The sequence below is a fragment of the Spea bombifrons genome, chromosome 10, assembly GCF_027358695.1.
Source record: "Spea bombifrons isolate aSpeBom1 chromosome 10, aSpeBom1.2.pri, whole genome shotgun sequence".
Lineage (NCBI taxonomy): Eukaryota > Metazoa > Chordata > Amphibia > Anura > Pelobatidae > Spea > Spea bombifrons.
This window is the reverse complement of record NC_071096.1, coordinates 7559496-7668696: the sequence shown is the minus strand read 5'-3', so window position 1 is coordinate 7668696 and position 109201 is coordinate 7559496. Positions and strand designations below refer to the sequence as shown.

At 40.0% G+C, this 109201-nt stretch overlaps 6 protein-coding genes and 2 non-coding genes across 14 annotated transcripts; 5 read left to right on the top strand and 3 right to left on the bottom strand.

Moving 5' to 3' along the window:
- Window positions 1-587: 587 nt before the first annotated feature.
- On the bottom strand, window positions 588-2688 carry LOC128467778 (dispanin subfamily A member 2b-like). Its single transcript, XM_053449497.1, has 2 exons — window positions 2394-2688; window positions 588-1158 (listed from the first exon to the last, which is right to left on the bottom strand). The coding sequence occupies exons 1-2, from the start codon at window positions 2661-2663 to the stop codon at window positions 976-978; spliced, it is 453 nt and encodes a 150-aa protein (XP_053305472.1). The 5' UTR covers window positions 2664-2688; the 3' UTR covers window positions 588-975.
- Window positions 2689-6208: 3520 nt separating this feature from the next.
- LOC128467777 (dispanin subfamily A member 2b-like) lies at window positions 6209-8463 on the bottom strand. Its single transcript, XM_053449496.1, has 2 exons — window positions 8147-8463; window positions 6209-6608 (listed from the first exon to the last, which is right to left on the bottom strand). The coding sequence occupies exons 1-2, from the start codon at window positions 8405-8407 to the stop codon at window positions 6417-6419; spliced, it is 453 nt and encodes a 150-aa protein (XP_053305471.1). The 5' UTR covers window positions 8408-8463; the 3' UTR covers window positions 6209-6416.
- Window positions 8464-10862: 2399 nt separating this feature from the next.
- Window positions 10863-34602, bottom strand: PPP6R3 (protein phosphatase 6 regulatory subunit 3). Of its 7 annotated transcripts, none has more exons than XM_053449486.1 (27): window positions 34259-34602; window positions 31642-31779; window positions 30471-30600; window positions 28078-28310; window positions 27712-27898; window positions 26828-26965; window positions 24911-24976; window positions 24330-24442; window positions 23368-23481; window positions 22859-22988; window positions 22289-22441; window positions 22035-22184; window positions 21867-21931; window positions 21384-21499; window positions 20879-20964; window positions 18956-19042; window positions 18384-18481; window positions 17830-17884; window positions 16961-17091; window positions 16157-16278; window positions 15497-15647; window positions 14885-14982; window positions 13997-14141; window positions 13497-13514; window positions 13100-13216; window positions 11723-12231; window positions 10863-11689 (listed from the first exon to the last, which is right to left on the bottom strand). In XM_053449486.1, exons 3-26 carry the CDS (start codon window positions 30480-30482, stop codon window positions 12180-12182), a joined length of 2637 nt encoding a protein of 878 aa, XP_053305461.1. In that variant the 5' UTR covers window positions 30483-30600; window positions 31642-31779; window positions 34259-34602; the 3' UTR covers window positions 10863-11689; window positions 11723-12179. The 7 variants fall into 7 exon arrangements, with proteins under 7 accessions (XP_053305461.1, XP_053305463.1, XP_053305466.1 ...); XM_053449488.1 differs by having other exon boundaries at window positions 18384-18463; XM_053449491.1 differs by having other exon boundaries at window positions 18384-18430; window positions 34259-34601.
- A 486-nt stretch (window positions 34603-35088) lies between these two features.
- Window positions 35089-35161, top strand: TRNAA-AGC (transfer RNA alanine (anticodon AGC)). Its single transcript has one exon. It is a non-coding gene; the product is annotated as a tRNA-Ala (tRNA).
- A 4850-nt stretch (window positions 35162-40011) lies between these two features.
- On the top strand, window positions 40012-40084 carry TRNAA-AGC (transfer RNA alanine (anticodon AGC)). The gene has a single exon. It is a non-coding gene; the product is annotated as a tRNA-Ala (tRNA).
- A 2143-nt stretch (window positions 40085-42227) lies between these two features.
- On the top strand, window positions 42228-72651 carry VWCE (von Willebrand factor C and EGF domains). Its single transcript, XM_053449266.1, has 30 exons — window positions 42228-42469; window positions 44251-44342; window positions 44524-44613; window positions 44705-44746; window positions 45034-45153; window positions 46418-46573; window positions 47888-48016; window positions 49397-49513; window positions 49904-50026; window positions 58925-59053; window positions 59378-59497; window positions 59616-60031; window positions 60114-60204; window positions 60282-60364; window positions 60720-60807; window positions 61841-61926; window positions 63128-63245; window positions 64230-64315; window positions 67114-67210; window positions 67771-67853; window positions 68507-68597; window positions 68678-68760; window positions 68845-68935; window positions 69137-69219; window positions 69357-69432; window positions 69510-70334; window positions 70886-70968; window positions 71437-71541; window positions 72282-72405; window positions 72496-72651. Exons 1-30 carry the CDS (start codon window positions 42363-42365, stop codon window positions 72579-72581), a joined length of 4020 nt encoding a protein of 1339 aa, XP_053305241.1. The 5' UTR covers window positions 42228-42362; the 3' UTR covers window positions 72582-72651.
- A 9979-nt stretch (window positions 72652-82630) lies between these two features.
- On the top strand, window positions 82631-83654 carry LOC128467591 (4-galactosyl-N-acetylglucosaminide 3-alpha-L-fucosyltransferase FUT5-like; the record flags this gene model as incomplete). The annotated part of the gene is made up of 1 exon (XM_053449262.1): window positions 82631-83654. A coding segment is annotated over one exon (966 nt), but the record flags the coding sequence as incomplete, so codon positions are not given.
- Window positions 83655-106083: 22429 nt separating this feature from the next.
- Window positions 106084-107618, top strand: LOC128467297 (4-galactosyl-N-acetylglucosaminide 3-alpha-L-fucosyltransferase FUT6-like). The gene has a single exon (XM_053448881.1). It carries the CDS (start codon window positions 106084-106086, stop codon window positions 107155-107157), a length of 1074 nt encoding a protein of 357 aa, XP_053304856.1. The 3' UTR covers window positions 107158-107618.
- Window positions 107619-109201: the final 1583 nt, after the last annotated feature.

Below are 109201 nucleotides of genomic sequence, written 5' to 3'. Positions count from 1 at the left end.
TCACACGCTCTCATACTCTCTCACAGTGTCATTCACTCGCTCTCTATCAATGTCTCCCTACCTTCTCCGCCAACCGCTTCCGTGTCTCTATCTCCTTTTCCTCAGCTCCGCTTGTCTTGCCTCTTCTTGTTCTTCAGTCTTCTGCGGACAAAGACAGAAGACAGAAGAGCAAGAAGAGGCAAGAGATGAAGAGGAGCTGCGGAAAAGGAGACCAGCGCTCATATGCGCTGCTTTGTAAACCTTTGTAACAATGTTACCAGTTAAAATAAAACGCAGAAATAACCTCCTTCTCTAAACCAATTACACGCACTGAGAGCACAAGCTTGTGAGCGGATCCTTAGATGTGAACGCGCTGGGAAGGTTTATGATTTTCAAATACGTCACAATACCCGTTCTCCGAAATAAAATACGATGTGATGAAAGGGATCGCTAACGCGCCATGGCCGCTGTGACTTCATAAATCTCCGCCGTGTGTTTACATTTTTTGCGGCAAATTGTGAAACTAGAGCACAGCAAGTGATACATTACTTAAGGCTCTGCTAAGATTTTGAGATTTTCCAAACAAAATCATTGGCCAACAATTAAGATGTAAATATTTTATTTAGGGAGATAAAGGTATGCAGAAATGTAACAAGATGTATATATTTTGTATAGAGACAAATGCTCGTCCCAGGGGCCCTGCATCTTCCTCTGTAGCCACCATCCTTTCTGTGATGTGGTCCGGGTGATGTCCTCCTAACTGGCCCAGTGAGTAGATGCTCACCAGGGATCTCTGTTGGGCAGGGCCAGAATGGCAATGAAAGGCCAGCCCTGGCACTTTAAGGCCAGCGGTCACCTGATGATGTAGGTGCAGCTGACCGCTGGATATGTGCAGCTGCCCACTTCATTTATATTCTTACATGGTTTTCATACATTATGTACAAGGGGCAAAAGAGGTATTCTGTACAGGGGCTCGTTTATAAAGAGTGTGTTTTTTTAATAACGTCCATTGAAGTTTTGGGTGGTCTTGATCAGTGTGATTGTTCCAGATATCATAAGGATGAAAAAAAGGACTAACAGTATGATGGTCAAGATGGTGGCAGCGCAGTTGAGACTCCTAGCCGTGGAACCGTATCTAATGGCTTCCATCTTTTCTCCAGCAAGCTTCCGGTCTCGAGACTGCGAATGGAAAGAAAAACATGGCTTTATCACTGGACAGCGCTTATCCTGAGGTCAGTCTTCCCTCTAAGGGGATTAGCCCAACAGTGAGCACCTTAGATGCTAACAACATACTCCCCCCCCAACATTTCAGGTGTCCAAATTGGAGCACCTGTGTTGAGGGTGTGGTTAGAAGCAGGGAGGGGCGGGGCAGAGGCAGAGGTGAGCAGGGTTTGGATACAGGAGTGGGCGGGGTCTGAGGCGTGGCCCCCACTCACCTTACCTGAAGAGCTACCTTGCAAGATGGTCATATAAACAATGTCCTTTCTACCACTCCCTGGAAGAGTCCGGATGATCAGAGGATCTTCCCAGCTTGCCCATGATCCCCATTTCCCACAAAAAGCAGGCCGTCAGGACAGTGCCTGAAAAAACGTGACTGTCTCATAAAAAGCTGGACGCTTGGCAGGTATGCTGCCAATCATTGGTGTGAACATTCCTTTAGCTGGCACAAACTGTACATCTGTACATGCCAATATTTATTGATTAGTGTGTTAACTGAGCATATAACGACCTTACGGAATACTTCTAGTTCCTCTAGCATACTTCCCAAAATTTCACATTGCAAAAGAGACACGTTTGTTTTAGGGCTGTGTTTAGAGGGTTTAGCATAGCTGGCAATAGTCCGGTGTTTGTCTGGACAGTCCTGATAAACGAGCGTGTTTGCTATCCTTCAGCTTTTGTTTAATAGGATAGTTTTGCACATATAATGCCCAAATCGGTCATGTGTGAGAAAATAGGTAGGTGATGATGTTATGTCAAGTGACATGACATCACACCCATGCCAACGGGTGGAGCTTCACATGATGTCACAACGCTGCCCACATACGGTGGCCACGTGTGAGATGATATGCATTCCAGTGTCGGATGTGGATGAAGCACAAGAAATCAAATAATCTGACGATATAACCCAATTATACGCATAAGATGATTAATGCAAAAACAACCTTATAACGGGGGTTAAACCGAGGCTGTGACAAAATACTGGGTTTTAGGTGGGGGTCCACCAATTCACTTATGCTTAATTTCAGTAGGCAGAAAATATCTAATTACTTTTTTGATAAATTTATATATAAAGTGAGATCTTTACCCCTAGCAGCATCCCCATATTGCTTGCTTTTGCTAGTCTATGGCATTTATGGCTACTAAAGCATTTTAAAATTCTACCCCAACTCGGCAGAAACTCCCCCTGAACTCACCCTCACGGAGAACACAAGCGCGACGAACCCGAGGCAGCAGAAGTTCATGTATAAGGTGTTAAATATGGACCACGGAAGATAGTCTCGGACGTAAGCGTCAATGGGATTCACGGTAACTACGTTGGGTTGGACCAGGGTTGGGTAGGCACCCGGCGGCATCTCGATCTGCACGTTTTGTTGAGGGTAGGCATTGTTTTCGTACCTAGGAGGCTCCCCGGCCATAGAAGAAAACTGCTGCTTCGGATAGGCGCCACCGTCAGCGGCTGACATTGTCGGAGAGATGTAGGACAGCTGAACGTTTTGATTCGGCAGCTGCGGTTGGTAAAGGGTTTTATATGGATGGAGATCGTGGGTTGCGTTATTACATTTATATGCATGGGTTGCGTTATAACATTTTTTGGGGTTTCCTGACTTCCCAATTGCTTCATAAACCATAATCAGCAAATTAACTCTTTGATGAAGACATGTTCCGGGAATCGTCGTGGTTACAGAATCTTTTACAGAACCCACTATTTCCTTCTGCCGTTATTTATTACTAGACACAGACAAAGTGTTTCTTTTTGTGCAAAATTCACATTTATTTGCGGAAACACGAGTCACGATTTCAATTTGAAGTTTTGAGAAACGAACGAAGCCCAGTGAGGCGAAACGTGTTAGGCGTATTTTATCTTCAATGTGTTTATTACAATTGTTTTTACTTCCATTGACCCTTTTTATTTTAATATGTTTTAAGATTTCAATGTTTTGAAATAAATTGTATACCCGTTATTATTTACCCTACTATACAGAAAGTGAGGGCTGCAAATGAGAATTACCATAAACAATGAAAACGTGACAAATCCCAGATCGGCTTAAAAATAAATAAATAAATAAATATATACACACTCACTGGCCACTTTATTAGGTACACCTTGCTAGTACCGGGTTGGACCCCCTTTTGCTTTCAGAACTGCCTTCAATCTTCGTGACATACTTTCTACAAGGTGCTGAAAACATTCCTCAGAGATTTTGGTCCATATGGACACGATGGCGTCACGCAGTCCATGATGCGAATCTCCCGTCGCACCGCATCCCAAAGGGGCTCTATTGGATTGAGATCTGGTGACTGTGGAGGCCGTTGGAGTTCAGTGAACTCGTTGTCATGTTCAAGAAACCAGTTTGAGAAGATGTGAGATTTGTGACATGGTGCATTATCCTGCTGGAAGTAACCATCAAAAGATGGGTACTAAGGGGCCCAAAGTGTGCCAAGAAAATGTCCCCCACACCATTACACCACTAACCTGAACCATTGATATAAGGCAGGATGGATCCATGCTTTTCTGTTGCTTACGTCAAAGTCTCGCCCTGCCATCTGAATGTCGCAGCTGGAATCGAGACTCATCAGACCAGACAACGCTCTTCCAGTCTTCCATTGTACAATTTTGGTGATTCTGTGTGAATTGTAGCCTCAGGTTCCTGTTCTTAGCTGACAGGAGTGGCACCCGGTGGGGTCTTCAGCTGCCGTAGCCCCTCTGCTTCAAGGTTCGACGTGTTGTGCGTTTAGAGATGGTATTCTCCTTGGGTGTAACGAGTGGTTATTTGAGTTACTGTTGCCTTTCTGTCATCTCGAACCAGTCTGCCCATTCTCCTCCGACCTCTGACATCAACGAGGCTTTTCCGTCACACAGCTGCAGTTTCTGAAATACTCAGAGCAGCCCGTCCGGCACCAACAACCACCATGCCGCGTTCAAAGTAACTTTAACCCCCTTTCTTCCCCATTCTGATGCTCATTTGAACTTCAGCAAGTTGTCTTGACCGTGTCTACATGCCTAAATGCATTGAGTTGCTGCCATGTGATTGGCTGATTAGCTATTTGTGTTAACAAACAATTGAACAGGTGTACCTAATAAAGTGTCCAGTGAGTGTGTACACCCCTCACATTTGTGTAAAAGACATTAATGGCTGTGTGTTGTTATATTTGAGGGCACAGTAAATTTACACTGTTACACAGGCTGTACACTCACTACTTTACATTGTAGCAGAGAGTCATGTCTTCAGTGTTGTCACATGAAAAGATATAATATTTACAAAAATGTGAGGGGTGAGAAACTGTATATATAAAAATATTTCATATTTGTTATGTGTTGTGAACAGTGGAGTGTTTGGCCCATGGCTGCAGATCCCATTACCACACAGCAAGCTTGATGGGTTTAGGATATAGGCTACTATAGGAAGACCCTGAAAATGCATGAACATAGGCTTTCCTTTGGGCTAAAGTCGGGCAAAAAAAACCAAAAACCTGAAAAATGCTTCTACGGATGTTACAGTAGAAATCTCACTTTTTTCCCCTTTTCAGCAGTGACTCCCAAGGAAACATTGACAAAAGTCAACCACCAGTTTCCACCAACCGTGGTCACAAAACTTTCTGAAACAGATGAGAATACATGATACATTCCGTGATGTATGCGTTGGCGGAAACGCAGCTGCAGTTTTTTGGGGGGTGTTTTTTATACGGAAATCAACTGTATATAATTATTTGACCCATACATTCGCTAGAAATGTGGTTAGCACAGTGTACTCATTCTGCAATACCTAAACCTTTTGAGTTTGATTGCGGATAGTTTCAATCGCAGAATTAATCACTTTATTAATGTTCCCTAATCGGATTACCGTATTAAATTGTCAATAACAATTAATCATTGGAATTTTAAACTTGTCGGATGTGTCCGGTCTCGTTATGGTCTTAGTATTGTGCAATCACTTAGTGACAGTTAGTTAGCAGCTAGTGACATCAAGGGAAACATGTATATTGCAAGAAGGAAACTGAAATTCTTGCAAATCTTTCATAAGAGAGGCATATATTCTCCGCGCATTGTTTGCCGTACAGACATTTCTCAACAATCGCCCTTTTGAAAAGAGGTCATTTCCTGAAACAGATGCTTTGCCTTTCTTTTTACCAAAATGATGAAATATGACCCTGCTTACTATACATTAGCACCATTACCATAAAAACTATTTGAGATCATGTTGAAAACATTATGAAACCACTTGCTTAGAGATCATTGAATGCTTTCCTCATAAAAAAAAGTTATCTTCAGTGAGACCAACTGGAAATGTACAGATCTGAGCACATTGGAAGATCTGGATCTCAAAATAAAGAGCGTGTTTGGTTAATGAACAACACATGCACTAATTTCATTGTTACTGACTCATGATCTGCAAATTTGGGGCCCAAATAATGCCCACCTGTCCATTATCTGAATGTTATATACCGTATTGATTATAGGACGCACCCGCTGGACGTCTGCGCGATGTGCATGGACAACATCTGCTGCTGCCCGTCGGGGCTTCTATGCCGGCGCTCCACCCCTGCAGCGCTGCGGGGGATCCTCATCTCTGGAAGCCGGTGAATGTCTACAACAATGCGCTCAGACAACCTCTGCTGCGGGCTGGTTCTGGGGCTTCTATGGTGGAGCACCGGAAGGTCATGTGACGCCGGCGCTCCTTCATAGAAGCCCCGGCGGAAGTGCCGGCAACAGCAGGGGTTGTCTACGTTGCGCAGACATCCACCGGCTGCCAGAGAGGATGATCCAGGTGCCCTACAGCACTCCAGGGTATCTGGATCCTAACCCTGATTCTTACCCGCAAGCAGGGCTAAATGGAAAAGAAAAAAAAGCATCCCTGAGCTAAACCCCGATTATAGACCGCACCCCCACTTTAAAGACCTAAAGTGGGGAAAAAGTAGGCTGTATTGGCCTATAATCGGGCCAACACAGTAAATGCAAACAAACTGGTCAGCACTGTGCGTTAATAAAACCACAACTGTAGCAAAACCATCATTATAAAAATGTTTATTGACAGCTGTTGAGACAATCAAAATGCAGAGAATCTAAAGCAGCCTCGTCGGAGGGGACAATACAATGCCTTGGCTGATGTAGGAAAAGATAACAAAAGGTGATGTTTGGAACTGGAGAAAACTCAATAATATCCGGTGTCAAACTCAGCAGGGTAAAGAAGTGAGAAGGGGGATTCATGCTACTTCATTCACTTTCCTGAAAGCATGGCGTTTATAGTATGCATCAGCGACGGCAGAGGGGGGAGGCTGGTCAACAAAACGTAGAATATTATAATGAAAAATAGTATTGTCAATACAGTGGCCGTGATGTTAATGGCACGGGATGTCGAACCGTAACTCAAAGCTCCACTTCGGTCTCCAACCAGCTTGCGATCTCGGGACTGCAGACAGAGAACAGAGAGAAGGAGGTTAGGAGGACCAGAGAGATGTTTGCTTACTCTCAGTGATGAAGCTCTTTGGGATAGTTGTGGTCTCAACCCTCACCTCATTAGGAAGTGCAAACACAAGCAGGTTTATCCACCAAGAAGGGCTGAGCTGCCCTTTATAATGGATAAAGTAATGGGTGGGAAAATCTCACTGGTTGAACTATACATTACACAGGGCCAGCCAAGCTCTTGCTGCAGAAGACGTTCACTGGGCTTGGTTCTTTATAATGTATAGCGAAGGTAATAGATCCTACTGTAGAACAACAGGCCTTGTGGTGAACATTTCAATAAGTGAACCGGGGGTACAACTGAGCTCAGGAAATGGCCCCCACTGTCTGCTCATCATTTCATTATTATTGAATAATTCCAATGACAGAATGAAATGTTCGTTATGTCCCGTCGTTTACTTTTTTTCCCCATCTGTCTAGTTGGTCCTCTGTACTAAACACACCTGCTTTCTTACCATTTGAATGTTGGCAGAGATCCCTTTGAGTCAATAGATACGGAATGAGAGAGCCAGTGGAACGCTCACAACAAAATATATATATATACACATTTTAAAATATGTACACATCATACAATGTTTGGCATATAGTCTATTATAGGAATTTCAGCTGTAATATCAAACATGCTGATTCTTGTTATGAGGCAAAGAATTAAATTCATTAAGTGGGGTTTTCGGGTGAATTAAATACTTTCTCCTCTCTAACTACACTGTTCATTAGAAAGGGACAACCCCAATGCGATGCTCTTGCAAGCAGGACTAGATCTTGAAAGACTGCATGTTTGAGCACAGAATCGGAGTTATGTTCAGTTCCTAATATTTGTATGCATCGTGGGGGGGGCTGGCGTATTAACGCTGTAGAATAGTTGAAGTAAAGGCGCTGTATTAAATGTAGCACAGCAAGTAATATAAGTTACCAAGATCCTGGACACTTAAGTCCTACAAAAAGCGAAACAATGGGAGCGGGGGGGGGGTAACAACGGCAAGGTAACCAACCTTTTTTTCAGCGAGCTTGCTTACAGAGAAAATATTGCAAAATCACCAAAATAGATTATTATTAACTTTTGCCTATGGCCCGGGGGGTTGTTTTTCAAAGGTTATTTTCCATGAAGTGGTTGTTATAGGGTAGAGAGAAGAGAAGCACCAAACGTGATGCAGTGGAACTTTTCTTTCAGTAGAAGAATCCTTTCCAGGCCCTGCTACATGCAATGTAGGCTTCAAACTAAACTGCGGATTGGCTCACTGGTAAAGTAATGGACCCAATGGGCCACAAAGGTTCTATACAACGCATGCTCAAGGTCACATAAAATGCGGGCAGTTGGTGACATCATAACGCTGTGTATTGTGAGTGGCGTGTCATGACATCACACGCATTCATGTGTGTCCCTCATCTGTTTCAGGCCGTCATTTTCACATGTGGTGTCTATACATTCTACCATGCTTTATGAATATATTTACGAATGACAACAAAGAGAAACCTCCGGCTTACCTTGATGGAGAAGACAAGTGAAAGGAATCCCAAGCAGCACAAGTTTATACACATGATATTGAAAACCGAGAACAGCAGGTAATCACTTATCGGTGGATCATCGGGTGATATGGTTACCACGGCCGACTGAGTGTGTGGATTGGAGATAACCTGACATGGAATCATCTCTCCGCTCATCTGTTTGTAACTTTTCTCACTCTTTAAGGTGGAATCCCCAGTCAGCGGCTCGGACAGCTGCTGAGCGTAACTCTCGTTCTCCATGATCCTTCTACGTGACGGGGAAGAGTTTCTACGCAAGATGAAAGGTTTTGGACAATCGCAGAACGATTACAGGCTTTATATAATCGGCATGAAAGGAGGAGTCTGGTTTTTGTTTTACTATTTTGACTACCCGCACTTCCAAAAAAAAAAAAAAAAAAAAACCCAGAAAAAGTCAGGAATTTTTCCCTGACGTGTTTGCTCCCCCTTTGGCGACAAAATCAGTTCAGGGTCAGCGTGAAATAATAAAATGGTAAAGTTGCAATCCCTTAGCACAAACGAGCAAATAAAATGAGCCAACTTAAAAGCAAACACAAAGTAGAATATTAACAAAGTCTTCAGTAGAAATTGAACTAAATACGAAGCGTTACATGCTAAAATAGAATAGAACCATACAAAAACCTGCTATAATTCATATTTCAGCTATATCTGCTAAGTGCTGGTGGCCACTGACCATGGTACTTAAAGAACGATAGTCAACGAGGTCACCGTTGAGCTCGTAATATCAAACTTTAAGCGCCGTAGGTAAAGAAGGTATAAAGAAATTAACAATTCAGTTATACGACATGGACTTTTACATTACACTAATGATTTACTAATCATATTTATATTTGCAGCACCCGATGCCGCTATGTTAGATATAATGAGCTTTAAAGTCACAGGGTTGGCTAGGATTGCTTGAGCCATACAGCTTCCCGTACAGAAAAAACAGGCAACAAAATTCAAGGTGTCACGTAAATACCCCCGGCATTTTTTTTTTATATATTCGCATTGAGTCCTTTATACCCGCTCCCTTTAAGACATAAGACGTGTTTCCACATGCTCCATATAATTATGTTTCAAGATGTATCTGCAGTTGAGTATGCTTAAAAAAATGGTTCATCCATCCAAGAATTTGACTAACCCATGGACAATGAAGCCAATCTCTGTTGACCCTGCCTGCTAAGCGAGCATCTAACTGCTTGAACATGCAAGAACAAGGTCAAAGTCTGCGACACTAAAGTGACTGCCCCGTCAGTGACTCCTGTTAGAACCTTTTATCTGCTACCATCAGGACTGCAGGGCAGAAATACAGGGACTTCCGTGCAAACACAATGCTACTGGTAGCGCATGTCATGTAATCTGACGGGGCGGCACAACCTTCCTATCCGCTACACTGTTAAAGATTGAGATGTCGTTGCTCAGGACATAAGCTTCTTTTGCCCCGGCACGGTGCGAACAAAAATCTACTACAGGAAGGCAAACGCGTCGCACAAGAACAGAACAGGAAGCTTGGAGTGTTGCAAGCCCTGAAATGGTAACTTTGCCAGACCCACAGCTTCTCTTAAAGATTTATGTGTGGCGTTAACTATGAAAGTGTTAATTTGCAATAGGAAAAAACAGTGAGCAATGAACAAGATTAATTCCGGCTTACCAAATCATGTTACCTGTATGCTAAGGCAATGTGGTGCGCTGCTACATGTGACCGCGTGGAGCGGCGGCGCCCTCTGGTGTCTTTTAGTTTTATTTAGAATGAAAGTTTGCTCCTTCCACTAATACAAAATCATTCGCCCCTCCAGGATTGACAAGTCCTCTAGGAATAAACCCAAATGTCCGAAGATTTGGTGAAATGAGAAGTGGAAATGAGATGGACGGGGTGGGGCAGTAAATAGTTATGGATGCTCAAGTTTTGTTTTTTGCCAGATTTGTTACCACAATGAAAAACATTTAACGTCTTCAAAGCGGTAGAGACGTTTTGTAAATAAATACATAAACCCTGACACCCCCCCCCAAAAAAAATCCATTTTAATTAATGTTGTAATGCAACTAAATTGGAAGACCAATGCAGATTTTGCTCCAGTAGTAAGAGGATTGACAATTAATGGGTTTTTTGTGCTACAGTTTATCTTCTCACTATTTATTAACGCTGCTAATGCTTCTTAGGATATTTTTTTTTTTTTTTTTTAACTCAACAGTGCAGTCACGGCCATTCCCCCTCCCCTCAAAACGTTCATACATGTTGAGCTTTAACACGCATGTTTATTGTTTAACTTCGGGCTAACCGAATCCTCCGCAAACTTGCGGTTATCACAGCTCGCAGGTATACCCACCCGATTTCCACATATCCGGCTTGCGAGGCTTCTCTTTGGAGCCGACCACCTTGCAGAGCTGCCCTACCTTTAAAAGCAGTGGAGCCGTTCGTAGTTCCCACGCATTCTATCTACAAAAAGGTCCTGATCACCTAAGCAGCACATGCTTAAGTTTGCTTCTCTTTCTAGTCTTCGGAATCCGATACTTTTTAACATGGGAAACAAATGAACAGAATAATGCCGACACCTTCATGTTACTGTTGGAGTGCACCTTTAAGAGAAAATATACATACACATCCATTCAATCGCGTGCACACACTCACACAAATGAAGAGTTAAAACTACATAGAAAAAGGGTATATTCTAAAAGTAAAATATGAAGCAAGGAGCATAGTTTTCATTTTTATTGTACTATGCAATGTTATGCTTAGGCACGTTGCATGGGAAACTACTTCTAATATTGTTGGCCACTGTTCAGCTTTCTTTGTTTTCTTAAATATCGGTCAGGGAAGAGATCTCACAACAAACAACCTATTTAGGAACTAAAACAGGATTTAAACCTACAAAAAAAACAAAAAACAAAACATGTGCAAGAGGTGGATACTAGCTTTGTACCGGGCTGTGGCAAAACATTGCTTTTTTTCCTGCATCAAGAAGGCAGACTGGAGATTTAAGTATAGAAACCTTATAAATTACATAGAATCAACGTCCATAATCTCTACCTATGTACAAACCAGTTAAGGGAAAAAAATATATATATCATTTGTATACACACAACTCTGGTTTAGAGCTTTGTATATGAAAAACATGTCAGATCAGAGCTGGAACAACTGACTCGCACACACAAAAAAGTGAAGAGATTGCACACGCAACTGTGCGGTAATTAAAAATTAAATGAAAGGTACAAATGGACAGGTGAAAATGGCCGAGGAGCCATAAGTTTCGATACTCTGGTTGCTCACTTATTACGCGCATAAAACAAGACAGAATCTATGGCTTTACAATAACTATCGCCAGCGCTGCATCAATAAATATCTTAAATCTCTACTAACAGACATTTGTTCTGGAAGAATCAGGGGGAAAAATCCTAATTAAACTTTTGAAATGATTAAACACTAACAGGTATACTTTTCCATTTTTTTGGGGGTGGGGGGGTAATTTAGCTAAAAGGGGGTTAATTGTTATTGTGAGTATGCAACACATAAGTTCATGAAAGCTGACACGTCAGCATGGGGGGAGGGGCACAAACCTCATATAGATAAAAAGGTGTATGAGAACTGGTTAATACTTTGGTCACATGAATTGTCAAGATACGTTAGATTTGTGTATACAATTTATAAAAACTATTTTACAACCATCTGAACCATAGTATCACTATTACTGAAGTGGTGAGTTCTTATTTCACAGGGCACCAATTTTAAGAACAGTACAATATAAACATACACAAAAAGTCTTGTTTGTCGATGTGCAATTTTTTTTTGTTTTGTTTGTTTTTGTTTTTTTACACGGCTGAAGTCTGTACAACACCTTAAAGTCTAAAAAGAAAATAAAATAAAAAAATATAATGCTGCTGGTCCTGATGCCTTGCAACGTTAGTGCAGCAGCAATTGGCATTGACGGGGTGTTTGCTGAACTCTTCAAGTAACACCATTTAAAAACCCAAAAGATGTCACTTTCGTAGTCTTGAACTAGCAGTGGGTATCGCATCATACAGGGCCGTTTGCAGAAGCTCCGTCTAGCACGATTTGCTTGGGAGACCTAGAAATATTAAGCACATGAAGATTGGTTAATGCATTAGGATGCAGTCAAAATGCTGGACGTAAGGTTGGAACTCCCTGAAATCATTAAGCGTTACACATAGCTAGGGCTGCAACAACTAATCGATAAAATTGTTCGATTAGTTGAATTGATTTTATGGAATATAAGATGAGGGCTTTTTCTGAAAAAATACCCCATGTTTTATAATCCAGCCTCAAATAGAGATCGGACTATAACACTTAGATCCCGATCCCCCGCAGCGCTGCAGGGGACCTGGATCCTCCTCTCTGGCAGCCAGTGAATGTCTGCACGCAGACAACTTCCGCTGCTGCTGGGGCTTCCATGATGGCACACCGGCGCTCAGTTATAGAAGCTCTAGCGAAAGTGCTGGCCAGCAGCAGAGGTTTGTCCACGTGCATCGCAGAGTGGCACATCGCTGGGATTTGTATCCCATATCTAGGGGTTGGAGTGGAAAGCCTGTGCTCAGATGTGCATAACTGGGGGGCAGGTTGGGAAATATAAAGAAATGCATTTTTCTCAGATTTTAACACCCAGTTTGCTCATTAAATATTTTTGGGGGGATTAATTGGATAAAGGAAATATGTAATCGGTCATCTAATCGATTGTGAAAATAATCGTTAGTTGCAGCCCTACACATAGCATTTGCTTTCAGGGTTTTAGACCTTATGGCAAGGAGTATCTGGGCTCTACACTAACCAAGATGTTCCTGGTGCAACAGTCTGGACGTACCAGTACGTCCTAAAGGCACGGCTTTTAAGGATATACCAGCACCTGCTGAGGGGTGTAAAATGTAGGAACAAAAATAACTGAAAAGATTGACAATAGATGGTAAACAAAACATACAAACCTCTGCTCCGGACTGCTACTGTTGGGCTGTATAACAGGTGAGTTTTCCATAGCTGCATCAAAATTCTCAACATATTTACAAGCTGGATCATGAGAGGTAGACAGTTTCCCTTCCTCGCTGTATTAAAAAAAAAAAAAAAGAAGAAACCATGATTCTTTTTGACAGAACTGAAGTTATGACAGGATTTAAAATGCAATCATGCAAGGTCTATTAATGATATGGGCCAAAGATGAGGAACAATAAACGGAGTGCAAAGGTTGTTTTTGCAAAATTAAGATGTCCCAGAACAGTCTTAACATAAAATACAGATGCGCAAATGCAACATGATCGTTCAGGAAGAGAGGGGAATGTATGGCCTGCAAAGGTAGTGGAAATATCCATTTACGTGGATACATACCAATAAGATTTCAACACTCTGAAGCCAAGTGTGCAAAAAGAAAGAAAGGAGAAGGAGGAGAAGCAGGCATAAAACAAAGGTTTGTTTTTCCAACCAAACTACAGCGTTCGTTAATTAGGACAAATGTTTAGAAATCCACAAGTTTAAAAAAACGTCACACGTGATAGTCCCTTTAAAAAGGTACAAAGACAAGAAGGACTGCATATGAAAGCCACTGGACAGTTTATTTGTACCGGCATTCTACAAGATTGATTTCCTTAACTCCATTCGAGACTCAAAAAAGCTCCCGCAAAAAATGGAAGCTCTTCGCAAGTAGTTCCCATCCTGAGAGAAAAGCCAGCATGGCGGCGCCTTAGAATGTGAACTTATTGTAATTACATGATCCCGCATAGCCTTGTATTTTATTTTATAACATTCTAGAAAGTATCCAGTATAAGATGAAGTTTTTTGTACTCTTGAGGAAAGGAAGGGCTGCACATGATTCTCATACGCGGCATTACCTTTTAAAAACAGCAGTCTCTGTTTTGGCATCTACAGTAAGGCTGAGAGTTTCCTTCATGCTGCCATTCATCACAGTTTCAGTCATCTGATCTGAATTCTCTATTTCCTCTTCTCCATCAGAGCTAGCATCCATTGCCACGGTAACTTGTATATTTAAGGGAAAGAAATAGTAACAGTTTAGCACATCAGTCAGCACTGCTGTAAGTCTGCATTTAAAGCAGGAAGTATTAAAAGTTTTCCTAGCACAGAAATGGCAGATTTTCAATACAAGCGCAGGTTACTTGAATCAATTTGAGTCATAACACTGCCAAGGACGTTGTGACAAACTGAGGTCAGATACAAGTCCTGCGTTTTAAAATCACTGATTTAAGATAATTTAATCAGTCCACTACGATCCTTAACACCATAACTCTTAAGCCAACTATGATGTAATGGATGGAAGAAAGGATCAAATTTCTAATTCAACTTCTTCTACTTGTTTATTTTTTGTTTCCATGGCAACCAGAACAGGATTTCCAAAAACTAAAATGTTGGACGAATTTTGGCAAACACAGAGAAAAAATTCCCCCAAGGCACAAAGTCCAACACACGTGTGCTAAAGTTTGGGCTTAAAACTAGGAAAGTCCTTCTTTTCCATGAAAACCGCTGTGTAACATAATTGCAAAAGGGGTTTCCCAACGATCAATGGGTCCTTTAAACAAACTTGGATCAGCGAACAACGGGCCACTGGAACACAGGAGCGATGGGAGTGATAAAGGGCCTCTGTACGCCTAAACAGAATTTTACATGGCGTTTCTTACAACAGACACATTACTAAAACTGACAAACCAATACATAAGCGAGCCTTGAAATACACATATACACATATCAGAGAGAACACCATTTACTTTCAGTTTGTGCTGATGCGTTGACACTCAAGGGATCCGTAGGCTCTGTGCTTGTTTCCATTTCAACTGGGGAGCTACTTCTTGTAGGGTCTTTTTGTCTAAAGTAGGGGAAACTTATATTAGAAAATCACAAAATTCTCAAAAAAAAAAATCCATAATATGATCTCATTCAAGCGCAACTGAATTTTTAACATGTTATGGAAGTGTTAACACAAACACGTAGCTTTGCTATTTTTAGGGTCAGTGAACATTATTGATGTGTGACCATTGAGGAAATCAGCATGACGTAAAATATTAAGCGTCAGTAACTAAGCACACCGTGGCAATCAACAGCGATGAACACTGTTCCAATTTGGTAAAATGGATACAGATGTTTCAGGTAATATCTGCAAGATAGACAGTAAACTAAAGGGGCAAATGCAGAATATAGGACAGGCCTGCCAACTTAATCCTACTCAAATATTAACTAACCTAGCACTGAGAAATAGGAGTGTTGAGGTTTCACGAACAATCCCCCAAAACATGCTGCGTTCACGTCAGGACTATAGTTCATTGTACTGGCATCAACTTAGACGTGTGCGAACGTCATGTTTCATTTGTTTAAATAGTTACCCAATAGAAGCGAAGTCTGAAAAAGAGGCCCAGCCAGTTTCCTTTGTTGGCATTGCTTCTTCTGTGCTCCATACATCAGACCCCACAGAATCCAAGGTGGCCACGTGTGCAGTATCCATCGGTATATCAAAACTTGTTGGCCAGTTGCTTGCTAAAGGAGAACAGACAAGCAGCCTTTAAAACACAAGCCTTCATTGTGGTCGGGGCTTAAGGCATGGGTAACAGTGTAAGTAAGAAAATGATTAAGAATAGGAAGTATCAGACAGTATGTCATAATGAAGAAAGATCAGGGTGTTGCATTGGGGAAAAAAACTAGGCATCAATGAACCTAGGTACAGCTGGCAAGACGGCAAGCCTGTTTAGAGGGCTCATCCTTAGAGGAATAAAAGGGAGTGGAGGGGAGGGGGGTTCTGGCAGAATGAGGCAACATCTTGGGAGGGCTGGGTGAGAGGGGTTTAAATACAGCCCCTCCCAGAAATTCAGACAATGCAATTTACAAGTAGACAAAAGCACAAATTATTCCAGAAACATTAAGCTTGATTGGCTTTCAAATGAACCAGTTTGGGCTCAGAACATTCTTTATAAAAAAAAGTAGCAAAATCAGGTAAGTAATGAAGCCTTATTTCTTAATGGCTCCAACAGATGATGCATTAATTTTACCTTCATTTGCATCAACATCCATTTTGTCTTCCTGGTTTACTGTGCTCGATTCAAATAGTCCCTGTTTAGTAGAATCCTCCTCTTCGGAGTCTGTGCTTTCTTCACTGTCTGTGCTTCCTGAGCTGTTACAAACATTTATAAAATGGTTAGACACAACACATTTTGCATACACTTTATTTTTTAAGTAGCCCAAGAGAAGATTTATTCTCTTTTGGAGCATATGCACTTTTTTTTATGAGTTGACCCTTTAAATTGAAGGTCACAAGCTTGTGGGGCCACAGAGGTCTCCTTTTCAGATGGAAACCATGAAGATGAACATAGTTCACCAAGCTGTGCAGTAATAGGGCAACAAGACCCTCCATAATACTGTAGCAAAAGACCTATAAGGCAGCAGCTTGCAGAACACAAAGAGAAGAAACAGCAGAGATCGGTTCAAGGTAGAACTGATATTTTTGCTGTGATACTATGCAAAGGCGTGAAAACCATCACAACCATCTATGGTAACCTTCATTAGAAGTTCTCGTGTTGGTGCAAGAATGACGTTTGTAATTTACATGTGCTGTTGCGCGTTACTAAATCTGTTTGTGCCAGGCATGACATACAAGAAAAGAGACTGTCATAACTTCTTAAAAAAGAAGAAAATTAGAGAGAAAAAAAAACCACACCAGGAGGAAGTATTTTAGTTTACTCCTCAAAGAGCAGCGAGCACAGAAAGCGTCTGGCAGTAAATCCTTTCAATCAATTAGTACCCATCATCTGGAATATGGCAGGCCCCGATATTTAAGAGATGTTAAGGTTCCACACCTTGACCTTCTTTGAGTTTCTTGGGTGAAGGCCAGGTTTTTCTCTTCCCAGATGTCTTCTTCGTCAGACCCACCATCATCAAACTGCGGTATTCTTTCCTTGCAGCATTCTTCAAACAGAGTTATGCTAGACTGAAGTGAGAACAAGGCACATGTTACTCAGTTTTACAATCTCTACAACAGAACAGCTATAGTCTGCCCTGCAATGCCTTGTCAGTATTGGCTAGAAATTCACAGAACTATTAACAAAGATTTGTACTACATCATGAGTTACAAGGATCAACAGAGAAAACAGGCAAAAAAAAAAACTAAAACCTCCTCTTGTGGCACATGGATTAGGTTTTACAATATTTTTAAATGATACCCGATAATGCAAAGGACTTCTGACATGACCCTATGGCAATAAAGGGTACCAACCTAACAAAGTTCCACACTTGTATACATACTCCGCACATTCACAAATACATGTATAACACTGCCATACATTGGCATTATTTGGGATAACTGATAATTGCATGTGCTGTTAAGCAATTATCCTTTGCACCCTTCCTTTCCATTGTTTCTTGCAGCAGCCTCCTGCTAAGGAAGTGCTAAAGTGAAAAAATGCAAAGGAAACCCATCTATAGTTTCCCTTTAATGCATAGTATGGAAGGCTCCATTACAGCGGAATCCCATAAACACCTTCATGGGTTAAAAAGAGTGTCCACGTGTACACCACAAACGGATACCCTACGGCAGCACTGCTCTTTACATAAATTATGTAAATTTTTTACTCCAGACACTGTTTAGAGTCCATTCAAAAAATATACTTACGCAACTCAATCTCAGGTCACAAGACAAATTCAAGAAAAACTAGACATGTATACTCACACTCTCATTGGCGTTAATTGAGAAGTTAATGTCCGAGACCCGATCAAAAGCAACACTGAAACAATGAGAGAAGATGGCAGGCAATAAAGGGAATGAACAATCCAAGGCAACACAAATCTACACCGTAAATTGGCAGCCAGTTTGCTGGTCAACTGCTGAGGTATAAAAAGGAGGGCAAGTTGTAACGTCAACAGACCCTTAAATCAAAAAAAGCATGCATACTGCCGAGAAAGGATGTTACGCTGAAAAAGACTTTGAAACAGACACTTGACATGTGCCAGGAATATTTGAGCACGGAATTTGTTTTTTTTTTATTCATTTTACATTCTCGAAGGTTGCAGCAGAACTCTGAGAAGAAAGCGGATTGTTTTACATTTTCAAATTGCAAGTCCTACAAAATTTGATGTAGAGAAAGATGCCCATCACCCAATGTTAAATTAGTAACAAGGATGTAATCAGAACCTAGAATCAGTGCAGAAACTATGGTTAGAAGTGTTTAGGGATCCAGCAGCAGACACCAGTATTAGAGAAGAAAAAGTATAAAAGATACTTACTTCCCGATATCATCCTGGTCAGCAAACTTCTCATCGTTGAAGCCAAACTGGTCAATAAAATTGGACGTCATTTGTTGCATCTGATAATCAGAAAAGGCCTGGCAACCCCAGGACCAACGACAGTGGTATAATATTTATTCTAAACTTCACCTGAAAGTCTAACTCATGCTTGTTCCAATATGGTTTAGACAGAATACTAACAAAGTAGGGCTTTATTTCATGCGAATAAAAAGTCTCCAAAGCCTTAGTACAAACCGATTTTCTGCTAAGTGCAGAGGTAATGAACAGCCAAGAACTACGAAATAGGGGGATACCAAATAAAGTGTGTCTTGTATTAAAATACCATCTGAATAGAACAGATCCCTGGCCTTCTTTGGCAAGTTAATTCCACAGGATTTACATTTCCTATTCAGAAGCCCCTCTTTTTCCTGGCATGTCCTACGAGAGCAGCCACTTTGCTTCCCATCCACAGACATGACTCAAGGTGAGAATAACGCAATTAAATGCTTAACACCGTTTAGTACCGCCAAACCATCCAAAGAAAAGTAAGCCCTGTTGGCTTTATAGCTAACCTGCTGAATAGAAGAATCTTGAGAAAAGCCAGGATCTTTAAACTCTATGTCATCATCACTAGAGGAGTGGATGTGCCGAGTTGTTACCTAAAGGAAGGGAAGGGGGAGAAAAAAAAAAAAAAAGTTACACACACAATAGAATTAACGGTTTTCAGTCTGATTTGGCATTTATGGCAAAAAAAAAATTACAAGATGTGCCACTAAAAGTGTTAGTCAAAAAAGTTATAGTTCAACGTGTGCTTTATCTGCTTTTACAATATGGTTTGCAAGCCTGCTGACTCGCCTACTTATCACTATCTTCACATGCAGACATATCTTTAGCAGACGGTGTTTCTCCTGACCACGATAGGGGTTTTCAGGCAGATAGTAAAAGGACTCACATATGGTTTAAGTCCTTCAATACATCTACTATTATGAAGGTACACGAGTTCCCTGCGGAAATCTGTTACACTGCCATCCAACACAGCCTCCACTATTCCCGGATAGAAAAAACGTTCACCAAAACACACTAGGGGAATCAAGAAAACCTAGATACGATTCACACGTTTAGAGTCAGCTGCTAGGTTTAGGGCTGAAATTTAAAAAGTGTGGCTTTAATATTTTAAATATTTGCAGTAAATTAAACATTTAAATTTTCCTGGTGATGTAACACGCAGGGAGTCTACCCTTCAAATGGTAAACGGCCCTTATTAACACGGAGGTGGAAAATACCCTATATTGTCATACTGAATCGGCCACATATATGTCACCCAGATATGTCAAGCTTTAATATATTGAAACCCCGACATTCTATAAGAGGCTCTGCCGTGGGAAAGTCGCAGTTTACAGACTGCTGCTTGTAATTAAAAGCAACACAGCTTTCCGGAACCAAACACTTAATTAAATCCGGAACAAATATGGGCCGCTATAGTGGGGCTATCAGCGAAAGTGAACTAACCATTTAAGCAGCTGTAGGTTTAAAATACCAGTTTCTAACTGGTACACAAGCCAAGAGATGTTCTGCTGGTCAGGTTACTAATGTACTTTACAAAACACCAAGGAACTGGCCGATAGAAAGTCCTTTCCCATCATGCCATGTTCTCCTGACATGGCTACCTTGTTCAGAGTACTACATTCTGCCAGAGGTACAAACAGCCTGTGTGAATGCACCGGGGCATGTGGACAGCCCAACTCCATGTCTGAGCATGTCAGAGATGGTCAGTAGGACATTTAAAGCAGGAATTTTGTGTAAAATAAATAAATGCCAGGAGAAATCAATGAGGTACACATCCCCCAAAGTATCCAGGGATGAGTGCAATGGTTAACTTGGGGTTTTCATATCGCTGACTTAAGTATCATTCATAATACCCGACCTAAGGTGTCAAAAAGAAGCCGCAACTGACCAAAAAGGATGATCAAAAGTAAGTAAGTAAGTATGTATGCATGTATGTATGTACACACACACGACTGTCACCTTGGGACTTGTTAATCATGTTGGGCAAGGCCTAAAAGCAAAGTGCTGTATGATGTGATTTTTGTATTACATACCAAGCGTGACCAAGAAATTGCACTCTGACAAGGGTCTGATGCATGGCGTTCTGTGCATGGAGGAAAGGGGCAGTTAAATAGCATTGTGTGTGTGAGGATTAAGTGTAACGTCTGGCACTTACACTAGCGATATCTACACCTATAAATCTCTCTATGCACACTTTACATGAGAAAGCTGATGTTGAAAAAGAAGCAAAAAAAGTCTGTCATTTCACCAAGTGAAATTTTATTTTCCAGATTAAGCTGGAAGATCATTTCTACCAAAAAAAAAATTGAAAAAATCTTAACAGATATTAAAAACATATTTGCAACAAGCAAGCCTACATCAAAACAGATACCATACACTCAGTGCAGATAGGAGGTATGGAGAAACCAGGTATGCCTCAAAAAACCTACTAGATCTACAGTGTTCCTCTTGTTGGTCTCTGCTAAGGAACCTGCGCAGAATGCCTCCCAACTTTCCTGAGTTTCATTTGGTAATTCTGCAAGATGAAGAGGAAAAGAACTTAGTCAAGCACAGTTAAAAAGTAACAATTAGATATCAAATCGTGCAATGAATAGTTAATTGCTAAGTTAAAAAGTGAATAGTGCAATTGATATATTGAGTAGGAGGAACAAAGCTTACCTAGCTGCAGAAATGTCTACTTAAAGTATATTCTTAAAATGGCCTGCACAATGGTTTATTTTTGATGCATAAAACACTCCCATAACTGTACTCTTTAGCACTAATTACCTCTTCTACAACCTTCATCTTTTCTTGTTCAGAAACACTTTAAGACACACTTGTACTCCAGATTCTCGTCACGCTGAGAAAACTTAAGACCATTCTTATCTCAAACATTCGCCAACATGCGATAAACTAAGAGCTTAGCCACGGTAAAATGTAACAAAGAACACAAACCTTTCATATACTGATGCGCCAGTGCACTATTTGGTCCCTTTTCAATACTGTGAGCAATGCAGTTGGCAATTCTTGTCAAGTGCCCCATGTAGCCATATCGCTGCCCTCCTTCAGATCTGACAGAAACAAGGAGCAATAGGTAACTTAAGCATTGGTTGAATAAGGAAACCTCAATGTGTTTCAATACATCTTAAAAGATAAGGAATAAAGTGAATGACTCAGTTTCATGTCAATTATGGATCGTTTCACATACAATCAACTTAAATAAAACAATATTCCTGATCACTATACAAGCTACCCTTATGCAGAATATAAATATGATCATCAATGGCACACTTTATCCCAAACATTAATTTTATAATAGGTGCCTGACATAATATGCATAGGTAATGTAGTAATGCTACAGAAATACATGTTTGCCACTTAATTTCTATGTAAATCCTTCCATGGCTACTGCCACATTAAGCCAACCAGAAGACTCACTGTGTTTTTTCATTCATAGCCCAGGCTTCAAGTATTCGATCTATTATGCGGCATTTTAAAAAGAGCTAAAATGCAAGAAAAAAAAAAAAAGTTATTTCAGATAAAACTCAATCGCATGGCATATAAAAGTATTACACGGTTGGAGTCAAGAAACCACCAGATACATACATGTTTTAAAAGGATATGGTCTCCACTTGCACTCTGATCACTTATAACACTTTGGTCTACTGTCTCGCCAGGACCAGCAAGAATCAACGCAATGCAGATCTCCACTTGTGTGTGTAGAAAATTATTCCATGTATATTTGAAAAACATATCCTGTTAAAAGGAAAGAAACAAAAATTCATAGATATTCCACTCACTCTTGGCAAATGAGAACGGTGGCCAAAAAAACAAACAAAAACAAACCAAAAACTACTTACCAGAATAACTCCTATAGTGTTCAATTCAATGAGCTCCAAGTTAATGCTGTGTGTGTTTGTCTGCAGCAGACTTGCTATGAGCTTTATGACATTTAGTCGTGTATTTCCTACAGGGGGGTCTAGTACTCCCCAAGTCGTCTTCATAACATCAGCCTGAAAAACATGAGAGCGTGGGACCACAGTATAATTTTCAATTATGTAGCAGGTGTTTTTAAGGCATCAAATAACTAAAATCAGAAACACTGAATCATCAAAAGGAATTTTTGGGGAAAAAAGTTGGGGCTTTTCTCAAACAAGATTTGAAACAGTTTCATCCAGTTTAAAAAATGATTTTATACAGAGTCTATAATTTTTATCAAACTTGACAGCTATAAAGCCAATAGGTCTGCTTTAAAATCAAATTTATACAAATTTCCCTATGTGTAGTAATAATCCTTTTAGGATAACAGTAATCCTGTTCAGATTTAATTCATTTAAAAATTGTTAAGTAAGTAGCCTTTTATGTGTGGAAAGACGTTGTCTGAGTTAGCTTGGAAACCCAACAGAACAGCAGACAGATCAAAGTATTACCTTTGGATGATCCAAAAGAAGCTGGTGGAAATTAGAAAGCTTTTCTTGGATGGCCGTCAATACAGTTTTGTTGACGGAAAATGCAGAATGGCCCATGCCAGGCGGGCAAAGATCTATGTGTCCTTCAAACCTGTAACAAAAAGCGCACAGAATAGATCAGCATCATGGTCCATAAATCCCACTATGCCAAAGAGAATGCAAAACTTGAACTGGAGGACCGCACAACAGAAAACCCTTTTAATATATGCCCTGCAAAGCAGTGGGTATGAGTTTTCCCTTATCCGGAAAAAGACTATTTGTATGTGTGCTTGTTTAATTTTAAATTTTGTATAACACACACGCACCGTCCACGAACAGAAAGGTACATTCACAAGCTGCAGGAGCTGTAAATGACTTACTTTCAGGTCATGGAAATGAATCAATGTGATCACTAGATAAGAATTTCATGGGTTAATATGTGGATGTGTGAGCAAAGATGCCTAAGTGTGCCAGGCTTTTTTTAAACTTACGCCGGTCTTCTTGTTTCTAGTAAAGTAAGCAGTATTTGGATTGCACTGACAATTGCAGATTCATTCTTCTCTTTCAAAAATATGTTTGATAATAGTTGCTCCAAGATTTCTTGTCTGGAAGGGAAATAAATAAAAAAAAATAAAAAACATGTTTGTATCACAACCAGAGGTCATTAACAGAGGAAGAACGCTTAGGGCACAATAATATTTGCATAAAGCAGGTATAAGGAAACCTTAACTATTTAGAAAGCCGTTTTTATGGACCCGAAAGCAGTACAATGTATCATGACTGTGTAATCGGAGACCTGTCGAAGTTAGAACAGCTAAACATTGACTATGAAACTCTCAAAGTATAAATATATTAATCTGGCTAGACACCCAGCCCTCTAGTTTTCTAAATAAAATGGTATTTGGGAGAAATCATTTAAGGAATGAAGACCGCATAATTGTGTGACCATTAGTTAACATGTGCAAGTTATGATAAACACAGGTTTAACATGTGTAATCTGAAATATCTTTATATTACATTTAACTCAGTAAGCATTTTATTAAAACAGGAAAAAATTACAGGACTTGCAGTGTTATGTTTACAGTAGTTCACTGGTGCTAAACCCTAAATCGTAGGGCCATAAGCCTGAGGTTTTACAGTTCTTCACAAACGTAGGAAACAGTATTACTGTCCAACTAAAACGTGACTGTCCAGCGGATTGTGTCTGAATATGGATATAGAAAAAACTTCCACATTATGCACAATTAAGCGTAAAAGGGCATCCATACATTTTGTAAAACTGTCCTTAAGTTCTAGAGGAGCCTTCTAAAATCTCAACAGGATACCTCACGTTCATACAGGTCTTATATTATCAAGAAGTTAAAAACCGGGAAGTCTTAACCAAGCGAGGTAAAGTATATTGTTCAGCCAAAAACAATCACTCTGTCACTAAAAAGCACCCAATAAGACTTACTTTTCTAAAGTGGCAAGAAGTGGGTCTGGTTCAGAGCCGTTCTGAACCTGTAGCATCTGATCTCTGCTCAGACGTATTATCTCACAGAGGGACTGTGATGCATTTGAATGCCTCTGAACGGTAAAACAAAAGAAAATGTTACAATTAGAACCCACAAGAAGTATAAATAGAGATTTTAATTTTTTGATATATAGTTGCAAGACACACAAAGTGTTTTATTAGGCATGCCGAGGTGTGGGAGTCACCGAACAGCAAGACCAGTACCTTTACAACTAAGATTTGCAACGGGGACCCTTTCGGATAAAGGTTTCCTTTCCTAAAGCAACGACAACTCCCACAATGGCCTTCCAGCATGTCCGGCAATAGCCAGAAGTCTTAAACTTCTTTATTCAACGACTGGTGTTACCAGTTTGCTTTGACAGCGACCACTGAACAAATTCCTCTGTCTAGTCTGTCTGAATCTATATGTAGGCAGATAGGATTGGCAAACTAGCCAAGTGCAGATTTTATGAGATTCCTCGCATTCAAGACATCAAGTCTGTAAACAGCATGCAGCATAAGGGTTACTTAGCCTAACATACATCTTCATCCTGAGAGGGGTGAACAATTTCTACAAGTCTCTGAATTATCTTCTCTTCATTTAACCACTGAAAAACAAGAACATGTTTCAAAATAGCAAACGTTAGCTCATAAGCAAAGCTAATTAGCAATATGAATTATTTTGTTTCTATATTTTTATTTCAGTATGATACAAAGCACAAGACAACACAAGACGACTTGCGGAATATGGCTACTGCAATACATGACAGATCTGCACAGGCCAAAGGCAGCTGGCTTCAAACACCTCTGTCATGGAGTTCATAGAAGTAATATCACTGGGGAATGTCTGCCTTCATTATACTGCACAGAGGCAACTAAAGTTATGGATTCTGATGGTGGTGGGATATGGGGAATTGTTTTCTCACCCGTAATCCTGTTTTTGTCACATAACATGTTGAATGATATGTTTAGGGCTGCAACTAACGATTATTTTAATAATCGATTAATCGGCCGATTATTTTTTCGATTAATCGATTAATCGGATAAAAAAAAACAATATGCAAATTTTTCGTTTATTTAAAAGAATTTAATGAACTGGATGTTAAAAAACAACTTAAAATTTACATTAACATTCTTATTTTGTTATGATGTAATAAAAAACAATATTTTCAAAGTACAAGAACCCAAACACAATATCTATGAAACAAAATAACCCCAAACATTCTGAAAAGAGGTGGACTATTACTGTTCAAGAAACTTTGCCCCAGCACTTTGCACTTTGCACCCAGCACTTTGCACCCAGCACTTTGCACCCAGCACTTTGCACCCAGCACTTTGCACCCAGCACTTTGCACCCAGCACTTTGCACCCAGCACTGGCACTTTGCACCCAGCACTTTGCACCCAGCACTTTGCACCCAGCCCTGGCACTTTGCATCCAGCACTTTGCACCCAGCATTCAGCACTTTGCACCCAGCACTTTACACCCAGCCCTGGCACTTTGCACCCAGCCCTGGCACTTTGCACCCAGCACTGGCACTTTGCACCCAGCACTTTGCACTGTGCCCCTGCACCCAGTCTCTAACTCTGCCCTGCACCCAGCCCTGCCCCCACATTCTGCCCTGCCCCCACACTCACACTCTGCACCCACTCTGCCCTGCACCCACACTCACACCCTGCCCTGCATCCCCACCCCCACTCTGCCCTGCACCCAGTCTCCCACTCTGCTCTGCACCCACACTCACACCCTGCATCCCCACCCCCACTCTGCCCTGCACCCAGTCTCCTGCCCTGCACCCCCCACCCCCACTCTGCCCTGCACCCCCACCCCCACTCTGCCCTGCACCCACACTCACGAACCGCTCTGTGCGAATGGAGCCACTCGCACAGAGCGAACCGCTCTGTGCGAATGGAGCCACTCGCACAGAGCGAACCGCTCTGTGCGAATGGAGCCACTCGCACAGAGCGAACCGCTCTGTGCGAATGGAGCCACTCGCACAGAGCGAACCGCTCTGTGCGAATGGAGCCACTCGCACAGAGCGAACCGCTCTGTGCGAGTGGCTCCATTCGCACAGAGCGGTTCGCTCTGTGCGAGTGGCTCCATTCGCACAGAGCGATTCGCTCTGTGCGAGTGGCTCTGTGCGATCCGTGCACATAGACATGAAGAATACTTACCTCCGGAACGCGTCACATCCGTCACGTAGCTAAAAGAAGGCGGAGACTGCAGAGCGTGTAGCAGAAGCGGGGAACGCTCGCGGAGGTAAGTAAAAGGAGCCGAGTGCTCCAACAACGAATTGATCACTCGATTAATCGATAACGGAAATCGTTATCGATGATTTCCGTTATCGATTATTATCGATTTTATCGATTCGTTGTTTCAGCTCTAGATATGTTACAAAGAATCATAAGCAGACAAGGGTACAGGGATATAAATTCTAAAACATTTATTGAAATACTCACATTAAGGACATCTTGCCTGAGTTGAGGTGGCTCAATACATGTGAGAAGTCGTAGCAGCAAATCCATAATTGCAGAAGTTCCTATGTGTTTAACTATAAGATTGACAAAATCATCTTTTTTCTTTAAAAATGTGACAATCTGCAAAAAAGGATTAAAATATTTATCATCAAGCAACATTATCATATGCACCTGAGACACTACAACAATGCATGGTACTTAAAGTGTCTCGATCAGAAACTCTCTCCAAAGCCCCTTGGTCCCAATGCTCTGCACCCCAGGCAACTGGATCGATGGTACAATGAGCCTTACTTGGACTAGAAGTCAAAGGGGTAGAGAACTGGAAACACATGCTTCCAAGTTTGTCAGTGCATGTGTACAAATACTAATACACAGCAAGCAATTCAATCAATCTGGCATACACAATTAAAAAATCAAAGTGTGCTTTCTCCCAATCTGGTTCAATACGGTCAACCCATGTATGATTTCAAAGGACTCTTATAATGTAATGGGGATGCTACTGCAGCATAGCTGCTTTTAATTAAGCAGTCAAAATTTAGCTGGTCTCCTCAGCTCCAAGCCACATCGCTATGACTGCAGACAAACACATGTTTCAGACACAGCAAAGGTCAGCTTTCCCTGCTAGGAAACAGACCAGTGCTTTTTATCAATGCCATAGAAACAAGTTCAAAGTTCTAGCAGTCTTGGGTCATAAATGACACTGAGGCACATACACACTGCTGTTGAACGCTAGATAATGCATTACTTTAAAGGAGTTAGAGGCTCCTGGATCAAAACAATTGGTGTATTCGCAAATTAGCACACTGTTTAAAGAGAAAATGTCAGGTCAATAGTGACATTGCATATAGATTTCGTGTTAAAGATACCTGTTCTGGTTTCCGGCTTATTAAAATACTTAACACTTTGCTGAAGAAACTTGCAAGTAAAGGGTTTAACGGGGAATCATTTAAAAGGAATCCATACAATCGTTTGAGTAAAGACTCATCTTCGCCAAGTCTATCATTTATCTGTGACACATCAGATGTTAGCAACTCACAAGACAAGTTGGGATACCTGCAGCAAGAAGGGTGGAAATGAAAAGTTAAATCAGATCACTTGTCAGAAGTCTTCTCTTTCCTATCAAAGTTTACATCTACTTTGCCCAACCTCACAGCCAGGTATGCTAAAAAAATGCACATATAGTTATGTTAATCTATAGTTTTCATATAAAAGTGAATTTCGAATAATCTTACTTGTAACGCATTTTCTCATCCATATCTTCCGGTGGCTCCTCAGTGATGAAAGTCACTAGGTCTTCCAAACATTCAGCTTTTAATAAAAATTCCACTAGCTTACGATTCTGAGCCTTGCACTCCTGCAGAATATCCTCCTCATCCATCAGCTCCTTTAAGGTTACCTCATCTCTTTCCAGGAGGGTGTCTATGTGAGATGAAGAATGCAGGTCGAACTTCCAAAACATACTTGGCTGATGAGAGAAAGAAAGCAGCATTTGAAAGACTGAATGTAGATGATGAACCAACAAGCTTATCAGGCCATTTACACTCATGCCAAATGGATCACACACAAAAAATAATTTCGGAAGGGTTCGTAGACACAAACTAACCAAAATTTGCAGCAATAATAAAATTAACAAGACCCAGTTCCTCGTAATAAAGCCTAGGAGTATTTGAAGCCCCTGTAATTGCCTCCAAGTATGTTGGTAAGAGTTGGGCCCTCGAGCATTTGAATTAGAAGTTTAGGAAGTGCGTCTGCAATCAGCCAGCACATAAAGGCAAAATCCAATTATGTTTCTGTGCTTAACTCACTTCCTTGCCATTTGCTACAAGTATTAAGATCCAAACGGGAACGTAGAAAACTTAATGGGAAGGAATCAGAAAATCAAATGCTGAAAGGGAATAGTCATGCCCATTTTTTTTGTTCATGAACAGTGTTTGCTTCATCATCAACATCTCAAGTTGAAGCAAGCAGCAAAGACAATAGTTTAGTTGCTAAACTTGCAGAAAATGTAGCAAGTGAAAATGTTGCCATTTAAAAAAGGTGCTGTCCCACCAAGTGCAGGTAAGCAATAGGGACGCACCGATATATATCGGTGGCCGGAATATATCGGAAAGAAAAGGGCATTATCGACAAAATGTCGAAATAAAAAAACTGCCGAAAATAATAATCTGCAGGGGCCAGGCTGCTTACCTGTGCGTCTCGTGTACTAGCCTGGACAATCAGTAACCCGGCAGAGTCACATGAATGCACGTCACATGACTCCTCTGCCCTCCTTCTTCCCCTGCAGAGGGAAGGAGCCAGGCCCCTGCAGAAGTCTGCAAGTTAGAGATCTGCAGTTTAGGTAAGGGGGTGGGGGAGCGTGTATGAGCAAGTATGTGTGATAAAGGAAATGAATGAGTGTTTGAATAAGCAAATGAATGTTTGTGAATGAGTGTGGAAGTGTGTGCGATAGCATAGATGTGGAACTGTGTGTGTGGGGGGGGTAGCATGGCATAGGGAACCTGTAATCACACCCCTATCATGCCCAGGTTCTAGCATGTACTGGCTGCCTGGGCATGATAGGAGTGTGATTGCTGTTAATATTGTTGGATTTTTCTGTCCAATTTTGGTGTGTGACTTAATAAATGTCATTAAATAAATATCACACACACGATTAACAGCAATCACACTCCTATCATACCCAGGCAACCAGTACATGCCAGAACCTGGGCATGACTTAGCATAAACCTATAATGCTAAGTCAGCCAGTACATGCTGGAATCTGGGTATGCTTGGGCATGATAGGAGTGTGATTGCTGTTAATCATATATATTAATGTTACTGAATTTTTGTCCAATTTTGGTGTGTTACTTTTAATAAGTTTTTTATTTTATAAAAGGTGTGTGGTGGGGGGGTCGTTTTCGGTTTCAGCCAAGTGAATCCTGAATTTTCGATTTCGGTCCAGAATTTTCATTTCGGTGCATCCCTAGTAAGCAACATTAAAAACATCCCCTGTACTGGTGAAATCACTCCCAAGAATTAGTTTAATCATGTAAATGCAGATTTTGTTTTGTAGGAACAATTTAGATGTCATGTGGCGATAGGTTTTTTGCCATATCACAAACAAAAAACAATCAGAAATCTTAATTTAAATTTGTGCTGTTTGTTATTAAACCTTTTATTTTTATGTTGAACCTAAGCATATTTTCTAAGTGGAATAGCACCTTCAAAGAAAAAAGGTTTTAGCGATTATAAAACAGCGCAGGCATCATCAAAGAGTTATTCATTTGACTTGCTCACGTGGCTCCATGGATGTTACTGAACACACACAAAATACATATAAATCTCCCAAAGGTCCTTAAGCATGACAGTAGCTTACAGGCACTCTAGTGTTGCCAGTTACATTTCAAATGGTGAATATTACCTTTTTAGGTGGGTTGTACAGCTAAAAATGAATTAGAATCCTTTGGAAACAGTCTTATAGTAGTTATGCCAGTAGCGGAGAAACAAACATTTCATGTGCCAACTCCCACATTTAGTCACCAAATAGTGCTGTTTTAATAAACTGGTCTAATTAAACTGTAAAAAAGGCATTATTGGCTAACGAGTTAAACATAAAATTAAAGGCTGAGAAACAAAAGACTCGTACTACTGCAAACATGTTACTGTGAAATGTCAGAGCTTTTCTCCGAGGCAAGATGACATTAAGGGGTTCTCATTCAACGGGGCAGGTGAAGGCACTAGATTAGTCCATCAAAATCCAACAGAAAGCAGGGACCCTTGGAATAAGGAAAAACAAGATTGTGAAAAGTGCCACTATAGAAACTCAGATGAGATTCCAGCTTAGTGCACCAAAATATTACAGCTCTATGAGTCACTGTTAAAATACTTAACTTACAGAAGGATGCAATGATGAACATCAATGGCCTAACATAACTATGAAGTTTTATAGAAGAAAAAATAAACTATGTGCTTTGGATATTCCTCATATCATACATTTGCAGGAGATAGTTTCTACACGCGTTGGCACAGAATGGGAAAAGGTATTCATTAAAGTAGCACACCCAGTGGGTATTTTTAAGCAAAAGGTGACATACTAGCATTTGCTCTACAAGATCCCAAGAACCACATCACAGTCAGTCCTAGGGATATAATCAATGCTAAACTGGTCTGATCCCAGAACCCAGGAACTAGGTAGGATCTGAAGACCTTGATATAGCAAACAAGCTGGGCCTATTACATGTAAATGAAGCATTTTATGTCCAGAAAACACGTTTACGGGAAGTGCAACACTTACAAAACCATTTTAGTCCAGCATGCTTTATTTTAGGTATAAAATATAATCGGCAAGTGAGTTTTAGATTAATCGTGTATGTTTGATAAATCAATGGCAAGCAGGGCATGATCAGCCCCATAAAAAATGTACATGTCTTTAACCATGTTTCACCCTAAAATAAGCACCTTGAGGCCTGTTTGGCATGTAGAATTGTCAGAATGACATACAGTTGGATATTATGTAATGCTTATTGTGTCTGTATGACATTTTTTCTTATTTGAGACAAATATGAAGGTTTTTTGGTTTTGTTTGTTAAAATCAGTCTTGAACCCTACGATTTGTTAATTGACCTTTCCACATTGTTTTTTGGAGGCTTTCCGCTAACACCCTGCCTATGCGCCAACGTTCTTGTAAACAAAATGCTTCATTTTGTTTCTCAGAAGAGTTTGATATTTGCTTTGTCTGTTGCGTAAAAAATAAAAAAAAAAAATAAAAAAAACTCAAATAATTAGCCATTTAAATATGATTACTAAAATTAACTTACCTTTAAAATGAGATTAAAACGTTAAGAAAATAAAACAAATCTTAGCTTGTGCAACTTCTGGCCCATTACAGGGTATCCTGATCTACATCAAATGTTTAAAAAGCTTTCACAGGTACAGCAGGATAGCCAGATTCCCTCCTAAAAGAAAAAAAAAAGATGATTTCTTTAATAGGAAGAAAAATTAGAAGGGACTACAATTGCGATTCACTTCAAAACCAGGAGCAATTGAACTATGGCTGCGGCTTTCAGGAACTTGTGAATATTCTTAACGGCCACCTGTTTACGAACACAAACATTTAGCACACCCCTGAAATCCATACCGAGAAGCGGAGCACATTCTACCTGGAATGCAGTGTGTATTTCAACACGAAACCAGGGCTGAGGTGGACATTTCATAAGTGGCTAAAGCCATATTGACTCGAGAGAACTCCAAGGTCCTGAAAGGCTTATGAAACGTATCAGATTTTGATCGGCTTGATGAAAATGTATCACATTCCACTAATGACTCCAACGACCCTCTGAAATGGCAACCAGCTATAGTCACATAAGGCCTAGAAAGGGCAGTATCCCCCAGTCCCGGCATCAACACTAGCCTACTATTAACCTCGCCTTTCTCATATGTACCGGCCCTGTCACCAGACACGCATGGTCTGTGTTCAGGTCAATACAACATTTGTTACTTAGAAAAACCTACTCCAGTTGTCTGCTAGAAAAACCTAGAACAAGATGACGGCTACCAATGACTGCTACTTGTAGGTCTCAAGTCCAAGAATTTAGTTGTAAAGGAATCCTTATATTGGGCCAACCGTCTTCACTGATCAACACACGGTAGCACAGGTACGGTATCAACATTAGAAGTGTCCATAAACTACAGACAGTAAATGTTGACACATACGCACCCATCAAACCCAAGATGTCGGGTCACCATGACACCACGTTTTAAAAGTATCGAAACAGGATCAAAGGGTGGCTTGAAATTCATACATCCAGCGTAGTAAAATTTGTCCTTTTGTAGCACGTGAATTGCAGTGTTTTAACCACAGAGAGCAATGTTGTGCCAGGGCCTAGTAAGGTACTTTGATAAATTCAAGCCAGCAAGCAATAGAGAATATTAAATGGAAGACAATTCACTTTTACACCATTTAATATGCACTTGGTTGATGAATGTTTATTGGGAGACTGTAAGGCTCTGTAAGACAAAAAAGATCATTTACAGTAAAATCACACCAGATTGCCCGTGTTAACGAGCCACCACCTGCAGCTTAAATGCCACATCGGTGCACTTATTACATTCATCGCGCGCCGGCAGAGTCCGTAGCACTTCCTTATGCTTTCTCATGTACCCCAACAGCAGCAAATAGAATGGGTTTCAGTTAGAGGATTCCAATTTAAGTTATACCAGCACATCAATAAACTTCACCTATACAATCAGCAGAGCGCAGCACGCATCCAACGGCCATCACCAGTACGTATTACATAACAGGTCTTGGTTCCGGGCCGGGCCACCCCAGGCAGCGGTTTATTCACTGAACCGGGAATTTTGCAAAAGCCAAACATCGCACGTCCGCAACAACTTTTCATTTCGAACAGCAAAGCACCGTGACTTTCTCCTGCAGAACCTGCCAAGGTGGCCATGTCCACAGTATCGAAAAAGCCGCCAGCGCCAAGAAAGCCTTTCCTCCAAGAAGAAACACCCCAACGGCCATTCATTCAGCCCAAGAGAAGGGCAAGAAGAAGCGAGTATGTATTATGTGTAGAAAAATAAGGCATACATGTAGAAAGAAAAGGGAAAAAGGGGTTTTAAAAACAGCACGCATACTATACAAAGGGCAATACTAAACACTATATATTACTGTACCAAAAAACGTTAGGTAAACATGTCATTACAATTAAGCAATCAGACCAATAAGTAACCCACAAGTCCCAGGAGCCACGGATCCCAGATTTTATAATAAGATACATTTCATTCTTTTGTTGCTACTTCCAGAGGAAAACAAAGTTGTAGATTAATAAATATAATAAATAACTGGCCTGTATATTTTACAAATGTCTGATCCAGCCTCCAGCAGACATTGTAGCAAAGTCACAGAAAGCTGAAGTTATCCAGCCCACTCCCAAAACATGCCATAAAACTTCAAACAAGGCACCAGTGACGTCAGCAGGGCCCAAAAACATAGTGTGACCTGTTACCTTCACAGAGGGGTGAGGCCTACTAATACCACCCCCCCTCCTCACCCCACCAGCGGTGACACAGAAAATTTAGACAGGAGCACTCGGGGAGCTGATTGTTTACTGTGCAGCCGCTGAGTGTACACGGTGTTGTACACCACGCACACTGACAGAGTATAACACCACATCTGACAGGAGCCTTACCACCCTCACTCCGCTCGGGATAAGCGAGTGCCCGATATGGAATGGCCAGCGTTCAGTAGTTGCGTTATAGAGGAAGCACTCCCCTCCCTTTCTTTCCTTCCATGTACAGCACTACTATGGAATGGAGGAGTCCTGCGCCCCCTCGGAGGACAAGTTAACCGGTCACCGCGAAGCCTTCACGCGAAAGGCCCAGACTTTCAGAACACGTATAACACGGAATAGAAAAGCCAAAGCGAATCAATACCTGAAGTGAATAAACAACCTAATCCAGTCAGGCGGGAAAATTGCTCAGCACTATAGGCGAGTTTTCAAGATGGTGGACATATCAACTCTTCCAAACACTCCCCTTCTCCTTCAGGAGAAGCACGCAGCCAATCATTTTCAATGTCCCGCCCAAGACTTATCGAGCGCTACAGGGAATGGCCGAGAGAGGTGTCTTTCGGTAGTTCCCGCCCGACTGCACAATTGCTGAGGTCGCAGATTGGATTTTTAGCTTGTCAATCACTTGGTTTGTCTCGCGAATATGCCGGCGCTGTGATTGGTGGAACGGCCACGGAGTCAAACTTTCAACCCTGCCAATAGCCCGTTATGGTCGGAGCAGCTTCAGCCTCCAAGGCCATAGCAACAACCTTACGTCATTTAGATCGACACCGAACTAGCCCAATCGTTGAGCACTATTTCACCTTCTGCACCAATAGTTCTCAGACGTGGACTCTATTTTCCCACCAGTACCCGAGTACGGAAGGCGGGATATTGGTACGCTGTTTCGGGGCAGAAGTAAGGGGGGATGGTTGGTGCCCTGTTGCTTAATTATCCTGCGTTGTAAAACCGTGATGTTGTGAATGCGGAATCACCATGGAACAAATGACGCCGCATTCGTATACATTTAAAATGCAATTTATTAGAATTCTATGCGTTCTACAAGTAGACGAAAAAGGTATTTTAAGACGCTTTCTTATTAGTGGATATAATCTGTGCCTCTTGGAGCAGTGGCGTGTGTTTAATATGGTGACGAATATTGTATGACGTGCGGAGGCAAGCTCAATCCAGAATCTGAGGCGTGACCCATCATGTGGGGAATTAGCTCAAATGGTAGAGCGCTCGCTTAGCATGCGAGAGGTAGCGGGATCGATGCCCGCATTCTCCAGTTTTTATGACACCATTTTTTTCCTTCTATGTGCTCAATATATTTCTATAAAATACTATATTGTTTTATTTTTTAAAATTATGCATTCTAAAAAATACTATTAGAACACATATTTATTATAACGCACATATATAATATATATTAGATACAATGCATTATTAGTATATTGCTTGTATTCTATAACATTCTATAAAACTATTATTACTTATATTATTATAATTATTATTACTACTATCACTACCACAACAGACATAACTAAATTCCATGTTATTCTTTTTTATTTTTTTTTCTAAAGGTTCTGTATTAAACTCATTTTTGTAAATATGCACGTATTTCAAGTGAAAATGTACCCCCCCTTACAATCAAGTTGGTAGATGGTGGGGATGCTATGGGAGGTGGTGTATTTAAGTTGTCGCCGCATTAGACCTGAGTCAGGCCAGTGGCCCCAGGGCCTACTTCCAGCGAAGAGACCCTACTGAATATGTGCCGGCTAGACAAGCACCGCCATAATGTGAATGGGCCTGAGACAAGGAAGATCTCTGATCAGCAGTGTCCCTAGGATTATTATTGTTTATTGTTTTATATGGCACCATCTTATTCCATAGCGCTGTGCAATGGCTAGACAGGACATAACAAGTAGTATATGACATAACAATTTAACTTACAGAAACAAGAGTTGAGAAGGGCCTTGGACAAAGGAGCTTACAACCTAGAGGGCCAGTTGGACAGTAGAGCAATATACCCTGCACGGGGCCTGTCACCCCTTTGGACCCGCTGCCCCAGGCCTAGTCATCCTAAAACAGAATACACCACTGGCAGTGGATTGATGGCATGTCTGTGTCCTTTTAAATCAAATGCTCTGTAGACATGGCAATTAGAGATGCGGGATGAGTGAAAGCCATTCCAGAACATATTGACACATGACACAAATCAGAACGCTCCTGCCAGTGCTGGCACACATGTGATATGGGGGCTTAGAGACATGCTGGTGTATAGAAGTTTGGAAGGTCAGTAAAAGGTTACATTAAAGAGAGCTTTCACAGCCTTTCGATTCCGGCAGAACCCTCCAGGGAACGCATTAGACCGCACTCTCAGATGTCGCTACGTTGTGTTGTTTATTTTGCCTGACGACGGATCCAGAAAACCGAGTGTTGAAATGAGTAGGATATTTCCACCTGACGTTTCGTTGGCATATGTCCCTACTTTTCATTTCATCGGGAATGTTATCTCAGTTCTTTACTTTACCCTTTGCCGTTTAACCTGCTTACACACGAACCTTCTTTAACCACATTACCACATCATCTCCAAAAGATATGTGAATAACATTGTCCTTTTTAGGTGGCATTCACTATAATAACTGTACAAAGTACTAGTGAAATCACTAGTAAATTGGGTCCCAGGTGCTACACATCTCTTATAAATACATGTAGCGCTAGGGACCCAAATCACTTTCTGTGTGCCTCTAGATACCTCCAAAATTCACTGGAAATATAATTGCAGGCAGCATATAGCCATTAAATAGGGTATAAGTTCAAAGTAAGCATTAGGCTATCCCTATGTGCTTATATGTTCATATTATATGTTTCAATGTAGCTATTTTGCCCACTAACAGACCTCCCAGAAGCCCAGTCTATTATTTTAGAATGATCAAATCTAGAAGTTAGTTTCCAAGTCTAACACACTGTTTTTAGATGAACTCAATATTTACAATTTACCCCCCTCGGTTGTTTAATGTGGTCCACCGTATGCTTCGTAACATGGTAAGTGAAAGCCAAATGTTAAAGCCAGTCTCATGCTAAGCCAATAAACCTTTACAGATGTGTCATCTTATTCTTTCATTAAATTAATTTTTTACATAAAACTGCAGGATACAATATTACTCTGTCAAAACTGTCCTTGTCTCTGAACAAGTTGGAAGTTATAACTGTATCCGTCTCATCTGCTGTTTCACTTCGGAATCTTCTAACAATAAGCCTTCCTTAGCTTTTTCCCCCAAACCTGAATGGTGTTTCTCCTAGAAGAACAACATATTCAGCCTTTTCCCTATGGGCTAATAAGACGTTTTGTAGACCTATGCAATGGGTAGATCACCCCATTCAGCACCATGGACAGTCACATCATGTTTGTATATTTCTAGATATCTAAGATGACATTACCATAAAAAATATGTTCTAGCTGTCTTGCAGCAACGAAACCCCTAAAAAATATTGGGATCGTCTATATGATTAATCCCCATAATACAGTTCAAAAGTTATCATTTACAAGCAATGAAGGAAAATGAAGTCAATGAAAGTCTGATGCAATCACACCAAAACATCATTTCATATTTGTCCCTAGGTTTAATGAATTTAGTGAACCATTTACCTAATCCCCAATCTCACAAATCTTTAAAGTCCCACTATTTATATATCACAAGTATTACAATACAATCATTTTTTAAACTGTTTATTGTTTCTTTTTTAAAACAGGACAATTTTAATTTTCAAATAATACATTATTTCCTGGCTGCTGCATATTAGCCATTTGTATGTATTCTAGTGCTCTTATCTGGGCCCAATCTACTAAACAAACACCCGGACTCCTTATCATATTGCCTGTGAGAAATAAGCCTTATTTACCGAGCCAGACTCTCTCTCTAATGAAAGTCTATGGAGGGAGGGACTTCATTAGCATTGCCTTAAAGTATCAGCTCAGCGTGGTGTCTCAGGTGGGAAAGTCACCCAAAACATCCTATGACTGACAACAATGGCCGCCTCCAGGTCTGCTGATAAAAGAAGTTTATTGGATAAAAATGAGATTTTTTGTCAATCCCGACCTACATTACTGTATTCAGCACAGGATTTAAGGCTTAAAGAAAAATAATTTATTATCCAAAGATAATGCTCAAAAATCATTGACATCTACGTGATACGCAACATTTTCCTAAACTCAGTTTGACCGATTACGACAGATGAAACGTTAGTTTTAGCGCCTATTATTTTGAAAATTGAATGCTTTTACCTCCATACTTTATCTGGATTTAGCATATTCTCTGCTTATATACTTAACCAATTATTTCTTATTTTTATCATGATGACCTCTGATGTGTATTCATTACATATATTTAAATCATTATTACTGTACTTATGTTACAGCTGTTTAGCAGACAAATGTAAGTAGTACCTTAAATATGTGGTTATTTAATGTAATAATGAATAAATAATATATAAATATTATATCTAAATATGTTTAAAAAATGAAGGCATTAAGCAAAAAACAAAACAATTAAAAAGCTTATAATAGCTCTATTATCATAATCCACAATGCAAGAAGTGGTGACTAGTGCTAGAAATGCAAATTGGAAAGGTAATATTCAGGAATACTCTGGTTTAATTTATAGTATTAGTTCACTTTATGTTTTGCTGGGTCAGCCTGGGTCTAATTTGTTTTCAAAATTAAAAAAAGGTACACAGTCTTTTACTGTGTTAGAATAGTTTTTTGTTTTTTTTTGCCTTAAATGATTTATGAGATGTTAATAGGGACTTTCACCAGTTATGAAGATCAGGTTGTTGAAGCATCATCCCAGAATTTTCATTGGGGAAACCATGGTGTACTTATACATTGTACATTGACACATTGTAGCAAGTTGTGCAATAAAGCTCTTTTCATGTTAGTTCTAATGAACATTTGTAGCAGGTTGCTGGCAAATGTCCCCGAAACCAATCAACGGAGGGAAGCTAAAACTAAAAAGATTGCAACATAGCAAAACAATACTTTAAAAATAACGCTTACAGTGGTGGCGCCTTTTTAATTTGTAATATAAATTACGTCAATAGCTTAGGACTTTCTGGAAACCTGTCTGTCTGTATTAGTTTAACACATGGTCATTTTGGTAATAGAGACCCAACTGAATCACTTGCAGATGTTTCCATTAGATTTCATTGTAGAATTGTTTAGAGGTAATAGTCTAGAAATTCTAGGACTGGAAACTTGTTTTTAGACAGGTCAGTGAATCGTTAACCATGAATTTTTCACGTCCCTCAAATTCAACTGAGGTTCAGGCGGCTCATTGAATCGAGCCCAATGTCTCCTTGATCACAATGTTGACATCCATGATATTCTCGTTCTCTGCTATATTATATTTCTGCCACTAGAGGGCACTGTGGATCAAAAAATACAATTTAAAATCAAACCCCAGGAAAAATGTAATTTTTTTATATATCCCTGTATTAAAGGTCTGTTTCACTAACCCTACTAAATATACTACGTAAGGAGCATCCTGCCTATAGCCATTGAATGTTTTATAACCGTGGAATATCCTCAACATAACCATTGAATTCCAATTCCAATTACCGTATCTTAACATGTAGTCTTATGAGACAACAAGAAGACTCTGGTCAGTGGAAGGTTCTTGCAGAAAAACAAAATGTTATGAGTTTTTTTTTTACAAACTTGATTAATACAAAATGACATAATTGGACAGTGTACATTGAAATGGCTGAGTTTCACTCATTCAATTACCAGGCAGATACCAAGTGACATCTGTCAATCGGCAGCACTGGGTCTTCTGAGCAGTCTTATGTGCTGTTGAGCGCATGCACTGGCATTGGAGTATGCGCTTACAGATTCCCATTTGACAATCCTCAACTCTTCTTCTCTTGTTGTAGACTGCTCTCCAATCTAAACCTGCAAAAACATACTTTCATGAGGCTTTAGTGTTGTATTGTCTAGGTAGTTGAGTTCACCTGCCGTGTCAAGGCGCCCCATGAGAGGTGAGGCCTGAGTATTAGTTTGCATCGTTCTTACTGGTTCCTCAGCAAAGTTGGTGAGTTATGGGTCTCCAGCTACTATCTCTCCTATCCCCAACATGTGGGGAATTAGCTCAAATGGTAGAGCGCTCGCTTAGCATGCGAGAGGTAGCGGGATCGATGCCCGCATTCTCCAGTTCTTTTAACACTATTTTTTTCTTCTATGTGCTCAATATATTTCTATAAAATACTGTATTATTTTATTTTTTAGAATTATGCATTCTAAAAAAATACTATTAGAACAATTAATAACGCATATTTATTACAACACACGTATATAATATATATATTAGATACAATGCATTATTAGTGTATTGCTTGTATTCTATAACATTACATAAAACTATTATTACTTATATTATTATTATTATTATTATTACTACCATTACTACCACAATAGGCATAACTAATTTCCATGTTATTCTTTTTTGTTTGTTTGTTCTGTATTAAACTAATTTTCGTAAATATGCACGTATTCCAAGTGAAAATGAATCTCCCCTTCCAATCAAGATGGTAGATGGTGCGGATGCTATGGGAGGTGGTGCAGAAGTGGTAGGCCCGGCCTTGTGGTTCTAGCACCCTAGGCAAACTTTGTCCTTGGCACCGCTATCCCGGATGCGCACTCTTAGAGGAGAGAACATGGCGGCAGCGCCATCACCAACTCAGCATCCTAGGCAGCCGAATATGTCAGCCCTGCGGAGAGAAAGTATTACAATATGCTCGGTTATTTTACATAGACTTTTGCTCAGATTATATTATCATGATTATGATGACCATTAAAGCTTTGGTTCCTATCCCTTCCATACAAAGCAAACCTATCAACACAAACTCATGTTTTGTAGATGCTTGTAGAGTATTTGTGGTGGCCTCCAATTATAAGACGGGTATCGGGGGAAAATAAGGTTTCCGGGAGCTGAAAAAGGGTTTGTTAAAAGGCCTCTTGAGTGGACACCGCATGATCCGAACACAGCAAGGGTGAGAGAGCGAGACAGAGAGCGAGACAGAGAGCGAGAGAGAGAGAGAGAGCGAGAGAGAGAGAGCTGGGCTCCATTTACTCTTATAGTGTGTAAGTTAAGGGGGTCTGCAGAAAGTACAAAGCACCAAGCCTCCAGCGCCGAGCTGCTGATTCATTCCAGATGTGTTCCCAAGCAAACAAATAGTAAAAATGATCATGAAAGGAGCAGAGAGGCGTCTGTGTGTATGCGTGTGTTGGGGGGGGGGAGGTGCTGACTCCGCTTTCCACCATAACAAACCTTAACAGCCAAAAATATACACTATTCCCACCCCACAAGCGTTGATAAATATGACATCACTACTAACCATAACAAATCATTTACGGAAATACATAAACGTAAGCAACATTTAAGAAAAAACAAACACACTGCTAAGTGGCTCATACAAGTGATGTTCATTTTTAAGGGGAGGTGGCGTTGTAATGAGTGGCTCTTAAAGAGTTAATATGTTCTTTTTTTCATATTCTTGAACTTCAGAAATGTAAACTAAAGATTCCCATAGCCCTTTATGACCTCAGTTATTTATAACTTGTATATGAAGAATGACATCATACACTTAAACAAACTCCCTGCAGTTTACATGTTAGAGTTAGATTGTAAGCTTAACTGCCAAGCAGAGTATGCTCTCTGCATAATATTGTGCCATGTACTATATATATATATATATATATATATATATATAATTGTGTGTGTATAGATTGAGCTTATTATTTTTCTAGCAGTCTAAGGGGTATACATGGGGTCATTTAAAAGAAGTTGTAAAGAATTGGTACTTGGACACGCACAGGCATGTACCCATAATAAACACGAGTTACAAACACACAAGTCACACAGACCAGATACAGACACACACAGTTTTGGCACATCAGGCACAGTGACATCTGGGAACGGATAGAAAGCTTTGCCAGATGTGGGGCCACTTCCTTCTTCTTGTGATGTGAGGGGCTCCTATCCCATCAACTATCCAATACAGCAGAGAGGGAGAGAGAGGAGAGAGAGAGAGAGGGAGAGAGACAGACAGAAGGAGAGAGAGAATGGGCTGTTTCAGAAGGTGATAGCAAGGGGTGACAGACAGAGATAAATTATTAAAGGGGGGACCTTTAGGAAGTAGAGGAAAAAGAGGAAAACAGAGATAAGAGGGTAAAGTGTGAGACAGTGGGAAACAGGGGGACTGAGAGGGAGGGAGGTGGGAGAAGTGTTAGGGTGATGTTAGAGTTCTTTGGCTAAATTTGGCTAAGGAAAGGAGGCATCAAATCCGAGAAGAAAGCAGTGATAGGAACTGACAGGGTCGAGGATAGAAAGTAACGGAGAGAGGCAAAACAAAAGAGTGAGAGAGACGGGGAAGTGGAAAGCTTTGTCTCTCTATTGGCCACTGGATTTGGGGCTGGCTTGAGGCGCATCATGGTCCCACTTTGGATGGGGTTGTCCTGCTTACTGCTGACCGTTTCTGGGAGAGAAGGAAGAGTTTATAATGGGAGGAAGAAGCCGCCAACTCTGACAGCACCGAGGTATAGAGACACACTTTCTCTAATACAAATCTCTTAGAAAATTGTTAGCCACCTGCACCATACACAGAGATATATGTAGGGCTAGATGGAAACCAAGTCCCCCGCTTAGTCTGCCCACTTTGTTTGCTCTTCATGCTGGGAACTATTTAGTCTGCTGTCCTCTGTCAGTCCAATGGAAGGAAGGTCCATGAAACCACTACTCTTTTAGAGTGCTTCTCCACGTTACCTTCCGGTCCTCTGCCTTCCTACTTCATCTCATACACATTCTTAATTAGTGAGAGGAACACAAAGAGACACCTCTGTAGACATCTAACGGAGATAAACATGCATTCAGATCTAATCTCTCTGTATATATATATATATATATATATATACCGTATATACACACACACATACACACAATTAAACGGCAGTTTGTAATCAGCAACCTTGCTTTGATGATGCATTGTTTTGATGTATCATCTTTATTAACCTATGTATGAAAACTCTGAAGAAGAAGCATAGAATTAGAATCATAGAATTTGCCGCAGATCAGACCCATTGTGTTCCATCAAATCTGCCTGTCTTTCCTGCTGTAAAGAATCATTCCTTGGTCTTGCCGTATGTTCCAGATGTCCAAGGAACATGAACCATGTATGCAGGAACACTAATATTCTCTATTCTACGCTAAAGCACAACATTGAAACATTTGTTGGGATTCAAAACAAATACATTTTAAACATGTTAAGTATATATACATGATAGTGTATCATACATGATATCCAGATCCAAGGCATGCAAACACATTGGGATATATTTACTCATATACAGGATTTACACTATTTTTCAATCAAAACTGTAAGGGTTAAACCAAAAGTAGTTAGAAGAACCTTCAAAGATTAAGTAGATAACCAATGCTTTGGGTTCAGAAGAAGAACTGGTTAATGTTGGCAAGACTTGTAAAGATAAAGTAGGTAATACATTTTATGGGTTTCCCAAGTAGTCAGAACTTGGCAGAGGCATCCCGCGGATCCTTTAATGCTTGGAGTCTTTCTTCGTACATCTTTACTTGTTTTGTACTGGGAGGGTTTCAAGGACTTGTCTGCTTGCCCATTCGTCATGGAGAAAGAAAAAAAAAAACGTTCTCCAATTCTGAGAAGTTTTATCGGTGACTTTAACCTCAAAGTCGTACATCTCCAGTTTAGTTCAAGTCAGGACTTTGAATGGGCCACACAAGTCCATTATCTTGTTTGTGCATTCCAATGAGGCTTGGATCTTGAGCCATGTGTCATTGTCCTTCTGAAATGCTTGAGATGGTGTCAAACTTGTGCCAAGAGAGAAGCCTAGAATTTAGAGCAGAATCATAAATCTGTATCTCTCCTGACATCAAAAGCCTTATTCCACATCTAGAGAATCATCAAGTTCCCTTTGTGATTTAAAGGGGAGCCGGTACCTTCACAGGATGATGCCATTGATTTATTGAAAAAAATGAGATTTATAGTTATTTTTAATTAGTGGAATCTCAAAAAAGATAATTTTTCCTTCAGAGAAGCTGAGATCTGTGGCAAATGGTGGCAAAAATAGCATAAAAAGAAGCTTCTCCTTCCTCCTTTCCCTTTACGCATTCATGGCAAAAGCTGCCAGAACCAGCTGGTACGAAAGAACGGATACTTGTATCTGACATTTTTGGACATTTATATCTCTGTCCATATCTCTATCCCATTATACAATGCTGCAGAATATAATATATATAAAAAATAATAATAATATGCATTACTTACACATTTTCTGTGGCTCTTTAGGATCCGCTCTGGCCCTCATGTTTGTTTCTCAGGGATGGGGGGATGTTGCCCCGGTTGGACAGTTTCTCCTGGCACCGGGCAGTGCCTCCAACGTAAGTACCTTCTCACATAATGGACTTTGTAGATATGGGCAGGATTTCCCAGAAAGTAAGTGGTGTTCAGCCTTTCTTAATACATGGTTAAGTAATTGAGATGAAACGTCATGGTTTAATGAATATACCCCAGTGGACTAATGGACTGTCTGTAACAGGTCTCTTCCGTTCTTCCTTGTAGCTGTCTGCTCATACGGCTGTGGCAGCGGATTCTGTATCGCTCCCAACTTGTGTTCCTGCAGAGATGGGTACCAAGGAGTTACCTGTACAGGTAAGGAGATCCTCAATGCATGTCAATGCTCCCTTTCTGTTGGCTCCCCAAGCATATGCCATCTGATGATATAGTATTCATCTTATTTCAGATGAATTCGCCGGTGATTATGAGAAGGATCTTGAGGACAAAGGTAGGATCTTTGTCCAAATCTGCACATTTTGTTCAACATTCTAAAAACGATGTTGTGTTTTTCCTTAATAATTTCAACGTACCAAGTTCATTATACATCAAAGACTCCAGTTGTACCAAACATTCTTAAATTAAAGGTCTGGGTAGGCTGCAGAGCTTACTGTCCAGATCTTTGAGTTAGATTTTTGAACCAGTCTTATAAATGTGCTATCTGAAAATTCTCTGAAGGACCCATTAAGCATAGAGGTTTTCATTTGTCATTCTTACATGCTACCTTCTTCTCTATAGGACTTTCTCTTAGCTGTTCGTCTGCCAGGTGTGACCAAGGCTGTAGAATGGTAAACAGTTTGCCCGTATGCAGCTGCTTCCATGGCTTCTTTCTCGGGAAAGATGGTAAAAGCTGTTATGGTAAGATGGAACAATTATCTTTAAATCTTACTCAACTGTTAAAGGGACTCATCGGTAAAGATGGAGTTAGATGTGAGATGCCTTTTCACTCCAGTTAGAGGACCTCTTTAATTCTTATATTATTTTATGTTGCCGTCATATTAACAAACGCTCTGCAATTTGCACCAAAGTAGGATCCTCTTGGCATTAACCGCCATTATTGAAGATTTATAATTTGTAATTGGAGTAAATGTTAACATTAGTTTACTGCCATTAATGACATAGAAGAGAGGCAGTATTCTTAATAGGAACATATGAGACATATGAGCTACCTCTTTCTTATTGTCAAGTCGCTGATGGTTGCTGATTGGTTCAGGCAGCCTTTGTAAGGAGCAGGGAGAGAACGTTTTTACAACAGATTGATTTTGCATGCTAGTTCTGCCACCTTTAGCCACAAAGTCCAGCTCGATGTGTAAAATAGCCCCTTACTTTTAAACGCATTGTCTCCAAAACAGTTACTTTCATTGTGCAGGTTATATGTAGCTTTGATTAATGGATTTAGTTATGTTATACACTCTGAAGGTGACAGTTCCTCGGTATTTATGTATTTATTCCATGTAACCTTTGATTTAAATATCTGTTCTGCCATTCAGTAAATTGAAAACATCTGCCGAGAACAGCTGGCATGGACTGAAACACCCCTTAAACGTAAAAGGATGTGAACATAAAGTGTTCCATTCCATTCCAAAGGCCACAATAAAATAAGGACAACCTAGCGAGGCTAACAACTAAAAAAACCACAAAGGAAGGTTCAAAGTGTCAAAACACAACCAACGTAAGAAAAAAGATAGAACTTACTTAAGAATGAAAATATACATGCTTTTTAACAAATGGATATAAAGTAAACATTATTAACCTACCAAATTAAAATCATTAATAAAGCCAAACAAATGCACCGATTGATCACCGGGGTGAAGATTTAGGTTCTTGCCAGAGGACAACTTCTTTGTATTAGATGCTATGCATAAAGATGTCTGAATGGATTTTATATATTAAAATGTTTAGTAACACTACAAAAAAATAAAATAAACTTCAACCAGAGCAACAGAATTATTGTTTTGGTCAAGGATCAATTAAATAGGTTACATGCTTGGGTCTACACCAAACAAGACCTTCATCATGGACGTTGATCATCTCACAAGACCCTCCGATGAGTTTCTATAGTTGTTGGTCGATCGCCAGCCTACTTCAGTTGCATTTATGTTTTTGTTTCTTTTTTCGACAGATATCGATGAGTGTTCCCGGCCGCAAGCGTCAAATCCCTGCCAGCAACAATGTAAAAACAGCATTGGTAGTTACAGATGCCTTTGTGTTTATGGATATCAGATCTCCCTGAATGGACGATCATGCATTCCCAATAAGCATCCCAACACTATCGGAAGTAAGTTCCGTAATCTGTTCAAACCATGGTCAATGGAAAGCCAGGCTACGTTACTCGCAAGCTAGATGTCAGGAATGAGAGGGAGGAAGGGTTTATATATCGTAACCTTTTGATAAAAGAGGGGGTATGGTTGTATTCCAGGGCTGGACTGGCAATGACCGGGCATCCCTGGCACTTTAAGGCCAGCAGCCGTCTGATAACGTGGATATGAAACGCCACATGTTACATTTTTATGCTCATGTAGTGTGCAGCTGGGCATATCCACCCACTGGCCACATGCCACAGCGGGTCGCTGATGGCCGGCGGCCCACCGAGCATTTGCCCTGTGCGCCAGATGGTCTGTCATATTCTATCCCAAAATACAAATATCGCATCCAGATTTTGTAGATTATAGGTCAATTTAGCTTCAAGCCCTTTGCTATTGAGCGGCTTCAAAGGCATTTAATTAGAGAACAAGAAAAATGCCCAGTGCCAAACCTCCGAGCAAATAAATGAGACGGACATATTGTATCCATGATTTTCTAATTATCTGACACCCTTGCATGTCTACATAGGAAACATATATTTCCTCGTTCTTACATCAAATTGCCAGGAAAACCTAGGATGATGTAAACCCCAGTATCCTGATTTGCTTTATGATCATTGCGGTGCAGATGTTTCGGAAATGGTTCTGTGTTTAATTGATGTCATATGTTTACGAGCGCTAGGTCACGCAGTCATAGGGGGGACCACATGTGGTGTGCAACGCTTTTCCCGAGCCGCGCGATATAATGCACATTATAGAAGGAAACTATATTTCATGCTTTTCTTATATGTCCATATATATATATATATGTAAAACGTTCACAAATGTATATGTAAACTATGTCAGTCAGGACCAAGTCCATTAATACAGTGAAGGAATTTAAATATATATTTATGGGATAGACGTACGGCTCCTGAATCCGAGATAAAACCAAGAAGTTATTAAGGTTTGAGCCTTTACTGCAGGAAAAACTGGACAGACCAGATGGGGCCGATCTGCCGGGGAAATTCTATGTTTCTAAAAAGGTCATCATGCATATTAATGTGAAACACTAACTAATAAAATCTCGGAAAAATAATTATAAAGTGACAAGAAAAAAAATGTGGTGATACCGGTCGAAAATGACTCAGCTTTTAAGAAATATAGATGTGGGGTGAGTTCTAGGCCTTGTATCTTTGTACCACCTAGATTATCTGGAGGGTTCCCACATACCCGAACCTAACATGTGTGATATGAAAAATAACGCTTGAGTTTTAAGAGGGTGTAAATAACGAGGATTTGTTTATTAGCAGCTACCGTTCCATGTGGAGAGTACGGCTGCGAATTAAAATGTAACGACGGTGGCTGTGAACACGTATCGCGTGTGTGTCCTATAGGATTCAGCATGATCGAGACGGCCGGTGGTGTCACGTGCACAGGTAGCGGGAGCGTGCCGCGATCGGGTATCCGTAACTCTGCGCTACCTTCGAGAGTCACTAATATAACTGAGATTTACCATCCGATATATTTGGCTAGTGGGCTATTCAAGTGGTTGTCTTACAAGTCTAACCTTTCAGTTCTCATGGCCACGTCCATTGTTAAAGCCCAAAAGTCTCAATGCCTTCTCAATTTATCTGCCCTGGTTGTCTATCATATTAACTATACAGTCCAGAAATTATATTAAGGCATTAGCCATCCATATTAACTATACAGTCCATAAATTATATTAAGGCATTAGCCATCCATACAATTAGTGAAGTCGCTCTATACATCCCATTAAATGTTGCCTTCTAGCCCCTGTGCCATAAAGTCCCTCATCTTTCAGCTTCCAATTACAGCCTTAATGCTTTAAACAGGTTTATCTACTCCTTTATCCTTCGCATTTCATACTAGTTCTTATTGCCTGGATTTCGGCTTTTTACTTAATCTACCCCATTGCCGCTTCTCCTCAAAGAAATCCATCCTCACCCCTACTAATGCTATTAATCTCAACCGGTTCCAATCAATTCCATCATCTTAACACTGAGCCGCGTATCGTGCCTTTATGTTTTGGTGGACATTCCTCCAAGTTCACAAACTGATAAGTATAAGCTATCCCTTAAGATAAATTCTAGAATTTGCCTAGAATGATACTTTTTGAGGGCACTAGAGAAGGTAAAATGAGCATAATTTAATGATAACTCCTCCCACTTCCTGCTTTACCCAAATTTACCCCAATGCCCTTCCCTATTCCTGACTGTGTCCGGCATGCAGACCATTTTATATTTTAACTTTAGGATTGTGAGGGAGACCTCTGGTAGCCTCCATGTTTAGGGATTCTGTGCATGCTTTCTTTTTTTATAGGATAAAGTTAATAAAGGAGTTTTCAGTCTCATTCTCCTCCTCCTCCCCGTTTTCATCTACTGAAGCGAGAATACTTAAGTATGCTCTCACACAACCTCAGCTTTACTTAAATACATACGTTTTGCATAAGTTCAAGAAGCATACACACATTTGTCTGCCACTTCCTGCAGTGCTGTGCAGGAAGTGTACTTAAGTACACTTCCTGGTTTTAGTAGAACACGGCAGGGGAGGAGGAAGTCTTATTTAAAAACTCCTATAAAAAGAGAATGCATGGACTTATTTCCGTGCTGTAAAGTACATTGTTGTCCGTGCAAAATCAGCTCCAACATGCATTGAAAAATGAGGACAATTTATAGGATGCAATTTAATTCATTATCATTTTGATAATTCTTTAATTCCCACTTTCAACCCACTGGAGAGAGAGCTAGTTTCTTAAATACCGCCGTTTCTAGCCCTGTCATTCTTGTGTGTACTAGATATAAATGAGTGTGTATCGTCATCTTGCGAGGGAACCTGCATCAATACAGAAGGAGGATTTACGTGTGACTGTGGGCCAGGTCTGAAGCTGTCGGCTGATGGAAGCAGCTGCTACGGTAAGTCCTCAGGCGGACAGTAAAGCCTCCCATGGCTGTATTGATACATATATTTTCCCTGATCCGCAAATTAACTTGAATATTTTGGGCTTTATAATTCTTTTTGATCTTGACTTCAGTGAGGTCACAGGAGCAAAACTCAGGGGAAACCTGGCTCAACCAAGCTACTTTTATCTTTATCAGGCTCCAATGCTGATGCTCATTCAAAGAGTCCCAAGCATTTTATCGGGTTCCTTGTTCAATCATTCCTAGAGTTAATGTAGTGGAACCTTTCCATTCTGCGCTCTGTTGCCATTGTTGTGAAATTGCCTTTACGGTATGTTATGTCGCGTGAGTGTTTTGTGTCCTGCGTGCCGCGTTATGTTGTTTTCTTCTTCTACTTGCTATCAGACGTAGATGAATGCTCAGCCCACAGATCTCCGTGTCAACAGAGGTGCAAGAACCTCTACGGCAGCTACAGGTGCTTGTGCAGGGCAGGATTCGCCCTCCATAGCAATGGGCACACCTGCGCAGGTAAGAAGTTCAAATGGAGACTGGAATGAATTAAGCTAAAGAGAATGCATAAACATTTCACGGGATTGTTGCGCCTAACATGGGTTTAATAAATGGAGAATGCTATTCATACGCTCACTTACACTACCATTCAAAGGTTTGGGGTCACTTTCCATGTTTCATGGAAAACAAGGACATTTCTAGTTGTAACATAATTCAAAAAGGGTTTTCTTTTTTATTTTTTTATTTAGTCTTTATTTGCATTTTCATAAGACAAAACATTTATATACCAAATAACAAGAGAAGAACAAAAAACAATTACATAGACAAGATGACAGATAAGAATTTTGCCGTACAACATAATGCTTATCTTCCTCATAGACGAGAGAGGAAAAAACAAAAAAAAACAAAAAAAAAAAAGAAAAAAAATTTATATAAAAAACACACTACAAAAAACAAAAATTAAATCAAATATCCGAGATGAAGCTGGGAAGATGGGTAATGTGAGATAGGGCGAGTATTGCCGCTAAAATAAGCTTATACTATTAACTTTTTTGAGACATGTGTCCCATATTTGAGTTTTTTTATGAGACATGTGACTTATGCGCGACACTTCCCTCTCCATTGTAAGCTGAAACTTAAGTTGATTTATCACTTGGAAAAGATTAAAATATCTATTTTGTTTCCACTCTTTAGCTATTGTTTTCTTAGCGGCCATGCAGGTATGAATAGTTATGTTTAATTGAGTTTGGGTTAAGGGGGGCCATCCTAAATGTAGTATTAGAGATGCCGGAGTTTCTGGAATTATAATGTTGTCTATTTTCTTTAGATAATAAAGAATTTCTTTCCAGAAAATATTTACTTTAGGACAGGACCACCATATGTGAATATAAGTTCCTATCGATTGGTCGCATCGCCAACATTTGTTAGAAGTCAATGGAAACATCCTAAAAATGCGAGTTGGAACTAAATACCATTTATTTATAACCTTATATTGTGTCTCCAGAAGGGAGAGATCATGTATCAGGTATCGAAATATTAAGTTCTTTCTCCCAGTCTAGGATTATTTTCGTAGTAGGGGTGTTTCTTTCTTTTAACCTTATTATCTCTGCACATTTAGAGAGAAGTTTCGTTGGTTTTGTTAAACTAAAAATTTGAGCGAGTTTCTTAATGTATATGTCCTGTGAAATTAGGACATGTTTGTTAATACAATTCTTTACTCGTAGAAAATTAAAAATAGTTAGTTTTATCGATTTAAATTTAGTAAGAATAGAGGAGAAAGAAATTATCTCTCCGTAAGCCATTATGTCTGCTATAGTGTTGACTCCTGCTTGTTGCCAATATTTTAGTGAAATATTATCCATAAGTTCTTCTAGAATATTAATCTTTAATGTATCAACTAGCTTGTCTTTAATACCCAAATTTTTTTTAATAATTAGCCATTCCGGAATGATATTCTCTAATATCATGTTTTTGTTTTTAACTTTATTTACTAAATCTTTATCATTCAAGGACCAAATAAAACTGTTAAGAGTAGTTACCTCGCACGACTTACATTCTAACTTGTACCATACTTCTTGTCTGGAGGTTTCTTGGTAAGTTTTAACAATGTGATACAATGTACTCGTTTCATAATATTTTTTAACCTGTGGAAAACTCATACCTCCATCTCTAACGCGTGCACTCATCCGATTTACATTAATCCTGGGGATCTTCCCCTTCCAAAAAAAATTTAGAAAGGACGTATGGATTATAGCGAGCCAACATTGTGGAAATTTTAATGGTATCATACGAAATAAGTAACTCCATTTTGGCATTAAGTAAAAATTTAAAGCATTGACACGGCCCCACCAAGACAGTTCAATTTTTCTCCATTCCTTCAAAAAAGTATTTGACACTCTTAATAGACGAAGAAAATTTATTTCTACTAAATTATCTATTTTCTCAGGGATAAGAATCCCTAGATGTTCAAAGTCCATTACTTTTAGATTTAAAGAAAATTGTTTAGATAAGGTATCTCTATCTTGAGCACTAATATTCTTAGCTTGTGCTATAGTTTTATCAAGATTTAGTTTGTAATTTGACACTAAGCTATAGTTTTCAACTTCTCTTAGAAAATATTTCACTGAAGTTAATGGATTAGTTATCGTGATAATCACATCGTCTGCATAGAGCGATATTTTAAATTCTTCATTGTCTATTTTGATACCAGTTATGTCTTGATTAGTACGAATTTTGTTAGCAAAGGATTCCAAAGTAAGAATATAAAGAATTGGTGAGAGAGGGCAACCCTGTCTGGTGCCATTTTTAAGATCGAACCAGGTAGAGCATAGTCCATGTCCAACCACCCGTGCGCTGGGATTGGAATAGAGAGATATAATGGCATTATAGAACCAGCCCGAAATTCCGAATGCCCTAAGGGTGGCCCTAAGAAACCCCCAACTGACCCTGTCGAAAGCCTTCTCGGCGTCTAATGAGAGGGTCAGGAGGGGGTAACCTTGTTTTTCTGCATGATCTAATTCGTCAATCAGACGTCTAATATTATTAGTAGAATCTCTACTTGGGACGAACCCCACTTGGTCTGAATGTATCAAGTTATCTAATGTAAATTTTAATCTTTCTGCCAGTAGTGCGGAGAATAATTTAATATCTACGTTAATTAAGGAAATAGGACGGTAGCTTTTTAATTCCTCTGAGTTCTTATTTTTTTTTATTATTGGGAGAATGTTAGCCTGCAAGATCTCTTTTGGGAGTACGCCCGTATTTGCAATTTCTTCAAAAATCAAGATAAGATGGTCTAATAGTTCTGATTTCATAATTTTATAAAAAAGGTTGGTAAAACCGTCCGGGCCTGGGGTCTTGTATTTCTGCAGTTTATCAATAATATCATTTAATTCCTTTTTCTCCAGTGGCCTATATAGAATTTCCTTTTGTTCTTCAGACAGTGTTGGTAAATTTATTGTTGCTAAATATTTTTCTATTTCGATATCGTTTACTTCGTTTGAGCTACTATACAATTTTTCATAGTATAGCCTGAATCCCTCAGCTATATCCTCTGGAGACAGTCTTGTACAGCCATCGGAAACTATTTTTGTTATTTTTTCACTTGCTCTTTTCTTTTTAAGCTGACTACTCAAGATTTTATCTGGTCTATTACTTTTGTGATAGTATGTTGCTCTTAATTTTTCCATATAGTATCTTGTTCTTTCTATTTCCCTTTGGTTTATTTTGTCTCTAATAGTTTGGACTTGGGATATAGACTCTGGTGTTGGATTTGTTTTAGCTTTTAACGATAAATTATAATATAATATATAGAGTTCATTTAATGGCTGCTCCCTATTTATTCGCATCTTCTTCTTTATTTTAATGAAGTGACCTCTTATAACTGCCTTATAGGCACACCATCTGGTGATTTGTGTTGTTTGCCCTATTTTATTTTCTAGAAAAAAGGCCTTAGTCATCTCTATAATATAGTTTCTATTTTCCTCGGAGTGTAAAATATAATCATCTAGACGCCATGTTGTGAATGGCGATGGCACCCACCTATCCTTTACCTCAAAAATAATATAACTGTGATCAGACCAAACGTTATCTTTCATCTTTATTTTCTGTAGTTGGCTTACTGCTTTCCCATCCCCAAAAATCATGTCTATTCTAGAGAAAGTATTATGTACTTTCGAAAAGTGGGAGTAATCTCTTGTTGTGGGATATTTCAGTCTCCATAAATCATATAAGTCTGCTTTTAATATCATTTTACAGAAGGATTTTGCTCTTTTTTTTAAGTTTTTATTGATTTTGTTAATTCCCACCTCTTTATCCATTTTCTCATCTAGAAAGCAGTTGTAATCTCCTGCCATAATGAGTACTCCAGTTTTTATCTTATCAACTTTATCTAAGATTTTTTGGAAATATGAAAGTGGGGCTGTATTAGGGAGATAAATATTTACTAATGTATATTTTATATCATTAAGGGTCCCAACCCATATTAGATAACACCCATCTTCATCTTGCTCTAGGAAATTCATTTTAGTCCGAATTTTATTTGAAAATACGATAGCCACTCCTCTCTTCTTTTTATCAAGCATCGATGCCTGACACATAGTAGGAAACATTTTACCACCCCATTTAATTTTGTCTATAATCCTCCAGTGTGTTTCCTGGAAGAAAGCCAAGTCTATTTTTTCTTTACGTAAGCAGGAATATACTCGATTTCGTTTAATCGGCGAATTCAGCCCCTGAGTGTTTACCGAAATACACTTAATTCCCATTTTATTGGGTAATTTAGAGATCCTTCTACTACAGGGGCTGTCATTCGTCCATATACCATATCACTAAGACCTATCTCACCCCACTTCCTCCCAGCTCCATCTCGGAAATAAACATAAACATACTGAAACATAAAAAAGACATAATAAAAAATATACTTAAACACAAATGGACTAAACATATGCATCGAAATAACACCATGTTTATCTAGATACATACTTAGGTTCTTATTGAACCAAAAAGAGGAGTACAGATGGGTATCCTAGATGACAGTAAAAGCCCAGGAAAGGGTCGACAAATATTACTGCAGAATTAATTAGTGAGAACTGTCAAATTTCTAATAATTAGAAAAATAAAGTGCTTAATAATAAAGTGCATTCTTGTAAGAGTTTCATTTTCAATCTTATTATGAAGCCTAAATTTCACCATCTTCAAAAAATACATATAAATTTGTTTATACCAAATAGTGAAAAATTTAAAACACAGATAAAACAAAAGATAAATAGATGAGTAAGATAAAGTGCCAAGTGTAATAAAGTGCATTCATATAATAAATTCATTTCCAATTCCTCTGTAGATCCTAATTTAATTATTATCTTCTTAATAAAGTGCATGTATATTTCTTTATCTAATGGAGGTCAAAAAATCAAGACCTATTTATATATTAATCTTTACTCCAAAGATTGTCTTATTAATTAATACATTGATATTTAAATATAAAAGTGCAAAGTAATTAGTGCATCTCTATACTTATTATATTTCCAATTTTAACTCTAATATCTAATTGGTTACCGTCCTATTAATAAAGTGCAAGGGAAATAAAGTGCCAAAGTGATAAAGTGCCTTCCTATAGAAATTTCATTACAGATTGTACTGTGAAAACCAATTTAATTATCATCATCTTAGTAAATTGCATATATAATTAATTGTATGTGAACATTAAATATAAGTTAAGGTGCGCTATTATATCTTATTGATTACTCCCAAATTTATCATAAAAATTGATATAGATATCTAAAAAAAGAAAAAAAAAGAGTGAACTATAAAATGATATAAACAGTCATGTGACTGTATTATTTCCAATTTAGCTATATATCAAGATTTAAATATTATCCTCTTAATAAAATGCCATAAGTTACTTTGTGCATAGAAGTTTTATCTTTTTTTCTTTTTCCCTTTTTTTCCCTCTTTTTTAAAGAGAGTTTGATCCACACATAATTTAAATATTATTCCCAGTTATATGATATGAACATAAAATGTAAAAAAAAAAAAAAAAAAAAAAAAAAAAAAAACCTCCGTAAAGAATTTTTAATTCAAATTCTACCATAAAGAGTAATATAATTATCAGCGTCTAAATTATAAATAAAAAAAAAAAAAAAATAAAAAAAAAAAAAAAAATTTTTGGTCAATCCTATAACTATTTCATTTGAACTTTACTATCAGGCAAAATTTTGTTTACTAATCTCTCACAAAGGTACACTAATCTCTTTTGTGCATGAGAGTAATATTTAAACCACATATAAATTTTAGTGAATACTCTTAATTTATAGTATTAAATTAGAGTACTAACATGATTTTAAATTCAACTATAGCTCTTATTTAAACTACCATCGTCCTAATAATATATATATTAAGTTCATCATATTTTAGTGAATACTCTTAATTTGTATTATTGAGCTAAAGAACTAACATGATTTAAATTCAACTATAGGTCATATTTAAGGTACCATCATCCTAATAAGATATATATTAAGTTCGTTATGTGAGAGAATAAAATAGATATTAGAATAAAAAAAAACTATATATTTCTGATTGTTTCCAAATTTTTACAAATTAGGTGGTACGAATATAAAAAAAAAAAAAAAAAAAAAAAAAAAAAGGGAAGATCAGATTTTGTTCTGTTTTATCCATTCTTTCAATGAGTTTGGATTCCTAAATGACTCTGTAGAGCCAGTCCAAAATACTCTTATGGCCCTCGGAAAGGCCCATATGTACTTGATATTCTTTTCTCGTAAGTACTTTAAATCATACAAAAAAGATCGCCTCCAGATTCTGGTTGCTGGGGACAAATCAGGATATATTTGGATTTCCGAGAATTTTGCATCTATAGAAGTGTTCTGTCTTCGTGATTTTAGTATGTTTTCTTTCCAATAGGCTGAAATGAAGGAAACAATAACGTCTCTGGGGATGTTATCTGCCAAATCTTTAGGTTTCCTCAGACGGTGACATCCATTTATTAGATTAGAAGGCAATTCTTCTTCTGTAATCATATCTTTAATTAAGTCTAAAATAAAAGATTGAAGTTTATCTGTTGAATAAGATTCAGGAATATTTCTGAATCGTAAATTTAGTCTTCGAGAACGATCTTCCAGTTCTGAGATTTTAATTTGTAGATCTTCAAATTTATCTTCTAAAGATTTTATCGATTCTGAAGTTGACTTATGTTGTTTCTCTAATATTTCATATTTAGCTTCTATATTTATGATTTTTGTTGATAGATTGGCAATTTCCAGCCTAATTTCTGAAGAGCTAGTAGAAATTTCTTGTTTTATATTTTTTAGTAGATCATCTAGAGCGCCTTTTAATATATCTTGTGTAATTACAATAGGATCTGATCTAATAGGGCTGGACAAAGTATCCTCCATAGAGGCCATTGATTCTGCTTGAGAATAGTCCAGACACTCTTTTGTATGTCTCGGTGAAAAGAAAGCCGTGGCTCCTTTATTTGATCTAGAATCTTTTTTGTCTTTTTCTCTGTTTTTAACTGTCTGCAGTTTAGGAGGCATTTTGAGCTTATATATCTGACTTAATAGCGCTTTATAAGACGTACAGATAAAAGCTCGTTAGCTCTTATAGTAAAATTATGTATTTTAAATATTCAGATTATGTACTGAATGTATATTGCCTTGTAGAGATAGCCTTCAGTAGACATCCGGAAAAAGAAAGGAAAAAAAAAAAAAAAAAAAAAAAAAAAGAAAAATAAAAATTTTGCCTCAACCGTTTAATAGTCTTTTTCTTCTTCTTGTTTTTTCCTTATTCCGTTTTCCAAATGCTGGGGATCTACCCTCAGCATAACGGTATTAACACTTCTTATATTATCTTATAAACGGTTCAGCACAGTTATTGCTTTTATGTTCATTTCAATCGTCAAAGCATTTATGTTCATATAGGCAGTGTGGAAATAAATAAGAGATTTCAAACACTTATCTGCAGAGTTTTTGAGCTGCCCAGGCGTCCCAGTCCGATATAAAAAGAGGGAGAGGCGTCTCTGTTCTTTATATCTTTCCTTCAAAGTTCAAAATATGTAAAGAAAATCCTTCATTGAGTATCATTGACATCAGCTCGTGCAGAACAGAAATCTGGATGACTAAATTGCATCACAGACAGCGAAGATAATCCACGCCACACCACGCCACCGCCAGCTCCACCACAAACACAACAGGCTCAGACGACCATCGGTAGCAACACGTTGCAGAACGCTTCCCTCCAGCGGCTCCTCTCCACCTCAGCGTCCGAAGCAGGCGGCCATACCGGCCTTCATATCGCAAGAGGAAGAGTTCGAGCTAGCGCGGGAAGAGGAGTACCGGCAATTCAGGAGGTCCAGGCACCCGACCCGACCGACCCGGCACCCGACCTGGCACCCGACCCGACCGTCCCGGCACCCGGTCCGACCGTCCCGGCTTAGTACTCTTTCGCGGCACAAGCCCAAGCCGCAGCCGCGTGGAGACCCATCACCCTCCTCCTACTGGTGCGTGCAGCGTCACGTCTTCACGCACGTCGCGCCCCTCATCCTTCCCCAAAAAGGGTTTTCTAACGATCAGTTCGCCTTTTAAACTTGGATTTTTGAACATTAACATGCCATCGGAACACAGGAGTGATGGGAGTGAGAAGGGGCCATTGGAACACAGAAGTGATGGGAGTGATAAAGGGCCATTGGAACACAGGAGTGATGGGAGTGATAAAGGGCCATTGGAACACAGGAGTGATGGGAGTGATAAAGCCATTGGAACACAGGAGTGATGGGAGTGATAAAGGGCCATTGGAACACAGGAGTGATGGGAGTGATAAAGGGCCATTGGAACACAGGAGTGATGGGAGTGATAAAGGGCCTCTGTACGCCTATGAAGATATTTCATTGAACATCACCATTTCCAGCTACAATAATCATTTACAACATTAACCCCGTCTGATCCATTTCATGTTATTTAAATGGACGAAATGTTCTTTTATTTTTAAAACAAGGACTTTTCTAAATGACCCCAAATGTTTAAACCATAGTATATTTCATCACTTAAAGTTATTAAAATTAACTCAGTCCTCTATAGGGGCCCAAATAATCAAGCTACTGGGTTTTTGGGGCATCTAAGCATAAAACATTTTTTGGAGCCCCATCCACTTAATGCATGTAATAAATAAAATAATTCTGCATTATTTAAGGATCTCAACATTAATGGTTAAAAAAAAATTATAAGAAAAATACGTGATAGTAAAGTAATTTTGAGGGACCGGTTATGGCTGTATAGGTCTTTCTCTTTTATCCTATAAAAGGGCCACACCCACCGAGTAGGGGCCCTAGGCTGCTTATTCTGGTTATTTGCTAGCAGTTCCCTCGTCATCATTGTGTCATAATATTTATTGCACGGCTGTCTTCAGATATCAACGAATGCCGAAGGCCAGCGACGTCCCATCTTTGCCAACATTCCTGCCACAACACCCACGGGAGCTTCTTTTGTTCGTGTCGAGAGGGCTTTCGCATCGGCTCTGACAAATTTTCATGTATTGGTGAGTAATCTGCATGATACCGAGGCACAAAGTATCTTGAAAAGAACCATTCTTGGAGCAAATTAACTATACAGAGTCATTCATGGGAACTCCAAGAATATGGACCCAGAGCCATGGTATCCCCCTATTCGCCCAATTATCCCAGAGGGAACCAGCGGTGATCCATGATACATCCAATTCACAATGTTCTTTGAGATGAGGGGGAAAAAATGATTTCTTAAGTGCCCAGGGGGTATATTCCACACAGCATTAATGGACACACTCTCAAGGTAGTACTCAACGGGTTTTGTTTATTTGTTGTGTGATTTTTCCCCCTCTTTCTAGATATAGATGAGTGTCTGGAGAACACCACATTGTGCTCTTTGGGACTTTGTATGAATACACTGGGATCCTACCTCTGCTCCTGCCCACCAGGGTTTCAACCCATTGATGGCGTTTGCAAAGGTAAAATGTACTTTTTTTAGCTAAAATATTTGACTATTGGCGAAACAGAAAAATATATAAATATCTTAATGAATCGAGATGTATGTTTTTGTATTGTGTTTTGCATTAATTCCTCTAGAAGCGCGGTCTACTAGCCTTCCTCAGGACACAGAAACAATGCACGGTGGCCGGATGCCACCCAAGCCAACACTACTTGGCTCTCAGAGACCGGCCACCACCACCATCACACCTCCGACTGTGCTGATCCACTCCTTCATCTCACATGAACTTCTGAAACCAACGGCTACCTCAGTATCGCACAGAACGATGACAGACGAGAACCCTTTACCTCCTCCGCAGCACCTCAGAACAGGTCACTCTCCATTAGCCCAAAAAGCCTCAGGGATTTCCCACATGATGATGAAGGAAGACATGATCATGAAACCCGGCACCACCCCACCGCAGCACACCGATATCCCTTGTTGGTATAACAAGGAATTAAAACTGAATGGCAGCTCCTGGGCAGAGCCGGAATGCTTAGACTGCACGTGCCTGGTATGTATTTCATGTTGAGCCACAAAGACTTTTGTCATGTGTTCTCCATACCCGTTGGTTAAAAAAACCCTCCATTTCTCAGGAAGGGACCATATCCTGTCAGAAAAGAATATGCAGCCCCAACTGTTCACACCCGGTCTTGCACCCCGATAGCTGCTGTCTGTCCTGTGATGGTAAGTGTCTCGGTTTTTGGTAGATACTCGCATCTGCTTCACGTTGCCGCACATTGGCTGCCATTTGCTTGTTGTAGGTTGCCTGTTTGAGGGAAAACTCAGAGCCGACGGTGAACTCTTTCCTAAACCCCCAGATAACTGCACCATTTGTATCTGCTTGGTAAGTAGAAGGTTGTCATATCGGCCAAGGCCAGCATATTTTGGGTAACAAAAGGTTAAGGTTTATCCGATTAAAGTATATTTGCTTTTAGTTGGATAATGGACTCAAATCTCAGTTCTTTCAAAAATGTATCCTGGGGCTGGGCATTAATTTTGCGGTCCAGCATTTAACCCTTCACCAAACATTGCTATGCTCCCAGTCTGTGCTGGGAAATACAGACATGTTTCCGTGTATGTGAGACTAACCAACGTCACGCCTTCCAACTCATCTGCCAGCAGTTAGTAATTGATGTAGCCTCATCAGAATGTCACAGAAGGTTTATTGATTCTTTTTTTTGTCTTTGTTGTGTCTTCAGAGTGGGAATGTCACATGTATTCCCCCCGTGTGTCCTCCTGTCACGTGCACTGATCCCTATATGTCTGACTGCTGCTTGCAATGCCCAGGTCGGTATCAACCCAACCCAACTGCAAAACTGGAGCCTTATACATACCCCCCAAGTGTTCCATTTTTTGTAAGACAGTCCCAATTTTTCGCCACTGTCCTTACGTATCATCGTTTCGCTTTAGTGGGTGGTGGGGGTGATGAATTAGCTGGAGAGATCCATTGTTCTCCCATGCCCAAGCCAGGTAGCTGAAATCAACGGAGGTCTGTGCTGTTGGCCTCTTGACAATGGGTGGCCCTTTGGGTAAGGTGGGAGCATAAATACTACAAGCTGAGGTAGATGCCAGCTTAAGGGTTCCAAAGGTTGCCCCAGACATGTCCTAAAATCTACCCATGAACAATTGTGCCGATTGTGGCTGGCAGGCTTTACATATGATTAACCCCTAATATCCCAGAGTCACTATTGAGGTAATATTATATTAGATTATATTAGATTATATTAAAGATACAGTCGGGTGAAGAAGAAAGTAGACCCTCTTTGAATTCTATGGTTTTTACATATCAGAACACGGTAACAATCATCTGTTCCTTAGCTGGTCTAAAAAATCAGGTAAACACAACCTCAGATGAACAAAAAAACATGGCGTATTATACAGTGTCATGATTTATTCAACAAAAATAAAGTATTGTATTATAATATAGATAATATACAGAATTGGTGAGTTATATCAACCATTATATGTTACAATCCTTAAAAATAACCAGAATGAGGAATCTACACACGCCAAGGGAATGCGGGTGCTTAATGTGCCAGGAAGGGCCAATTCCCCAGTAAACCAGAAGGTAAATAAAGGCTCCAGGCACTCAAGAGTTCCAGCGTCAGGCAGATTTATGGACAAAAATAAATAAATCTGCATGACACTGGAACTCTTAAGTGCCTGGAGTCTTTATTCACCTTCACAATTCTTAACAAGCCTTAAGTGACCTCCGCATGCTTTTTAGCCTGTGTGACATCAAAGTATGACCACGCCAAGAATGTATCTGCTTCAACAAGCATCATTCATCATCTGATGACAGAATATGTTTCTATTACAGACGGGTGTGAGTCCCAAGGAAGGATTTACCCGCACGGTGCCAAATTTAGTCGAGATGACAGCGGCTGTACCTCCTGTTTGTGTCAGGTGTGGACCAACCTCATCCCATAAATCAAAGGTGGTGTTCCACCTACACTACTGAATAAAACATTCTTATAAAATATAGTGACAATGACCCTTCCAGGAATAGTATTTTAATCATGGCATTGTATCCAAAGTCATGTGACCCCAAAAAGAGGGCACTAAAATGGTAAATGGCTTTGTCAACCTAGACATAGAAAACAGATCTACTGCTTTCCCAAATCCCATATTTTATAGCTCAGTACACCAAATGAATGTCTACATAGAGACAGCAGCCATCTAAACTATATGTTAGTCCTCCTCCGGTGGAAGCTGGTTGCTTAGCGGTCTTTGTTAGGAGGAAAGGGAGAGATTTAGGGCAGGAAAGCAGTTTTTAAACAAAGTACCTTTTCTAGCAGACCACAGTGTTCTTTAGGTCCCTTTACTCTTTTGTTAAATGGACCAACGCCTCTTATGACCAGAAAGAACGCCACAAGACTTTGTCATATTTATAACCCTAGGTCAGGTCAAAGAGCTGGACAGCATTGGCGTTTCATTGTGTCGGATCCGTGCTTAATACAATGACTACATTTATCAATGTAGCAAAAAAAAAGTACTTTGGCAGGACATATAGTTTGAGAAACTTTGAGATACTTCCAAAAGTTCTCCCCACATTAACCACGCGCTGTACGGGGCCAGCTCAGCCCTTCTTGCATGAGAAATGAAGGAGCTGAAGTGCCAACACCTGCTTCAATAAATGCCCCTAGAATCTAATTTCAACGACTCAGTAGCATCTCATTCTCAGTCAGCTGTAAAGCGGAAGCCGACAATATTATTTTTATGAACTCTTTTTCTATTACATTCACTGCCTACGAGTTCCACATCGCCAGCACAGAATGCCCATTCTCGTTTTTTTGTCGTGCAAGGGTTGCAATGACCTCCTTAAACCATAAACAACATGAGATATTTAGAAACAATAAGATAGATAAGATGACCATGAGAAAAATTCAAAACATTTCAAGTTCAAATTCCCTCCTAGTTTAGCACCTTGACGGAAAGAGGAAATCATGAAAAGAGGGGTTTTTTGCTTAGAGAGCTCACTGTTTTGTTTAATTGGAACCGCACCTTTAATAATAAGTAGAAAGAATCATTGCGCATGAGACCACACAGTGTATCGTTGGTTTTGGTTTTCTTCCGGCTCACTGTCCGCTTTTTCTTTTCTCCGCAGAATGGTTCCGTTGAATGTTCGTTTGTCCCCTGTCCCAGTTTAGACTGTCCAAGAGAGGACTGGGTGCTGGAGGCAGGAGAGTGTTGTTTTAAATGCCAGGAGCCCCGACAGCATACGGGTGGGTGATAAATGTTCATTGGTGGCTTCCATAGACCCAAGTATCATAACTAATATAATAATGCTAAAAAAAAAAATACACAACTCTACCAGATTCAACGTTTCCAACATCTCGAGGATCTGCATTGATCTCAAGAAGGCAACTGAGAATTCTTCTCAAGTTCGTGTAGTTTTATCCAGCAAAGAGAAAAATCATTGGGGTCTACTCCTTAAGAACTCGAGCCATTAGAAGAGTCAAAGAGGTCTATTCACAAAAGAGGGACAGTTTGCAACTAGGGGGTCTTGGCGTGGTTGGAGGGAAAAGTTTGACAAAAGTGTCCGCGTTGGCGAATTGTGAAATATTAGGAACATGGAACCCGACTGAGCTCCAAATTGAGGTATAATGAGCAACATTGAGAGATACGGTTTAATGGTTTAACAATTAGCAATTTGGAATCCAGTAGACTGCATGCCAGTTGATTTGCAACAGGGGTTGCTTATGGTGGATTATTTAGCGGGCAGACATGTTAAAGGTGTTGGACACGAATGGACATTCAGAAACCTTGCCACAGACGCCGGTGTCCTTATACAGACACTTTGCCTATCGCTATAAAAAAATAAAATAATAATTTATTACATCCCACACTGATTTAGCCGAAATACAAAAGATGGTTTGTCTGGCAATCAATCTGCTCGCACTCACATGGTCAGGTTACATGCAAGCACTCACGAGCAGTCGCAAGCACTCACATCCACTTGCCAGCCATTTTTTGCACATAAGCATGCTACTTTCCATATTGGACTTATTGGCTTTGGACTTATGAGTTGCCCGTTGACTCGAGTTGCCCTATTTCTAACTGGATAGACCCCGAAATGCATACCAATAAATAAAAGGAAAGGGCCCAGACTGTTTAGGAGCCAACACATTACGCACCTAAAGGTAACTATGATGAAGGGAAAATGCATTCTTTCCCTTTAAATATTAGGATTGTTTTAATCTATTCAGGGTGCCCATTTGATGACAATGGACTGGAAATTCCCATCGGTCAGATCTGGTCTCCTGGGGACCCCTGTGCCATCTGCATTTGCCAGGTACGTTTCAATCTTATGTTATCACCTTTCATATATGGGACATACACGCACACCCACACCGCTTACGGTATAAACAGGTGTAGCTGTGGGTGTATGTATTACAAAATCGTACAAATGGTTTTGTTTCATCATACGCCTTTATTGAACCTGGTAATTATATCTAATGAATGTTTGCCTGAATGTAACCAGTATAATTTATACACATTATAAATGATATACCGAGCAGGGCTGGCCCAAGCCATAATGCCACCTGGGGCGAAGTTTAAAGTGCCGCCACCCCATTATCTACCTTTCCTCTCCCTATTATCTACCAACCCCCCCCCCTTTGTACTTACCTTTCAGCAGTCCTGCGGTGAGTCTCCCTGCTCGGTCTCGGTGCCGGCTTGTAATGTTGAGCGCCGGAAATGATGTCATCTTCCAGCGCCCAGCATTACAAGCCGGCACCGAGACCGAGCTAGAGGGCTCGCAGACAGTGACGTCGCTACAGGGGGGCAAGGGGGGGCAATTGCCCCCCCTAGGATATTCCTTGCCCCCCCTGTTGCCCCCCCGCCGAATTTGGAGCCACCCAGGACAGTCCCCTTGACTGCTAACAACGGCATGGTGCCGTCGCTAGCAGTCCCAGTCGGGTGCTAACGACGGCATCATGCCGTCACTAGCACTATCTTACCTTGATGGAGGTCTGTGGACCTCCATCACCACCTACCCCGGCGATCTGCCCCTCACACTGAAGGGCATCACCGGGGCCACCCGATCCGGCCGGTGACGTAATGTAAAACAAAATGTAAAAAAAATGTAAAACAAAATGATTTAAACATAAAGTAGTTAAACTTTAAAAAAAATAAAAAATTTATAAAAAGTCACATTCCCTTTTTAAAAATGGCCGATACTAATTTTTAATCCCATGATCCCTTTGATCACGGGGTTAAATTTAGCCAACGGTAGAGGGAGGCAATTTTTTAAATCCTGCAAATATTATTAAAATCAGCCATTTAGCCTGTGCGGTACGTGAGTAACCATCTCATCGCTGGAGCGCCTTGCATTTTTACTGCAAAACTTATTTTTGCTGTAAAAGTGATTTTGGGATTGTAAGGGGAAATAATGGTGTGTGTGCTTCTGTGAGTGAATGTATGGAAAGTATGGTGTGTGCTTCTGCGAGTGAATGGAGATATGAAAGGCGTGTGAATGATCAGTAATTAGCCTTGATGTGGCATTACTGCTCATGTAGGAAGTTAAATTATGGCACAAAAAGTACACGTTTGCAAGGACTACACTCCTTGGCGCATCAAATGAGGGGCTGTATGTGTTTCTAGTACAAACCTGGAGTGCGCTAGAAACAAATGAACATGTCGCTATGGATAGAAAAAACATTTTCTAGCCAAAGTGACATATTTCTTCATTATTTGTGCACTCAACTTTTGTCCTAGAAATACATGTAGCCCCTCATTTGAAGCTCCAAGGGGCGTAGTTTCTTAAAATGGATGAATTGTCTGAATGAGGGAGAGCATGAGTTAATGTGTGGATGAATTGTCTGAATGAGGGAAAGCATGAGTTAATGTGTTTGTGTGTATCATAGATGTATAATTGTGGAAGGGCAAAGATGGCACTAGCAGGAGTTTTGAGCCTTGGGGACCGAGATGGCACAGGCCTGGTGTATATGGGACAAAGATGGCAAATCATATGTGTGTTATCTGGGTGCTGGCCAGGTTCTATCAGTTGATTAATACCTGCAATGCTGTTTCCATGTATTTATTTGATCTATACCTGCGATGCTACGTTTCATATATTATTATTGTATACCTGCAAATACAGGATTTGTATGTCTGATTCTGTTTGATATATACCTTCAGTGCTGAGATCACAAGTGAATTTCAATTGATCTATACATGCAAAGCTGGGTTTGTGTGTTAATGTGTTGATCTATACCTGCTATCGGCAGCAGGGTCTAATATTTATATATTTATATATATATATATATATATATATATATATATCGTCAGCAGGGACTAATATTAATATATATGGGCAGCAGGGGCTAATATATATATATATATATATATATATATCAGCAGCAGGATCTAATATTAGGACCTGAAATCATTTAGTGCAAAAGTTAAAGTATTGTGTTTAAAGGATTTCAAGGATTAGTCGTACTAAATTGTGGCTTCAGGCTTCCCATGTTGAATGATCAAGTATTGTATTCTCCAATAACAAAAGTATCATTCCATAGCACATTACTTTTGGCAATATATATATGTGTGTTTTTTCAGTGGTATGATTTAATGGTGGAAATTATTAATGCCCCTCCAGTTTGACTGTGGTATCTTGTGTGCCCCCCCTATATATTGTTTCTAGAGTCGCCACTGCTCGCAGAGGAGAGAGGGGCGCCAAGCGGGTAAGCGAAAACCACTCAGCGTCCCTCTCTCTCCCCCGCTTTAAAAAAAAAAAAGGGCTTGGGGCGGCCCCTTCAAAAGTGCCGCCTGGAGCAATTGCCCCACTCTGCTCCATGGTAGGGCCGGCCCTGATACCGAGTAATAATAATATTAATATACAGTAATTACAATATAAAATAATAATAAAGTAACATAAGAATTCCACACTATCAGCACATGATTTGCAAGCACTTAACATAATTGTCTGTTAGTCTCTACCGGAAAACCATTCCATGTACTCTCTGCTCTGTGCTAGGTAATATTGCTATTCATTGTTTCACCATATGGCATTAGAGAATAAACTGCTTGCGGTGCTATATTTCAACATCCTTTGTACTCGTTACACATCTTCTTTTGAATATGGTGCAGGCAGACAGCTCCATTGTATGCAGGAAAACAGACTGTGTGGACACCTGTCCGCATCCCATCACAGTGCCCGGGCAGTGCTGTCCTGACTGCTCAGCAGGTAAGCAAATGAAGCAGGCGCTGATATTTTCTCTTCTGACAAATAATTGGTTTGGGGTCAGCTTTGTATAATGTTTTTATACGGCTCCTCCAGCCATCTCACTACTTTAGAATATGTATGTGTATCCCTCTAGATTGTAAGCTTTGCAACCAGGACCCCCCGTTACCTAAAGTATGGGTTCATCTTAGTCTGTGGGTTCTAGTTTTGTCAGACCCTCTGAATGTAGGGGCTGTAGGAAGCTCTGCAAAAAATGTTGGCGGTATATAAATACAAGATGATGATGATAATAATAATAATAATAATAATAATAATAATAATACTATTTATCGGGGTTTGGCACGCATACACTCACTCTAACTCTGGAGCACAAACAATAGCAGTGCGCCGAGTGCCTTGATGGTCACCTATATGGTGACTCCAGCTGTGTATTTTAACCCTTTCTGTGCTAGAGTGTTGGCTGTTTACCCTTCTAGGGTCTTTGACTAATAAACCCTAGAGATCAGCCAGATAATGGGCTCATATTAAAACATGGTTTCCGCGTGCAATTCATTTTTGCGCAGGTTGCTCGTACGGTAGAAGGACGTTCAGGAACAACGACAGCTTCCCGTCTGCCACGGATCCCTGTCTAACGTGCATCTGCCTGGTAAGCAAGGCTAGGGAGAGAACCACAAATACACCCTAGGAACGCCTAAGGGCGAATAGGGCGCAAATTAAAATGAAATCTTTAATCCAAACAAATATTACACATAGAAAAACATTGTCGAATAAACATTGCGATGATGTCTGGATGAGGCGTTTAGACATTACTGGCACTGACATTGTTGTTCCAATAGACACCTCATTGAGTTGGGTTCCAGAAGAAGGCTAATATTGTAGGCTAAGTCAGATATGAATATTATATGTATGGAAACCAATTATAAAATGATGTTTAACCCCTTAAGGACAATGGGCGGTCCCTAAACCCATTGAAAACAATGCATTTTGAGCCCGTATATGTACGGGCTTTGTCATTAAGGGGTTAATACCCAATTTCCCTATAGAAGTCTACTGAGAAAGCATAGTTAAGTCATATAAGGGGGTCATACATTAAACATGACTCCTTTATTAAGTGATCCTTTTGGTATCGCTGTAGCAAGAAATGCAGTAATCAGGTCAGCAGAAACATTCCTTTAGTTGCTATGGTGATAACACCACTTTTCAAACTTTGCGCCAGCATTGCTGTTATACAAGTGAAAGTGACATTTAATCGTGTTTTCAGACCCCAAGTCTAAAGCCCTTGCTTCGTACTCTTTATAGATGGGCACTGTGGCCTGTTCTCCCATTGAGTGCGTATTCAGCTGCTCGTATCCGTTCCATGATGAAGGGGAGTGTTGCCCCGTGTGTCGAGGTATGTCTCAGTAAAAACCTCACCTTCATCTGACCCAAGCCATGCCTTTGTCTCTTATCCCTGTGCTTGTGTCTCCGCAGACTGCACCTACGACGGCAGGAAGGTGCTCAACGGACAGACGTTTCCACTGGAAAGCGAGCCCTGCACTCAATGCACATGTCAGGTGGGATACCCTGTAGCCGCGACCTAATTCTGAGCAATGAACCGGTCTAAATGACTAACATGTCACTAATGTTCAACTTATTAGAATGGTGAGGTCCAATGTGAAGCCATCATCTGCCCAGCTTCCTGCTCGCATCCCTATGTCTTCCCTGGAGAATGTTGCTCTACCTGTGAAGGTACAGATTATTACAGCTCAAAAATATCTCGGCTTTTAGATTGTCCAATCTCCTTCCATTCATAGTTCTTGGCACCATTCCCTCCATGTTTCTGCTGTCTCATAAATGATCATAAAGCTACTTGGTTGGTTCTCCTGATCCATGAAACAACAACCCTTGGAATCTATGATCATAACTACGTTTTATCAATTTCTGTGTCAGAGTGCGTTTTTGAAGGACATATGGTGGAGAATGGGGCTTCCTTCATACAAAAGATTGACCCATGCGTCGTTTGTCATTGTTCTGTAAGTACTTTCTAACTTCACGTTTCTTGAACCATCAGTCATAGAAATGACACTTAAAATGTACTTTTTACTTGTGTTTTCTTTAACTATAATCTACTACCCTCTATACCTGACTATCTTGTTGAATTTGTCGGTAGGGTGGAAATGTGCGCTGCGAAGAGAGAGACGGTCCCTGTACCCTATGTGAGCAGAATACTCAGGACTGTACGCATGGTATGTTGAAGTTCCAAGCTTGGAAGGGAGCCATAACTGTGGAACAATGTATTAAACCTATTAACTTTATTCTGCAGAAGTTCAAGATGCCTTACAAAATAATCACTTACAATACCCCGGACCCCTGACGCTAGGAAGCGGTGTGACCCCCTCCCAACCCAGCCGACTCGCTATGTTCCAAAAGTTGCTTTCAAGAAGGAACACAAATAATGCTTCAACAGCTCCAACTGGAACAAAAGCCCCCGGGGGCACGGTCCCTCGGTCCACTGGATACAGAGCTCAAAGCAGTTCTCATGCAACGAAACATATAACACCCACAGCTGGATCACTATCTTTCAGCTCATCTAAAACCAACGCACAGTATACACAGGCTCTGGAACCTGATTTTAATAGGAAAACAAGGCATTCTGTTTTACCTGGCAGCTCCTTGCATACATCTTCTATGAGTTTGAAACTTCAGTATGTTCCCACCTCCCCTTCAGTCCCATCTGATGTGGCAAGTAGACCTCTGCCACCTATAGCCACTACTGGGCAACCATTGCCCCTGACCAGTCAGTCTACCCCCTACTTAAGACCTTATATTGTATCTCATTCCAATGTAGCTGTTAAGGAACTTGTTCATCCCTATTCTAATACCGTAGGTCCCACTTCTACAACCGCATCTCCGGCTCATTCAACACCTTCATCAGCACATGTCTCCAAGGCCTCTCTTAACCCCTTACATGTAATGGGTTCTACTCCTACACAAGCGAGTCTTCATGTGTCCTCTCCAAGCCCCAAACTGCATTCTCCTAGAAATTCTGCCCCTACTCACGGGCTGGAAGGAACCACAGGTTCTATGATAGCACAAACGAAAGACAAAGAGATAACAAGACCAGACGTGGAATCCGGAGATATTACAGGTGAAAACTATAATCGTTACTCCAGATAATCATTGCACCGTCTAACTGCTACATCGAGACAGGGACAGCTTGGGCTAACTTTAATATAAAAGCAGAATTAACCTTATATCATATAAAAAAACATAAAAGATCCATTTCAAATCTGTGCAGTTCCATCTGCTTTAACACTTTTATAACCAAATGCACCATTGGAAACATCGTTCATGCTGTTAAATGCCCAAACCCTTCCCAGAAATAACTATTTAATCCTGTAATATTTTTTTTTATTTTCTTTTTTTATTTTATTTGGTTTCATAGGGTTAAAGCTTCATAAGAAAGGGTATTTTTAAGGTTTATTTGCAAACAAGCTAGAGCGTTCGATTGATGTTTTGTCCAAGTGGAAGGAGCAATTCATTTGTCTCCACTACCTGGAACACTAGGCGCCTCAATGGTCTGTTTTTGAGATAGAACTGGTTAGAGTAATTTATTCTCCTTTTTAATAAGACACTGCCAGTACAAAGTTATTTAATGGTATCTGTGTTGTGCGACCAAGCTTATCTTTTCTTTTCCAGGGTGCTTTTTATACAGCCACGCGTTCCTCAACGGCTCGGTCTTCATCGCAGATGTGGACCACTGCCTGCAGTGTGAATGTTTGGTAAAACTTACCCAACGCAGATACTCTGTCACAATGCTGTCCTTCCAAGAACATTAACGTTTAGTTTGTCAACTGGGAAAATAGGCAGAAAACTATAAATTTCTGCCTTGGGAAACCAAGTTTCCACCACCGCTTGGGTCACAAGCGTCGTGAAGTCCCTACTCACTCGCAACCTAAATAAAATGCAAACTAAATAAGTTCACAAATATTTGTCAGGTTCAACCTTTTAAAACAATTCAGAAAATGTGAAGGAATGAGGTTAATGAAGATACTGTGTTAGATTGCTCATAAAGTAATTTAATCTCTTCACACATACCCAAAGACCGACATTCAGCCATAATAAGCTTTACTTACTAACTTGTCAGAATCAATTTTGCGAGATACTAGAGAAGTCTTGTACGTACCGGCTCTAACTCATTTTGCTGACTTGAAATCTTTTCTCATTTTTGTAATTATTCTTACTTTCAGAAAGGAGAGCTCTATTGCAAAACTGAGGGACGTTTTCCCACGGGTTTGTGCTGCCGGCATTGTTTTAATCCTGCCAAGTATTTGTGCAACAAAGAAACTAATCAGGTAACATCACCATGCGTTTTCAGCCAAAAGAGAACCAATGTCAAGTAAGCTTCTCATATGTGTAGCAGACAAAGGAGGAGAATGATGGAACGCGAGCTCATAGCCTAAACTTAAGTGGTCGGTAGAGTTGTGCAATTTTGGTAAATTTGGCAATTCGTGCAAAGCCCCAAAAACAAGGCCATACCCCCCTCCCATGAATCAGATGAAAATGAAGCAAAAAGCTCAGAATTTTCATCAGAAAATCCCGGGTCCACATTCACTCACACTCTCCCTCACTCTCTCACATTCATTCACTCTCCCTACCTTTTCTGCCGATCACTTCAGCATCTTCTTCTTCATCTTCTATCTTCTTCCTTCTCTTCTATATTCTATCTCCATTCTTCAATCCTTAATCTGCTTTATTCTGCTTTATTCTTTCTTTCTCCACATCTCCATTAGGTCCTGAATCTATGACTAGCCCAGGAACTGAAGAAGCTGAGGTTGTCAGTCTCCCTTTGTACATCCTTGCCCCTCTCTCTTTTACGGTTTATTTACTTTCCCCCCTCTGTCTAGGAACAAATGATTAGATGGTAGATATTTTGACTCAACTGGCTTCCCTAGCTTTTCACTCATTGTAAAACTTGAGGTCTCACTTGGGCTTGTCTTAAGTCAGGGTATTACGTTATGCCTGCCCTGAGACTTTTATCATGGAGCTGTGGAAAGGGCAGTGTCGGCGCATGTAACCAGCTTTTGATTTTCAGATCCATTCACAGTGGGATGAAGGCCAAAAACTCTGCAAGTGCAAGGAGGTCATACTTCATTGTCAAACCTGCGCAACCACACAGGGCTGCAACAGTGAGAGGACGTCACAAAGCTCTGAGGCAGGTACGTGATGAACTTTTTACAGCATTCTAAAGAGGAAGTCCCATTGAAAAATAAATATGGCCCCAATAAACATTGTTCTTTTAACCTTAGAACAAGCTGATAAAAACTACGTGCACTGGGTTCCACTTATATTCGGAGAAGGGTCAGACGTCAAGGGAGTGAATAACAGCCCATGAGGCTACCATTATCCTAAGCAGCGGCATGAAGGAGACTTCATGCATCTGGATTTTCTTCAGTGCCTCTTCATATTACTCAGAAGGTGAGTATGATTGGGACCCTCTTTAAGGTTTATTCACTAACCTGAGTTTTCCAATGAGTTGTAAAGTCCCAGCTTACCAACCTTACTTTACATTAATAAGGTCCAACCATGTCTGTGTGGGCCCTGTATAATGCATAGTTAAGTAGTTGAGCTGAGCTTCCAAATGGAAGACCAACTTGGTCTTCTCACAGGAAACGCTTACTGGAAGTGATGCATGGTGAAGCCAACAAGCTGAAAATGTTTAGCTTACCTCAAAAATACACTTTCAATTCAGAAGCACATGGCCAAGCTTCTAGGACAGGGGCGTCCAACCTGCGGCCCTCCAGCTGCTGCAAGACTACATCTTCCATAAAGCTATTTCAGCTAAGGGGCTGGCTGAGGAGCATGGAAGATGTAGTCCTGCAGCAGCTGGAGGGCCGCAGGTTGGGCGCCCCTGTTCTAGGAGCTACAGTATATGATTTAATCAATACCTTTAAAATAATGGTCATTTGTTTATAGAAGACATGCTCCAATCTAAAGATACTTTGTATCTTTTGTGATTTCTCAGGGAATAGGGGGAATCTAATTCAGGAGCATTTGATAGAGGTGCCTATTAAACACAACGATTCAACCCAAAAGATGTAGAACTCTGTCCAAAGGAGCTCTGGTAGCGCTGTTCTTTTAGAAATAATAATAATAATTTTTATATCTCTATAGGCATCCATTTTGGGATAGAAAGGAGTCACAAAAACCACAACCTCATCTCACTGTTCACCATATCCCTTCTGTACACAAAAGAAATGCGTTGGTGGAGACAAACTGGCCGACAAACTATTGGTGTGCCATCCACTGCCCGCCATCCCACAAAGTCTATCCGTGGGCCCTGAAAAATGATCCACTCACCTCATGGCCAACACGTCTTGAGTCGAAGACAGAAGACACTTTTCCATGAAATGTAGTTCTCCACGTTCTTCTGATCATCTGATAACAAATTCTAGATCATTTACAATCATCTAAAGAAGATGGCTAATAGAAGCCTTAAAAAGTATCAGTAATATATTAAAGACACCTAAACCTGATGATGGGCTGTTCTTTGCTTTAGTTCATTGTACAGACATTGCAGGTAATCGATAAATGGAGAATGGAGTTATGTACCCCTGAAAACATGGTAATGTATATATTACCGGTAACTGTCTCTTTCTCACAGTAGCACCACAGGTTGATACGGTTTGAAATTCCTAATATTCTGATAATTTTGATATTTAGATATGTTGGTACAAAAGCCGATAGTCAAAAGAATACCCAATTTACTGGTGAGATAAGAATCCCAAACTTGGTCAGATCTATCGAATAATGCAAGCAATGCAACCCTCGGGAAATACAGTTTTGGCAGCTAACTACATCATCTTTCCAAACGGTGTTTACAACCTATATATATTAAATATGTATTAGTATTATCGGTCCCGTTCAGACTCTGTGGCAGCTTTTCTGAAATACACTGCTTGTTTTTACTGTGCAGTTGCTTTATTTATTTGTACTGAAGGTTATAAACTCATCTCGGTCTCCTGCTCGGTAAAAGGATGTATCTTAGTGCAACAATGCCCCCCTGCCACCATATTAGATGGGGTGTGAAAGCCCACTAGACGAGTAACAGTATCAGTCATTGGTTTTGTCTTAGATTCAGGATCCCATGCATGTTTAAATTCCTTTACTGTAGTAACCTCTACCAATTCTGATGGGAGGCTGTTCCACTTATCTGCCACCCAGTAAAGTAAAATAACATCTAAGCCTCCTTTGAAATAAACTTTGTTAAATGTGTCTGTCGCATCCCCTCCTTCTCCCTGGAAAGGGAAAGGCTACTCTTGAGTATATTGGAGTGCCACCAGAATCCTATATGACAGGGGTGTCCAACCTGCGGCCCTCCAGCTGCTGCAGGACTACATCTCCCATAGTCCTCTTTCAGCTAAGGGCCTGGCTGATGAGTATGGGAGATGTAGTCTTGCAGCAGCTGGAGGGCCGCAGGTTGGACACCCCTGCTATATGATATCCAAGCCTGTCATGGGTATGCTCTGCTTACTTCCATCATTGTCCCACCCCTTTCCCACCCCTTTCCCTGAAATTTAGGGCTAGCCACACCCTGTGATGGCCTGACTCCACCCACTACAATTTCCCATATGGATAAGGATGAGTAGATCTCAAGTACAATGATATCTTCCACTGGACTAGGCAGATGGAACTACCAAGAAATATTATAAAGCAAAACACATCGGACCCATATGAAAACAGTTCTAAATATGAAGCAGTCACCATAGAAACCATGGAATTTTCACGCAGATTATTTGAAATGTAGCAGATTTTTCTATAATATTACATCACTGCCGAGCACTGTATTTAATGGTGAAACGGAAATGCGCTACATAAATAGCTGTTTTCCCACAATTGTTATTATTTATTGTGTTATATAGCGCCATCATATTCCGTGGCGCTGTACAACGGGCCACCAATGCCATTAGCTGTCAAAATAACTTCGGTTTTTCCTTTTAACTCCTTTAAAAGACAACGCCAACCTTGGCGTGTCTCAGCGGCGTTGTGAGTATTTTTATAAATTGATTATATATATATATTTACATATATATATATATTAAATAAGTTGAATTCCATATATATATGTGTGTAATTTGCTGTATGCATAGGTTGCTGGGAAATGTGTATATCGTGAACGCATGTTAATAAATGAACGTTTATTTATAAAATAAATACTATACTAAATTCAAATACCAATATCTAGTGTGCATCAAAACAACATTCTGAATCAGTACTTATTCATGTTATCGCAAGTAAAATATATATATTGTATTTGTTGTAAATTAAACAATGGCCTCCTCTTTAACCTATGAGAATTTTGTCTTTTATTTAACGTGCAAATTAAAGAAAAATATTCTGATTCTTAATCATCGCTTTACATAAACAGCTTTCAATAGATCATTAAATCAGATTAAAAGGGCTTCTAAAGCCCTGTTGTCCAACCACACCTTCCAAACAAAGCTATTTAAGATCTTCTTTAGCCATTTAAGATGATGATAGCTGTTAAACAGGCAATTCAAGTGTCAGACAAATGGCAAGTAAACGTTCCATTCTCTGGCTATAGGATAGAGACGGCGCTGTCCCTTTAAACATTCTATTCCACAATACAAAGTCCTTAGATATGCGACACTAAACAACCTATAGCCGATCTGTCCCTGTTAATTGTTCTTACGAGCATTCAGTTTAACAGAGAGACCTTCGTTTAGTTGCTAGGAGAGGCAGCCCTATGGCGGCTGTTAAGGAAACGCCATTAAAGAAAGATTTCTAGGAAGGACCTGTGCCCTTAACTGATTCTAATGCTGCGGTGAATTCATCACGGCAGGTGGGACTGCACCTTTAAAATATCGAAGTAAGTGGGACATTTCAATGTAGTTTTCTAGTGCGCCTTGTTCATTAAAAAGAAAAAGGAAAATGTCAATCGGGAGTTAAAGTGGCACGAACTCATATTTAATCAACACAGTATTAATTAGGAATCAGTAGCGATATTTTGTTTCATTGTCTAAATTTTATTTTTTATACTCAAAACCGGAAAAAAAATATTGTTCGTTGCCTGTTCAACACGCCATTATGAGCAGGTCAGCTTTAAAGTTTTTATCATTAAGTTTCAGGTCAAAAATACATTTTCAAAAATATTGCCCTTTTATCTGTTTTGAAACAGCTCTAGATTTTTGCCCCATAATAAAATGTTTCAGGCAACTGCTAATCAGCCAGTTTTCTCGCTCCCCTTCGAACTGTCTCTTTCTCACAGTAGCACCACAGGTTGATACGGTTTGAAATTCCTAATATTCTGATAATTTTGATATTTAGATATGTTGGTACAAAAGCCGATAGTCAAAAGAATACCCAATTTACTGGTGAGATAAGAATCCCAATCTTGGTCAGATCTATCGAATAATGCAAGCAATGCAACCCTCGGAAATACAGTTTTGGCAGCTAACTACATCATCTTTCCAAACGGTGTTTACAACCTATATATATTAAATATGTATTAGTATTATCGGTCCCGTTCAGACTCTGTGGCAGCTTTTCTGAAATACACTGCTTGTTTTTACTGTGCAGTTGCTTTATTTATTTGTACTGAAGGTTATAAACTCATCTCGGTCTCCTGCTCGGTAAAAGGATGTATCTTAGTGTAACAATGCCCTCCTGCCACCATATTAGATGGGGTGTGAAAGCCAACTAGACGAGTAACAGAATCAGTCATTGGTTTTGTCTTAGATTCAGGATCCCATGCATGTTTAAATTCCTTTACTGTAGTAACCTCTACCAATTCTGATGGGAGGCTGTTCCACTTATCTGCCACCCAGTAAAGTAAAATAACATCTAAGCCTCCTTTGAAATAAACTTGTGTCTGTCGCATCCCCTCCTTCTCCCTGGAAAGGGAAAGGCTACTCTTGAGTATATTGGAGTGCCACCAGAATCCTATATGACAGGGGTGTCCAACCTGCGGCCCTCCAGCTGCTGCAGGACTACATCTCCCATAGTCCTCTTTCAGCTAAGGGCCTGGCTGATGAGTATGGGAGATGTAGTCTTGCAGCAGCTGGAGGGCCGCAGGTTGGACACCCCTGCTATATGATATCCATGCCTGTCATGGGTATGCTCTGCTTACTTCCATCATTGTCCCACCCCTTTCCCTGACATTTAGGGCTAGCCACACCCTGTGATGGCCTGACTCCACCCACTACAATTTCCCATATGGATAAGGATGGGTAGATCTCAAGTACGATGATATCTTCCACTGGACTAGGCAGATGGAACTACCAAGAAATATTATAAAGCAAAACACATCGGACCCATATGAAAACAGTTCTAAATATGAAGCAGTCACCATAGAAACCATGGAATTTTCACGCGGATTAATAATTTTACATCACTGCCGAGCACTGTATTTAATGGTGAAACGGAAATGACCCTGAACACTAACAAGTCTGCGATGATACTTGCGAAGGCTTAATAAAATAAACATCATGCGCTACGTAAATAGCTGTTTTCCCACAATTATTATTATTTCCCATAACAGTTATTATTTATTGTTTTATATAGCGCCATCATATTCCGTGGCGCTGTACAACAGGCCACCAATGCCATTAGCTGTCAAAATAACTTTAGTTTTTCCTTTTAACTCCTTTAAAAGACAACGCCAACCTTGGCGTGTCTCAGCAGCGTTGTGAGTATTTTTATAAATTGATTATATATATATATTTTTATTTATATATATATATATATATATATATATATATATATATATATATATATATATAATAAATTGAATTCCATATATATATGTGTGTAATTTGCTGTATGCATAGGTTGCTGGGAAATGTGTATATCGTGAACGCATGTTAATAAATGAACGTTTATTTATAAAATAAATACTATACTAAATACAAATATCTAGTGTGCATCAAAACAACATTCTAATTCAGTACTTATTCATGATATCGTAAGTAAAAATATATATTGTATTTGTTGTAAATTAAACAATGGCCTCCTCTTTAACCTATGAGAATTTTGTCTTTTATTTAACGTGCAAATTAAAGAAAAATATTCTGATTCTTAATCATCGCCTTACATAAACAGCTTTCAATAGATCATTAAATCAGATTAAAAGGGCTTCTAAAGCCCTGTTGTCCAACCACACCTTCCAAACAAAGCTATTTAAGATCTTCTTTAGCCATTTAAGATGATGATAGCTGTTAAACAGGCAATTCAAGTGTCAGACAAATGGCAAGTAAACGTTCCATTCTCTGGCTATAGGATAGAGACGGCGCTGTCCCTTTAAACATTCTATTCCACAATACAAAGTCCTTAGATATGCGACACTAAACAACCTATAGCCGATCTGTCCCTGTTAATTGTTCTTACGAGCATTCAGTTTAACAGAGAGACCTTCGTTTAGTTGCTAGGAGAGGCAGCCCTATGGCGGCTGTTAAGGAAACGCCATTAAAGAAAGATTTCTAGGAAGGACCTGTGCCCTTAACTGATTCTAATGCTGCGGTGAATTCATCACGGCAGGTGGGACTGCACCTTTAAAATATCGAAGTAAGTGGGACATTTCAATGTAGTTTTCTAGTGCGCCTTGATCATTAAAAAGAAAAAGGAAAATGTCAATTGGGAGTTAAAGTGGCACGAACTCATATTTAATAAACACAGTAGCGAAATTTTGTTTCATTGTCTAAATTTTATTTTTTATACTCAAAAACAGAAAAAAAATATTGTTCGTTGCCTGTTCTACACGCCATTATGAGCAGGTCAGCTTTAAAGTTTTTATCATTAAGTTTCAGGTCAAAAATAGATTTTCAAAAATATTGCCCTTTTATCTGTTTTGAAACAGCTCTAGATTTTTGCCCCATAATAAAATGTTTCAGGCAACTGCTAATCAGCCACTTTTCTCGCTCCCTGTGTTATCTGTCCCCGGTATATTAGACAAACACCCTATTAGTGGGGGTTATTACTGTATACAGTGCAGGGGGTTATTACTGTATACAGCGCAGGGGGTTATAACTTTATACAGTGCTGGGGTTATTACTGTATACAGCGCTGGGGGTTATATTACTGTATACAGCGCAGGGGGTTATATTACTGTATACAGCGCAGGGGGTTATATTACTGTATACAGTGCTGGGGGTTTTTACAGTATACAGTGCTGGGGTTATTACTGTATACAGTGCTGGGGGTTATAACTGTATACAGCGCAGGGGGTTATTACTGTATACAGTGCAGGGGGTTATTACTGTATTCAGGGCTGGGGTTTATGCTCATGAAAAATGCAGGTTTCAGGGTAGAGATTTTAACAGTAGGTTTGATTTAATGCCTCTCACATAAACCTGTACAAACACATGTAAAGAGTGAACGAACCACCCCTTATTGGGAGTAGAATACCTCTTTCCTTCCCTGATGTCCCCTTCTTTTCTTGGTTTGTCGGGTGCCGGCGCAGATTGGCCAGCGGCCCACCGGGCATTTGCCTGAAATGATGAAGGGATTTTATGAAAGTGCCGCTCTTTAGATTGTTGGCAGGTATGATTTCTACCTTGGGCTAAATCTTAACCCCTTAATAACAAAGCCCGTACATGTTACGGGCTCCAAATGCATTGTTTTCAATGGGTTTAGGGACCCCCCCATGGTCCTTAAGGGGTTAATGAAACCCACAGAGGCTAAAAGGATCGATCTCTTCCTTATGATAATAGAGAAAGCATTTTTTAATGGGAACACCTGCAGCCGAATGGCAAGTCCTGCCAAACATAACAATGTATGTGCCCATAATGCCTCTGTCTACTCTGTCTACTACAGTTCCCCCAGCAACTTTGTATCTGTTTCTCTATATTATCATTATTTATTGCTCTATATAGCGCCATCATATTCCACAGCGCTGTACAGTATGTGCCCAAAACCTGCACTCATCAATAAGTTGGAAATATCTATATTAACTCTTTCTATCTTAATCTATATATTAAAGCTTCCAGTTACAGTGTATATATATATATATATATATATATATATATATATTATATGTATATATATATATATTATATATGTATATATATTACGTAAAGTTGCCTGGAAACGCCATAAAGTTATGTGCCCAGAACCATAAAACAGAGATATATCGTTCATAGTCTCCATGCATGTCACTAACACAGGTCTTGTGCGATATTTTGGTATTATTCCAAACTAGTTTGTCCGGTTCTGCCGTGTTCTGTTGGCTGGCTATTCATTAATTAACGCTCTTAGAGCCGCTTTGAAAGTTGAATAGCTATTCGACCATGTAAAGAAATAAAAGCTGAATTTATCTCGGTCACTCGGAACACGGTAACCGATTTGGGCAAATATTCCTGTTCAAACACAAAGAGTCAAAGGGCTCGTGTTGTGGCGATAGAGTAGTAAGCAGTAAGGTCAGCACATGTTTAATATAGAGGGTCAGGGTAGGTCACGCCTTTACAAGGTATGTGCCACATAACTGTATATATACATACATTTCTAGCTGTAACATCATTACGAAAGGGTTTTCTAACAATCAATTAGCCTTTTGAATTTAAGATTAGATTAGCAAACACAACGTGCCATTGGAACACAGGAGTGATGGGAGCGATAAAGGGCCATTGAAACACAGGAGTGATGGGAGTGATAAAGGGCCATTGAAACACAGGAGTGATGGGAGTGATAAAGGGCTGTTGGAACACATGAGTGATGGGAGTGATAAAGGGCCACTGGAACACAGGAGTAATGGGAGTGATAAAGGGCCATTGAAACACAGGAGTGATGTGAGTGATAAAGGGCCATTGGAACACAGGAGTGATGGGAGTGATAAAGGGCCATTGGAACACAGGAGTGATGGGAGTGATAAAGGGCCATTGGAACACAGGAGTGATGGGAGTGATAAAAGGCCATTGGAACACAGGAGCGATGGGAGTGATAAAGGGCCATTGAAACACAGGAGTAATGGGAGTGATAAAGGGCCATTGAAACACAGGAGTGATGGGAGTGATAAAGGGCTGTTGGAACACAGGAGTGATGGGAGTGATAAAGGGCCACTGGAACACAGGAGTAATGGGAGTGATAAAGGGCGGTTGGAACACAGGAGTGATGGGAGTGATAAAGGGCCATTGGAACACAGGAGTGATGGGAGTGATAAAGGGCCATTGGAACACAGGAGTGATGGGAGTGATAAAGGGCCATTGGAACACAGGAGTGATGGGAGTGATAAAGGGCCACTGGAACACAGGAGTGATGGGAGTGATAAAGGGCGGTTGGAACACAGGAGTGATGGGAGTGATAAAGGGCCATTGGAACACAGGAGCGATGGGAGTGATAAAGCTACAATAGTCATTTAAAACATTTACACCGTTGTATTTCTGATTCATTTCATGTTATTTTACTGGACAACATTTACGTTTCTTTCAAAAACATGGGCTTTTCTCAGTGACCCCAAACTATTGAATGGTAATGTCACCCCTGATTCACCTTCCTCCAATGCTGTGGCCGCCAGAGAGACTCCACGCAGCCCCTCCTGGCAGCATCTTCCCGGAGCGCATCCGAATCTAAGATGGCCTCCCGGCACGGTCTCCACACATGCGTAGGCCGCAAAGACATGGTTGGATGAGTTTGGTGTGGAAGAACTTGACCGGCCGCACAGACCTTTGGGATGAACGGGAACAGAGATCGCGAGCCAAACCTTCTCTTCCAACATCAGCCCCTGACCTCACAAATGCTCTACTGGATGGGCAAAAAATCCCACAAAACAATCCAAAATCTTGTGAAAAGCCTTTCCAGAAGAGTGGAGGCTGTTATAGCTGCAAAGGGGGGGGGGCAAACTCCATATTAATGTCTATGGTTTTGGAATGGGATGTCCAACAAGCTCATATAGGTGTGATGGTCAGGTGTCCATATACTTTTGTCCATATAGTGTATGTTGCCCTCTCCCTGTAGGTGTTAAAATGAGCATAAAAAATGTCTCAGTGTCCGAGGTGTCACTCTGTCTCTTCACAAAATACAATTAAATTCTCAAACCTGAAACCTCCAAGGAAGAATTGTATATTAAAACATGAAATAAAACTAACAATGAACCAAAAAGAAACAAATTTATAACATTAGATGAGGGATTCTTAGCATAAGAAATAGGAAGTTATGTGAAGATTTACTAGGGAATGTTGACCAGAGAATAATATTGAGATGAAAACTTTTATTTCAAATGTTCATTTTGTTTAGTTATATTCTCCTTTTCATTTTTTTTTTTTTTTAGGTGATCGTTTCACTTTGATTCCTGATACCAACACTTCACTCATTCGTGTTTCCCAAATGATGATGATGACGAGGGTCAAGATGGCTCATAAATATTACTTCATTTTTTATTGCATTTTTGTGATTATCCTACTTCTGTACATCTGGAATTTAAGATCTTTTTATTCAGCCGTCAGCATTAGGCACCAAAGTTACAACCAGCTTGCGCTGCATTCCAACCAGAGCAGAGAGATTGGTGAACTTCTTATCCTTATCTGGACCTGGCCTTTTGGAGAGCCTTTCCCCTTGAACACTTGCCTTTCGGTTTATGGCATCTCCGGATGCAACCTGACCACAGACAGGAGTGTTTATAACCATGCCGATGCCGTGATAATACATCATTACGATGTCATGCGTTCCAAACACTTGCCACCAAAAGAATCAAGACCACACTATCAGCGGTGGATTTGGTTTAATATCGAGCCTCCCATAGTTACTGAAAATCTCAATATGTTGGATAACCTTATGAACATGACAATGACATACAGGCACGACTCTGACATTGTCATACCGTATGGTTATTTAAAACCTATTAACACCCCTCAAACGTTTATGATCCCTACCAAGACCAAACTTGTGGCCTGGGTAGTGAGTATGTGGTACCCGGGCACTCGAAGGGCTGCATACTATGAGGACCTGAAGAAATACATCCAGATTGACGTCTACGGAAAACATCACACGCCACTCGGATGGGAAGATTTTTATAGCACCATCTCACAGTATAAGTTTTACCTCGCATTTGAAAATTGTAATCACAAGGACTATATCACGGAAAAACTGTGGGGGAATGCCTTTGGCATGGGGGCTGTCCCCGTGGTACTTGGCGCTCCACGGGAAAATTATGAGCGTTATATGCCCTCTGACTCCTTCATTCATGTGGATGATTTCTCTAGCCCCAAAGAGTTGGCCGAGTTCCTGATAAACCTGGACAAAGACGATTTACGTTACAAGCAGTACTTTAATTGGAGATCTCAATACGCACCCGTTAGAGAGGTTGGATGGGATCGTCACTACTGCAAAGCGTGCAGAGCTCTCCACCAAGCCCAAGGTTACCAGGTTATCCCTAGCATCGCCAAATGGTTCTTAAGCTAGTGACCGATGCTCTCTATATATTTATTCTGTATACGTTAAACATCGAGCATCAAATGTTGTAGGTTTTGGGAAGAGATCCTTCTATATTTGAGAAAAATAGACAATATAGTAATCCCAGGTTCCCCGGCCTCTTTACTACTCCATTTAGGATGGCCTCCCTTGACTCAAGCACTTATCCATTCCATCCAAATTATAGCTAAAGAATGGAAACAAAATAGATATTTCACCACGACACAGCTGGAGAGCCAATTAAAATTTCAGATCACAACGGAGAAGGAAGTTTCGCCGATCTTACACATATACCTATAAAAAAAAACACAAACATGGCAAGCATGCCTCCAAAAAAGAAATAATCTAAACCTAGTCAGCAGCAATGCCCACTCATAAGACCTACCTCATATCTCTTCTCCCCCCAGCTCCATCTCTGAAGTCCGTGTAGTTACGTTTCACGTTCTATGTTTTGGATTTTTTTCCGCTATTATTGTCCGGTTCTCGATAATAATGAGGAATCATATGTCAGTGGGTTTTCTCTGCTCGGGATTTTTTTTTTCTGAACGCACCGACTATACTTATCTACGTTATATGTCATTTTGTCACGTCTGTCTAAAAATAAAAAAATAAAAAAATAAAAGATAAGATATGACTTGTGGATAAAAAGCAGGAAGGATAGGTAGAAGGGTTGAACTTGTTTTTATAACTCTTTATAGGATTGTCCTTCCTTGTATAGCGATCGGGTTCTTACTTACATATTGAGAGACTATACAAGGATGAGAGCGACGTACTGTTTTAGAATGGAGAGTATATTCAAGACTTATTGATACGTTACTTTCATTTTCTAATCCTCAAGCGTTTATTTAATTGAGCTAATGAACTATAATTATATTTGATTAATATTTACCTACTTACCTTACCTAATTTCTATAATGGACGCTTAGTCCATTCATAATTACTTCTACCATTTCCTTGAACGAAAATGAGGCCATTCTACGCATACACAAAGAGCAGGGAATAATGTTATCTTTGGGCATTAAATGGGAGGTAAATACTACGTGTTATAGCATGTGTGCTCAGAAACAGTTTATCGCTGTGTTCTAGAGCCCTATACGTTACATATGTGCGCATTGATAAATGTTTCTTTACAACTATTGTTATTCAAAAATGTCTTACCCGGTTTCATAACCTCATAATCAATAGGAAACAAAGTCACGGCAAGTTACATAGTTATATTATTATGTAGTGTTTGGGTTTAATAGCAGAGTGTTCCGGGAAAGACTTTGAAATGATGTACAAACTACAAAGAAGACGTATGATTCAAAAAAGCCAAAAAAGTCCAAAAAGTAAACCTTGTTCGAGAATCGATTTCGATATTTTAGTGCACTTTTCAATTTCTTCTTGTACCTTAGAGGCTTGGAGGTCTTGCTTTCCCTGCCAGGCTGAGCCAAAACATAAAGATATCGTACAAAATATTTTGCATCTTCAGGATTTTTTTCCAGGGCGGCAAAATATCCGTCCCACCTCTCCCCTCTCCCACCTCAATACCTCCTTACTTCCCCCCTACTGCCTACCTTTGTTGAGTCCGGAGAGGAGTTTGGAGACCTGGAAAGTTTTCAGCAGTTGTGATAACATCAGGCACTCAAAGTGTTGTTTTTTACAATTCTCATGCTAGATGGCTGAGATGTGCATTCACCAGCAGCTGCAGCACCAATACATAGTGGCTCCAGTTATTGAGTACTCACAACAACGCACAACATACAAGATTGGCAGAGTCATGGGAAATGTATTCTCAACAGCTCGATTATAAGACGACCCCTCAAAATTTGAATAAAAAGAAAAAGCCTGACTATAAGACTACCCTATAAGAAAAAAGTTTTACTAGGAAATATTCACATGTAAACTATTTTTTTCATATTTAAAAAAAAAAAACTATGATTGATAAAAATGCATTTTTTGTTTTTATTTCCTTTTATTTGCCAACCTGCCCCCCGTTATGCCTTATACCCCCTTATATGCCACTCTGCCCCCAGAAATGCTTTATACCCCATATATGCCACTCTGCCTCCCAGATATGTCTCTTGACCCCCTGTTTGCCACTTTGCAACCAGATATGCCTTCTCCCCTTATATGCGACTCTGCCTCCCTGATACTCATTTTAGCCTCCTATATGCCCCTCTGCCTCTCTGATATTCTTTTTAACCCCTATATGCCCCTCTGCCTCCCTGATATTCTTTTTAACCCCTAAATGCCACTCTGCCTCCAGGAAGCCCTTATACCGCCCCTATATGCAACTCTTACCCTCCCTGACTTACCAGTGCTTCCCTAGACTTCTCCCCATGCTTCAGATTCCCTGATGTGTAGTGGTGGCAATCAGTGGAGGTCTGTGCGATGCGCGCAGACAACCTCCGCTGGTACTGCTGCCGGTACTTCTGCCGGGGCTTCTATGAATGAGCACAGGAAGGTCATGTGACTCCGATGCTCCATCATAGAAGCCCGGGCAGAAGTGCCAGCAGCAGCGGAGGTTGTCTGCACGCATCACACAGACCTCCACCGGCTGCTGGAGAGGAGGATCCAGGTCCCCTGCAGCGCTGCGGGGGGTCTGGATCTTAGTCTTGTAGTCAGACCTCTATTTGAAGTCTGACGACCTTCAATATAAGACAATGGTTATTTTTCTTATAATTGAGCAAATACAGTACCCCGGCAGTACCTTTGCTGCCTGCAAACTGTGTCTCAGCCCAGACTGCCAGAGTAAAGGAGAGGAGAACAGCTAGAGGGAGCGGAAGAGAGCAGACCAAACCACTCTCACCGCAGTGGGTGTACAGAATGAAATTCAAAGCTTTTTGATGGAGGCTTACATTTAATCTCTATGATTTCTACAAATGTTTCCCTCTGTGGTAGAAATGGAAGGGAGGTCTTCACCAAGATCGTTTTTGATACCAGGGACACTTGCACAAAAATATTAAACAAACATTTGCATTTTTTCCATAGAACAAGCACAAACATATCTCTATTTTATAATCAGTATTTGAGGAATAGTTAACCAGATGAAGGAAGTATCTGAGGATATTATATTCTTGTTCAACAATGCGACCTGTCTATTTTATTTTAATGTTCAATTAAAAAGGGGAAATAACATCAATACCGCACAATCCTCCTTGCACTACATAACCCAATGAATACGTCATCCATATTGTTAATATTGTTAACATTTTCACACATTAACAGACCTCCAGCTCCCTTGATTGTCTTTAAGCCGGTTAGAGGGAGATCTTTGATCTCCCTAACTGAGCCTGCTCCACTAGCATCGGACATTACTGTCTCTGGAGGGGTGCTGGCGTGGTGGCAACCCCCTGATGAGCGGCACCCAGGGTGGATTGCCGCCCCCTGCTAGGTACGCTACTGCCCCCCTCACCCTTTGTGCATTTATGCCCCAAACTGCTCCCAACCGACGTGACTGACTTCTCTACATCACGTAGAACTCTTCTGTGTGAGGTTGCCCCCTTGAGCATCACGTTGCATCTTCAACAAGGACAAAGAGGGGGACAAAGAGCATGCACGCCGGCTGCTTAAATATCATTGGGTGGCTTTCAGAGGCGATCTTATGGCCGCTTTGAATCTCGCGGCTGCACAACCAGTTCCGGGGGGGCTCTTGTTAAGTTGCTGATTGTTGCTGATTGTTTCAGGCAGCCTTTGTCAAGGAGGGGACAGAGGATGCTAAAGAACTTCGGAACAGGAAATTGATTAAATAATGTTGGTTCTACCACTAATCTTGGCCACCATCAGGTATACTTTTAAACCAAATATCTCCAAAACAATTTTACCAAACAAACAAGAACACAAGCAGTAGGTTTAATTAATTTATTTATTTAATTGAGGTGACAGCTGTGACAGTGCCACTTCCACTCAATTCAAGTGGTTAGAATAAGTCCTCCATGTGCAATAGGAGTCCCTGGTCCCTGTTATTACATGTGAACAAGGAATCTGCAAGTTATAGAAATACTGCTTATGTTAAAATATTAAGGATTCAGTAATGCCGCGTCACAGGGAATAGGGGCACCTTAATTGGGGATGTAGCTAGAGGAAGGGTTGAAGTTGTCAACATGGGAGCTGTGATAGAGCTTTTACAGCACACACTTTGGTCAATTCTACATCTCATTGAGCCGGTCAAAGTAGATCATCTGAAAACTCAAAAACATAGATTTATAGTCCTCATTTTGTAACTATACAGTGGCATGGTATACTGGAGATAAAAAAAACATTCTAAATATAAGCTGGCAATCGGGTCAGAGATAATATGAGGAATCAATCACCAGTGACAGCTTTAGGTGATCATCATACATTGTGTTCACATGCAACCCACGTGCAACCCACACAAACTGATCTTAATCTGGAACAAAGCATGCCAAGAACTGGTTCTGTGTGGAAATGGCTCAATCAGATATCACATTAGGGAGATCCAAAGATGGTTAAACAATGACAAAGAAATCGTAAAGAGCAATAAAAAGATGATATGGGAGGAGAGCTGACTAGCACTGTACAGTTTGAAAGAAACAAGTAAGAGAGGTGGCAAGCAACAAGGGTAAAAGAATAGCATTCATGAGGCTAATGCAAACAAGCAACGGAACTAAAACAAAGAGTAACACTTGTGTAAATACATACAGGATCATATTAAATTAAACATACGAGAACTGTATAACTATACAAAGAAACAGAAAAAAACAGAACACATTGAGGATAGATAAGCTTAACAGGCCTTTTGGACTAAGCCAAAATAAAGGTAAAAATAAGAATAAAAAATAGATCAAATTTCTTAGGCTGGATTTAATTACCTATGAGAAATGTATCCCATGGATCTGTATTTTATATTCTTCAACACAAAGAAATAAGCTAAATTTTATCTTAGAAAATTAAATCTCCTACAAAATAATGCAGGGTGACAGAGGGACAGAGAGAATGTGCAAAGATTTATGCCAAAGCACCACAAAGAAGTCAAAACCTGACCAAAAGGACCCACCAAAGCCAAACAGTTTCCCAATGTTACTATAACTTGGTTCCATTCACTACTGTCCTCTGATGACCTGGTCTAATGGTGGGGCGAGCCAAATGTATAAGAGAAGGAAAGACCTTAAAACCATTGAGATTGTCCCTGTTCAAGGACAAAATCCTAAATGAGAAGAGAAGATTCAGCTGGCTTATTTTGTACTCATCTTCTGTGGTTAAGACAAGTTGAGTCAGGCATTGGTCTAAAGCCAACGCTTCGGTGTACTGGTGAATAAGAGGTACCGGCTGACCCCAGTTTAAGCGTCACCTTCCCACTTATTGTGTTATGCTACAAGACAGATACTCAATGCATTTCAAAGTCACCAAACTTATATTCCCCCAAATCTCTAAAAGACTTCATGACGTCCCCATAAAACGTCTGAGACAATCCCAGCGAGGACTTGTGTGAACTTGAAATTTTTAATTCTTGTGCCAAGTGTGGCTTTTCATAATAATCTCACCATGAATACCTGGCTAAGGTGTGCCGCAACCCCTGCCAACCTGAATAACAATACTGTGTCCAAAATGTGACACTATTAACCCATGAGAATCCGCAACTGATTCATAATTCATATATTGGACATTCTTTACAATTGTTTTGCAATTCTATAAATCTATACATAGAACCATATATACTTTATACAGTATATATATATATATATATATATATATATATAAATATCACATGGGCAATATCTAAGAAAAGTTACCAAATATAAAATGTTGTGCCATGTTTGGTGTTTAAGTTGATGTTTTAGCTATATGTTGATTATATACATTTTTGGATATTTCCTTAGTATCGAACTTCAGTAACTAAGCCACAGGTTTTTCATCCTAATCAGCAGTATTTTTACAAATATATTTTTCTTTTTCCTACCAAACCATATTGGGTAGATTTTTCCTGGACTGCCAGCGTGCAAACCTCCCAAAAGTAGAATCATAGCCTTAATTAGGCATTCTTATTTACATAACACTAATGTTTAGGGATGTTGGATGTGCCCCAAAGAATAACCATACCCACCTTTTTCTGTTTTTCGCAAACCCAGGAACAGTAACAGTCCGTCTCCTCCTGGTTTCCAGTTCCTATTCTTTTGTCGTGGGTTTTTTTTATGGGTATGACCGGTACCAAAACCTCCTTTATTCCTTCAATACAAACCAACACAGCTTTTTAAACCCCAGGCATCGTGAAATCATGTGTGTTTGCCCAAGCATTCTTACGGAACGAAAAGAACAGGTGAGAGTTGGATTTCTTTTGTATTCAGGTCGTATTTGCCAATGGCGTCGGAAACAAAGCATCTACTATTTTAATATCATTCTTCTTGAGATGTGTCTTGGTTTTGAAACATAGTGCCTTTTTGTTTTTTGTGGTTTTGTAAGCACTAGGGGTGTCCAGAAGACGAGGTACAGCGTTCTATCGTAGAACATGGGATTTTACGTTATGGGTCACTATTGTTATAATTCTGTTTGATGGAACCCTTTGTACGTAACAACTTCTAAGAAAGGTTTGGAACTCATGGCCCAACGTTGAGAGCCTCCTATTAAACCATGTAACCACATACAAATATATTGCCCAGAACCTATTTTTAAAACTTTGCATAATAAATATATTTTTAAAATGCAAATGTATCCAATTTTTTGAAGTTTCAATTTTCAAGAAATTGTACGAGAACCGTGATCTACAAGCCACCAGTGATCACCGGACACTTTGAGGTGTTTGTCGCGGTGTTACAAGGGAGTGAGAAGGACAGGGCGTATGTCTTTCTGTGTGGTTACATACGATACAAAGCTGTTTAGTTTCTCAACTAGGACTTTGGCCTTTTAATCCCTTAAGGACAATGGGCGGTCCCTAAACGCATTGAAAACAATGCATTTAGGAGTTTTGTCATTAAGGGGTTAATAAGATGTTAAAGTGATTATAAAGACAACGTATCGGTCAACCATTGCGCTGGTTGGCGCACAACAGGTGGACACGGTATTTATTATGTATTTATTTATTACTATGTTTTTTTACGATATTGCATAGGTAGCCATGATGCTTTCTGATTAGTTGGGTTTATAAAATAATGTAGAAACTGGTATATTTCTTCACTTTTATGGAAAATAGAATTTGCCGGCAGATTAGACACATTCAGCCCATCTAGGTTTTCCTGTAAGACTCAGACCTTCATCACTCCTTGGTCTTGTCTTAGATTCAGGATGGTTTGATGTCTAACCCACGCATGTTTAAATTCCCTCGCTGTATTAGCCTCTACCCCTTCTGATGGGAGGCAGTTACATTAATCCACCACCCTCTCTTATAGATGCTCTTTCATCTTAGCTTCCGTAACTGTCTTTCATTCAGCATAAGTTTGTATTGATTTTTTACATATGGAGAATTGTGAAAAATCAGAAGGTTTTATAAAATATTTCTCAGGAATAGTAGGTTGAAGATTCTCTGCGATAATAAAAAAAATAGAAAACAAAACAAAAAATATATATATATATATATATATATATATAATGCAAGGCAAATATTAGTCTAAAAGGTAACATTAGAGGTTAGAAAAAAAAAAAGAAAATATTTTATTTATGACATTATTTGCCCAAATAATTTAACTAAAGTATTCTACAGTAAAGGAGTCTAAAAATGGCAAATTTGAAACCATAGAAATAAAAATTGAAAACAACTATAAAGACTGTAAGAAACAGTTCACAAAAAAGAAGAGCACTGTTCAAAATATAGTACTGCAAGAGTATGAAATTCACCAAATTAACATAAGCAAAAATGACATATTTATACATATTTAAAAAAAATAAATGTAACCATTTAGATGCTAATTTTGCATTGATTAACATTAAAATTAAACAATTAGCAATATTGTTTCTTGTCTGCTGTATGTGCTATAGCATGAAGTATGTATGTCATGTATATATTAAAAATATATATATCATATATATCACCCTTGGAATACCGTTGTAGCTGCTTTCTTATAGATTTTAAAACTCCTAATCAACCCCACTCATGTCATGTATTTGGATAAATGGATAAATTTTGCAGACCACATATTACCACAGCACCGCGACACAAGCTTTATTAATGTTTAACATCAATTTTAAGCTTAACCATTTATTTGCCAAACACATTTTGACACAGTATATAAACCGCTTTAATACCATTCCTTTTACCGTTAAACCCAAACAATAACAATTATAACCAATTAACCCCTTAAGGACAATAGGGGTTTTTACTCGTAGTATATTGCGGGACAATGGCTCTTTTAACGTTTTTCAGTGTTACTGTTTAGCTGTGATTTTCTTCTTTCTCATTTCGTGCTCCCACACATATTATATATTGTTTTTTTCAGGACAAACAGGGCTTTCTTTAGATACCATTATTTTTATCATACCATCTAATTTACTATACAAAAAATGATAAAATATGGTGATTTTTTGTTAAAAAATTACTTTCTCTCACTTTTTAAACCAAAAAACTTTTACTCATCTGCAAAAACTAATGATAAAACCTGCTAAATAGATTCGACTATTTGTCCTGAGTTTAGAAATACCCAATGTTTTTATGTTTTTTTGCTTTTTTCTGCACGTTTTGGGGCAATAAGTACAGGTAGCGTTTTGCTATTTCAAAACAATTTTTTCCCCAAAGTTAGTCATTCTGCCCCATGTGCCATTTCGGGTATCTTTGAAGCCGGCCAATGCAATTGACCCCATCAAACCATATATATTTAAAAACTAGACACCCCAAGGTATTTGAAATGCTGGTATTTTAACCCTTTCCATGAACTAATTCTACCACTAGCCTTTGTCAAACTTTACGGTAGTAATTTTTTTTTGTATTTTTTTCACACACGTTGTACTTCAGGTATAAATGTACCGCTCCTGGTATATGTCAGTGTCAAACACCCCCCCAATATGTGTTCAGTAACATCTCCTGAGCGCAGTGATACCCCCCATGCAGGGGTTTGTTGGGTTATTTGGGAGGTAAAAGGCCACCTTTGTGAGGTGTGTATATTTTTGCCATTTATACATCTGGTCACTCTGTGCCCACGTCCCATACTGGGGACATCTTTGAAGCCGGCCAATTCAATTTACCCCATCAAATCATAATTTTTTAAAACTAGGCACACTATGGGCATTTATAATGCCAATATTTTAACTCTTTGCGTGTGGGATTTTTTTGGGAAGATACAGCGCTAATTGTATGTAGCGCTAATTGTGTATAAAAAAAACATACATATATACCTATTTGCACTTTTTTCATGACTTTTTTTTACATGTAACTATATATATATATATATTTTTTTTTTTTATTTTTTTTTTTGAAAAAAAAATTTTTTTTTAAATTTAATTTTTTTTTTTATTTTTTTTTTTACAATACACTGAGGCTGTGTAGCCCCCTCTGAGGCTACACAACCTCAGTGTATAGTTAAAAAACGTCATTGCCTCAATGAAGAGGCAGGCTGGAATGGGGGGTGAGTGATTGACAGACCACCGATCACGGGGATCGGGAAGTTGTGAATCCCCCCCCCCCCCGGAGCATTGCAGGCTTTCCTCAATGAAGAGGCAGCCTGGAATGCCCCTCACCCGATTTGCATCGGGTTCGGGGGGGGGGGGGGGTTGACAGACCAGTGATTTCAGTCACTGGTCTGTCGTTTAACCCACCGATCGCCGTGATTCACTGTGAATCACGGCGATCGGGAGGTTGTGAAGCCCCCCCCTGAGCATTGCAGGCTTGCCTCAATGTAGAAGCAGCCTGGAATGCCCCTTACCCGATTTGAATCGGGCTCGAGGGGCGTGTTTAACAGACCGGTGATTTGCATCGCCGGTCTGTTGTTTCAACCGCCGATCGGAAGGTTGCAAAACCTTTTTTTTTGGTTTGCCTGGATAGCCTCACTTGTGAGGCTTCCAGGAAAACCGCGATGCCGCCGATCGCGGCGAAAACGCCGCGGTAAACGGCAAATAACGTTACCACGTACATGTACGGGCATTGTCATTATCGCGTTGCACGGCAACCCCGTACATGTACGTGGATTGTCGTTAAGGGGTTAAGTTACCGGCTGGTATGGGTGTATCCACCTGTATCCCTGCTGGAACTGCCGCCGGCAGCCACACGACCACACGATTCACAGGGGGCAAATGCCCCTGGACTGTCCTGCACATACACCTCTGTGCACCACGAGTAACCATACCTATAAATGGTTAACTCTAGAACCGTACCAGCCTCAAACCTGAGCACCCGGGGAGGGAACATAGGGGAGGGATGGGCATGCAAAAAATTCTTTTACCCCTGCCCCACATGCCCCTTTATATAGTGTGGCTCAATTACCCCCTCCCTTGCACGTGCTATTGGGGTATTAACCCTTTCCCTGCCACAATTTTGCCTTTCATAATTTAACCCTTTTTCTCCCAACATTCTAGGGGGTGCCTTGTCCTGCACTTCATTCCCATTCTTTCCCTCCGGGGCTGTTCTGCTCAAGGAACACCCAATCTTCACCCGATTTGGCCACTGTATGTGGAAACGTTCCATGCAGTCATATTAAATGGGACATTTGCCAGGAGAGCCAAAATAAGGGCATTTGAGTGCCAGGCATTTAAACGCATATCACCCTATTGTAAAGTGAGTATACAATGAATGCTTTCCTCTTTCATTTACCTAATGTATTTTTCCCATTTTTCTGATCTCCAACACTGAGCTATCCAGAATGGAACTAAGATTTCTGTCCCCGTAATTATACATCCCTACTGCCCCTCTTTAGGAATAAAAAAAAAAAGTCCTTCTTTTTTGGAATGGTTGCTCGAATGTATCACACTGTATTGTAAGCTAACACCCCTCTTAGTTATAATACAAAGGACATGATTTGCTACTCTCCGGCAGAGAATAGGTTAAGCAAGAAATTCTATTTCCTATTGATAAAATGCCACTATATTTGGCAGTACCGTAGAAAAGATTGGTAAGTTCAAAGACATTCCAAGATTGCCTAAAATAAAAGGTTATGACTGTGGTATAGTCAATATGGCATGTTGCAAATAAACAAGCAAGCACCAAAATCTTTATTTTTTTAACTATTTTACATTCAGCTAGTAAATATATATATATATACATGGCCACACTTCGTAAGCTATATAGAAGTACAACTATATTGATGGCAAATTCCTGTACAATGCAAACCAAAATATATAACAGCCAATGCCCCCGGTATAAACTCCAATTTAAAAGAGAGGGTCTGCATTTCAAGACCCTGATCTGTCAAATTCACTCCATTCTCCGACTCAATTTGATCACCTTCATGGACCACTACACCCTTATATTTGGGGAAAATCGGCCATTGCTCTGTTGATCTGCCAGTTGATCTGTTGATGTTAGTATGGATGTGCGAGTGTTCATGTGTTAGCATTGATGTATAAGTGTTTAGGGCCAAGATGGCACAGGCAGCCTGTTTGGAGCTAAACTGGCGCAGGTAGGCTGTTTGGGAGAGCAACTGGCACAGACAGGCTGTTTGGGGGCAGAAATGTCACAAGCTGTTTGGGAGCAAAATGGCATAGGCAGGCTATCTGGGGTCAAATGTTTAGGGTAAAGATGGCATAGACATGCTGTTTGGGCACAGGAAGGCTGTTTGGGGACAAAGATTAAACAGACAAGCTGGTTGGGGCAAAGATGGCACAGACAAGCTGCTTGGGGCAAAGATGACACAAGTAAGCTATTGAGGGAACAGATGGCACATACAAACTGTTTGGGGGCAAAAGTGGCACTCACAACTGTTTGTGAAACATGTTGCTTGTGAAGTTGGGGGTTCAGGGATCTGTTCCCCAGGTACTTATTTGGACCATTTAAGACTTTTGATCCCTGTGATTTTAACCGCTTAACAACAAAGCCCGTACATGTACGGGCTTGCAGTTCAAAGTGATAACGACAAAGCCTGTACATGTACGGGCTGCCGTTAAACAGCTGTATTGCCACGATCGCGGCATTTTCGCCGCGATCGGCGGCTTTGCAGCATCCATAGAAGCCTAACAAGTGAGGCTGACCATGGATCCGGGGAGGAAAGCTCTCCCCGCAAGAAAAATGGCCGCCGCCACACCGATCATCAAAGATGATCGCTTCCTAAGCATAAACTGTGTTGCTGACATGACTCGATATCGAGGCATGTAGCAACACAACCCCCCTACCCCAATCAGTGGGATTAGTAAAAAAAATAAAAATGTAAACAATAAAAAAAAATGTAAAAAAAATGGTAACGTAAAAATCCTCGCTGTCACCAACAAAAAATAAATAAGTTTTTTATGAGCAAGTCCTACAATTCTTTATCTTCACAAAAATTCCTGCATGGAAAGGGTGTCTAGATTTAAAAAATGTATGATTTGATGGGGTAACTTGAATTGACCGGTTTCAAAGATGTCCCAAATATGGGACATGGGGGCACTAGGACCAGATGTCTAAATGGCAAAATAATACACACCTCACAAAGGTGGCCTTTTACCTCCCAAAAAACCCAACAAGTGGGGTATCACTGCGCTCAGGAGATGTTACTGAACACATATTGGGGTGTTGTTTGACACAGACATAGACCAGGAGTGGTACATTTATACCTGAAGTGTGTGAAAAAAATACAAAAAAAATTTACTACCATAAAGTTTGATAAAGGCTGGCGGTAAAATTAGTGCATGGAAAGGGTTAAAATTCCAGCATTTCAAATACCTTGGGGTGTCTAGTTTTCAAAAATATTTGGTTTGATGGGGTAAATTGTATTGGCTGGCTTCAAAGATACCCGGAATAGGATATGTGGGCAGACTTTTTGACATTTTTTTGTCACATTTGAAAATCACAGCTAAACAGCAACACTGAAAAATGTTAAAAGAGCCATTGTCCCACAATATACTATGAGAAAGAAACAGTATTGTCCTTTAGGGGTTAATAACAATGTGGTATTTTGTTATCATTAAGAAACAATTTAATATAATGTAAATATATATATTTATTTATAGCTATTTGAATGGCAAATAGCGTGACTCAGATAGGTAGGTATAAAGCACACAAGAGCTCAACTATGATCTGTACAGATATTTCCAGCAATGTTATCAGCTCCAGAAATCTGCCCAGCCCTAAAACTCATGTCTAATTGCAAAAAATAGCTTAAAAATTAACAAATGACTGACCCCAGAGATGTAAAATGACTCACACAATCCACCATAATATCAGACCAGAACCTAACCGGCTTGTTCACCATCTTTTGTGTAGCAACTCCAAACAGGTCAGGTTCCGAGTGTTACTACTAATAAGCCCCTAAACCAGGGGCGTCCAACATGCGGCCTGCTGGACATCGTGGTGTGGCACACATGAGATCTTCAGTGGTAACCATTCCTCCAACCACAGATCTTAATAGAAAGGGGCATCTGGAAGGGGAGCTCAGTGTGAGGGGTGAAGACTGTGCCAGCTGAGTCTCCCTTACTTCTCCCCCAACTGTTTCCATGTCTCTGTCTCTTTTCCCGCAGCTCCCCTTCGTCTCCTACCTCTTCTTGGTCTTCTGTGTTCTTTTTTCTTTCGTTTCTCCCCGTGCCTTCTTTCTTCTACCTTTCAGAGCACTCCCGCAAAAGAGTGGAGGTTCCGGGCCCACCCACTCCCTAGATTGGAGGAATGAGGGAGAGGCTGTCACCATGGCTCCACCATTTTATGGAAGTACTCCGAGAGGCCTTAGACACTGCATCTTTTCACGTAATAAAGGAACACCAAATAATGTCCAATGGTGGCTAATAAAACGGAACACTGTGTAGAAGAAGGGTCAATACATAGAATGTTCAAGACTCCTCTTGAATAAGTCACCACAAAAAAAGGAACTGAAAGCTCGAAAATAAGATCAGGAAATAAAGTGACCCATGAATAAGCAATAATTTATGTAAAAACCATCCAGCCCAACAAATGAAGAAAATCAGAATAATGTGGCATTAAATAAAATGCAGATTCAATGTTGGATTTAGTCATCAGGACGATCTTACCAAAAGCTCAAACCCAACTGATTGCTATGAAAAGAAGTAAAAGAGACTTTACACAATTCCAGTTCCTTTGAAAGGATGAGCGATGAATACGTTTACATTTTCTGGCCTCCTTTTTAAGTACCAAACCTAACCATGAAAGTCAATGATCTGAATGAGGAGGATACTCCAAAGGTCCCTCAACATGCCCCCCATAGAATTCTCTCTGTCACTACTTCTGGATGAGCCAATGCTAAATTAAAATTATTGGAAACATCTGAAAAATTCAAAATCTTTAAAAGGAATACAAATCACTTCCTTAAACCCCTGTCTTTATATGTGGATATTTATGAAGCCACGGAAGCATTCTCTCCATGCTTTCCAGAGTCACTCCTCTTTTCCATACCTGGCCAAGTTGCTCTGGTTATTTAAAAGCTGCAATAAAATTAAGTGGCTGAAACACACCTGAATACATGTCGGCATGCTTTATTCAAATACGGGAAACATTGTTAGTCTTCTGTCTCGCGTCGAGAGAATGCTGTCATGGAACTATACTTCCCATTATCCGGCAAACACATATCCCGGGAACAATACCTACCTACCTACCTACCAGGACAGAAAAGTGCACAAAAAGTATAATTTAAGAATTTTAAAAAGGCAAGGTGTAACTGGGAGCAGAGTCACCATGACAACAGATGACTTTTACACAAATCTGCATGACCGAAGTACCCTCGATCTCCGGGCCAGGCCCCTCACCCAATTTACTTTTACCCAATAACGACAGACACATGAAACTTGGGTTGAAAAGGCCACAGCCAATTTTTTTTATTAACTAAGTCAATCCCACACAACCTTAAGCCCCACACCTTGTCGCGTTAACAGGGCAAAGACTACCTCATAAATATAATAACTCATAAATATAATAAATAACATCCATAAACATAAATAAGTAGAGCATAAAGCCTACCAGGCAAACTAGGAACCACCACACAGGGACGGACATCCCAAGATGCCTAAACCCAAACCTGAGGCTCCCAGCACTACCTACCGGGGACCCCCTGCCAAATGCTCTCCCCCAGAGCATTCACACCCCCTAGATGCCTGGTAAGCTACCCACCGGCTGTGACAGCATAAGTACCCCAACATAATACAAATACCCCAATAAACAGGGAGGGAGGCTGGGACAAACAACACAAGGTAAGGTGACTACAAAATGTCCCTAAAACTCGTGTCACAACCCCTTAAGTAATCTTCCCCTAAACCCCACCCCCAATTTACCAAAACTGGCACCAAAAAGCCTGGGGAGCCCAGTCAGGGCCCACTCTGGCCATGCTGGCCCCCGCGGGCATCAGTATATTTTTTATGAGCACCCCCAGTTGAAGGTCAATTCTTATTGCTCTTCCCTGTGTAGCTGCTTACATTATCACCTAGACTGGCGTGTATTTATTATTATTATTATTATTATTATGCTTTATTTATTATATGCCATAAATGTTGCATGTGGCCATTATGTTTTTTCAGTTAAAAAGTATAACTTATATCGTTCATCCACTACAGACAAAATAGTTTATTTTAATTAATACTTCTAATTAAAAAAATAATAAAACTTGTGCTATTATTTCACCATCAATGTGCTAGAATATCTTATCTGACATGACTGACCCAGTTAGCTGATATTCAGCCAAGCGTATTGCTTATTATTGCAGTAACACGGCGGATAATTACAGATGCAGGAGTCCTTTTAAGCAGCATTACTATCTTTTTGGGGGGTTTATGGTAATTGTTTGGCTTATTAGAGCTTTAAACCTGATCTGTCGCTTTACCCAAATCCGACATAATTCAGTGCACTGAATAAACCATCGTAATGGCGGATAGTTGCAGATGAAAATACGCAGCGTTCTTCTTCGTGGATCTTATGGCCACCTGGCACATTAAGCAAATGCCTAGCGGGCTACTGGTCATTGGCGCCCCATCAGGGGCGTAACTAGAAACCTCAGGGCCCCGGTGCGAGAATCTGTTAAGGGCCCCCCCCAACCCATCTCTCCCTTTCTCACGATCTACCCTCTCCCTCCCTACCCCCCCTTCTCACGATCTACCCTCTCCCTCCCTGCCCCCCCTTCTCACGATCTACCCTCTCCCTCCCTACCCCCCTTCTCACGATCTACCCTCTACCTCCCTACCCCCCCTTCTCACGATCTACCCACTCCCTCCCTACCCCCCTTCTCATGATCTACCCACTCTCTCCCCTCACGATCTACCCACTCCCTCCCTACACCCCCCCTTCTCACGATCTACCCACTCCCTCCCTACCCCCCCTTTGTAGGTCACTTACCGTCAACTCCTGTGTTGGGAGCGTGAGGCGTTTGTCTCGGGTGCCCGCGCTTCACTGCTGAGCGCCGGCATATGACGTCATATGCCGGCGCTCATCGTGAAGCGCCGGCACCCGAGACAAACGCCTCACGCTCCCAACACTGCACTCTGGGCAGCGCTGAGGCAGTCGGCGGCGGCTGCAGCGGCAGCGGCAACGGCGGCTGCGGCGGCGGGGAGCAGAGGCATCCTGGATTTCTGTCAGTCAGGGGGGCCCAAGGGCCCCCCTGACCGGCAGAACTCCAGGGCCCGGTCGCAGTCGCGACCCCTGCGACCCCGGTAGTTCCGCCACTGCGCCCCATACTCACCCGATCTGACCCTTCAGCAGCAAATGTCCACCCAGCGGCTGGATATAAATACAGCTGCGCCAACATCATCAGTCATCAGGGCTGCGTCGAAATATTTGTCATATGATGCCATACCATGATGCACAGCAGAGAGGATGGCACCTGCAGAGGAAGGTCCTGGGGGGCTGAGGGGGCTCCTCAGGCTTACGGTATCCCCCCAATCTAAATACATGACTTACGTCGCCACAGACTGACGTAGATTTCGACTTCCATGTCGAATATTCCATGTTCAAAATTGAATATCTGCAAATTAACGATGACTGGCTGTCTGCGCACTCCCAAGGCAGTTTTTATAAATACATTCAGGTACAGTAAAATTCTAGCAATAGGTGTAGGGGTAGGAGTGCAAATCACAAGCCGGACTGGAACAGGTTTAAAACGGTGGGGGTTTTTTTTTTGCTTCACCCGTTTGGCTGGAGGGACAGGTGGCGTAAAAGGAAATCTGAAAGAGTGATTTTGTATTTTAAAGATGTAGGAGGCACCAAGAACAATCGTCCCCACACCTTACTTATAAATTGATACAGCTTACCTGGCCGGTTTCCGATCTCTCCGCGGCCGCTCACAGAGGGACAAAACTTTAGGTAAGAAATTTGGATTCAAGGGAAAAAAAAATATTATACCTGTAAATGATTTCGTTTAATAGACCGGACGACAGATAATTAACCCTGTAGGAGCCGAGGAATAATTCCCACTCCCCATACTATGCTCAAAGAGTTAAAATATAAGTATAACATTAGGTAATATATTAAAATGATCATACTGTTATTCCTGTGATCATTATTATCGAGCTGATCTGAACCAAACGATTATAGGTTTATCCACCAAAGTTTCATGAAAAATAAATACTAAACGTGAAATAAAAGTAAAAAAAAAAAAAAGGGTGGTTTTAATTTTAAACCATAGTTTTAATAAAAATTGAAGAACTTTATCAATCATCTGCTGCTTTAATTTTAATTATTTTAGCGTGAACAAGGATACCTTTTATAAAATGTTTTGACATGTTTTATTCTCCAGCATTATTTATTTTTCTTACGGTAATTAAAAGCAATTATACGGTACGCATTGCGTTTATTTATTTTAGAAAAGATTTTTTTGTTGTTCTAACGCCCGCGAAGATACTTCCGTTTTTTTTATCGTTTGATTATTAAAGTCGGCTTTTTGAAAAAAAAAAAATCTGAAAAGATGAATTTGTCAAATATTGGAGGTTATATATATATATATATATATATATATATATAATGATTAAATTCAATTTCCGGAGTCTATCTGTGAGATACGTTTTTCTATAGCATAGAATTGTTTTGTGAAATAATTTCAAATAAATGACCGAATAAGAAACTGACGGTTGTGGATTTTGGAGGTTTGTAGGGAATCGTTGTCACATAGAATTTGACGCAGGTAAGAAGCATTCAGCCCTATTTAGTGCATCGGTTTTTCCTGTTGTAAAAACCTTAATCAGTCGTTGGTCTCGTCTTAGATTCAGCAGCCGTATGCCTATCCCATGCATGTTTAATACCCTCACTGTATTACCCTCTACCACCGCTGTTGGGAGGCTGTTCCACTTATTTCCCACCCTGTCAGTAAAGTAAAACTTCTCCTCCTTTGAAACAAACTTTGTTAAATCACTTTATGTATTTAGATGTTTCTTTTCCGAGCCGGACATATTGAGATTCCTTACTACGGGGGGGGGGGGGGTAATGTATACTAAAATAAAGAAGAGTTATTTCCTTGTTGCTTATGTGCCACATCCACTTTGGATTTTTGCATCAAAACGAGAGCTTGCGACATATTGGTAACAAAGACTCTTGTGATATAATGTAGCAAAAGTGTGATGTGACTGCTGGCCCCTACATTATTATTACTATTATTGTTATTATTATTTATTGTTTTACATAGCGCCATCATATTCCGCAGCGCTGTACAAGCAGTGTATAACTGCTAACAATTTTAACTACAGATAGAAGAAGTAAGTAGAGCCCTGCTCAAAGGAGCTTGCCATCTAGACCGCCTCACCTAGTGGTCCGGATTACGCCACAAGTGCTTTCTTACTTTACCAAGATAAGTGGAACAGCCTCCCATCAGAAGAGGTAGAGCCTAATACAACGAGGGGATTTAAACATACATGGGATAGGCACACGGCTCCTGAATCTAAGACCAGACCAACGATTAAGATCTCAGTCTTATGTTAGGAAAAGCGGGCAGACTAAATGGGGGCGAATGGGTCTGATCTGCCATAAAATTCTATATTTAATCGATATTCCCAGTAGATATTCCTTAATGAGGTTACCCCAAAATACAGAGTCAATAGTCCAGGTTCTATCCCCTTTAGATATTCCTTAATGGAGTAACCCCTACATTCTAAATTACCGTATCGTTATTTTAAGTTAATCAATAGAAATATTACCGACTGCCTTAACCTTTATATATAGAGATATCTTTCACGGTATTGCACATAAGGATGATGGACGTACTCGGCTCATAGGAAGCCGTGATATCGTACTAACCCTTTAAGGAGGCAAAGTCCTCTGAAACCAAGAGGAGATACTCACTGAGTCTTTTATACAGTAACACTCCGCAGAGCCTGCTGGGGCTGGGACCGTGGTAATACGTCTTAGGGGTTAATCACCGCAGAGAGCAAATAATAAGCCGCACTGGAACAGGTTTAAAACTGTGGGTTTCTTACTTCACTTGTTACATTGCCAACGTGCGGCTGGACAGACAGGTTGCTTAAAAGGAAATTGGGAAGAAGAGAAGCCGGGAAGAGTGATTTTATGAAGTCAGCTGACCTGGCGTGTTCCGATCTTTTCCATTGATAAAAGCGCCTTGTTCCTCCACATACGTGCGGAAAAGGTGCACCTGACACAGGAGCTCCGAAAGGGACAGAACTTTAGGTAAGAAATTTGCGTTCCAAGAAAAATGTATCCTATACCTGTAAAGGATTTCATTTAATACTCTGTATTACCCGGTAGGAGCAGAGGAATCATTCCCGCTCCCCTACTATGCTCAAAACCGTAAATAACTATTAGATTATTATTCTTTTTATAATTATTATCTCATCGGTCCAAACAAAAATCATTATAGGTGTTTACAGGACATCAAAGTCGACATTGCTTACTGGGGCGGTCCCTGAATTATTGTAGGGACTTTAAAGGTTGCGTTAAGAGTCCAAACAAGCAGGCGACGCAGGGAGTGTCATATGATTAACGCGCTTCATCTTTTGCCATAAAAAACCTGCCGTGTCCCCATTACAACATCATTCATACATCAGATCATGCTGCTATGATTTAAGAGCTACAACGTTGAGTAGGGTTCCACGTCTCCGTTTCCCCTGCCAGTGAAGCTTAACGATAAACAATTCGTCCGTCAATACGTTCCACTCTCCGCGTTTACCCAACCCTCGTCTCAGCTAAAAACATTAAAAAAAAAAAACAGATAAAAAATGACACGCTGTGTTAAAATGTAATTGCCTTAGATCTTTTAAACATAGAGACGTTTTTCAAGGTATTACACGTAAGGCTGATGGACATGCTTAGCTCATAGGCAGCTGTGATGTCATACTAATGTTTTAAACACCTCTCAAACCAAGGGGAGATACTACACATCAAAACACGCTCTGCAGACTCGGGTGAGGCTGGGTTCTGTACTAAGTATAGGAACAGCCATGGAAAAATCCGACGTGATTGTGACTTTAAGAACATATATATATATATATATATATATATATATTATTTTTAAATAACGACACGCTGAATAACAGAATGAACTATAAGCGTTGCCGCAGGGCAAATAGAGTAAATTAAACAACAAATAAAATGTAATTTATCTCAATTAAAAAAATGAATGATATTTAAAAAAACGTTTAAAACGTTTAAAAAAAAACGTTTAAAAAAAAAAAAAAACATTCTCGGGTCTATTCGATGAGAAAAGAATTGATGAGCATTTCATGGGACGTGCAAGTGAATCGCGAAACCGTCAGTAGCGTTTGTTGGTTTTTTTTGTGTAGTGACAGATCCCCCTATGAATTGCATATCGAGGTTGCTTATATATTGGTACAGATGGTAATATTGTGTAATGTGGTAGTAAACTGGAAATAAAATGAGGCATGACTCATAAATACGTGATATCAATTCATTGTCCCCGAGGCTCCAGATTATTATAGGCTGTAGTCTTTGGTTCTGTTCACACCCTGCCCATTACCTATTTTATGCCTTTTTCTTCACCTATCAAAGGAAAATCTCACCCTGATGTACATCGAGACCTGTCACTCGATGAAGGGTCATTCCTTCCAAGCCGTCTTTAGTCCCAGGTACATAGATAGGTCTACAATGATACCGCAGCCTCGCACAGCCACCTATTGCCACCTATTACAGCACACTATGAGAAAAAGTGAAGCAGCATTTTGTCCATAGGAAGAAGCACATTAATTCACAAATAAATCAATGTGTCTTAAAATATATGATCTTCATCTAAGTTACAATAATAAACAAACACAATCTGTTTGACTAGTAGCACACAAATTATTGTATTGTTCGTGTCCATATTGAAAACATAATTCAAACATTCACAATGTTGCTTTTGAAAAAGTATGTTCTAATCACTTCAACAAAAGCTAATTGGAGTCAGGAGTTATAAAACCTGCAGTCCAATCACAGAAATGGGATTACAGGTGAGTTTTAGAGCTACTTTGACATAAAAGAAACACCAGTCAAACAGTTTTCTATTCTCAAGAAGCATCTGCTGATACGAATCATGCCTCACCAAAAAGAGATCTCAGAAGACCTACAATCAAGAATTGTTGATTTGCATAAAACCGAAAAGGGTTAAGAAGTAAGTTAACATATTCATCAGTCCGCAGTTAGACAACTTGTTTATAAACAGAGACACTTTATTCCCGGGGTTACTCTACCCAGAAGTGGACTCCTGGACAACATGACTCCAAGGGCACTTTGTGTGTTATTAGCTTAAGCACATTATTATTATTCTCTATCAAAAAGGAGTTCAAAAACACTAAGCGTGAGCCTGAGAAGGAGGGAGTGACCTTTATGAGCTAACGACAGCAGGTGGACAGTAGGTGAGTGACTTTCAACTGCTTAATACCAACAGAGTAACAAAATAGTCATAAATTGTCAAAAATTGTCAAAAATTGTCAAAAATTGTCAAAAATTGTCAAAAATTGTCAAAAATAGTCATGGCATGTTGGTACTGGCTTTGGGTCTTAAACAGCACCCTGGTCTCTATTTTCCAATTCTAACACACATAAAATACGTATTGACCTTCTCGTGCCAGGATGGAGTAGGTTCATCGGTGGGGGCACGTAAAGGAGGTTAAGATTTGTATTTAATCTTCATATTTGCTGGAAACAAGTCAGAATTCGAACAACATATACAGCATGATTATAAGGGAACACAAGCAGGTAGGGAAGCAGTCATTTTGTCATGTGACAGTAATGCAGTTTGAACGCCTTTTGTTGTAAACGTAACAATTTAATCGTTTTTCCGTATTGTGCTAATAGATGGATTACACAGAGTAAAACAAACACACCACGGGTTACGTATAAAGCGCAATCCTGGTGCAAAGTAATGAGAGTGACGCAATCAGACAGAACATTCCATTGGTTGCGATTGCTTCTTTTGTTAACTTTTTTTATGTGTTCCAGACAGCACCATAATTCAGCCTTCATTTGGAAATCGAAAAGATTAAATAATGTGTTACTATTGTGAGGTTTGTTGTTATTTGACACTAATTCTGCCTTTCTGTTTCTTGCTTTCTAGAAATGAAATGAAGACGATGTTGCCGTCATCATCGTGTCCTCAAATCGCCGTATTTTTCCTCGTTCAGGGACTTATTGCGTTCCTGTTGTTTTCATACAGCACCTTCAGAAAAAATGATCCAGTATTGCAAGAAAATACACAAGTGTTGCCACAACCCGTTACAGACATAAATTCCACTCATCGAGAGCGTAGTTTGGTAATTCTGTTATGGACGTGGCCCTTTGGTGAACATTTCACTCTAAACCAGTGCCCGCCACCCTATGAGTCTGATGAATGCTTCTTTACAGCAGACCGAAGCTTATATAAGTCATCAGATGCCGTCATTTTCCATCACAGGGATGTTTGTTATTCCAGAAAGCAAATGCCCGAGATTCCAAGGCCTCCAGGACAGTACTGGGTATGGTTCAATTTGGAATCACCAAGTCATTCTCCAAACTTGGCCTTCATGGACAATCTCATTAACCTCACCATGTCTTACCGAAGTGACTCGGATATCTTCACTCCTTATGGCTGGCTAGAGAAGAACGACGCCATTCAAAACTTTACGATCCCAAAGAAGTCCATGCTGGTGGCGTGGGTAGTGAGTAATTGGAACCCACAATCCCAGAGGGTCCATTTTTACGAGGAGTTAAAAAAATACATACAAATTGACATCTACGGTCGGCAGCATAAACCTCTGGCCTCGGGCAATATGCAGGAAAACCTATCCCAATATAAATTTTACCTAGCCTTTGAGAATTCTCAGCATAGAGACTATATCACCGAAAAACTGTGGAGAAACGCCCTCGTGTCCGGCACTGTGCCCATCGTCCTTGGCTCATCTAGAGAAAACTATGAAAAGTTCATTCCCCGTGATTCCTTTATCCATGTAGATGATTTTCCAAGCGCCAAACAACTTGCTGATTACTTGCTGGAACTTGATAAAGATACCCAGAAATACGAGCAATACTTTAAATGGAGGTCAACATGGCGGCCAAATGGGGACGAGGGTTGGGCTACACATTATTGCAAAGCCTGTAGGGCATTGAAAGATGCCCCTCCATATAGGACAATTCCAACCCTTGTAAAATGGTACACATGATAAATTCTTAACATATTAACACCATATTGACACCAAGAATGAAGGCAAATGGCAATGACTGCTTACAATGTTCACGTTTTTTTAAGATTGTAAAGAGTTTCTGGAAACTGAGAGTTCTGGAGTATCTTTATGAACCTTTGTGATGCAGTTCATATTTTTTTGAAGCTTATCAAAAAACGCTTTCACTAAACAGCCTTATAGCCTTATACAAATGCATCATTTTAATATCTTCCAAGGGAATGTTAGTTGGATAAAATTACAAATGTTGGCGTATTTCTATTTTAAAAGTTTAAGCAGAACTCAAAAATCCGCCATAAGTTTGGACGGGGAAAGTTAGGCGTCCCGGGAGGTTTCGAGTCGAGCCGTATTACGTTAGCTTTTGGGACCTAAGATGTTTCTTCCGTTGGAAACACAATATGTGTCTGTATTACAATGAGTAAAATGGGCCTTCGAATATCAAAGTATCCGTGCATGTCTTTGTTATCTTAAGCATTGTGTGAAATGGTATCGGTGAATTTGGTTTCGTGAGAGTTTAAGAGTTTTGTTGAATTGAACTGAACTTTTTTTTTTTCAAGGAACAATGAATCGGAGCCACATATTTGGATAGATAGATAGATAGATAGATTGATAGATAGATAGATAGATAGATAGATAGGTGACCAAAAGTATGTGGATACCTGACCATCACACCTATAAGAGCTTGTTGGGCATCCCATTCCAAAAACAAGATTGCGGAGTGTTTATGAGGCCATTTCTTTAATTTTGCCCATTCATCCAGTAGAGCATTTGTGAGGTCAGGCACTGATGTTGGACGCAATCTCCATTCCAATTCATCCCAGAGGTCTTGGATTGGGGTTGAGGTCTAAAAAAGTGGTATCCATTGTCCCCAAGTAATCAGGTTCCATCTTTTTTTCATCTTTACATTGTAATGCATCGTGTTACCTTCACACCCATGTGTTTCACCTATATTTTCTTATATTTTCATTTTTAATATTTAAATTTAATATATATTATATTTAACCCTTCTCATTCCTTCTCATTCCTTTTGAAAATGAATCCCCAGTAGATTAAACACATTGACCTGAGGGCCCAGTGATAAGCTTTCTGGGGCAAACCTGAAAAGTTATAAATATGCTTAACTCTTGCCACATAAAAATTAAAAATAAAAAGGGGGAAAAGGCAGATTTTTTTGGGAATGAAATGCTTCAATTATATGTGTGTGTTTTTCTCAAATGGATGCTCTGCTATATCCCCAAATAATCCCAAAAGTGGCTCTTTAATTTTCTTTAATACCCCTGCCTTAAACTATTTTATCTAATACTTTCCAAAGCTCAAAGGCTACATTATTTCAAGACCTATTCATCTCTCCATATATTTCCTAATCCGGACGGCATTCTCCTTCTATTCTGAGAACATTTGGGGATTACTGTATTGTGTGGTTCATTACTTCTTCCAGATCAACGGCAAGTTAACAGACTTTTTATAAAACGTTATCTTATGTTACTATGTTACCTGCATGTACTGTTCTGGGAACCAATATATGAAAATGTTACGAGAAGTTGCGAGACCGGAGCTTGAATAACGCTGTCACCCTACTCTGCCTCAAATGTCCCGTGTACCTGAATCCACTCAATGGGAATGTACAGTCGTGTATAGATTTCTTATTAAGTATATGAATTTTTCATATATAAATAAATTTGCTAAAGCTGATCGTTACACAATGACTACCTCGATTCTAAAGAGAATAAGTCCGACTGGATCATGCCGGCAATGAAGGTAGAATGGGAGAACTCATCACCTGGTGTATTATTATTTTAAGCTCTTTCTCCTATGTCATTATCCTAACACCACATCCTATATATTATGCCTTTAAACCCATTCCCCTACATCATTACCAAAAACCCATTCGCTACGCCATTATCCATCCTATCCTATTTAACCCCTTAATGACGAAGGACGTACATGTACAGGCTCAAAATGCATTGTTTTCAATGGGTTTAGGGACCGCCCATTGTCCTTAAGGGGTTAGTATTTAATATTTAGA

Coding starts and splice junctions, on each gene's coding strand:
- LOC128467778 (XM_053449497.1), bottom strand. CDS start 2,663: ATGTCAGCCGCTGACGGTGGCGCCTATCCGAAGCAGCAGTTTTCTTCT. Junction 1,159..2,393: donor CGCTTGTGTTCTCCGTGAGG/GTGAGTTCAGGG, acceptor TTCCATTCGCAG/TCTCGAGACCGGAAGCTTGC.
- LOC128467297 (XM_053448881.1), top strand. CDS start 106,084: ATGAAGACGATGTTGCCGTCATCATCGTGTCCTCAAATCGCCGTATTT.
- VWCE (XM_053449266.1), top strand. CDS start 42,363: ATGGTCCCACTTTGGATGGGGTTGTCCTGCTTACTGCTGACCGTTTCT. Junction 60,032..60,113: donor GCTTAGACTGCACGTGCCTG/GTATGTATTTCA, acceptor TCCATTTCTCAG/GAAGGGACCATATCCTGTCA. Junction 67,854..68,506: donor GTCTAACGTGCATCTGCCTG/GTAAGCAAGGCT, acceptor TACTCTTTATAG/ATGGGCACTGTGGCCTGTTC.
- LOC128467777 (XM_053449496.1), bottom strand. CDS start 8,407: ATGGAGAACGAGAGTTACGCTCAGCAGCTGTCCGAGCCGCTGACTGGG. Junction 6,609..8,146: donor CACTTGTCTTCTCCATCAAG/GTAAGCCGGAGG, acceptor CTCTGTCTGCAG/TCCCGAGATCGCAAGCTGGT.
- PPP6R3 (XM_053449486.1), bottom strand. Junction 27,899..28,077: donor GATGAGAAAATGCGTTACAA/GTAAGATTATTC, acceptor TTCTTGCTGCAG/GTATCCCAACTTGTCTTGTG. Junction 17,885..18,383: donor GACCAGGATGATATCGGGAA/GTAAGTATCTTT, acceptor TCATTGTTTCAG/TGTTGCTTTTGATCGGGTCT.